Here is a 144,179-nt window from a genome sequence, read left to right on the forward strand (position 1 = left end):
ACAAAGTTGGTAAATTTTATCAAATGTAAATTACACTTTTTTCCATTAAATTATAATTTTGTCAAGAGTAAATTATCCTTTTTCTGGTCTGAGAACTACGCGTTGAGATCTACTGCCTTGCCACATTATCAGATATCACTGGAAATTTTAGTTTCCATTTCCATCATATCAGTTCATCATGGGACATTGAAAAGTTTCCTATATCGCAACTATGTCAACTACTTTTTTTAACACTATGCTAACTAACAACAAACTATTTCACATACTATTCCAACAAGTGTGTTTTAAGCAACTACTGGCATATCCATATAAATTAAGCCAAGCACAGAGGCAAATACAAGAAGAATTACTTAGGGGAAAAAAAAGAACAATTTCAGTCTAGTTGTATATACTTGAAACAACATTACAACAAAACTGACAGTTAAAAAAAGAGCTAGAAAATATTGTCCGAAGTAGAAATGAGACCGTCCACATGTCCTTACACAGTAGTCCACAAGACAGTTGCCAAAATGTAACCAAATTTCAGGTTAAAGAAATTCTACAGTTCTGTAATTGTTTCCAAAAACAACTGTACCTGAACAACCACAGATGGTATTTCCAGCTTTTTGTTAACAGCTTAACTACATTGAGTCATTAAGTAAGAAGTCAGTGTTATCATCACGTGTTTTTCAATCTACCTCTAGAACTCCTTCAAAATTGTTCAAAATGGGTTTGTTGAAGCTGAGAAACAATGAATGAGATTAGTATATCCAGGTTTGGTTGTCAGAAAACTGAAAATATGTATCTGATTCTTATACTAAAGCATCATTTCAGTCACAGAGCCATGGTAAAGAGCCTCAGTTTCTAAGAAACACTAAAAGAAGGAGCAACCAGCACGTTAAAATAAGAGACTGAGAAAATAAATAGAACTAAAAATAGCAACTGGCTATAAAAACAGCAACTAAAGTGAAACAAAAACATGTTTTTTTTTTCCCTTACATGTAATATCATTTCAATGGTTGAAACTATCAGGCAATATCACATATGTGATATAGACATAACTTTTGAATGGAATAATTTTATATAGACCAATAACAAAATAATGATTCTACGTTTAACGGCAGTCACATTATCTGGCCTTTCCCTGGTTTGAATTGCTACATTATTTTTAGCACGTTCCTCCCAACAGTCTCCATTTCTATTTGAATATTTTTATTCTGACGTTCAATTTTTTTGTATCTTATGATTTTAATTTTCATGTAGCAAACCTAACAAAACTATTTTTTTTTAACGTAGTGATCATTTCGTGGCCTACAGACACAAAATGCGGAACTCTTGAATGTTAACCTTTCATTGTCAATGACCCTGTAAGATCTTAGATAAACAACTTGAGTTAAAAGTAACTGTATATGTAGACACAGAGTAAAAGAAAATTCAAAAGCCATGCTCCAGTCCAATAATGACCCATATGTTTGATAGTATATATTTCTTGAAATTAAATCTATTCCAATTTCTTTGTACACAAAATTATAGGTTTAACATTCTAAGATTATAATATATAGTCTTTATACCTAACCTATGATTTGCCTCTGTAATTAACTAACATCATATTAGGAGTTTTCTCAAAGAGGTAAGATCGCTTGCATAATCCTTCTCATGTTTAATTTTGTAGGTACATTTCTATTCCCCTTTCAAGAATTCCGATCTCTGTCCAAGGATTCAGCATCACCTGAAGGTTAGAGCAAAATTGCAACAAATACTTCCCCGTGCTTTTCCTCTCCTGTATTGACTAACCAGTGCTATGTAGTTATCTGGGACTTGTTCTCAGGAGACCTGCATTTTACGTACCTTGAAATCACCAAATATTTAAGTGGTTTTGGGCATACTATTCATTTATCCAAAAAAATAATTATTGAATGGCTCGGTGCTAGACACAGGGAATACAATTAAAGACAAAGTCTACCCTCCAGTTGTTTCCTGCCTGATAAGCAAGATAATCACATTATAGTGATACCAGATAAGGCCAATTATAGGTTCTCTAAGTGTCTCCAATAGGACCTCGGGTCAGTCGTGTTTCATCACAGCAGACTTCCTAAGTTGACATGCAAAGGCAAAGTGCACATCTTAGATTGGGCTGCCTGGAAAGTCTTTGAGATGGAGAGTTGCATGAGAAGATGTATCAATGAGTACCGCCGAAGAGAACATCTGGAAGGAGTACCAATGTATCCGTACTCTACTGGTGTGTGTGTGTGTGTGTGTGTGTGTGTGTGTGTGTGTGTGTGTGTGTGTTAGAAATGATAAAGAAGAAAAAACTAGGGATATGACAAGCAAATAGAATGGAAAGCTCAGGAGACAGAGACAGAGAGAGGGCGCAGACATACTTGTTCAGGGATTCGCAGGTGCCCCAGTGAGGTGGGAACATGGTAAGAGACGAGTCATGAATTTAGGAGTAAGAGTCCAGATCTTGAAGAGCCATATACAACCGAAAGTGCTTTAAAATGTATGAGTAGGGCATAGGTAGGACAATGGGAGGCTTTAAGCAGAGGGAAATGATAATGCTTCAATCTGTCTACAGTGTCAGCAATGGACTAAATAAGGGGAAGACTAAAGGCAGAATCAGAAAATGGTTTTATATTAGTTTATGGAAGAAAAAATGGCATCCGAACCTAAAGGTACTGATGGAATGGAAACAATGGAAAGACTTGAAAGGTGGGTGGTGGGTGAGCAATTGTTAGGCTTTGGTGATTGATTGGATATGGGGACTGAGAGACAAGGAAGGCCAATGGTATAATAATTTCTTTTTCTTTAGGATTAATAATGACTTTATTTCGCTCAGAGCTTAGGGCAGAACCAGCTACAAAGCCAAGACTCCTAGGAATACTAATCCTATCAATTCAGGTCCCATTTCCCCAAAAGCATAAGCATGCGTTCCTTTAGTCTTTCCAGGGATCCCTATGCTTTTCCTGCCTGTCTTTCCCACCCCCAACCCCACCCAATTGAAATTTCTTGGTTTCTGACTTGAAAAACTGAATTAATGATGTTGCCACTGATAGAGATGAAAACCCTGGAGGAAAAGTTTATAGCATAGCCAGATAAAGCTGTCCAATAAAGAGTTCAATATGTAAATCTCCATACTGAGGAAAATGATTTGGATCAGTAATTTATTTAAAAAAATGGAAACAATTACAATAGATGAAAACAATTTGGGAATGATGTAGGAAACTAAAAAAGACAACATCTAAATAATGTTTGCAGCTTTCATGCAGTTCCCAGGTAAATCTTCCAGGCATTCGTGTTGAACTGAGTTGAATCAAGTGAATACTGCCAGGACTGCCATCCCTTCTGCATCATTCCACATTGTCCTTGGATTTAACCTTTCACCTTGTGTACTCATAACAGACTGTTGAGAACAGAAGAAGAGGTTAAAGAAAGGCAAAAATTAAATTCAAATTCAAGAGCACCTTCTGCTCTGGGTTTTATTTTCCTTTTTTTTTGTTGTTGTTTGTGTGTTTGTTTTCATTTCGTTTTATGTTTTTAATTGTGGTATAATCGACATGTAACATTGTAGTAGTTTTGAGAGCGCAAACATTTCCTGTTGAAGCCTGTTGTTATAGGCTTGCTTTCTGAAGCAGCTAGCTTAACTGAAACAAATGATGCCAGGATGGCTCATTTGCTCACCATCAGAAGGGACAGAAATCTGGCAATGGCACCAAGGACTTGGAGTTGAGAAGGCCTGTCTACTATTCCTGGCTTTGACTCCAACTTGCCGAATGTCCTAGAATGATTTCCCCAACCTCCCCATTAGCTTGCATTTCCTGTACTATAAAAAATGTCTTTCGTATCCCCGTGGCAATCTTGTGGTTACCAACTGTGCTTTCTAATCCCCTCACCCTCTCCCTCATCACCACCCTCCTCTCATGTACCACCTCTGTTTTTTCTCTATGTCTCTGAGACTGTGTCTGATTAGCCTGCTCATTTATTCTATGCTTTACATTCCACATTCCAATACTATATAAATGAGACCATATAGTATTTGTCTTTCTCTGTCTGACATTTCACTCAGCATAACGTCCTCTAGGTCCACCCCTATTGCTGTAAATAGAAAGGTTTCATTCTTCTTTATGGCCGAGTAACACTCCATTGTATAAATGTACCACAGTTTCTTAATCCAGTCATCTATTGATGGGCATTTCAGTTGTTTCCATGTCTTGCGTATTGTGAATAGTGCTGCAATAAACATAGGGGTGCATAAGTTTTTTCAAATTAGTGTTTTGGATTTCTCTGGATAGATACCTAGGAGTGGAATTGCTGGGTCATAAGGTAATTCCACTTCCAGTTTTTTGAGATACCTCCATACTGATTTCCACAGTGGCTGCACCAATCTGCAGTCCCACCTAAAAGATTTTGTAGGGTATCCGATGGACATTTGTCTTATTAGGGAGACCACTTCAGGGACAGTGTAGATGCCTGATCACTGCACTGTACCCCTGAAGCTGACGCTGAAAAATAATGAATGTCAACTATTATATATATACACACACACACACACACACACACACACACACACACACAGTCACAAGAAGTGGAGTACAGCATAAGGAACAGAGACAGTGGAAATGTAATGCCTACATGCGACGTCAGAGGGGTAGTAGATTGGGGGAGGGGGAATTATGACTTTGTGAAGGGTATAAATGTCTAACTATGACATTGCTTTGTACACCTGAAACTAAAATTTTTTTTTAAATGCCTAAGTATATTTCATAGGTGACTCGTGGAAATCCATGTTTGAAAGACAGTACAGAAATGTCCGTATTCACATCTCTTTGCAAGTGATGGAGTTGTTATCAGCAAAAGGAAAGGCACCCTCCCGAGTTGCAGAGAAAACTTGAACTCGAGGTGGGTGATGGATTGTAAAGCCTGTTCTGCTTTTTCATACTACTAATGAGTTTATTACCCCAAACCCATGTAGATCAGTTCAAAACAAGATAGCTTTATTTTCCAGTCATGTAAGGCAGGCCAACCCGTGTGGCCACCCTACAAGCTAACAAAATATGTGTTTATACAGCAGCATGTATCCTACTTTCATGTTTATACAGTCATGTACAGTAAACTTGCTTCGAAATGATTTTCCCTAAAAATGACAAGTTGTTGAAATTTACTCCTCCTTAATTATATACAGACAGTTGACTACATAAAATCTACTTTGACAAGATAGAGAGCAAGAGCAGGACAAAATTATAAGGATTTTGAGTATTAAAATTCAGAGGATTTTACTCGTTTGATATCAATGGTACAAATCTAAGAAAGTAGTCCACATGACTTCTGATATAAGTGCTATAAAATACATAGTTGTGAGATTTTGAAGTTTTGTTTTAATTTAGTCTGGTTTGGTTTTTTGGGTTGCTGCTATCAAAGGAGAAAACAGAGTTCTCAAGACACGCTATCATTTGTTAGAAAATATGAAGGTTGTGACTAACAACCTAAATCATGTATTTTTCTAGACTCTGATTCAGGTACAAATTCAAGATACCCTTTCCCTTCATAGCAAAGTTTCAATTCAATATGTTTCAATTCAAAGCAAAACATATTCAATGTTTGCATGTTGCTTATCAATAACCCTGCTGATGAAGATAAGCCCTTCATCCCCAGAAGCTTCTTGTTTCTACTGTCCCATGAATAAAAGTAGGGTTATTTTAAGATAGGAAAAACTTTCTTAACTTGACTTAGAGAGTTAAACCCATCGCTTCTACTCGGTCGACACATTCAGGCTCCGTCCTTAACAACTCTTAGCCCTGTGTCTTCCTTCGCACTGTCACCAGAGTTAGCTTTGGAAAACCATCAGTGATCACGTCCACATGGTGACCAAATAACTTAGATGATTATTCACTGTGAAAAACAAACTATACGTGTAGTCTAACAACTGAATCATTTATAACTAGTTCCTAATCTGACATCCTTGACATGCTTTTTTTTAATCTTTCGAGGAAGTCATTTTCTCTATTAGGGAACATTTTTACACTGTGATCTTATTTCAAGATCCCTATCAAAGCCCATTATTTCTATCCTCCTAGGCCTTTCTTTTCTCCATAGCCTGCTGTTTAATTCCTACCGTAGTACTTATCAGAACCCAATTTTATGAGAACTACTCACAAATTATGTGAGTATAATTCTGACAGTGCATAATATTCATTCACGATGCACAGAGAGCAACAACTCTATCTAACTGGAGATTATGTCTGAAAAATTTAGTGTTTTAAAGCTGCTGACATTAGACTCCGTGCTAGGGTGTGTACCACTCACCCAGCCAATCACTGCTTACTGAGCACTGACTGAATAGTTAGAACTTTCTAAATTAACAGTGGTCAAAACCCATGAGTTAGTTCAGCAAACTTCTGTGTAAGACTATGCACAGTTGTTTTACATAATCAAAGATAGCTAGAGGTGATTTAATTAAATTGTCTTTAACAGCAATTTTTTTTCATGAAAATACTCATTGCTGATGGCAGCGTGGTTAAGCAGATATTCTCATGCACTATTTTGAGGGCATAAATTGATACAATATTTTTGGAAATATACTTTGTTGCATGTATTAAGAGCCTTAAAATATTGTTGCATTCTGCTGCAATAACACTACATGGGATAATTTATGTTGAGGTAATCATCTAAAATAGAATTTAAAAGTTTATGTCACAAAATACATACATGCATGCACACATCCTAAATCTTTGGAAATAAATTAAATTCCCCAGTAACAGGAAAAAAGGATAATTAGGATAAAGCTTTAAATTAGAACATATGTAGCAAATTATTTCCTCCTTCCATTTTAGCAATGAAGAACTGAAGACTTACTCTATTCAACAAATACTGAGCATGCCTTTATGACAGGATGTTTGTGGCATTCTGTTACAGTATTTAATCAGAAAGATGAAAATCTCTGTTCTCAAGAAATTCATATTATCATGGGGAAAAACCAAAAGTAGATTCTAAACTATCTACACTATGCCATGCTGCTTATTAGGCAATCTTTCCCTCTATTTTACTTACACGCTAAACAACATTGGGAGGTGAAAACTGAGGCTCAGAGAAGGTAAGTAATTTGTCCAAAATCACACAGCCAAGAAGTAGCAGGGCTAAAATTCAAACCTCCTTTTTTCTTATTTTAAAGTCAACTTTTTTTTTTTTCCCAGTCAGATTTGTGAAATTTAGAGAAAAATGCATATTTCAATTTTCCCTTTTGTTAAACTCACCTTGGGGGACCAATCCAATTCCAAGGTGCTACAGGATTGAGGGTTTTAATTAATGATTTTTGGAGGGGGGGGGAGTGTCATTTTATCTTTTTAAAATGTTTTCAAAGGTGTAAAATTGACCTTAAAGCCTGATCCTGGGGATAGATATGCCAAGCACTGGAAAGGTTGCCTTGGAATCAAGTAAAGCGTTTCCCTAATGGAGCTGTAGTGCTACAGCTTAATGAGAACATTTATATAAGCTTTTGGAGTGAACTCAGGGCTCACTGGAACTCTACTGTATTCCGTTTTTGCTTTTAATACACACTAATAACTCAGAGTCCTCCTAGGAGAGCTTGGGAATTTGGTGATAAATAAATAATATGGAATTTGTTTCCCTGGATTCATTCCTGATTGTCACAGTTAACAAATTATTGATCCTAAGAATTATTTATCAAAGGTCAAGTTGGCAGAAAAAAGTAAAAATATGCCATCATTCAAAATTTAATGATGTAAACAGCGAGATTTACTCCAGTCTCACCAGGCTAACTTGCCAGTTCATGGCTTGGGCCAATCATAATAAGCAAGGCTGAGCTCAGGCCAAGATGGTGGATTAGAAGGCTCGGGCTGTTACAAGGTTTCCATTCTATAATTTCGTATTAGGTTGCTCCACTCTGTTCCCCATGTAAACAAATGGATTTTTTCACATATGAGGTGTATTAAGTTCAGAGACTGAACTGGATAAGCAGTCGGCTTAGCCTGTACAACTGTTTATGTTCTGAGAATAGCCAAGTTAAAGCCTTGAGTGCTCTTTTGAAAGGTAGTGATTAAGTTTTTCATCTAAAAGTGTTTCATTGACACACTATAGGCTAAGATGTTGGCATTACCTTTCCGAAATTTTACAAGAGAGAGCCTCATTCCGAATTCACCAACCTCACTACAGACACGTGTAAAGAAAAAGAGTTCATCACTAGTAACTGGCCTTTTGAACTTTCAAATTTTGGTAGAAATCATTCTATAAGAAAAACACTGTATCTCAGAACGCCAAGAGAGGATATCCTATTAGCCTCTTCAAATTCTGTTTCTCCGAGTAATTTTGTCTCAGGCAGCTAACCACTACTCTAGGACCTGTTCATCAGCTTTGTAGACGCCGTCTCTTCTTCCAAATAAGACAACACAGCTCAGGTGATCAGATTTGTATACGTGCCCTTTTATTAGGATACTCATGATATGACAGAATTTTAATTCCTTCATTTACAGTATCACACTAATGATCAGAATACTTATTGCTACAGTGAAAGACAGCCTTTCCCAGCGTTAATTAAATACCTAAGAGACAAAATGAGTAAACTTCAGGCTACTTGTTGACTACACAATTGGAACAAACGAGACTGAATGTGCTTGGGGAGTGCTTTACCGGTCCCCAGCAAATGATCTTTAATCCACCATAGAGTTCAGCATTTTCATGGTAAGAATCCTGTATCTTCCACATGGTACCCCACATCGTCGTATTGTGGTGAGTAAATACTGGCGTATTTTACTATGGAATATTTTAATTAGGAATCCATTTCAAAATGGGGAAAATACTGCTTTCTCTACATTTATTAATTGACATATTTCCTTTCCAAAAATGAACTGGCAAGGAGCTGAAACTTTTCATCACCTATTCCAGAAAGAAACAGGTTCTGTGTGGTGAGTGATCTCAACTGAGATTTCAAAATCTGGGCCAAAGGCAAATATTTAATTAATAGTATCAGAATAACTCATAAACTCATCCAAGAAAAGTTGTATATTTCTTAATTTCACTCATGTGACCAGAAAATGTTAACAGCTCGATTCATTTCAATTCAGTTCAATAAATATCTGTTGAACAGCCACTGCATGCCAAACGTTGTGCTAGCCACTGGGCGTGAAAGCGTAAAGATGGATCTATGATGCCAGCCAATGACAAACGACTTGCAGAGGGAACAAATTTAAGGTTAAACACTTCAAAAAGTGCAGATTTCTCTGTGACATTTTATTATCATAAGAGAAAGGTATGTCTTCTAGAATGTTTTTGTTTGAAGAAGAGAAAATATTTTTAAAAAATAAAATGAAACTTCCAAGTGGAATGATTATACATTTCATAAAAATGCTTTTTTTTTTCCCCAAATAAACCAAAATTAGAGAACAAAACCAAAATAGTGAGTGGGAAAGCCATTCATGGTGTTAAATTATCAAGGTCGCTCAAGCTGGAGGACAAAAATCTCAAAAATGTAATCTAGGTTAAAAATCACATAAATAATAAACAAAGAGTATGTCTGTAATTCGAATGGTCCTTTTTTCTAAACATTCCATTAATAAAGAAAACATGTTCTATACATTCAAAGAGAATTGAATAAGAAAAGTTTGATTTCAGTGTGAACCTGTCGGGGTTAGGGGTCACATATGTATTTTCCCAGCCCCCTTATATCTCGCCATGAAACTCTAATGGATCGTGGACCCTGCTTCAGGCATTAACTGGAGCACTCACCGTGCCACAAGATTATAACCTGATAGCTCTTGTCACACTTTTTTAATATTTCCATTTCAATTGATTCTGGGTCTTTATATGGTGCAATCGCAAAGCCTGAGTTTACTTTCCATTTTTTGATTAATGTTTTCCATATTCTTATAATTTGGGGCTTTCTCTTTTTTTCCTAGTACAATTTAAATTGTGTTGAAAAGTAATCACCAATTGCCTATAATGGCAGGAATGAAATAAATAATACAGCCACGCCTCACATGATGACTTTTCAGTCAACAATACATTGCATGTATGACGGTGGTCCCATAAGATTATCATGGAGCTGAAAAATTCCTACCACCTAGTGATATCGTAGCTGTCCTAACTAACATCATAGCACAACACACTACTCACGTGTTTGTGGAGATGCTGGTATAATCACACGTACCGCGCTGCCAGTTGTATAAAAATACAGCACCTACAACTATATACAGTACATAATACTTGAAAAGTGACAACTATGTTACTGATTTATGTATCTACTATAGTATACTTTTCATTATTATTTTAAAAACAGTGAACTCTTTCTACGTATAAAAAAGAAAAGTTTGCTGTAATACAGTATGCCATGCTATGCTGGCAGCAGCGTCACACATCTCCTGATTACCAAGTCTCTCGATTGCATCACAGCTTTTTTTTTGCTTGATTTAAACTCGTGTTGTTTCACAAGTGTAGGGGAGCCTAAGTGTGCAGTGTTTATAAAGACGACAGTAGTGTCCAGTCATGTCCAAGGTCTTCACACCCACTCTCCCTCACTCACTGACTCCCCCAGAGCAACTTCCAGCCCTGCCAGCTCCATTCCTGGTAAGTGTCCAATGAAAGTGTACCATTTTTTATCTTCTATACCACATTTTTAAATATATCTTTTCTATATTTAGATATGCTTACCATTGTGTGACAGTTGCCTATAGAATTCAGTACGGTAACATGCTGTGCAGGCTTGTGGCCCAGGAGCAGGGGCTACACCACACAGCCCAGGTGTGCAGGGGGCTGGACCATCCAGGTCTTGTAAGTGCCTCTGTGATGTTTCACAACAAAGACGTCACTCAAGGATACATTTCTCAGAACGTACCCTCGTTGTTAAGGGGCACGTGACTACAGTAAATTAGCTTATACTAGATTTTTGCATAAATAGAACTCCTGAACTTCCTTTTCTTTATTCTAAATACAAAATTTCCGGTTTGGAGGGATAACACATATGTAGTAGACCATGGTAGCTTTTGTTTCATCTATCTAGGATTCCATATCATTCTCCTTTTACTGAAAATAGCATTTCTTTTGGAGAACTCCTCCCCCACTCCACGAGATTTAAGTGGAGCTGTCAAACACAGTGACACTCCCCCCACCCCCCACCCCTATTCCGCAGCAACCATGGCAACGGGCCGGTTACCTTAGTTTGGCCAATCAGGGTCTGCCCTGTTCAGGAATGACCATTGACCCAAGTCTATTCAAACAGTGATCCTTTCAGGAAATTTCCGTTACGGATAGCAGGGAACCCTCTCTTTCTCACGGGGCCAATATGCTGAAAGGAATAAGCCTTGAGACATTTGCTGACATCTCACCCAGCTATCAGACAGTAAGAAGAAATGAGGCCACTTTACAAAGAGTTTCACAGACAAGTGAAAATGAGACATGGATGGAAAGAGTGATTGAAAGCATCATTTGAGTCTCTAGAAATCAGTGCTGGAGTCAACATACGGTTAAGAGTAAAATGTCTGGGTTTGAATTTAACTTCAATGGAATTCAACAAATATCTACATGCCAAGAACTGCTATCTGTTTGGGTGAGGAAGACTGCAATTGAATCGGTTTTAAGAGCCTGGTGCCCGTAAGCACCCAAAGCAGGCACATTTCCTTTCCAAGCTTCCAGTCAAGACACAAACGTTAAGTGAAGGTTCATCGGCCACTCCTTCTGAGAAGGCTACTATAAACTCACTCAGGACCTATCTAGAACTCTAACTTTCCTACAGTCATCGGTTCCCAACAGGGGGTCTCAAGTGGCTTCTGGATTTGGAGGAAGTTCTTATTCTCCACGCCCATGTCCACATTCCCCTGCCCACTGTGCACACACAGACGTGTAGACAAAGAACTCCATCACTGTGGAGAAAGGACACTTTCCCATCAACAGCACAGCTGTTTCATCCTCCTAGCCTTGTCTTACTGTCCTTCTCCATCTAATATGTCCCCATTTAATCGCAGTGAGTGTTTCTACCCCCTACAACTTCTCCATGAGCCCTAAAATACAGACAGTTAATCAAAACTCAAGCAAAATATAGGTTACTCGGGATTATTTTTGTAAAATGAGTAGGGGTAGGGTAACCACCATTATAAGAAACACACCGACTGGCTAAGGCCAACAGGAAGACATCTAGGGGGAAGGTACCACCTGACCCTCTTTGCATGGCCCATCTCTTTGCATTGCCCATATAATCTGACCAGTGAGAAGCAGAAGAATGGCTCCCAGAGCTTTTTCCATTGTCATGGAGGTCACCCTCCCATTGTTCAGACTTTTCCAACCTCCATCTAAGGGAATCCACTAGACATTTCAACTCTGCCTTTTACTCTCAGCCCACACAGACCCCACTTCTCATTCTGAACACCAGTACCCTTTCCTGGAGGTCATCTTGAGGGAACTTCTGTAAAACATCCTATGAGTCCACGGCTGGCCTACTGCCTGTCCCCCTAGAACGGGCCTGGCCCAGGGAAGCAATGGTGAAAACAGGCTCCTGTCTTGAGACTGATGCTAAATATATCAAAAGCATGCATTAATGTGAAGGAACCTGACCTCACACCATTCATGAGAATGTTCTGCACTGCCAGAGTATTCTAAGATCTTCCTCTTGATTCAGGAAAGCACCCCGCAACCTAAAAACCTGACTGTGAGGCTGTGTCCGTGTCTCAGAACACCTCCTTTTGCATATCCTGTTTCGGGCCCCAGGGTCATGTACACTCTTGCCTTTTCTGATCGAGGACATTTCATTTTATCTTTTTGGGGTCCCTTGTGCTCGTGCCGTGTAGGTCAATGTCACTCTATGTCCACACTCTAGCCAAGGAAAGACCACCGGACTCCTTATTTGCCCCAGAGAAGAGAAATGTATGTTTATAAAATCTCCTTTAACATTTCAAATTTCCTTTAACATATCTTGGATGTAACTGAACTAAATGGTTTCAAAGAGAGATTTTTCTACTGATGACTTCTTGCAGGGCACGAATACGATCATGTCCCTGTTTCTTTGATTGAAAAATAAGTTCATAAAACAAAGTTCACAAGATTAGAAGTGGAATTGGTAAAGCAGACCTGGAGAACGCAAGTGCTGCCAGACGGTTTCCAGAGATGGCCTGTCACTATTGCCCATTCTCTTCTCATATCCAAAATCAAAAAAAAAAAAAAAAGTGAGAATTACCTCAGACTCACAGAGAAAATATCTGTATTTCCCAAGCACATGTGGAGGTTGAGTCAACTGATATATTTCAATACAAAAATATTCCTAATATCTAATAGGTTAAGAATAAATATTCTGGTCAGTCTAGTTATGCATATACCAAAATGGAGACATTCACACCAAATGTGGGCAGATAAATATGCACAAAGAGAAAGAATTGACTCTGGGTTCACCCGAAGTCAGTATTGTGTTTCTTGCATCTAAGTCTTGCACATGAATTAAATTTGAGATCAGTGGTTTTAGAGACACACAGCTTACCAGCAACCAGTGGGTGAATGTGAATATGTCACTGGGGGAAGGAAAGAGAACATTTAATTAGGTGTTCTAGGCAAATCAAGCCACCCACGAGTGTATTTTCTGGACATGGTGGTGTTTTGACTGGCATGGCATAGCTACATGATGTTATTTTCCTAACTTAAGAATTTATTTTTTTTTTTGAACAAAAGTTTGACCAAAGCAGTTGGCAAAACTTTGTTTCTTTAGTTGCGGGGAGAGGTGGTTCAGAGGAGGCATCGCTTTGGAGGTGTCATGTATGAATGGCTGTAGGTTTGTAATATCGGCTAAAATGGCGCGACTGGAGTAGTATTAAGAATTCTTGAGTGAAAACAAAATAGAAATCTGGTGAGATCGGAAGAGCTATCCAGGAAAACTGACAATCTGTTTTATAGCCAGTCCATTACTATTAATGATTAGCTCATTTTCCTAAGGAGAGAGCGGAAAAAAAAACATTCCACTGGCCAGTGATGAAAATGAACAATCACTAACATTAAATATATTAGACAACATGTCAATGAGGTAGTTAGTACAGTGTAAGCACCATCAATAGTATATAAGAATTATAAGGTGTGATCACTATCAACAAACTTACAAGCCAAATGGGAGAAGGCTAAAAGATGTAGCAAAGAACACCAGATGGGTAAAGTGAACAGGAAATGTTCTTTCCCACCACTTTTGCCCAGCCAGTCCTTATTCATCTTTCTAAGATGCATTGTGCACGTGTGTCATCTGGGAAGCAGGGCGCAACCTGCCACACCTCCCATGGCCCAGCCCCACAATGCACTAGTGGCATTTGAATGCACTTCGTGCTTATCTCTAACATGGCAGAGGTCGCTCTGTATCATCGGTCTCCCCAGCAGGCAGTGAGCTATTGAGGGCCGCGTGCTTTCCCCTTTGCCTTCCCAGTACTCGGCATCACTGGCAGTGAGTAGGAACTCAGTTAAGCGTTGGACAGGTTCGTGTTGAATGCCCTCCGTGGGCATGCAGGATGATGAGGGCTAAAGAAGAAACAGCTATACGGTGGATGTGGATTTGAATACCCTCCAGTCGCACAGTTATCATGGACAACTGCCTCTTTTCTTCCCTGCACCCCTCTTTCCAGAGCAGACTTTCCCTCATCCCATGTGATTCTGGGATGCCTCCCCTTAACCACAGCCACCTGACCCAAGCTGTGCACAGAAATCAGTTAAAGAATTGGACACATAACTCCACTATAGCTGACCAGAAATTTTTCTTGAAATGTACCACCTACACACAGGCTGAGAGAGGGTCTTTCTTTCTTCCTTTGAGCTCTCGAGCTGGAAGCCTGTCAGCTACTACCTTGTCTCTGGGTGGGGAGCGCGTATGTATGTGAGACAGCAGAACACAGCCAAGAAGAGAGGCCAGACCTACCAAGAAAGAGCGTCAAGGCATGTGTCACATCCAGATGTGACGTGTTTCGACTTGCAATAAATATTCTGTTTTGGGTCAGGATCCAACGTGTTCCACCACTTAGAACCGGGAGTGCTCCAGCTAATACATGGAACCTACATTAAAATGTATAGTAAACCAAATTCTCTCACATTCATTATCGCTCTCAAATCCCCAAATTATCTCCCTTGATTGGCATTATTATTGCTCTGATTTTAAAGATGAAGAAATTGAAGCTCAAAGAGAAAATATCCTGCTTAACATTTCACAGGGAAAAACGTGGCAAATATACCTAAATGTTCTGATTTCAAGTATGCTCTTCATTTCATTACACAATGTTGCTTAAGGATGGAGTTAAGACTCCAGCTCCCATTTGCAAAACCACAAAACGTGCTATTGTACCACCGTGCAGGGCCAAGTCTAAGCCTACCCTGAGAATGAGGGTGGGTGAACAGCAACTGTCCTCACGTTTGTGCAGAGGACAGGATGGCTTGTGCTCGGGGGAGAGGATTTTCATGGCCCCAAACGTTCAGGGTTTTGTTATGAATATATTTCTGGGACACCTCAGAAATGTTGTGATGGGTGTTGATGACTTAGATCCTGTGTAAACAGAAGGGATAAGAAACAAGCAGATGTTGTGTACAGAGTCTCATGTGTCCCCACAATTTGGTGAAATTCAAGCCTGTTCACGTAAAATTTGTCTTCCTCGAATAACCTGTTTGAGTTTTAGGAATTAAGCAGAGATGGAATTATACTTGCATTTATTCAAAAATGTCTCTCATCTGATTCTTCTGTATGGATTAGAAAAGAAGGTATTGGCTAGGAAGGGCTGTATACCTGGAAAGATCAATTGTTGGTGTGAGACTGTCACGTAGAGACAGGAGAACTTGGTTGAACTTCAAAAATGCAAGATAAACTGGCTGTTTGAACTTGAGCAACCTCCCTAAATTTCAGGTTCCTCACTTGTGAAGTAACTATACTAATAATTATCCTCAAGGTATTTGCAAATATTTCATATATATAAACATGCGTAATAAATGTTTGAGCAGTACAAATATTAGCTGTTTAATCTTGCTTGTGATAACACGTTCGATATGATTTTCCTTATAACACTCTTCATTTGGGAAGATTTTTTTTTCCAGGTTACACAAAATAGTTTTAGTCACTATTTATTTTACGTCTTCAGACAGAAACAACTTTGCCTAGAGACAAGTTCTTTTTGGTGAATTGATATTTTACCACACGTATATATGTGTGACACATATGAATTAAATAAAAGACAGCTTTACACAATATGAATTAAATAAAAGGCAGCTTTGAGGAAGATCTTTCATCTCATATGTTCTACTATTATGTATATAATAGTGAAAATATACCCACTTAGTCACTGGCTAACCTCCCTTTGTACTTAGGAAACAATCCGGCTGTACGTGTAGGCCTCTCTCTATCTTCTCATTTTGTCCAAACACATGAATTAAAGTTCTTCAATATGCAGGCAAAGCTCTGCTCGGGACATAAACCAATATAACCCCACCTGCCAATGCAAAGGGACTTGCGTGCGCTCCAACAGGTGAGGTCTGGTACCGGACTCTACTACCTGGCAAGCGGGGGTGGCTCCCTGACCTGGATTTTCCTTCCAGGGCTTCAGTCCTCCAAATTCTTCTCTACCCTCACACCTCTCGGTGTTTGTCCAAATCTGTGGACTGTTCTGCCCTGTGAGGTTGGAGGCCTGCCCTAAACCCATCATTTGCCCTGATAGAGAGGCTGAGGGAAGGAGGAAGGCAGGGTAGGGAGAACAATGCTACCCGTCGTCCCCATATTCTCTCTCATTTCCCCATCTCACCTTTGCTAACCTCGTCCCCTCTGCCTGCCTGTCCCTCCTCTGAGTCACGGGTGTCGGTCCTGTTTTCACCCCGAGAGACTCGGCTGGAGGATGCATCGTGATAAGTGTCATTATTAGCATTGCTGCAACTCCTCTCCCGTAAACAAAAGTAGGAACCTGAGCCTGTCCATCTCAGCGGTGTTCAAACAGTCCTTTGCCACCGTCCTATGCGTGTTACGATTTGAACTTTGTGCCAGGTCTAGGGGAGTCAACCCTACACCAAGTGAGTGCGCTCCTGCCCTAGGGAAACAGATGATTTTCCCTGTTTTTGTTGGCCTACTGTAAAACCCCTGCGGGACGCAAAGCCAAGAACACACAAATTTTGAAAACATCCACACTAAATAGGATACCTGAAAATAACCTATTGCTTTCATCAGTAAATAAGCTTTGATGTTCCTATTCGCTATTGCTCCCATCGTATAGAAAAAAGGGGAAATCCTTTTAAAAGGTCTGTGTTTTCTAATGAAAAAGTAATAATGGTTCTGTGATAGGAAGTGTAAAAAAATACAGAAGAATCTAAAGAAAGGAAAAAATACGAATTACATTCATCATGCATACAAATGTATTCATTATATCCAGTTCAGAGAACATAAATTTTCATGTAAACACACATGGACATTACACGGGATACATAATAAACCACAGTGTATCTACTTATGGATTGGTTAGGTCCTCATGTTGTTTGACTCTCAACAAGCCTCTATAAAAAAAAGAATTTGATGGGCACATCACGTGTGTGCCAAAGAGCCTGGAATAGGAAGGCAGAAAATCTAGCTTTAGTCCCTATTCCGTTGCCTTAATTTGCTGTGCAAACTTGGAACACTTACTTGCCTTTGCTGGACTTAATTCACGAGCAATCCAAGGGAACTGACCTTAGTGCTCTCTAAGCTCTGTGTACATCTAGGAGCTAAGATGCTGGCGGTCTGTGACTTTCTGAAATGTTAATGTTAAAACGCTAAAGAAAAGTTTTAGCTGAGGCAGAACAGATCCCATGCAAAACTGAATTACGAGACAAAGCAGCCTGTTAAAAACAAAGTGTGTCAAACGAGTAGAATTGCCATTTGTTTTCCTAACATTCAAGTTTTTTTTTTTTTTTCTTTTCAGCGGCTTGCAGGGTGTCAAGAAGAGTGGGAAATAATACAAGAAAATAAATCGTGCCATAATATGAGGAAGCTTAACTGCTAGGATGAAAATATGTTATTCATTTTGATGCATATTAACTAGTCACTGACATTTTTGACAAGCATATGGACCTAACTGGAGTTGTACTTAAGGAAGATAAATCTAAATTCCTCTTTCAACTTCGTTCCTTTGTAGCAGATGTATTTTATTTGTTTTTGTTGTGGAACACGGAGGTGCACAGGGATTGTGTTAACTGTGTGATTATTATGACTTTGTTATTTTTTAAGGACAGTGTTTCCTTTTTAGGTGTGTGCATATGCTGTGCATGTGCGTATTGGACCCTAAGAATCTTTATTCCTAAAACTTCCATAAGGGCCTGTGTTTATTTCAATGCTTTCACTACACAAATCCAAGATCAGTGTTATAATTAGGAATCCAGTATCATTCCGTTACCATTAAAATTTGCTTTGTTGAATTTTCGTTACCTCTCTTGTTCTTCCTCGTATTTTTAAAATTCCAATCAGAATTTAATTCAACTAATTTGGCAGCCATAGGACACACTATGTATTTACTCAATATAAGGTTCCATGAAGTAGTTAATAATTAAAATGTATTTTCCTCAAATTTTATATTGCCTGCCACAATTATAAAAGTATAGTTTTTATGCTGTTTTTGCCAGTTAATGATTTCCTCTTTTCATTCATTCTTATCTTTAATCCGTTGCTGATAATTTTCTCTTTGAATCCTAGAGTGGAAAATATAGATTTCATATATATTTCTTTTTAGTTCCTTGCCTTGTTCTATTTCAATGGATTTTATTTTATTTTTTATTTTTTTTGGCCACGGGTCTTTCAGCAGCTCCGTATGAAGTCAATCATAGAACCCAAAGTTATATGCTGTTTCAGCATCAAGCATACTCCACCCTTAAGAGTTCACATTTCATGAGTGACGTGATTTGTGTGTGTAGGGTTGTGGGATGAGAAGGTAAGGAGAAGAAGGAAAGACTATGTATATATTCACATAAGGAACTGGGCTTCCTTTGGGTTGAAACACCATATAAACACATTATTGTTAGTAAAATTGAAGACCTGGCTAAACTGGAAAACCAGAGGTAAGAAAGACTTTTTGTTTTTAAATATGGAAACAGAAGAAGCCATAACTGAAAATAAAGTAGGGTTCCTGGATAGTCAGTCTTCTGTGTTTTTGGTTGGGGAAAGTCAATGGCATCCTTTCATAGCCAGCAAAAGTTGGCTACGGGGGCAGCTGACATTGGAAAACAGCACAGAGCTCATGTTTTGTGGAGTTTATTGACTGCTTCCCAAACAGAAGAAATAAACAGAGGACTGGGTTTTTAATTTTAGGATCTATTTGCACCCTATTAAATTAGAGAACCCAAATGACGTCTGCCTGGAGGAACTCCTGGCGGTACCAGTGCTTTTTTTCCTGGCTTGACAAAAGATGATTCAGCTCTGAGCAGGCACATATCACTCCCTGGGCCAGAAGTACCAACGGCTGGGATGAAACACAAATGAGGTTGCCATTGTGTCTGTGATAATGTCACACTTTAGCTCTGCCAGGTACGTCGTTTCAATTCAGTTTTAAGAAGTATATGCAGAAAACAAGTTATATATTGAACATCACTAACCACCAAGCTTGCTAAACTGTGGTTTGAATTAGGGGGATCCACAGCTTCACCCTCAAATGAGACCAAGTGAATTTTGTTTTTAAACACTCATCGGACACTTTCCATATATATTATTTTCTTTTTATCTAGTTTGGATATTTTGTAAATATATTTATTGTTTGTCTTCTATCACTAGAATAAGAGTTCCAAGAAAGTAAGGAACTTTTCTGTATTTATAGGGACTAGGATACTGCCTACTTACATAGTAATTAGATAATAAATGCTTTCATAAAAGAGAAGTGACACACACACTTGTGAAAGCTGGTGTGTTCGACCTTTTAGCAACAGATTTGCTCTCTGCATTGTTCTATGCTTCCGTGAAATTAATTAACTTAATACAAAGATATATATATATATATATATATATATATATATATATATATATATATATATATAACATGATATCTGAAGCAGTAGGAAGCAATAAACTATAGTTTTGTTTTGTTTCTTCCCTTTGCAGAACAGCTAATTTATATATGACTTCATGGAATTTTACAGACAAACGCTTCCAGGTCATTTGAACACTGCCTTAAATATCTAACTTACCTAATATAAATAAATCTTAATCAGAGGATAGCTAATGATGTCTGGATTTCTAAGCTAAATGTTTCCATTAATGTAATGTTGAAACAATAACATTGATGTTTCACTATCATTTTCTTTTACTTATGTGGCAACATAAAAATTTAAAAAATTAAAAATCAGGGTTTTATTGTTAGAAAAAAAATTAGGCAAAGACATTGACTTAAGTTTGGAGTCCAACATTCCAGTGTAAAAAAAACAATAATATCTTTGGATCTCAGTGTCTTTATCTGAAAAACAGGAATAATATTATCTATTCTATCTACCCCACAAAGTCTATATAGAGATTAAGCAGAACTAATCTGCATCAGAGTGTTTCTAGAACACTAGAGTACTATGCAGATAAAATACATGATTGTATTCAGTAATGCAATTAAATAGCCACTAAACTCAAACTTTAGGGTAGTTTTAACAAGCAAAACTCTTTCAGAAAAATGCAGCAACTAGCCAAACTGTAATTTAATTAAAACACTTATTGATTGCCACTATACATCATATGATATTCAAGCACTAGAGATATGGTGAACAAAACGCAGAACAACCTGTCTTCAGGGATCTTACCATCTTGCTGAGCAGTGTGTCAGAGGGTATGGACCTACAGAGTAAGGTATATGTTTAAAGGTAGGTAGACAGGAAAGAGATGGTTACTTTAAATTCTCAATGTACTGTTTCTCTGTTCATAGCAAATGGAATATGTAGGTCTAGACTTCAAAACACAGAGATTTGCTGGAGGTATGAAAAATATGAGTATAAACTTCAAAACCTCTAAGTCCATTCTGTGTAACTAAATTAATCATAGAAAGCCATTTTGAGTCAAGAATTATGTGGAAATTGCTTTCCTTTCTGAAGTGAGAGGATTCGAGTCTCCTGGTACAATAGAAAGGAAAGAATAGAAAGGAGAAGAAGGCAAGACTATGTATATATTCTTTCATGGTCTTTAGAGGAGTTAGAAGGATAACAGGCAGAAGAGTGTAAGTCAACACAGCTGGTGTTGGAGTCCATGGGGAAAAGATACATGTTGAAAATTCAAGTGCTGGGATGCATATTAGACTATAAGTAACAGGAATTCATAATCAATTCCGGATCACTTTTGTCATTTCAAATTAAAGGCTTTCTATTTTCTAGACTAAGATAAAGTTTGCTATACACACTTTTTTTTTTTTTTTAGGTTTTTAGGAAACTCAAGGAAAGTGATTTTGTTTTCTACATCTGTACTGGTATGGAGCAAAGAGAAGAGAACAGTCCCAGGAAGTGAGACATGAGTGAAACTGAGCATTCAGTAGGCCAGGCTGGGGTCCAGAGTCACCATAAAAAATAAGACTCTTGAATACATAGCAATCTAAGTAAAAGCTCTGAAATACTGCTCCCTGACCTTACACATACAGAAACAGAATATAGTAAATCTGGGGGCTTGAGATGAGTTTATTCAAATATCATGTAGACTAAATGGATGACTTCAATTAATATGTTTTGTTGCTATTGTTGTTGTTTCTTAATTCCAGTGGGAGAGACTTCCTAAAACCAATCAGCACGAGTTCCCAGGTGACAAGCCTCATGCAAATCGTAAAGATCTACAGGTACTTTGATGTAGTTGGACCATAAATTCTCAGGCCAGAGTGGTAAATGAGGAAGCTAATTACAGAGAAGAACCCATTTCATAGAGATGGAAAGATTTACATGGACTGAGAAGGACCATAGAACATCCCACAGGCAATAGAGGGCCTTAGAATTCTGAGTAGGCAGTGATAGATCAGATTTATGACTTAGCAAAACCACTTGGCAGTGTGGATAGCACGTCTATGAGGGAGAAGGTATACAGTTTATAAAGATCACTCACGAATCGGTTTTGTAACAGGATTCGCCACCCTCTAGTTATCTAATACCAGAGTAGTTTCATTCAAAATTTTCTTCAGAGGCCTAGCATCCTGTCCAGTGTAAAGTACTGAGGAATAAGAAACTGCTGCCTAGAAAAATGGAAAGTCAGATTCAAGTTAAAAAAGACAAAACCACAGAAGGATGACTTTGGTATTTTCTTTGAACTAATGAAAACATCAGAAATTGCTCATACCCACCGTTTTCCAGGAAGAAAGAATTGCTTTGCATAGGGCTTTCCTGCCAAAATTTTCTTCTCCCCCCACTTTTTAAAAGAGAGCTTTTGGGGGCACCCTCTATTCTATGAATTCAGTATTTGAATAATTATTTCAGTTTTATAAATATTGTATAAAAAGTGAATTGTATTTTTTTAAAATGTTGCTGTAGGTTGACAAGAGAACCATAAAATTAAGATAAAAAACAAAATGTAGTTCAATGTATTCAAAAGATAGAAAAGAGGATCTCTAAACTAAGATTAAACTGGAGAAGAAACATGAACATACAAGAATACTGTGAATGAAATCAAACACAGAATCACCTAAGATTAATTTTTTAAATTCCCTACAAAAAAAAAAGAGTTTTTCAATCATATACGAATAAGAAAAACAAGACAAGGAAATGCCCTATGGTGGAAGAAGATCAAAAAGAAGGCAGATGTGTTCAAACACTACTTTCTTTTAATTGCTCTATCAGGGTATTTAGAGAAAAAATGATTAAGAGGAAATTGATTCTTCTGATCTATCTCTGAACACAGGATATCTTTCCATTTATTGGTGTCTTCTTAATTTCTTCCATCAATGTTTTATAGTCTTCAATGTACAGATCGTTCACCTCCAGGGTTAAATTTATTCCACAGTACTTCTGAGGCTACTGTAAATGGCACTGTTTTCTAACTTTGTTTTCCAAATAGTTCATTGTTAGTGTACAGAAATGTGAGTGAGTTTTGTGCGTGGATTTTGTATTTCTCGACTTTACTGAATTCATTTATTAGTTCTCAGAGATTTTTGGTGGAGTCTTTAAGGTGTTCTGTGTATATATATATATATATATATATATATATATATATATATATATGTATATGTGTGTGTGTGTGTGTGTGTGTATGGCATCGTGTCATCTGTAAACAGGGACAATTTCACTTCTCCCTTTCTGATTTAAATGCCTTTTGTTTCTTTTTCTTATCTGATTGCTCTGGTCAGAAATTCCAGTACTGTACTGAACAGATGTGGTAAGCGTGAGCATCCTCGTATTGTTTTTAATCTTAGAGGAAAAGCTTTCAGCTTTTCACCACTGAGTATGATGTTAGCTGTGGGCTAGTCATATACGGTCTTTATTATGTTTAGATACATTTCTTCTATGCCTGAGGGTTTTTAATTTGTTGAGAGTTTTTATCATAAATGGACATTTGTCAAATGCCTCTCCTGCATCTGTTGAGATGACCATATGATTTTTATCCTTCATTATAGCCAAAGCAATCTTGAGTAAAATAGAACCAACCTGGAGGCCTCACACTATCTGATTTAAAAATATACCATAAAAAAAATGCTACAGTAATCAAAACAGCTTGGCACTGACATAAAAACAGACGTATAGACCAACAGAGGAGATGAAGAGCTCAGAAAGGAATTCACACATTTACAGTCAACTGATCCTCAACAGTGGTCCCAAGAACACACAATGGAGAAAGGACAGTCTTTTCGATAAATGGTGTTGAGAAAACTGGATATATATATACACTCAGAAAAATGAAACCGGATCCTTATTTCACTCCATATACAAAATCACTCAAAATGGATTAAAGACTTAAATGTAAGACCTAAAACTGTAAAACTACTAGAAGTAAACATAGGGAAAAAGCTTCTCGATGTTCTTGGCAATGATATTTGGATATGACACCAAAGCACAGGAAATAAAAGTAAAATTGGATTACATCAAACTGAAAAGTTTCTGTACAGCAAAGAAAACAATCTTCAGAGTGAAGAGACCACCTATGGAATAGGAGAAAATATTTGCAAACCATAAATCTGATAAGGATTTAGTATCCAAAATATATAAGAAACTCAAACAATTCAAAAGCAAAACAATAACGATGCCAATTTAAAAAATGGGCAAAACCTGAATAGACATTTATTAAAAGAAGATGTATAAATGGCCTATAGTTGTATGAAAAGGTGCTCAACATCACTAATCATCAGGGATATGAAAATCAAAACCACAGTGAGACATCACTTCACACTTGTTCGAATGATTATTATCAAAAAGACAAGAGGTAACAACTGTTGGTAAGGATGTAGAGCAAAGGGAACCCTGCACTGTTGGTGGGAATGAAAACTAGTTCAGCCACTAAAGACAAGAGTGGAGATTTCTCAAAAAACTGAAAATAGAACTACCATGTGATCCAGCGATCCCATTTATGGGTGTATACGCAAAAGAAATGAAATCAGTATCATTAAGAAATACCTGCAATTTCACGTTCACTGCATCATGATTTACAACAGCCAAGATATGAGTCAAGCTAAGTGTCCACCAAGGTATGAATAGATCAAGGAAAGGCAGTACATATACACAGTGGAATATTATTTACCCCCCAAAAGAAGGAAATTCTGTCATTTGTGTCAACATACATAAACCTGGATAACGTCATGCTAAGTAAAATAAGCCAGACACAGAAAGAAAAATACTGTCTTATCTCATCTGTACGTGAAATCTTAAAAACTCAAACTCAGAGAAACAGAGATTAGAATGGTGCTGAGGGACTGGGGCTGAGGGGAATAAAATGCGGTGCAAAGTTTCAGTTGTGCAGGATGAAGAATTTCTGGATATCTATCATACATCAGGGTGACTATAATTAATAGTACTATATGTTATACTTGAAATTTACTGATGGTAGATCTTAAATGTTCTCATTTCACATACAAAAAAACAATAACTGTGAGGTGATGATTATGTTAATTAGCTAGATTGTGGTAACCATTTCATAATGTGTACATATGCGAGGTCGGACAACTAAGTTCGCGAACTCATCCTAGAAAAAGTGCTACATACCTCATTGCGGAATATCACTACGGTCACCTTCGAAGCACTCCCCTTGGGAAGCTATGCACAGACCCCAGCGCCTAGTCCACCCCTGAAAGTAATTTTGGAATTCTTTTTCTGGAATGGCCATCAGAGCCGTCGTCATATGACCCTTGATGTCCTGAATGTCATTAAAATGTCGTCCTTTCAATATTTCCTTTATCTTCGGGTAAAGAAAGAAGTCATTGGGGGGCCAGATCAGATGAGTAGGGAGGGTGTTCCAATACAGTAATTTGTTTACTGGCTAAAAACTCCCTCACAGACAGTGCCGTGTGAGCTGGTGCATTGTCGTGATGCAAGAGCCGTGAATTGTTGGAGAAGAGTTCAGGTCGGTTTCATCTAACTTTTTCACACAGCCTTTTCAGCACTTCCAAATAGCAAACTTAATTAACTGTTTGTCCAGTTGGTACAAATTCATAATGAATAATCCCTCTGATATCAAAAAAGGTTAGCAACATCATTGCAACAAGTTCACAAACTTAAATGTCAGACCTCGTGTGTGTGTGTGTGTGTGTGTGTGTGTGTGAAACATGTTGCATACCAAAAATAATACATATAACATAAGCGATAGACTATATTATTGTTGAATATCTGGTGCCCCTGCCTAGGGAAAGATTATATTTCCTCGCATCCTTCAAAATAAACTTGGACAGTGGCTCTGGCTAATGAAATGTGAGCAGAAGTAACATGAGTCACTTTGTAGGCACAAGTGTTAAGAGCCAAAGTATTTCACTGCATTCTCTCTTCTCTCAAGCAGAATTGGCAGCTATGTTCCAGTCAATGCTCTGGCAGTGTGGGTCCCAGACTGAGGACCCCAATGACAATGGGTGCATCTCGCCATTTCCTTAGGTCTTTACTATACCCCAGCAATATTTTGTGGAGTGTCTCCTGCGTGTGTGATAAATAAGCTTATCCATTATATTAGCATAGTTTTAGAGTCCCTAAGACATTTTTTTTAACACAGAAGATCATGACACCTGTGGACAAGGATGGTTTTACTTCTTCCTTTCCAAATAAGATGACTTCTGTGTCTTTTCCTCACCCTGTTTTTATTCTAGAACGACACGCAGAAGAATGAAATTGGACCCTTGTATCACACCGTATACAAAAATCAACTCAAGATGGATTAAAGACCTAAACCTAAGACCTGAAACTGTAAAACTACTAGAAGAAAACATAGCTTCTTCACATGGGTCTGAATCCTTGGCTATGACCCCCAAAGCATCAAACAGTATAAAGTTTAATGGAATGGGTGAGAGCAGATATCATTACCTTGCTCCTAACCATAGGGGGAAAAGTGCATTTTTTTAATCAAATGTAATTTTGGATTTCTGATTTTTCTTTACAATTCAATCCGTTTTAGTTTCATGTATTTTGAAGCTCTGTCATTAGTTGACTACACATTCAGAATTTCTATATTACCTTCATGAATTGGCCCCTTTCTAAGTATGAAATGTCTCTTTTATACTATATGAATACTGATAGTCCTTGTTCTAGGTCCACTTTATCTGATATTAATGTAGCCATTCTGATATTGATTAGTGTTTACATGACATATTATTTTCCAACTTTTTACCTTGAATGTATTTGTGTATTTCTATTTAAGGTGGGTTTTGTGTAGAAGGTTGGAGCTTGCTTTTATATCCAATCTCACAATGCATAATGTAAGGCATTTTTAGATTACTTGTTGCCCCACACCTATAATCTGCTTTGACCTTTTCCAAAACAAATGATTAAAGGTTGGAAAACGGGTTGGCTGAATAGTTAACACACACAATAACAGCAATGTAGCCAGGTATGTAGCCTTTCAGAAAAAAACGTTTCATTGCTCAGTTTCCATGAGGCAACCAGGTGAGAAGATTCAGACTAACAGGATGCAAACAAAAGTCATGGGGAAAATGAGCTGGTTATCATCATTTGAAAGACAGGGTGCTTATCCGCATCGTCGTTCTTTCCCCGTCAGATGAGCTGAAATGTGTCCATAGCAGTGGCACAGATTTAACTGTACAAATGGGGAAATGTCCAAGAAGTGAGTGAAGCAACAAGGACACAATAGGTACCCTGGTACTTGAATGAAGTTGGGGAACCGACCTACCTCCCTGCCCTCTACTGCTGCCCGCTATTAGAGAAAGTGGCACCAACATCAATATTGGTAAGACACTATATTTTTTTCTCTTTTAAAAAGCAAATGATTTCTAGTTATGGTGACTATAAATTGACATCATGATGCAAGAATCTAAGAACTTAATTGACTTGGCTCATTTACACTTTATGTTTTCAGAACAACAACAACAAAAAAACCAACCTTTACAGTTCTTTAGCTTCCCAATCTCCAGGAATGGCAAATAGTTCCATACATACTGAATCAAAAGAGAAACTGAAATTCTGTGGCCTCTCTTATTTTGGAAATAGTTTCCATATGCTCTAAACTACCTTTAATTTTCTTTTTTTTCACCTGAAACCAAGCAACAAGGTCAGGTTACCACTGACCAGGTTTGTTCTGTACCAAACACTTACAATATTCTTCCAACAAATATTTAACATTAATTTTCCATTTGTCGCACCCTGAGAAAGAAGATACGTACCAAGAAGGGCTCCTGGTAGCTAAGTGGTCTCAAATTTAAAGAATAGAGCCTAGCAGCCATTTCTACACAGGGCGATCCTCACACAAACAGTGATTCAAGGAGATTCCTGAACTAAACTGACTGCCTCCTGCAGTGAACTGCCCGCCTGCACTGTGTTCCTGCCCTCTGAGTTCCTGGAATTGTATTTCAACCAACAGGACTGAGGTTTTCCCCATCCAATTGGAGCTGCGCAGCTATACCTCCATCAGCATCTTCACTGACCAATCAGAGCAGCTCCATCCTGACCAATTAGGATAGTGCTTTTTGGACCAATCAAATTGTGAGGATTTGGAGTCCTCATTTACATAAGTATGGGCCAATTAGGGAGCAGGGGCAGAGGATTGTGTCTATATAAGTCAGGTCCCCTCTGACTCCAGGAGTGCACCTTTCCCTTTCCTCCAAAGACTGAAGACTGTATTTCCCTGGCTAGAGTTGAAACACCAAAAAAGTCTCACTGGACCTCCTCGCCCCAGAGCGACCTCACCGCCATCCTATCCCACAGCCATGTTGCTTCATAATTGAGCTATAACACTATTGAGCTGTTCCACATCCATGCTGTTCTCACAGCCATGCTGTATCACAACTAAGCTGTCTGCCCTGAATAGCCTCCTTCTTCAATGCATCCCAAATTGGGGATTCCTGTGGCATTGAACTGACACCAATGATCATCAGTGGATACATTAAAACAATATAAATGAATGAGCAGCAGTTGAACATCTTACTGAGGTGAGGCGAAAGAGAGGGGGAAAAGACAGAAGAAAAGAGGAGGTGAGTAAACACTCAACGGTAAACATGCAATGTCCCTTAATTCATGAGCTGTACCAAATTAAGACAATCAACACCCCAACTCTGAAGAGACAAGTAGAAATCTGTCAGGGAGAATGGAGAGCTAGAGTACACACATATGTATTTTGACCGAGTACTGCCAGACCGCTCTATAGAACGGTTACAATAGTTAGTCTTTGCACCAGCAGATGTCCATATCCCCACTCATGCCCACGCTCGCCATTTTCCAGTTTTCTACTGTTTTTCCAGTCCAATCAGTCAGTATAAAGTGATATCTCAGTATTCTTCTAATATGTATTTCTCACTTAGGAGTTAGTTTGTGTCTTCTATAATTGTTGGCCTTTTGGATTTCCTCTTTTATAAATTCTTTTGATCTTTTGCCCATTTTTTCCATTGGGATTGTTCTACTTCAAATAATTTTTGTAGGGATTCACACGTATTCGAGATATTACCCTCATATAAATTCTAGCCGTCGAAAACAATTTCTCATTCTGATTGTTATGAATCCTTTTTCCCACAGCATTCCTTATTAAATAGAAAATGATCATTTGGATATAATTAAAATAAGCAACTTGGTTTGTGATTTTAAAGTTTTAAGAAGTCCTTTTCCTTCTGGGTCACAAAGATATGTTCTCTTCTTTAGTTTTATCATCTTTAGTATTTTACCTTTCACATTTAGGACATCTGACATTAATCTATATTCTGTGAATGTTAGGATGGGTTGGAATACATTTTAAAATTCTCTTCATATAACAAACCAGCTCCCCTAAATACTTTCTAAATGATTCGTTTTTTTCTCTCATTAATTTGTTAGCACTGAGTGCTATTTCATTGTCGGGATGTGACACAGTTTATCCATTCATCCTACTGAAGAACATCTTCGTTGTTTCTAAGTTTGAGCAATTACAAATAAATCTGCTACAAACATCCATGTGCAGGTTTTTGTGTGGACCTAAGTTTTTACCTGTTTCTATTTTGTTGTTCAACAATACTTTTGTCTAAACACTTTTTTCATCGTATTGTGTTGTTTTAAAAATCCATGAAAGCAATAGTTGGGTGGCTATAGATTATATATGGACATGTCTCACTTGGAGTCATCATTCTAAAATTTTTCATTGCTTTTTTTTTATTTTTATGGAAAGGAATTCTCAAATCCTTTCTTGTTGTTTTTTTTTCCCCCTGAACTTTTCCATTTCTCCTCTTTCACCCCAGCCCATGTGTTCACATCTATATCTGTTCCTCCTTTCCAGTCAAGTGCTCCAACAAGGGGGCCAGAGTGCCAGGAAGCAAAGATTTACTCAGCGTGTGAGGACATGGAAGAGTATTTGGCTGGTGCATGCCCAGGCCAGCTTTCTCTGGCAGTGCTACACTGAAGACTACTGTCAAACACAACATCATACTGACCAACAGAGCTGGGGAGGAGCCATGAGGATCAGCAGAAATTATCTGTGGGTTGGTCTAATTTTTTTTCATTTTTTTTTTCTTACTGTGAAGAAACGTTCCTTTTTTTCCTTTCAGAATTGTTCTATTTCTTCAACTGATGTAAGGGAAATGTTGAAATGTTTTAAACAAGATGTCTTGTATAAAGACGGGATGACAGTTCATTATAGACAAGACAGTTTATATTTAGCGATACCTGTTAGTGAAGAACACATGAAGGAGGTCCTCATTCATATCCCGGTGTTCAAATGTTTGTAAAAGCCTCACATTTACTGTAATCCATGCTGACTGCTCTAATTTAACACCTAATCATTTTGTGATACCATGTGTTCAGATAAAAAGAAATAATGCACATATAAGAAATAAATGACTTGTCCTCTGATCCTATAGAAATGGTTCTTACTATGCAAGTGTATTTTTGTACATAGATAAAAAATGTGCAAGTATTTACAGACACTATCCTATGAATAAAAACTATTTTTAAATGATTAAAATCTGGCAATCGTCAATCGTACCCTGATGTGTAATGCAACAAGTCTCTTAAAGGCTGTAATACATTCAAAATAGATCTTGCATTGCAATGGACTCATGTCCTCTTAGATAATCTTAGGTGATTCTACACCAGACCACACACATTACCACCTTGTTATATAAAGCAGTTGGAAGGTCAGGCAGTTCGATCGATAGTGCTGTTTCAACAAAGGAAGGTATATAGTGCTAAACTCTCTTGGAGTAATGTACACAGGAGATATATTAGCACACTTACCTTGTGTGTAATCCTACACCAGCCTCCAAGGCTGCTGTGCCATACATTCCTCTTTGACATCAAAGACAAATGAACTTATCCAGACTCTTAATCTCTTGTGCCTTCTTGATGCTTTTATTTTTCTATTATGTTTACCTTGCTTTGTTAACTTTCAACTCCAGCCTAATTTCTAGACTTTTTGAATTCTAGACCCCAGCCTAATTTCTGAGTCAGTAACTTATTCCCACAATTTTTTTGAGCCTCCAGATCTTGGATTCCCCCAATGACATGAAACTATGGAAGTTCTCAACTCTTAGCTTGCTGTCAGCAAACCTTGATGACTCGCTGACTTGAGCCTAAGGGTCTGTCCTACCCATGTGACTGCAGTAGCCCTGTGTTTTAGTTTGGCATTAACCAAATAAATGGATGATTATCCTCCAAGCATAGATGAGTATATAAAATAGTCTTTAATATAAATATGTTCACTCTGAGAAAAAAAAAACACAAATGTACCAAGAGTCCTCTGTCTTCAATCATGTATATTGGAATGTACAATTGTAATATTTTTATACGTCTTTGTGATTATTGATGGTTTGCTCTTTTAATGAAAAAATTTCATAGGCTTTAGATTGGGGGGAAATGTGATGTATTTGAACCTCCTGTGATAATAAAACATTCTGATATCAGTAATAAGTAAAATAAAATTTGTATGTCACTAATTCAGTAGTTTCACTATTTCAACAAACGCAGGAAGGGAGAAGTTCAGAATATCCTCCATAAGCTCTTAATAAATTTTTAAACAAATTATTGCAATCATATTTAAAGCAAAAGTACCTTATTTTATTTTCAAATCATTTCAGAGTTCAGTGACTAAAGATTGAGTCTATCTAAAACCATTTAACATCTCTGCATTTTGCTTTTCTCAGTTGTAAAATGGGAATTCAAGGACCTGTTTCATGGAGTTTTTGTCAAACTTAAATTAGACACTATCTGGAAAAAAGTTTGTAAATTGTAAGACACTATGGGAAATTCAAGGATTATTATGTGACATTTTCATCAGAATAAAAAACATTAAGATAATTTTCATCTATTAAAAGATGTAAAAGAAACTAGTGTTAACATTAAATGAGCTTTATAGTATTTATTGCTTCCATAAAATATAGGTTGGAATCATAACTTAAAACATATGTGATCAGCAAAGATTTAGACTTTGTGTATATTCAGCATTGTATGAAGAATTACTATTTACAATGATGCAATGAAGATGCAAAGTAGCTGCTAGAATGAGAGTTAGGAACTCAGTGAGAACAGTAAATTCATCGCACAGCTCAACGTTGAAACATGTGAGATTACTGAAATGGATAAATGTATTTTTAAAGTATCCTTTAGAATATGCAAGGAATATTTGTAAGAGGTATGGTGTGAGAGCTGGGAACTGAGAACACGGAACAGATCAATGTTGAAACACACAATTTGTTGTGTTATTCTTATTGGTGTTGACTATACCTTGTTGCCTATATACAACAAGAACTTCTTTGAGATACGTTTTACACATTTATGTCATCTATGTCCTACTTAGATGAACTATAGTTAGTTTCTTAACAGAAGACAGAAAGAGAAAAGGATGACCCCTCCCAGAGGGGCACTGTCAGAAGCCAAGGATATTTACAAGGGGAGTAGGGACATGCCACCACACCACAGAGCTCATATGACATATGACCTCAAGTCACAGACATTGCAGACACCATTGATCCGCTTTAAGAAGAAGTATAGAGATTATGGTAGCAGGAACTGTAATAATAACCAAAAGCATAAGGCATCTGATACAATACCTATGTTTCTCAAAATGGACTATTTAATGGACAAAATACTGACTTTTCACACTTCTTATCAAAATTTAAACATGTGAGACTAACTGGAATTTTTTTTAAATATGAATGGTAAACCACACCAAATATGAAATATATTACAAAGCAAAGTGATAAAACATGTTAGTACAGGCCAATACCTAGATCAATAGGTCAGAAGATAGAGCCAAGAATCATATTAAATATTTATAGACATTTAATTCAAATATGGCAGCATTTTCAAATTTATGTGGGAAAGATGAACATTCAAAAACATTGGAAAAAATATTTTTCCACTTGGAAAAATATTGTTGGATTTCTCCTTCCTCAGTCCTTATACCAAAATAAATTTTGGATTAATCAAACATTTAAACATGATAAATAAAAATCTTAAAGCGTGGTAAGAAAACATTAAAGATTCTTTTTTTAACATATGCTTGAAGTAAGAATGGCTCTTCTACTAAGCAGAATGACACAAAATTCAGAAATCATTAAGGGAAAGATTTGATAAATTTAACAACATACAAATATAAGGTTTAAAAATGAAGAGAAAAAGGATTGGCGAAGTGTTTTAAATTAATAAGGAAGTGTTAATTTATTCATTAAAGTGGCATAATGGTTAAGAGTTTACATGCATGTATGCACAAATTCATAAATACATACAAAGACATTCATAGCTGTGATTATAAATGCACACAAAGCTTAGTTGAATTTATAAACAAAAACTGAGGTCAAAGTAATACATTTTCACCATATATCTTTTAAATTTCTGAAATTTTTAAATTGTTGTCATGGGTGGCATTATTTTTTGAATAAAATACAGTTTATAAAAATAAACAAATGTATGAGCAAGGGAAACCAAAGAAAAAATAAACAAATGGGACGATATCAACTAAAAAGTTTTTTTCACAGCAAAAGAAACCATCAACAAAACAAAAAGACATCCTGCTGAATAGGAAAAGATATTTTCCAATAGTATATCTGATAAGGGGTTAATATCCAACATTTATTAAAAAAAAACTCATAAAACACCAAAAATATAAACAATCCAATTAAAAAATGAGCAGAGGACATGAATAGACATTTCTCCAAAGAGGACATACAGATGGCCAATAGACATATGAAAAGATGCTCAATGCCACTAATCTTCAGATACGTGCAAATTAAAACCACAATGAGATAACACCTCACTCCTCTTAGAATTGTTGTCATCAATAAATCAACAAACAACAAGTGTTGGCGCGGATGTGGAGAAAAGGGAACTCCCATGCACTGTTGGTAGGATTGTAAATTGGTGCAGCCACTATGGAAAACAGTAAGGAGGTTCCTCAAAAAATTAAAATTAGAACTACTGTATGACCCAGCAATTCCACTCCTAGGTATTTATCTAAAGAAACCCAAAACACTAATTTGAAAAAATATATACACGCTTATGTTTACTGCAGCACTATTCACAATAGCCAAGATATGAAAGCAACCCAAGTGCCCATCAATAGGTGATTGGATAAAGAAATTTTGGTACATAAATACAATGGAACACTACGCTGCCATAAAGAAGAATGAAATCTTACCATTTGCAACAATGTGAATCGACCTAGAGGATATTATGCTAAGTGAAATAAGTCAGATTGAGAAAGACAAATGGCATATGATCTCACTTATATGTGGAATCTGAAAAATAGAATAAACAAGCAAACAAAACAGAAAGAGACTCATAGAAACAGAGAAAAAAACTGAGGGTAGCTAGATGGGAGGGGGCTTGGGGGATGGGGGAAAAGGTGAGGGGATTAGAAAGTACAAATTAGTAGTCACAAAATAGGCACAGGGATGTGAAACACCGTATGGGGGTATAATTAATGTTATAAAGAGTATGTAGGGTGTCAGATGGGTACTGGACTTCTGGGGGGGGGTTAATTTCATAGATAATATAAATGCCTAATCCTGCGCTGTACACCCGAAACTAACATTAAATAATATTGAATGTCAACTACAACTAAACACATATATAGTTATATACATATAAATTATATACACATATGTATATATACAGAGAGAGAGAGAGAGAGAGAATGAGTGAGTTATGGGATGTAAAGTACAGCATAGGGAATATAGTCAACGGGATTGTGACAGCTATGCACGACATCAGATGGGTAGTAGACTTGGGGGGGGTGTTATCACTTTGTGAAGGGTGTATATGTCTAATCATTATGTTGTTTCATACACCTGAAACTAATAAAAAAAAGAATATTTCACATCAGGGAATCACAAAAAAATAAATAAATGTAATGGGTTGCATTACATTTTCTGAATAAAATACAGTTTATAAAAATAAACATTTGCCTGGTTCCAGCCACAGTCAAAGAGCTTGTTTTGGACTAACTCTCCAGCACAAAACAACTGGAAAGCTGGAAAAATGTAGAAAACATGGACTTAAAGGTTTTGGAAAGCATCCGATATAGGCAGGGCTTGAAGGGCTAAAATCCTTGAGTGAAAGGAAGTCTATAACGTGAGATTCAAATTCTTTCTGGCCTTTTCATTTAAGTCATTTTCCAAATATCTGACCAGGGAAATAGAGCATCAAAGTGTACATCTTACTGTACTAAGAAGACTGAGGCCAGATTTGGGGACTACCATGCTGGCTGGGATTTAAAGGGCAAACATCAGGAATGGAGGAAACCTCAGAGTAGGAATTCATAAATTAGTACACAACTCACCCCTAACTCATCAACTGACTATTATTTTAAGCTGTGCACTGACAGGGTAAGACTCAAATTAAAAAAAAAAAAAATTAGTAGATACAGCATGTGGGAGGTTAGAATGCTAAAGCAGAGACGGCAGCCACATGGGGTTAGGAGAAAGGTTGGAGTTCAACCCTGCCAAGGTGGGGTAGCTTTGGTAAGTGCCCAAGGCTTTAATTTGAGGCCCCCGAAGGACTATGCTCTAATAGTAAGGGCCACACCTTGGAAATAAAGACAGAAATAAAATAAGTAGCCCTATGAAAGGCTGAAAACAAGCCTTCATAGGACCAGGTGATCCACTAGTGCTCTGTTTTCCAAAAGAAAATTTAGCCCACCTGGAGGAAGATAACATCATTTAGAATTTCTACCATTTTCATCCAATCCAAACATACGAGGCATGCAAAAAGAAAACAAACAAAAAAAACCCACAAACAACAACAACAAAAAAACACTAACAACCAAAACTCAAAGAAAAATAAGCAAAAAAGAGAAAAATCTACAGGTGATTTAGATAATTTGTATGCCTCTTGTCGTCACTCAGGCTGACAAAAACATACAGAGAAAGACATTTTTAAGAAGAGCCAAAGAAAATCACACTTTACTTTCAAAGGAGCAAAAATAAAAAAGCTTAATGGTCATCATTACTATGGGAGGCAGAAGACAATGGAATATCTTTAAAGTGATCAAATAGAAAAGATAATTCACCTAGAATTCTCTCTCTAGCAAAAATATCCTTCAAAAATTAAGGTGAAACCAAGAGGTATCAGATAAAAGCTGAGCAAATACACGATCCGTAGGCCTGCCCTACTGGATATTATAAGATAGTTCCTCATATTAAATAAATATGACACTAGACGGAAACACAGAACTTCAGAAATACAGACAAATACTGGAAAAGGTAAATATCAAGGAATACTGACTGCTGCAATGAACAATAATGTCTCGTAAGACAGATCACCAATGTAGAAGTAAAATGCACGACAACATGAGCACAAAACGCAGGAGGGCAACAAATGGAGTTCAACTGGTTGAAGGCGCTTGCACTGCGACGTGACAAATGTGCTAATTTAAGGTAGACAGTAATATATTTTAAAAAATGCACATCAGAGTTTCTAGAAATTACCACTGTAAGAATAGTAAAAGAATACAAAGCTAAAAAATGACTGGAGAAGGAAAAAATGGAATAATTAAATATACCTGATTCATCAAAATAAGACAGGAAAGGAGGAATAAAGAAATTTGAAAAACAGATGGGCAAATAGAAAACATACTAAGTGCAGGGAGGAGGCTCAAGGAATTGCAGAGCTGATCAAGGAAAACTATATAACCACAAGATGGCAAGGGCACACACGAGCTTCACTGGGAAACGCTTGGTTGGACAGGTTTTCATGGGGGCAAGGACCCTCATAACGTGAGATGGATCAGAGATCAGAGGCTAAGGGGTGGGGAAGAAAGATGAGGAAATATAACCAAGACGCCTGGATATCATATAGGGGACTTAAGATATTCTAGGTGATGTCCCTTAGCAGCCTGGCGGGAGCTTGTCTCCCTGGTTACCGGAAGCCTCCCCTGAGTAGATGACTCCTTTCCAGGCGTTTGCTTCTGACAAAAAGATATTCACACTTTGTACCAATTCTGAAAGGTATATTTACATACAGAGATCAGGCTATCTATATACCCACCAAAAAAGATGCCGGCTATGGAAGGGTAAATACCAATAGCACAGAATCTAGAGCCATATTTTAAGAGTTTAAATCCTAGCTCCAGGATTTATTTTCTAGGTAATTCCAAGGAAGTTACTGTACTCCTCTTATCATCTATAAAATGGACAGGGTAATACCTGTACTCTTCTCACTGGATTATAGTGTGGATCATGTGAGTTTATGTAGAAACTGCTTAGACCATGCCTGGTACAAAATAAGCACTGTTTCAAGATGGCTACCATGAGTACTATTTTAAAAAGCATTTGATAGGCTTCTGAGTACTCCACACAGAAATACCAGTTGTCTCGTAGCTTTTTTAATGTCTTAGAGTGTGTATGTTGTAAAAGATGGTGTTTTTCACTTTTTAAAAAACAACTTCTGATGCAACAAACCCAGATGCTTCTAAATTCACATGTTAAAGTAGCTAATTTGGTTTATTTCCATTAGCAAGGTGCTCACACATGTAGAGTGTTTAATATAATAGCTGGGTTTTGATACTTTTCGAAGTTTGTAAGAATGTATTCAAAGTACTTAGGCATCAGGACTCTAACATTTGCTTTGTGTTCTTATTCTGGCTTTATCTGAGGGAAACTGAAAATATTATTGGAAATCTAAAGAACTTACTTAAAATTAGTTACAGCTCTTCGTGACTTGGGCCAAGTCAGTGCATATTCGGTTTTTTCCATCTGCAAACTGACTGAATGGTAGTTAGATGAACACTAAGACATTTATCTAATACACCATTAATCTGTGAAAAATGTAAATGTATACACATACATCAACTCACACACAAAATAGGCAGAGGTTGGCCAACCACAGTTCTCCAAGGAGACTAAGATTTTGTTTTGTTTTGCTTTGTCGATTAAAACCATATCAAAGTTATGGGACAATTTCCAGCACATATGTTCTGGATAATATTATCATAATTATTTCCTTCCATTGAACCTCTCAGCAGTGCCAGAGCAATAGGCCAAGTAGGAGCAAAAATCGTATTATTAAGTAGTAACAACAGTCTCCAATTCTTTTCTTCCTCTAATGTACTATAATTGAAGCCAATTAAAGACTTCTGGTGGAATTCTTTACGTTAAAATAAAAGTTATTTGTATTTAACAGCTATAAATGAACACTCACTTCTCAGCCAAGTGCAAATACAGGATTGGGCTCGTTTTTCTTACTGCAAGGTCCAGTGGGCAGGGCCAATGTCCAGCATGTGTGCTGCCCAGCCATGTGTGGGCAGTCGAGGGACTGGTCTGGCCACAAGCTGGGGCTTCTGGGGCACACATCCTGCAGCCAACGTCCAGAGTACCCCACAAGAGCGGTGTCTGTTCCCCAGAAGCCAGATCCCAGGAGCTCCTTAGTCTTGCCACCGAAGGCAGTGCCAGTAAATCAGCTTGTTAGGGACACTGGGAGACCTGAACCCCACAGAGGCCCTGTGTGTCTTCTCAGCACAGTGCCATAAGGGAATGGCTCAAATGACCTTCCCCAATCCGCGTCAGAAGTGCAGCGAGGGCACCGCGGGTCCCAGGAAGACTCGCTGCGTCGGCCCCTTGCTCTTGCAGGCTGGGGTTCCCGGAGGCAGGAGCACAGGTGAAAAAGCGACCTGTGTGTGTCCTGCTGACTTGGCATCTGGGATCCGTGGACTCGGCCCCGGGGTCTGAGCAGTGCGGTAATAAGCCTGGCCACAGGTGGGGACTGCTCGTGGACACGCCAAGATACTGCACGGTCGGTCCATCCTGCTCTGCTCCAGGGCTGAGTTGCTACATCCCCTGAAGCCAGATCTCGCGGGATCTCCAGCCAGATCTCGTGCAAACAGAAGCCTTTCCTGAGCTGCCCAGAGCTACGTGGGATGGGAGACACCAGCCAATCGGTTGCCAAACAAGCCCCATCTGGTCCAGCAGGACCAGGTGGGGTATGACAGTAATCACCTTTCCTGACTCTGAATCAGTGAGGAGTGGGGGGAACCGCTGGCCCCAGAAACATTTCCTGGTGGGGGAGAGCAGCCCTATCCAACAGGCCAAGAAGGCCTGATGCCTGAGGGCAGGTGCCGGGGCCAACTGCACTCCAGCTGTCAGGGAGAGCCAGTATCCAAGCTCCCTGGGGTCTGTCCTGGGACTGGGGCAGGTCTGGGCCCTGTAGGGATGGATGGAGCCTCAGGCAGGGACTTCAGGGGGACAAATGTGCTCCCAATTTGCAGCCCTATGCAAAACAAATGCCCGTTCTCCTGAAGCCAGATCTCAGAAGAACTCTTCAGTCTTGCCATCCAGGGCAGTGTTGGGAAGTCCGCTGATTTGGAGACACCTCGGAGTCCTGCTTCCCACAGAGGCCTTGGGTGTCTTCCCAACGCAGAGCCATAGAGGGGTCTGGTCCCAACGACCTTCCTTCCGCATTAGAAGTGCACTGGGGGAAACTAATGGTCCCAGGCACGTGGCCTGCTGGGTTCGCCTGGGTTCCGAAATTTTCATGGGGTTACTTTGAATATTTGCTTAATACCAACCTATTCATATAAAGTAAAGACCCAAGAGACTGAAAAAGAGCAATCTGAAAAGACTTAACTGAACCATTTCCAGAGCTCAGGAAACAAACAAACTCACATTAACCTGAATTGGAGATTCCTGGGAACACTTACTAGACCCCAGATAGATCAGACCTTAGTATGAGACTATACTATCTTTGCATAGTGATAAAAAGAAAATCTTAAAATTTGCCAAAGAAAGAAGGTATACATGAATACAAACAGGATGATTGCAGAGGTCTCAAGAAAATACCTAAGTCAGAAGTCAATGAAATGACGTCTTTAGAATGTTAAAAGCAAACAACACAGGATTCTATACCCAGTGAAAATAATTCTCAAAAGTGAAAGCAAAATACTTTTGAAGAACACCTGTAACAGTAAATTTTGAGTGGCTAAAAATGAAGTAAATGGATGAAAATCTATAATTCAAGTATTATCATAAGACTCCTAGAGCGGTAATGTTAATGTAAAATAATCTCCTGAACAAAATTGTTACCAGGAATTTTTAAATAGATTACATATTGACATGTTAATTTTTGGATGCATTGAGTTAAATGTCTTATAAAAATAAACAATCATTTTTCTTCTATTAATGTAGTTATTAGAAAATTTAAGATCATATAACTGATCTTATAAATTTATAAAGTAAATTGTACATTATATTACTTAATTTATATAAATATAAGCTTATTTAATAATTATATAAAGTATCAACTAATTATATTAATTAATAATTATATAAATTATATATAATATAATTATACAAATATGTATAACTAATTATATTACTTATATATTTAATTTCTATAGGGCATTACTGGAACAGAGTATCCAGAAATAGACCCACATATATATATGATCAGTTTATATTTAACAGAAGTATCATTGTAATTCAATGAGAAAGCATAGTTTTTTCAACAGTGGTACTTGGAAAATTGGATATCCATATGAAAAAAAAAACTTCTACCCTGACCTCATACAATGGACAAAATTAAATCAAATGGATCACAAACTTAATCTTGAAATATATATATATGTATGTATTTATATATATACACACACACGAGTATACACACACACGTACAAGTACGTATGTATGTACGTATGTATGTATGTATAGGACAAAGACCGTGTATCCAAGATATATTAAAACTTTTACTATTATAAATCAATAATAAAAAGATCTAGTTTTAAAAGGTAAAAGATTTGAGTAGACACTTCACAGAGTAGATATACTTCACAGAGTAGATACACAAATGACACATGAAAAGTATTAGTCATCAGGTAAATGTAAAGTAAAACGACGATGAGATAACACTACACACATGTTGAATAGCTAAAATTATCTCTAACAAATTTTCTATGTTTTCCATTTCTATACATCTCTCAAAATTCCTACTTTTAGACCACATCACACTTTTGAAGCGTGTTTTCTCTCTCACTTCCTGGAGTGCAATAGCTAAGTCTTGGGTATTGTAAACTCTTCCAAGACCTGTTAATTTTCATGTTCTCTGTTTCTTTTCTATACTGGCCTATACTTGTTCTATGGGTATAGTGTCATCTAGATTCTAATATCCCCTTAGGGATATTAATGATAATATTTTCAGAGGTACTCTTCTCTGAAATGTCTGCTTCTAATCTTCTATCAGTTGATGTGATATTTGCTTATCTATGCATATGTCTGTTGATCCTTCTGTCTGTTCATATATAAGTTTGAGAAACTGGTTTGACGAACGTAACTATCTCTTATTTGTCAGCCTGTTTCCTGAATGAGAAGGGTCTGACTTCAAGTTCTTTGTGTGTGGTGGAATGTTGATTACTTGGACTCATTTGAGGGTATGTGGGCAGGTTGGGTGGAGTTTGAGAGTGAAGAATGAAGTCAGGGAAGCCAGGTGAAGGGAAATAGAAAAGCTCCTTCTTCCATCAGTTTTGTTTATGGCTTCACCAATAAGAAAGACCCTCTTGTTGAATGTAGCCTTCCCTTGTGCAGGTTCTGAACTGAGGGTCCATGTGCTCTGCATGAATCCTCGCTATTATTCCAACTGCCATCGTTTTCAGGATATTCATGCGTTTATGAGTACATTATTTTCTTCATCTTTATTATCCTTTTAATGAATTTGGGGGAGGGGAAGTATTTAATCTATTGTCTTGAAAAAGCAGTCCACTAGTTCAAAATCTATAGAACAAAACCTCATTCTTTTCTGGTGTTCCCTGAACCAGTGTTCTTTTTCATCTTGTTGGCCACTTCTAAAGGAAACTAATTCTCTCATTTCTCTTCTGAATATCTTCCCACATCTAACACATTTTGCGTATTTAAGGATTATAAAATTTTCCGCAATAGTACTTCTCAGCCTGATGTGGGAGGAATTAGTGAAGTCATTCACAGTCTCCATGGAAATATCTAGCAGGGGTGATCTAGCAGCAAGAGCATGGGCTTTGGAATTGGATGAATGGAGACTTGAGTTACGTATCTCAAACTCAAGAGCCTGGAGAACGTTGCTTAACCATTTAGAACCTACTTTCTAAATACATAAGTTTGGGAAAGTAATCTTGTCTCATAGGTTTGTTGTGAGAATCAAGTAACAACATGAAATGTAAAGCAGTGTTAACACACAGTTGGCGATCAATACCTGTCATTCCCTCTCCCCTGTCTCATACCATCGTCTACAATCCATGCTTTAGACATATAAATCATAGAAGAATCAAACTTTTTAGATTCCAAGAACATTAAACAAAACTCTAAGATTGGTATTATTATGGAATGTATTCAAATCGTTTGCTTCTCTGCTCAAACTCTGAATACCCGAGTGTCTTTCAAGCACATTAATATGTGTCATGTCATAGGATTACTCGATTTGGGCATCTCTTTGAGCTCCAACCCCGCCCTATTTACTCCTACTCATCCTCAAGATCTAAGCTTTCATGTAAATTCCTTAGTAAAAGTCATCCTTCCTCTTCCCAACTAAGTCCCACTTTTAAGTACTCCCACCATACTATCAACATTTCCTTTGTAACTCTGCAGTTCTACAACTGTCATGGTTTGTAATCATATTATTTGTGGGATTGATTAATATCTGTCTCGTTCACTAGATACTAATTTCCTGAGGGCATGTTTTATTATAAGCCTATCTACAGTGATCAGCCAGTCCTTAAGCAAATTCTAGGAACTCAATATTTTTGGAATAAATGAAGCAGAAAGCTTTAGGATGGGCTATTTATTTATTTGTGTTTATCGTTATATTGTTTCTAACCAAGTTGTTCTCATACGGCTTTTTAAAAAAAAATCCTTGTTTTAGCATAAGAGCTCAATCAGGTTGGGATTTAACATTTCCAGTATTATTTTAAATCAGTTAATGCACTTTTAAATATTTATTCTTGATTTCTCCTTCGTTTTTTTACACATGCTCTTTCTTAAAACGGAGCTTGTGAATCCCGGCCTTGTATCGGCTCCCTGCTTTTCATCTTCGTCAGCACAGTCATACAAATCATTGGCAATTAATTATGGCTTTAATTAGAATTTTTTAGTAGTCATGGGCAGTTTTGTTTTCATAATTTAATGGTCTAGTCCAAAGATGTTTGCTTATCAGCATGAGTTTACACTCTTATTATTTTTGTGGAATACGACATAGGGATTGAATGGTAAAAGCAAAAGAGCATCTAATTCCTAAGCATAATAGCAGAGTTCTAAAGAGTTTGCCTGCCTTTTAAAAATCTCAGACCAATATGATTTAGCCTTTAATTCCAGCAAATTAGTGAAAGAGGATCAGATTATCTGGCTAAACTATTTCTTCAGCTCCTGAATATTATGGTCGCAGGGTTGAAATACCACCTCAGATAAGTACTTTAAATTAACTCAAACAATGTAATTCTTTGTGCAATAACTTAGCTTAAACCCCAAATCTGGTTTGTTATGTTTGCAAAGGATAGCTCTATTTCTTTGCTTAGCTTACCGTGCTCTTCAAAAGAGTTTACATTTCTTTTAATAATATTAGAAATGCTAGAGAACATTCAAGACTTTAAAATAAAATATTGACTAGAGAAGCACACTGTATAATATACCAATTACCTAACAGATTGGGAAAGAATTTTTTGGAGAATTCTTCTTTGCTTGAAATAAACAGGTTGTTTTTATTAGATACGGAACATTAAAGAAATAATTAAAATATGGTCTGGTAAACTTGGAAAGCTAAAAGAATGATGTTGATACTATTTTATAAGCATTGACATCTGTTTTAAATCCACATTTAGGATATTTATCAGTAAACTACTTTCATTAGCTATAATATGTTATCTTTGCTACTATAATATGCAATAATACTCACTGATGTTATTAAGAATAAAGTCAGGAATTGTTGAATATTCATTTAGTAACATTGACCTATCATTTATGGAGGATAAAAATAACTATCCTTGGAGTAGAGATATCGGTAGAGTATTATTAATCTCCAGGAGCTTATCCTTAAGTTTAAGGAACTAAATATGATACACAGCAAAATTTAAATATTAATATGATCAAATTAAAAGGGCATATTAAAGAGCATAATTTAATTATTACCAGGATAATTGCAGGGAAATTCCTGTAGGAGTTCACATTTAGTTAAAGGCTGAAAAATAACTGGTGTAATAGATGTGTAGTTTCCCCAAAGTAAACAACAAAAATAATTATATTAATAAAAACAAACATATGTTTACCACATACTATGTGTTTGATGTTCTTTTAAGTGCAGTATACATAATATCTCAAATAATTTTTAGAGCGATCCCTCTGAGGTATTATTTGTCCCATTTTCATGTGAGTAATTAAAGCATAAAAAGTTGAGTAACCATTCATCTATTAAAGGACACTTTGTTTCCATGTCTAGACCACCGTAAATAAAGCTGCAAAGAACATAGGTGCACATACAGCTTTACGGATGAATGTTTTAAGATTTTGGGGGTAGATACCTAGAAGAGGGATTGCTGGGTCATATGGTAATTTTATTAATATTTTGAGGAACCTCCACATTGCCTTCCATAGCGGCTGCACCAGTCTGCATTTCCACCAACAGTGTATGAGGGCTCCTTTTTCTCCACAGGCTCTCCAACACATTATTTGTCTTAGAGATGGTAGCCATTCTAATTAGTTCGAGGCAATATATCATCACGGTTTTTGTTTGCATTTCTCTGATAATTAGTGATGTTGTGCATTTTTTCATGTCTATTGGCCATTTGGAGAAATGTCTGTTCAGGTTCTCTGCCCATTTTTTAATTGGATTATTTTTTTGTTGTTGAGTTGTGTGAGTGTCCTTCAATAGATGATTGGATAAAGAAAATGTGGTATATATACACAATGGAATGCTATTCTGCCATAAGGAAAGACGAAGTAATGCCATTTGCGACAATATGGATGGATCTTGAGATTATTATGCTAAGCGAAATAAGTCAGACAGAAAAAGTAGAGAACCATATGATTTCACTGATATGTGGTATATAAAACTAAAAGCAACAAAGGAATAAGACAAACAAATGAAAAAACAAAAGCTCATAGACACAGACAACAGTTTAGTGATTACCACACAGTGAGGGGGGAAGGGGTAGTAGATGAGGGTAAAGGGGGTCAAATATATGGTGATGGAAGGAGAATAGACTCTGGGTGATGAACACACAATATGATATATAGATGATGTAATACAGAATCGTATACCTGAAACCTGTGTAACTTTACTAACCTTTGTTACCCCAATACATTTTAATTTAAAAAAAGGAAAAGAAAAAGAACAATTGATCATGAACTGGGTAACAGGAAAGAAAAAAAAAAGTTGAGTAACATACTCAAGGCCATACCTTCTGTATAAGATCATAGAAAAGCAATATGGAACAAGACTACAGAGGTCTTTGAATGCTTTTTATAAGATGGTTTGCTTTTCTTAAGTAATGGCAACTTATAGCAGAGAGTAAGTAATTCCAGGGATAAAATTAAGGATGAATTGAAAAGGGATTGAGAGGAACAAAATGAGGAAGGTCCAGTTGGAGACATTGAAATAATATGGGAAGTTGATGATAACTATCTAAACTAGGGACAAATATTAGAATCCTGACAGAATTGATGGGGTTTCCTCATTGGGAGGAGCAGTGAAATACAAGATGAACCTCCATAAAGTCTACATTTCAATCATGCTATTTAAGAAGGCGTAATGTCTTTCGGAAAAAAGCGTTTCCACAAAATCTGCTTTAAGTTTTGAAATTTTTATTAGTGTATAAATGCTTAAGTTTTTATTACCTGTGTTTTGAACCATTTAATTTCTGGCCAATACTTGATCATTGATCATGATGTTAGTGTTTTTCACAATTTGCTCGCCCGCAGCTGTTTGTGTGAGTCCCCTTTTTTTAAATTATCCATCTCACTTGCTTTCCCTGATCTCTAAATGTAATTTATCTCTTTTATCAGCTCCTAAACACCTACTCATTTACTTTCTAAAAATATTTGAAGTATCTATTTTCTTGTCAGTTCTTTTATAATCACTTTTATCTTTCAGATTATTTCTCATTTAGAAATTCCTCTCTCTTGTTTTACACAAATTTTCCCTTAGTATAATGCTTTTAAACTTATGACTGTCTTCTCTTTCAGATACAAATATCTAAATAATTAGGTTGACTTTGCAGACTTCTGGTATTAAAGATATTATTTATATTAATGTCAATAACTCAATTTTTTCTGAAATTTATTGGGGTTACAATGGTTAGTAAAATTATATAGGTTTCAAGTGTACAATTCTATAATATCACATTTATATATCACATTATGTGTTTACCACCCAGAGTTAGTTTTCCTTCCATCACCATATATTCCATCACCGTTTTCCCTCTTCTACCACCCCCCGACCCTCTTACCCTCTGGCAACCACTAACCCAAATTTAAAACACAATAATTTTGTAAATTAAAATGATTTCTAAACCAAAATAAAGGTGCAAAGGAGACTGAAAATAATACTTTGAAACATGATTCATTTTAATATGTTTACAGGTAAAGAGTAAATTCATCAGCAGAAAAAAAAATTACCCAAATTAACATTTTACAGATTTTTATTCTCAAAGCACAATACATTTTTCATAGAAACAAATATATCACCATTATAGGTACCATAATATGACAACAGTTATACACACAGCCATTTACCATTAAGAAAATCAGTGGCAATGGTGATGCAATACCATAGTTCATCTTTGTTAAACTTTTTGCTATTATACTTCCTGGCCTGCAGGAGTATTTGCCAGGATACAAAAGAAAATGTGTGACCCCAGTTTGAACAATACATGGAAAGCTCTGGCTGCCTATACGTCCCTCTTTGTTTATTATATGATCTCTAGGAATGTTTTCATACAAACCACTCTGACTTCCTTCCATTTATTATTCAGGCCATTCCCAAGGGATCAAAGAAGTATAGTATCAGGACTTAATATCCTATGTGCTTAAATTTAGAAGAGAAAGACTATACAGGTATTAAGTGGAAAACAATTTGAGATTATTTGGAGTAGGTAATGGCATAGTATTAAACTGGGGGAAATGTTATAACATGGTTACTTTAAGTTTTAGAGTTACTATTTTTGTTATTAATATTTTTAAATGTACCAGATGATTATCTAAAGGCCGTTCACATTCAATGTTTAGATTCATTTTATTAGTGGCATATACAAAGCACCATATAACATAATATATAAAAGTAGAACAATCATGACTATGTAATTAACTGTAGAAACAACTGCTAAGAAAATATAGCAATATTTAACACAGGATTTCTAAAACCATTACATATTCATTACTTTTTCCAAAGCGAATAGTGTCCCATGTTTTATTTTACAGACTTTGTCTATCAAGATTTATATGCATTTGGCACTTTTGGGGCTGAAAATAGTTGATATCTTCTGTACAGTAATGTTACAGTTTTATACAAACTTCAGAAATATGGCATTTGGAATAGTCTTTATGATGCTCTTCCAAGTGTCCCATTTCACACAACAGCAAATACTCTGAATGCCTTTCCTCCTGGAGGATTCTGCAAACTGTAAAAATACAAAAAGGATATTGATGTCATCTCCACATGTAATTCCTCAAATAAATCATGCTTTCCTATGACAGTCAAGAAAGCAGCTCTGTGAATCCAGATGGTCAACTTTCTTAGGCTGCCATAATTTATAGTTATTGGAAAGCTTGAGTGAGAATGACATAATTCTTTAAATCTTGGTTGTATGCTGGGCTGCAAGTTTACTAAAGATATTTAAGGTGCATGATGGTAATAATAGTATTTTACATAGAACTTCAAGGATTCCAGATCATGTTTTTTATTTATTACCACCTTCGACTAGAATAAAGCAGAGTTAGGCATCTGCTATTCAGTTTTACTGGGGGAATATCGATCCAGATTTACTACTGACTGGCATGGTTAAAAGTTAACTGCAAGTTAAAAAGATGGTTATACGTAAGCAATACTCCATATAGTTCTATCATTTCCTAAGGCTGACAAGATTTAAATTTTATTACTATCATACTTAATATTTTTAACATCTATGGTTTCAAGAAAAATCTAAGAAAATTTAACAGTCAAATCTGAAAGGTCCTAAGAATTTTTTTATTAAAATGAAAACAAAGAGAGAGAGAGAGAGAGAGAGAGAGAGAGAGAGAGAGAGAGAGACAGCAGTCAATCTTATTTTGGAGGTATTTTAAAATAAAAGTTAAAAGCAATGCAGAATCATAGATTAACCCTTTCTTAAATTATTTATATTTTATTTGGCAATATCAATCAAGGTATGTTTTGTTTAAATGCCTAATATTTAAAACAGATTAATAATGCCATTAATCATTATTTATTCTAATCAAATTTAAACTTTCGAAGTCTTTACATTTTTGTATAAAGTTTTATTTTCTTAATAACCAAAGAGGCTTTAGAGACCAACACAATAAATGCTGAGAGAGAGAGACAAAGTGCAATTCCTTTTATATATTTATTCATGTACAAGAAAACGGGAGAATTTTAGAGTGAAAAAGGATGAGGATATCACAAATGTGCACACACAACAAACACATGCCAGGTTTTTTTATATAAGCAGGCGGCCACTCAAAAGCCATTTTTATTTACAGGACAAAGACTGGCTAAGTGCTCTAGAAAGTGAATGTGTTTGGTGTGTTTTTTTCTTTGTTCACAGTGATACATTGGGAAAATGCATATTTCTGAGCCTACAGACCTAGCACTGAACCTGACCTCTGAGACTGACCACTTATGTGGTCTTGGGCATATCACTTAGCCTCTCGGAGGCTCAGGTAACACGTCTATAAGTTAGGGTTTATAGAATCAACTTTATAGGGTTATTGGCAGAACTGAGCTAAGATACGTAAAGTATCCAGCTGCGTCTGGAAAATTCATAGCAGGTTCTCAAACATCATCATTCTCCGTTTTCTTAGGCTAGCACCTGTCATCTTATTGTTTTAAAAAGTTAGGAAATATGAGAGGTAAACGAGACCACATCAATCAGTTTAACTTATAAAATGTCATACCAGATTCTACAACTCGAGAATCTATTTTGTACACACATATCTGCTTAAGAAGACTATAAGCCAGGTTGTAGAAAAGCCACTTCCTCATTAATGGCCTCTTAATATTGTCTCACCTGAAAACATGCTAAATGCAAATCTGTCTTTTATGAAGATGGCACTCAGATGGTTATGTGGAAGGCAGATACCCTGCATGGTATACATCCTTTGGTGTCTTTCAGAGAAACTGTATGTGTGAAACTTCCGATAACAATTTGAAGAACTCAGTAAATACCCAAAAGTTAGGGATTTTTCTCTATCTATACACCATACATGGGACTTAATATTACTTCCACAAGTACCAGTGATTTGAAAAGTCACTATCGGTTCTTTTAACTTTTATTAATACTTCACTAAGTCACATGAATTTTCTCAAGCCACCGAAATATATGAACTAATGGGCCAGATGCTATGAGATGAACTGAAAGAGTTCATTTATATCATATTAGGCATCAAAAAAAAAAAAAAAAGAACATTTGGTTCTGGGGAAAATCTGACTCTGTTTTTGTCAAATACTTTGTCAGATAACTGGCTGAGAGAAATGTTCAGTGCCTTGCTCACCTAGAAAGAATTACATATAAAAAGTTAATCCAGAAATTCCAAAAGAGGATGAAAGATATTTCCTTATTATAAGATCAATTAACAAAAGAGTAGTTCTGACTTCAATCCGATTTTCATTTTGATTATTATGAGCCTGCAGGAGACAGGCACCTCGGATACTGCAGCTTCTCCCATCTCTGGAAAACCTACACTGTGGAAAACACAGTGTGCAAAGGAAACACTGGCTCAAACACGCGACTTCAAACCCATCGTGAAGTGGTTGTTAGGCAAGCATAAAAGATAGTGTGTGAGTGTGTGTGTGTGTGTGTGTGCGCGTGTGCATGTGTGTGCACGCGCGCTTTAATTTACCTTTCTGAGAATATGCCATTCTGAACAGAAGCGGTGTAAGTCCTTCTTTTGTCCACAGGCATAACATCAACATAACCCCCGTGATTCCGAACCACCCCGGCGTGTACCGCTGCTCTGCAGATACTGGACACCTGTGGGGACAAGAAAGAACCTACCGTTAGGGAGTTCCTGCGCAACTGGACGGCTTACGCTTCCAATGGGCGGAAATCACATCTGTCTCTCTGTGGACACTCAGAGAGCAGATACAGGATGACGGGCATAAAGGAATGCTACAAAAGTCACAAAGTTAAAGGCAGTTCCAAGCAAGTCTGAAGACAGATCTTCAGAGTGGCTGCAATAGTAAGACCGCTTCACCATCTAATCTAACAAACACTTGTCTGTCTGGACAACAGGATTTTTCTGTTATGGAAGCAATGAAATGCAAATGAGCTTTTATCTCTTCAAGGGCCTATGTATCTTTAATTTCAACCTTTGCTTGTCTCTACTGGAATCACTCTGACCCAGTGTTCACAGGCTGGATTATCTATATCTCATTTATCTTCTGTTTTGACATAACAAACAACTCAAACATAGTTCCGTATATCCCTACAGTCCTTTTTTTCTAAAATACAGGCATATAGTAAATGGAAAGTTTTTCCTATTAAATAATATATTCTACTCAGAGAAAACTTACCCAAAAGAGGACCCACAAAAGAAAACATGAAGAACCATCATGGCTTCCCTCTAGATTTGCATGTCTGCCTCTCTAGTTTGAATGGACTGACATGAGGTGCAAGGAAAGTTTTGTGATTACATTGAGCCAGTTACATAATCTGAATCGAATGGGATTTCTACGGAGGAGAAAATTATTGTTTCAGGTCCAACACTTGCAAATGTTTAAAACTATTAACTTCTAGAAGTCAACTTTTTTGGCCCATCAACATCTTCTCTAGATTTTAACATTTGCTTTCATACAAATATTCTACCGATATTTGTCAATAGCGGAGTACAGCCTGAGGAAATCCCACAACATGAAAGGACCTGTTTCGGTACAAAGTGGTCCCACCTCATTTCCCCACGGGTCTTTTCTCATCCCACTGGTGTGTTCTTATCTGGATGCACACGGGAGTGACTTAATGCACTTTTTAAAGTTCACATAAGCGTGTGCATGTTACATGATCTTGCTTTATGAGTGTGCTCTGACACTTGCGGCATCCTTCAGTATTTATTAGATCAGAGAGCCCGAGTGCCAAGGTTTAAACCTTTTCATGTTTTTGCTCTATTACAAAATGCCATATATCTGAAACCTCACATTGTGACTCTCAGGAGGCATTTTAGTCACCATTTAAAGTCCATTGCTGAATATTTGGATCCAATATGGTTCATAACACATGGAATTAAAAATAATTCTGTACACATTTCAGTATTTATCTTGCTCTGTTAAAAAGGTATCATCAGCATTTTTCCCAAGGCAGTAAAAGTGCTTATAAATAACAACTCACTAAATCCAAGCACTTAGTATGTTTTGAAACTGTTCTTTTGCCAATAACTATGTAGTCAGCAAGCATTCCTATATGAGTTCAAAGGTCAGAAGACATTTTCTTTTCATCCCCACACTTTATAACAATTAATACATCACGAAAAAAAGGCATTTATCTGTGAGAACAGTGGAACATTTTTAATGAATGCAGAAATTAACTTCTGTCACAAATGGGAAATAAAAGCAAAAGCAATAAAATGTACAAATTGTAACTCTATAAATGGAAAGAGAGAAAGAGGAAGAGAGGGTAAGGTAGGGAGGCGGGGAGGGAGAGAAAAAGAGGGATGCTGGAGATTGCTTCTTGTCCCTCCATATCGCATTTAAAGAGGTAATGTATTTTACAGGGGGTGGGAAGACTGGCAGATAATAATTGAATCTCTGACTCTGTCTGCACTTAAAAGTAATAGTAATCTTTATATTTTCAACTTACTCTCAAAAGGACCTACATAATAATACATAATTACCTACCTATTTCATTGAAGTAGGAAGATAAAATGATCTCAGGATATAAGTTCTAACAAATCCGTCACTCTAGCAAAGAAATAGCTTATTGGTATAGAAGTGTATAGGATATTTTGAAAGATTTTCACCAGACATAACTAGAATTAAAAGTTTTGGTGCTTAAAGGGACAATCTGGAAAGAATGATTTCTTTGGAAATCTCCGCTGATTCTAGATATGCTCATCCATATCCACTTATTCATTCTTTTTTTTTTTTCAACAAGTATTTATGTGCACGGTGTTTGCTTAATTTCGGACGTTACTCTGTGCTCTAGATTCTGTAAAGTCAGGAAGCCAGGCTGTCTTGTTCACAGCTTGGCACACATCAAATTGTTGATGAAAAAACGATGCATGAAATGCCCAGCTGCTTTCTTCAAGGGATTTAAAAGTTAACAAAAGAGGTGGGGAAACAATCATAATACCTCACAGAATCGGCTAACTGCTAAAAGGAAAAAACAAAGGCATAGGGTTGAAAGAAGGGCGACATCATCCTTGAGTTAGGAGATCTAGCAATACACACTTCACAGAGAAAGTGGCAACAATTTAGGATGTGACTTTGACAGACAGGAAATGAGAAAAAGGATGTTTTTAAACAGAAAAAAAGAAGATAAGAACAAGCATGAGGACTAGCCAATTAAGATACCAGCAGGACATTTAAGCTACACATAGGAGTATTGCAACGCTGCAACTCGGGAGAGAACTTAGATTGGAGAATAATTTCAAAGGTAAAGCTGAACTGAAAGAAAACCCGGACCTAAATGAACTCACCCAGAGAAATAAGGTGGTGATATACATATTTCAGGCTTCTTTTCATGATCATATTTCCATCGTTCTCTCTTAACTGTGTGGATCAGCGTGTATTTCCTGTTTGTTTCTGTAACTCGGGTTTAGAAATCCTTAATGGCTTCTAAATGTCTGCCACATACAATCTGAATTCATCAATGTGCATTCTGACTCTCCACTGACACGTGTCACGAGCGGGATGCCTCTACCCCTCACGGTAAACTGGCTGCAGCCTCTTTTAGCTTCAGTTCTCACCAGCGCTGACAAGCAAACAAACCTCTGTGCTGGGCTCGCCTGCAGGTCCCCTGCTGTCACCTCCATCTCTGCAGATGCCACTCATGCCCTTAGAATGTGTCCCTTCATCCTCTTTACCAACTCACACGTCAAACCTGGCTCAGAAGCACTTGTCCATTCTGAAGCCATCCCAGCTAATATCCCTGGGCCAGTCCCAGGAATGTCATCCATTCACATCCCCTCAACTGCTTTCGTTTTGTGTGTTTTCTGTTTGGGATTCTATGTGGCTTTTGAAATGCCCCTTTGGCAGCAGAGATACTGTTCATACATTCCGCAAATTCTTAATTGTCCAGTTTATACTTCAAATACTGAAGAACCCAAAGGAAGATTAAAGAAAAGCAAACTGCATTTTTCTTCCTAGAATGTCTCCAGACTATTTCATTAAGGGTCTGATGTAAGACATCTGCGTAGGATATAAAGAAAATTTTAGTCAAAATAAACTATTACGCACTCATGTTTACATACGGATAGTCATGTCTCAGTGTTAGTGATGATTAACTATTCTGAGAATATGTTTATCAGCACAAATCTGTTTCCCTTATTCTGTACAGTCGTCCCCACATATCCATGGAGGACACGTTCCAAGATGCCCAGTGGATGTCTGAAACCGCAGATAATACCGAACCCTATATAACCCTTGTATTTTCCTACACATACGTGTTATGATAAAGTTTAATTTATAAATTAGGCACAGTAAGAGATTAACAATAAAACAAGTATAATAAGATACTGTAATAAAACTTATGTGAATGAGGTCTGCCTCTCTCTCTTTGTCTCTCTGTTTCTGTCCTCAGACTATCTCATTGTACTCCTCTTTTCACTTAAGGAAGTACTTTCTGGCTTCTTTTTGACATATGCAAATTGGCAGCACCACGGCGCTTGTGCTTTGGGACCCTTATGAAGTAAAATAAGGGCAACTTGGACATCAGCACTCTGATACCGGGACAGTTGATGTGATAACCCAGACGGCTACTAAGTGACCGCTGGGTGGGGGTGTCTACAGCGCGGAGACACTGCACAGAGGGAGGATTCACATCCCAGGGGGGACAGAGCAGGATGGTTTGAGATTTCATCGCACTACTCAATGTGCAATTTAAAACTTACGAATTGTTTATTTCTGGAATTCTCCATTTAATATTTTTCGGACCACAGTTGGCTGCCAGTAATGGAAAGTGAAAAATATGGAAAGTGACACCACAGATAAGGGGGGAATACAGTATGTAAACGTACATATATTCACATTTAAATGTGAATGTGTGTATATATGTATGGAACCTATGGAACCAATACACACACACACACACACACACACACACACACGAATGCTGAGAGCTGCATAAATTAGGATACTTACGTCAGAATAAACTCGAGTTCCAATTACTCGAGCATAATGTGGATTTGCCTGCCTACAGTTCCGAGGGCAGTATACTCTGAAAAATAAATACATATTTACAAATATTAAGTAGCTGGTTATTTCAGTCTTTCTTATAGGTAAGAATAAAGACATGCATACACAATAGCAAAATCGGCATTCTGAACCCTACTCATTTGTTTTTTCTTCTGAAATAGGTCAATTGTAAAAGCCAGGCAAGAGACACAATTGCTTCTGCTTCACTCACTATCCACTCCCAGCTTTTGGCACAAATGTGTTTTTCTTTTTCAAAAAAATTAACCGGGACCTGTCTAATGTAGGGATTCAAAGCAGAAAGAAACATCAGGAAGTGTTTCGAAGCATCTGGGAACTTGGGACCCATTGTGTCAGCAGAATTTAGTAAACAGACAACTTGGAAATTCTGAATCATTGCCTGACTCATACATCTCAGAATTTCTTTACTGTTATGTTCACATCTTCAGTATCTCATCCAGTTTCATGGTTTTAATTATCATCTATAAACTGTTGACTTTCAAATTTACATCCATAGTTGAGACCATATCTCTTAGTCATAAATTTCTATGTCCTACTGCTTATTCCATATCTCCACTTAGATCTAATAAACATCTCAAACTTAACATGGTTGAACCCAAATTCCTAATCTCCTCTCCCAGCCCCCAAATATGTTCTTTCTGTAGGCTTCCTACAATAAATGGCAACTCTATTATTCCAGGTGCTCAGGCCAAAGACCTTTATTCTATCCTCAATCCCTCTCCTTACCTCACACCTTTCAAACCATCAGCATTTTCTACCAACTAGAAATTAAATATACCCCAAAGCAGAGCACTGCGAAGCATCTCATCACTGTAACGCTGGACTCCTGCTTCCTACTTTGCCCCCTCCAATGCACTTTTTGCACACACTTATATTGAAGCACACGTGTCCACTCATAGCATTCCTCTGCTCCAAATACTCCAGTGGCTTTCCATCTCATTCAGAATAAATGATTAAGACCCTCGTAGTAAGCCCTGCATAGCCCATCCTGCATTTCCTCTCTGACCTCGTGTACTACTCTCCCACTTTCTCATCCAGATGCAGTCACAGTGGTCTAATGGTTATGCCTCAGGGCCTTTGCTCTTACTTTCTCCCTGCGTGGAATGTTCTTTCTGCTGATACCCTACAGCCTACCTTATTGACATCTGATTGGCTTAGCTAATTTTTAGACATGTTTCAAAAGCTTTTTATTTAAACATAGGGTCCAATTATCAGTGTTCAACCAATCACATAATATTAAAAAATAATCCACTCCCAGAATTTAAGAAACTGTCAAGTGGCACTTCTTCTTCTTCTTTTTTTTTTTACTCGATTGGCTCTTCTGAGTTCATTCTGTTTTCTCTCTCTCCCTGTCTCATGCACAAAACTGGAAAAAACATAATTCGCTTTACATAATAAATCAGTCTCAACAAAATGACTACAGAAAAATCATGGTTTGATGAAAGTATTGATCATTTTCCTTAAAGTTCTGAAAAAAGTTCATTGGCAACTACCTTTACCAAGTGAAGCAGATCTTCCTTAAGATAGCTTTTAAGAAATAGCTACATTTCTTACTTAAGTTTCTTATTTCTAAAATAGGTATAACACCGTACACTCTAGAGTATATATACTTCCTATAACATCGAAACCACAGCTATTTACATATAAGTAATACATGAATCTGAGTTTTTATAACTTTGAATTAAATGGTGATTTTTGTAAAAGACACTGTTAGGGTTTCTGTAGGAGGAAGGGTGTCCCCACTGGCTGTAAAATTTTCTCCTTGTATTTGGGAACAGCTGGGCATTCAGTGCCCACCCTATGGTGGTAAAACCACCTGCTCTGCCTTTAGCATCGTGCTGTGAGGGCTCGACTTTGATCTTATTTTCATCACTTGGTTCGCAGTTCAAGATCACACATTCTTTGAATCCTAGAGACACCACAATTGCAGGCAAAAACAGTTATCACAGGATAAAAGCACCTTCTGGGTTCACTGGTAAAAAACAATGAGCGAATTTAGAAAACATTACCGTGGGCAATGGGAAGCAGGCTTATGAAATGGACAGAGCTGTTCCACAGTTGTTTCACAAGTGACAGCCTGAACTGAGGAATTAAAACACAAGACAATAAGCAAATTATTTGGAAACAATAACGTGCAACATAGTAGTAAGAAAACAAGATGAAAAAAGTACTAACCTGTTACTTTAGAGACTGTGAAGGAATTAGCTGACTGATATTTGCTAAAAATGAAAAGAAAGAAAATGTCAATCATTTTCTAATATGCATCATTATCAACATAACTTAGGGCATTTTTTTAGGTCTATGAATATTTTTTTCTTAGACACTTATTTAAATATCCAAATAAACAGTAATATAAGAACACATCACCTGTTTTATGCTAAATCCCTATTACCTTCAAGTCTGTACCAAATCAATACCATTCTTACTACTAGAGGATGATTTATTTTCATTATCAATCTCAAAAACTTATAGATCATATAAAACAATATACATTTATATCTATATCTCTTTGTTCCCTATTAAAATTAAAACTATCTATATATCAATTCCTTATCACCACAGAAACAAACTACTTAATCTTTCACAATAATAAATACAAGATAGTGTTGTAATAAGACTACTAAATAGTAAGTACCTTAAAGGAGTGTGCATTATTCATTCCCCCTAGTAATTAGTAAAATGTCTATAATAAATGAATTATTGCTCCTCACTAAATAAAAAAAAAATGAATATAAGAATACGTATATCATTATGTTTCAAAAATTTAATTGGTTTATCTATATCCAAATTTTCTGAAAAACCTCTATTGCAAAAGGTAAACCTTATGTGTGATGGTACTTTTAGTATGACGTACCCTGCAAATTTCAAGAGAGTTTCCATAATAAACATAGTCAAAAACTAGGTTAAGAGAAAAAAGTAAATAAAAGTAAATAGTAGGATACATGTTTTTTGATCCAGCACCCAGCGTTTGGCTTCCTAAAACTAATAACTAATATTTATTATTTACTCAAGGTAGTTAATAAATATTTGCTGAATGAACCAGTCAATAAATGTTTCTGTAAAACTTTCACTTGAGAGTAATGGCTAGTGGCTGAACACACCAAGTCTTCAAACAAAATTGTATATATAGGAGGTCTTTCTACCAATTTGCAAGGGTTTTTAATAAATTCTTATTATGAACTCCATCATGACTGGAATTTCATGCAATTGTGTATTTACAAAAGAAAGAAACTATGTCACATTTCTTAAGAAAAGGCATTCCATATGAGGTTAAATAATGCTTTTGTTTTTACATAGAAGCAGGAGATACTACAAAGATATTTCCAAAACCCACATTTTTCTACTTTTTATAGAGTATATATGAAAATACACAGTGTTTTAGAATAATATATTTAGTGATTTTAACATGTGAGTTTAACATTTTAAAAGGTAATCAATGTTTTTATGTTGGGTTAAATTACATTTAAACCGGTAAAAGAAAGGTGACATAGTATATGACATATTTAGAGACTTTTCAAAATGCTCTTTTACCTATTAATTTATCTTATTAACAACGTTACTGTGGTAGGAAATAAACTATTCTCCCTAAACAGAGCAGTTACCCTTCTCTGCAGTATTTTCTGCTATAGCTGAAAAGCTTATTGCTTCATATTGGAAATAACTGTAAGTTTGTACATTCTTGATGAAACTCTAGAACATTTGGAATTTCAGCACGCTCTTTGTAAGAAAAAGGGTTCAACTTTAATGTAGATACTTTTTCTTCTTTTAATCTATGGAAATCTAGCTGAAATGAACCTTGAAAATTACCAGGTTCTCTCGTGATAAATGAAATTCTTCCATGCTTTGCATTAAAATAATCTATTACTTCACTGTTACAATTTAAAATCATCTGGTCCAAAAGATCATTCGGGTACTTACCCAATTGTTTGAACACCATTTCTACTGGATTTGATGAAATAATGTTTTCTTCCTTGTCTAGTGATATCTACCCAACCACCATCATTGTCTATTACACCATAATGAATTGCAGCTCTACAGATGCTGGATTGCTTGGTGAAAAGGAGAGAAAAATATGTTAAAATATTAGAGCTCTGCATAAAACACAACTAGATACTATCATATGACTTTAAACAAATGAAGCATTTATACTTACATAAATTATTTTTCACATTAAAAAATCAAATATTATATGAAAGGACTCTGCCCCAAACAATTATATTTATAATACTTACCATTTCATAATGTACACTGCCAATAACTTTAGCTTTACTATCCAAACAGCCAGCAGGGCATTCATATCTAAATGAAAGCAATTGGAAACAAAATTTAGTTTCTCTGCATGACAGTATAAACTGAAAATATTTCTTATATTTTATAAGTTAATGTTAAGAATAATAAAAAACATTACCGATTGCAGGTCGTTCCTTTGCACTGATCCCTTAATCTTACTTCACAGGAAACAATTTGGGCTAAAAAGAAAAATAATAATAATAATAATAATAATAATAATAATAATAATGTAAAAGGTGCTATAATTCTTCACATTTAGTGTAATGCCAAGCTTTTACCGTTCTAAAAATATTAAAGTTAATTAAATATAGATGGATATATCACCTACGTGAACTTTAACATTTTTGTAAATAATGCAGAAGTCTTACACATTTGCTGTGTGCTGACAACTTCGTTTACGTTACTGTCATCAGCTCTTGTCCGAATGTGGGTATCGTGTGCTTGTGACTGCTGCCGTTCGATTTCATTGGTTTCTTCTTCTCGAGGAGTGTAGTACCTGTCTGATCCTTCTGTTAGAATGGAGTTAAGAAATATGAATCCCATTCTAAATGTGCACAAATTATCAACTAATGACATAACTTTCCATGTCTGTTTAACATTTAAAACTAGAAAAATCAGTACTGTTTTTTGGCACCGGTTTTGGCTTAAGGTGGTGATCTTACATACTCCATTGGCGTACATGAAACATTCATATAGACTTTTGAGCCCTTGATTTAATTGATGCTACCATTTGACTAATATTAAATGGAGTCATTTCTAAACGTTGTTTATATTTTAACATGATATCAGTGATTGATTTTCATAATGACACTATGAAGTCTACACAGTGATCTAATAAAGTCAGGGCTTAGTAAATTTGAATTTGTTTTCCCAAATGAAATCATATTTGGAATATTTTCAGGAGAATCACATTTAAAATTCTCCCATAGAAAAAAATTCAGCTTAAAAAAGACTTGATATACCCTTGTTATTTATTACAATATCAGTTTCCCTGGAAAGGTTTTTCTCCTTCAGAAGGAAATTCAATTCAAGCAGAAATTGAAGCTTGACAATGGAGAATAATTTCAAACTTTGAATTTAACAGTTTTTTCCAGGTTGGGTTATATCAAAGGCTTGACACTGGCACATTTTGGAGAGTTGTGTTACTTTTATTGTGTCTAAGAACTTAGAACCCAGAAAAAGAAGTATGAAGTCAAAGGAAAGTCAGTTTTAGTAAAATATAGTGGCCATTGGTGAAGGGGCAAGTAGGTAGGAGGTTTGGGAGTAAAGAGAATTGAAAACAGACTCACACACAATGAAAAAAATGCTTCCAGGAATTAAATGGCTCATATAACAGAGTGAAATATATGGCACTTCTTGTCTGCTCATTATAGCTAATGAGCATTGAGTCATTAAGGTGGAAAAAAAGACGCATCTCCTGTATTCATTCATATATTTTATAATACACTAAGTCTACATTAATCTTCATTTAGTCATCATTAAGAAAAAAGTACAAGGAAGTCAAAAATGTTCACCTGGATGCCCAACAAAACCATGACAACTTTCACAAAGCTTTGTCATATGCATTTTATCTTCATGTGCTATAAATAGGACACCCTATTTATACTTACTTTTTAGGACATCAAATGCATTTGAGAGCACTACTTTTACAATAGTTTTATAATACTATTATACTTTTTTTGTTACTTTGGCATGAGAAATTGTACAGTATACAGTAAGAAGCAGAGAATCAGTGCAATTCATTGAGCATGGTTCAAGTAAGACTCATAGATGGGTATTTTGGCAAAAATGTTTAAAGTTCTAAAAATAAATTGCATTAAACTGCCAACTCTTTTAAAAATGATGAGTTATGAAAATAACTCAGTCAACACTACATCAAGATGGCTTTTAAGAATGTAAATATACTTGTCACTTTGGGATAAATTTCAAATACAATTAGAAGTCATCTGGAATAATCATGAAACCTTCCTTTAAATATATATTGGTATAAAAGGCATTAATATGATAAATGTTTTTTTAATATTCTAAATGGCTTCAAACTGTTTGAAATAGAGTTCTAGAAATTTTCTGGGTAATAAATAAATATTTCGTTCTTGTAAAACAGAAATTAATGCATACGCTGGATTAAAATATCACTCATACTGAATATTATGACACAGTAGCACATACCTTTGTAGCACAGATTTTCTCTACAGCCTCCTCCAAAACTCGGAGGACAAGCAGAACAGGGCCTTCCGTGTTTGTAGGGGGCATGGCCCCACCAGTTTCCCCTTAAAGAGATAAGCACTCTTTTAAGAGGTAGTGTAATAGCATAATTTCTAATACATTGCAAAATACTACATAAGAGTCTTCTAAGTAATGATTTTGAGGTGTAGATTTAAGATGTCTACATTTTTTATCACAGAGTCCTTTTGGCTACTAGATTTAAATATAAATCTCTGCCTCATTCTTTTGAAAATATACTAAATAATTTGCTAGGCATAATGTTAAAAATTACAAAATCAAACTTTCGCAGAACACCAAACTCTGCTATGCGATATTCATCTATATTCCATTTGTTTTGATAAAAACAGATTTTAGACTCAGTTATGACCCTAAATGCATAGAAATACATAGACACACATTTCCATAAATATGGTTATATAATATGTTCAATATAATCATTTGAATGGTCTGTACACAGGTGAAAATGCATTTCTCAGTTAATCTATAGCTGTTCATCTCTAGTAAACCAAATTTATTAAATATTTATGCAATATGATAGTGCAGGAAAACTCAAGGCATAAAAACATGATTCCTGTCTTCACAAAGATCATATTTTCAACTTCCTATTATTTTTAATCACTGATTTTATGCGTCAGGCAACCATAATTATTGTCATATTAAGTAAACTGAGTTCAAACAATATACTCAAGAATATACACTGAAAATTAATAAATTCAAGAATATAAAGTTATTAAGAAAAATTTGTTAAGAAAAATTTACATATGAGAGTATTGTTTTGTTTACTTACTTTGGGGAATAATTGCACACCAAGTAGACAGCTTTGGGCCATATCTGCCCCCAGATGTTCATGTTATGGCATAAATTAATGGCACAGCCTATTCTGCTACTTGTGGCCCACACAACCTACATTAGAGAAAAGACAGGCTCAAAAAAAAAGCAAGTTGAGATGAAATAAGACACAACATATCTGAGCGAAAATGTGTAAAACTGAATTTGAGAAACATTTACCATTCAAAGTGAAATGAGGCAATGTCAAAAAGGATATTTTTCCTGAGACTTTGGGAAGTGTTTAATTCAATTAAAAGAAGAGACCTACAGCTCGGTAATTCTGTCTGGCTACAAAATGTAAGCATCTTCAAAGTACAAATTTACTAAATAATTCAAAAGTTATCCTCACAAACCTAAATTCTGTGTTAGTGTTTCTGTAAAGAAACTTAGCTAACAAAGGGACAGAATTTCTCATCTTAAACAAAAAGAACTGGAGAAAACACTTAGGTGTTCAAACGTATCATTATACAACATGATACTTTTCATTGTACCAGTGGTTATTAAGGAGTTCAATACTGATCTTCATCTCATCACAGGCAAAGGCATAAAGAACAATTGGTCTGCTTTATGTTCACTAATAATCAGCCATAGAACTTCCAGGAACTCAGACCTATGCTGAGCTCTTTATCTAGTCGAAGCTGCCTTTAGTTGTGTGATTTTGGTGTTGGGAACATATCCAATACCAAATATGTACACTATTAAAAAAAAGATAAATGCTGCACACACGGAAATACCGAATGTCACTGGTAAATAAAACTATGTTTTTAATCTTTGGAAAATAAAAGAATAATGACATCTGATTTAAAGATGGTAACATTCTCCCCATTTGCATTATTGGGGCTGTACTATAAGTGTTTCATATGTAAAATCATTGCCATAATGTCTGTTTCAGTAGGTGTTTGGACATTTTTTTTCTGATTATTACTTTTATTGTTTACAGAAATTTCTAAGCTTATTCTACATAAATCAATAATTATCTAATTTTTTAATAGCCATACCAAAAAACATAAGAAAGTCACAAGTTGAGTAGCCTAAGTCCTCCCACAGTTACACCAACTCAACTTAGAGCAATGAAATGTAACATTCCGCAAACATACCTGTGTGTAATGAGTGCAGACGGGACCAGAACACCTGAATGGACAGTATGGGTTGCACTCATGTTCATACGGGTAGCTAAAGTCTCTCACTTCATCATACCATGCTTGTACGTGAAATGTTGGGGGCCTATACCTATTTGAAATGAAATAACCATAAAGAGCAAGTAACGTTGAAGAACATGTAAAACCAAATATTGCAAACAGATTGATCAAGTTTGGTAAAGAGATAGTTTTTGTGGAAGTTAGTAATTCCAAATACTTGTGCCCGTTACATTGGTAGTATATCAGAGATTGAAACCAAAAATAAATCTCGAATGCCGCTGATCATTCCTGTATGATATTTATTTTTTTTATTTTTTTATTATCCGTGTTGGTGGGATTCCTTGTTTTCCTTTTAGGCACTTAGCCTTGGGAAATGGGCAACATGAGTTAATTTGTAATTCGTGTCAAACACGTGTTTTCAGAAGCAAAATTACAGCGTAAGCTACCTTCCCCAGTGTGCTCCCAAATTCTGTCCAATTGAGGGAAGCAAGCTTCCAGGTCCGTGTTCCCACAAACAAGTTTCAGCCCAAGACTCTGCAGATCTTTCCAGCTCTACATCCCATGTCTAAAGTTTAAAACAAAAACAAAATAGAGATGCAAACATTTAATGCATATGGATAGTTCGGATATTTCTTCAGAATATAGTGCTGTTCAGTTGTTACGCTTTCTCCTTTCTTACCTACTCGGATTTATAAAGCCAGTATCTTAGTCTGGGTTCTCACCTACATTTGTGCACTAGCCTAACTAGTCTCCTTACCTTAGTTTTTATCCTTCCAACCTGCCCTACAAAGGTTTAGAATTCTCTAACTGAGCACAAATACACCTCATTGATTCCTCTGTCTAAACAGATCCAGCAAATCCCCGCAGACATGAAGTCTGAGATCTTGGTCCCACTGTCCACTGTCATGAAACCTGCTGTCCCTTCCCCTCGCTGGCATTGTTTCCTCTGCCTAAAACATCCTTCTCCCAAGTATTTGTCAGACAGACCCCTATTCTTTCTTCACAATACAGCTTTATGTAACTTTCTTGTCACCTTGCAATTCTCTCTTTCCTCCTTGGGGCCCCCAAAGCTTTGTTCTACTCCTTTGTTTAGCAGCTATTAGACTGCTGTGTTGGTATTTGTCTGTATGTTTAAATCTTTCATGAGACTATAAGTTGTTCAGGGGCAGTTATTTAAGTCATGCTGGTTATTTTAGGCCTATTTTCTGTATCCATCATATGGACAAGGTGATTACTAAATGTACGTTGAATACATGAATGATTGATGAATGAAAATTCTATAAATATGTGTGTGTGTGTGTGTGTGTGTGTGTGTGTGTGTATTCTGTATACAAAATTCATTTAGGGCAATTAAGTCATACTTTTAAAATAATTTATAAAGAAATATTTAAAATTAGAAAATTATTGCTGAAATTATTTTGCATATCTCGGGTTTAATATTCAAATTGCTCATCTGAAAACCAGTGTCGTGAGTGTGGTAAAAACAGAGTTAGGTAGACCTGGGGTCAGTCTTGGCAGTGTCACTTACAGGCCTCTCTGGGCACGGTAAGCGGATAGGTACCAGTCCTGGAACGAGAACAGGAGGACATGACCTAAGGCGATCACAATGAGCCAAAAAGGGCAGACAGACTGAACTGATGCTTGGGAATTCACATTCCTAGAAGTTGATGCATGACTAGAAGGAGGTGGTGAGGGGGAAAATAAGTGAAGACTGATGAGGTTACCAAATTGGGAGAAAGAAAATACAGAGAGAGAAGTAGGTTGTTGTCATGGAAATGTGTGCCTGTGTATTCCTGTGCATATTTTGAGGGTGAGGTGTGAGGTACCCTAATGCATACTCTATATATGTCAAACAGAGTGAAAATATATGACTGGGGTTCTGAGAAAAGAAACAAGCTCTGAACATGGGAATCGTAAAGTTATTCACCCAGACATGAATTTCCTCAGGAAGATAATACAGAAGGAGAAGAAAACGAAAGGAAAATTCTGGAGTTATCAAAATTGAAGGGGAGAAAAAAAACAACGCGTTAGTGAAATAGACTAGAAAAAATGGGATCAGAAAGATGAAGGGGAAATTGAAAGAGGATTAAATTAAAGCAAAGGGACTGGGACGAGAGATTTCAGGAAGAGAGAGTGGGCAACAAGGTCAACTGTCAGAAATCAAGAACTGAGGTCGGCTCAGTACTACTTCATGATTAAGAGCAATTTCAGGTCAGTACTAGGTAGAGAAGTCAGACCACAGAGGGTTAATAAGTGAGTGGAAAGAGAAAGTGGACAAAGCAAGAGTGGGTTTTTTGTTAATAATACTTTAGAGAGGAAGAAAAGAGATGGGGATGAAGAAGCTTAAAAAGATAAGATGCTAGGGTCTGGGGAGAATATGTTTGCGTGCTTTCATTTTTAAAGGATGGAAGACACCTAACCATCACTGTAGACCAAAAGGAAAAGACACTGGGGAGGGGAAAAAAATGGCGGGGGGATGTGTGGGGAGAAGTTTCTTCATGTATTCATTTAAGTTTTTATAAATGAACAGTCTTTATTCGATTGTGAATCTGAAATATATAAATTCATGTTTTCAAAGCCAAGAAGTAAAATTTATACCCAATTAGAATAAGCATATTCTTATTCTAATTGGGTATAATTATAATAAGGGTATAATTGGGCATCTTTATTATCTACCAAAAATACAAAAATATATACTTACGTGTAACTAAAAAATTAAGAGCAGCAAAAGTAGCTGATTTTCATAAAAACTTTAATTTAACTTTGAATCAATATGAAATATTCACGATGACTGGTTTTGTGATAGAGACATCAGAAATGTATGCCATAAATATTTATCAGGCAAGCACTTTATTTGCCAAACATGGGCATATGATTTCTTAAATCCAGTACTCAAGTTAAACCTAATTATATAATTTAATATTTTATATAATTCTACAAAGATATAATTCAAGGTGCTGTCATTATTTACCCAAACAACTTAGGTAGAAACAAAGAATTTGGCTAAAATCCCAGAAAATGAGCAAGATGATCTCCTTTTGTATCCAGAAGGTTGGAGAGTTCATCTCTCAAAAGCAAGCAGGTTTCCAGGTAGAGTTCCCTGGAAAGCAGTTTGTCCTTAAGAGACAAACAATTCTTGTCTTCAGTCTTAGAAATTCAGTTCTCGCCTACCTTAGTACTTTATTCATATGCACAGCCAAACTATACTTAATCCGTAGGTTTCTAATCTAGCAACCTCATACTCAAAGAGTAGCCAGGAACCAGAAGAAAAACAAACAGTCCCTAGATGGCTTTAAAAAATGTCTTAAAACCTCTGTGATGGTTTTCAAGCACAAAAGTTGGAGTTGAATTCCCTTCCCTTCCTTTCCATTTGACCTGGACAGTAACTGCTAAGGAATAGAATGGCACTGAGAGACTTCTCAGGCTCCCTTAGGAATGCAGCCTCTGTGGTTCTTGCTCTTTTAAAACACACATCTTGACAGACCTGAGCCAACAAATTAAGAGTCCAGCTGCCCTGCAGAGGTAACTGGAAAGGTCAGGGGGAGAGACCACACAGAGACAGAGAGATGCGGAAGGAGTGCCCCTTTGAGTTTTCCTAGCCCAGGCAGGAGACCTGTCAGTATGCAAGTCCAGGTGACTGCAAACATGTGAGAGACCCAGTGAGAACCACCCATGTGAGCCCTGGAAAGAGACCTTAGCACCCTATTCAAAGTCATTTTACTCTTTTCTATCTATGCATAATACTACAGTCTTAGATGTCAGTTTTTCCTATGAAATCGAAGACGGATCCTTTTTGGAGAGGATATACAACTAGTTCCAAATTCACAAGTATATTTTGAAAACTTGTTTATATATCTGAAGTATAGAAATTGAAATAAAACCTAAAACATATCATTCAAATACTCTAGGCTAAGTTTTCTTATTTGTAAAATGTATCAGTTGAAATAGAAGATAATGCAGGCCCCTTCGAGGACTAAAATTCAATGATTAAGTATATACTATGGATAAGCTTTTTTTATGGCATACAAGTTTTCTATCTAATCCATTAAAAATAAGAGGGAAAGTGAACTATAATAAGGCTAAAACAGGGGCATACATTATTTTAATATAAGAACTAAGGTAGAGGGGACTACAACTAAAATTTACTATCAATATTTAATAAATACTAATTAGTGACAATTTTAAAGGTAATTATCTACTTAAAGAATCTAATCAAGCATAGGTGTTCAGGTCAAGTTCAGTAATACAAATCAAGAAGATTCTTTAAAAAAGAAATTTACTGAGAATATAGCAGTCTTGGTAGAAGTATTACTGTAACATGATAACAGGATAGAATGTATATTTTTATGCTACAACATTCCATTTCAGGTTTTAAGACTACCAGTAATGCCTACCAGTCCCATTTAAATGCAGGTTAGTCTCTATACATTTCTATTTAAATTCAGGTTTGTAAATTAAATCAAGATGGCCTGAAGGGCTTCTTTTTTTTTTCCTCTCTGAACTATTTACCCAGCACTAATTTAAAGCCAAACCACACTTAAAATTACCATTTCTTTACAAGACGGGTACTTGAGGTGTGTAGAAATGAAAATCACTCCATTTTCCAACTACATCCCCATAAGCTGTTCCTTCTTAGAGCGCAGTAAAACGTTCAACAAAGTTTTATTACTAAGAGAAAAACAATATGATTGACATTCTTTGTCTCCAATGACATTTTTAAGCCAGTTCAACATGGAGGCTCTATCATTTCCTGTGTGTGTGTGTTTGTGTGTGTGTGTTTGTGCGCACATGCACACTCCTCTGTGTGAAATCTTAAATATTAACAAAGGACTTCCAAAAGTAAACCTAGAAATATACAGGAATTTTAGTACTAAAGTATCGTACTTGTAGAAATTGGAAATTATGTAACTATCTAGACGTGTACAGAAAATTCCATTGACTGCTATCCTTTGGGAAGTATGCATGAGCATATACAATTCAGTCCTATCAGACTACCTGCTATCTTGCTTTAATAAGAGACAATCAATGAAGGTTGGACATCACTGAAGAATGTAGTTTGAAATAGAGTTAATATGGCTAGCTTACCAGTACCTTCGGCAAAACCAGTACTGTATATTAAGCAAAAAATCATTAATCTTATTTAATTTTTTCTTTTTCTTTGACACTGGGAATAGTTTTCTCTCTTAAAAATGATTAAGTGTTTTCAAATATATCTTCTTGGCCATAGAAAATTTACAGCTCTTTCCAGATTCATATAATTTGAAAATTCATTTCCTGGGAATTGCTTAAATCTTTACAGCTTCAAAATTATTATAGTACATTAAACAAGAGTTGAAAGTCAGTATTAGTCACCAAGAATTTGTATGTAGATGAGCATTTTCTTATAATTTATGCTTCAAAAATGTTAGTAAAAAAAAAACTAAAGGGAAAGTGGGCTATTTTTCAAATAAAAATCAAACATAAATTTTACACAGACTATCTAATCTTAAAGAACACTTTAATTAACCATTATCATTTTAGATTGTATTAAAGTATATGGAGTAAAGTTTTGTGAGATTATGTGTTTGATGCAAATTTGTGTAATTAAGACTCTTCATATATAAATTATCCCAAAGATCTACCGTAGGGGAGGAGATGATGGCATCTGTTAGTCCACAAAGTTACTGGTAAGCACTTAATAGGAAGATATCACAATAGTAGTTAGTCTACCATTGAGACTATCTTAGGTGACACTGACATTGTTAAGCAGCTTATTTTACAGAGTTAGATTCATCAATGAAGAAAATATATAAATGAATAAAGAAATTTGAATAGGGAATTAACCGGCAAGGTCTGACACCTTTAAATGCACACAGAAATAATGTATTGACTAGAAACTGTCACATAATTTTCTAATTGTTAAATGCCATTCTAAGCAGGGAGATATAGGATTGTAAGATTTTCTATAATACCATTCTAAGAAACTCACCAAAGTGGATGAAGCTACAATAGGTCTTTTCAAAGACATGCTAAGTAAAATGTCTTTAAGTAGTTAAGAAACATATTTTTAAAATGGAAAATAGGAATTAATGTAATTATCGAACAATATGAAAGAATATCTAAATAATATAGAAACGTTTTAATTCATTGGACCTTTATGCAAAATTGATATGCTTTAATGGATTTCCAAGATAAATGCAAAAAGTAATTGGTCTTTGACTCTCATACTATTAGGTAGCCCATTAATGACAACAAACACCATTCCATGATACAATTTGCAATTTAGTATGGACTTTTAAAATATGCACTGCTCTCTGGCAACATAATTAATATGAAATCACAGTGGTGTAGAAAAGGCAATTATGCTAGAAGTCCTGATCTAGGCTGGAAGCTCTGGTCTTCCTACCACTGAAAACATTAAAGAGCATAATGAAATTATTTTTCAAAACTGAGCATTTGAAATAAATTTTGAGAAATGGATCCCACAAGCATCCTTCTTTTGCGATGTACATATCTTCATACTTATCTTGGGATAACCCCCTCGTATCTCCAAGCCTACTTCAGTTCTGAGCTGTCAGAAGTAACAATAGCACTCTAGCTTTCAATGGTATTGAAAAGTGAGGTCATCAGTGATAAATTTTCCTCTCATTTTCTTATATAGACAGAGAGAAAAGTGAGCTTGCACTTGTTCAAATTACTCAAATTATGAGTACTTAAAACACACGATACACCCTGGAAGAGTTTTTCTTACTACTCAAATTGTGTATTTTCAAATGCATCTCTTTGTTTTTGTCAAGAATTTGTTTCTGTTTCCTTATATGTAACATTAGGAAGCTCTAATAAGTCTCTTCAGTTTCTTTTAACTTTAACATTCTATTATTTTGTACGTATAGTCTCCTATAGAATGCCCTGTATTGCTTATGAGAACATACAAACTGTAAAATAATCTTTCTGGTGATATGGTTATAATTAAGGGCATTTCTTAACCAAGAAGCAAAAGCAATTTTGTGGTTTACAAGACTGCAACACCAAGAACATTTCAGTTCTTCCAATTATAGGTCTAGAACAGAATGCAGTTGTTTCTGAATCATCTCTATTCAAGAAAGGTTTAATGTTATCCCAAACTGATAAATATAACTGCAACTTAATTGAATAAGTCAAGAAGATATTCTCAATAAAAGATTAAATGCAAGCCTTTCTTCAGCTTAGTCCTAAAAACCCAATGCTAAAATCTTTGAAATATGATTTTTTTCCCAGAGTTGAAAGGAAGAGCAGGATTTTTCATCCAGCTCATGAATGTAGAAGTGGTTAAAGAAAATCAGACATACAAGAGTTATTTCTGTCTAAATACCACCGTTAAAAGATAATTCTTGCTGGGCCACCACTTCTGGAAAACCAGATTTGCAAGTTATCCATCATATGTCAAAACGAAATCCCTCCCAAATCACTGTTGTGTTTGCCTATTTAAATCAGAAAGTGCAATCCCCAAATCTGATGAAATAAACTGTCAGTGGGATCCTTTAAATAGCAATAACTTGACCTTCAAGAATGAATTCACTCTATGGAAGTAAGACATTTGAGAGTTCACGAGATTTCAGACCTAAATTCCAAATATAATGCTTCATTATAAATTCTTTAAAGCCCCCTTCTTTCCCCCTTTGGTAGAACTATAAAGAAACTGACATCAATGAAATAAGTCAGTCAGTCTGTGCTGAAAGAGTGCAAGATGTTTTTGAGACACAGTCATCTGGTATAAAAAACACCATGGAAAACAGCAGTAATACATTCCTGACAACTCGGAAATTACCTCAGGTATTTAACTACTCTGCTTCACCTGTTTTGAAAAGACTTTGTAGTTACAGGGAAAATGCACGAGCTCAGATTTCAAAGGGAACACCTGTGCTCCTGGGCATCCCGGCCTTGCAGGTACTGGAGGGTGGCACTACCTTGGGGCAATGCACTTATTAGGGTCTCCCGGAAGTTAAAGACGTGAGGCACATGTGGCAGTACTTTACTTAAAATCCACTTTAAAACAAGGCCTGAAAGCCTTAAAAACGTAGCAACCTAATAACGTATGGAACTGCCTCTTCATTTTATTAAACTTAAAATAATTTTTGCAATGGAAATTTCATGTGTGGATAAACGCACAAGACGGTTTCAATGGAACCCATTATTTCGATGTGACACAGACTGAACGCGTGACGTAGGCCGGGCTGTACTTTTGGGGCGGCAGAGCCATTCATTTGACACAATCCGTACATTTCTGCACAATGGCTGCTAATTCACCCCATCGTATCTCACTGCCAAGGCCCTCTGAGTCTGGCCATAGCTGCCCCACCTCATTTATATCCCACCCCTCTTCAACACAGGCCCCTCCACAGCTGCCTCTCTGGACCTTTAAAGAGCTTACAAATCACCAGAAGATCTGTTTAACATGCAGTTTCTTATTTGGTAGATAGGCCAGCAGAGAAAGCCAAGCTTCGGCATTTCTGAGACCTGGGCCAGGCCCATACCTGGCATAACCACACGTTAGGAGCAAGCTCTTGGCCACTGAATCCATCAGAGATTTTCCCCAAAAGGAACTGTTCTTTCTCTTTTCTTCTCTCCTCTTTCGTTACTTAAACTTTATCCTTTCACCCAAGTCCTGCTCACATTCTCTCTTGAAAGTCATTCCAACGCTAATACCCCATTTATCTCACCCTTCTCTGAGCCTTCTTAAACACATAATTTACCAATTATTAGAAAGATCTGTATCTAATGCTTTGGCTCTTAATTCCCAAACTAGGAAACACCTTGAAAAGCTCAATTTGGATTATTTTGGTAAATGTCATATCTTTGTATTGACTTTGTGAAAATTCAGGGCTATAATGCCTTCATTATTTTTCTCGTCATTTAAGAGAGAAGTAGTTAATAATCTTCAAGAATATGTTCTGGATGTTTGAGACAGCAGTATTTAAGGAATTCCTTTAGCATGTGAGAAAGTACCATCTATTGGTTCTTTGTATCTTGATCTATGGCATTAGATCAATTTTTATAAGAATGGACACCTGTATTTTAGTTTACTCACAGCCCATTAATTTGATCTGAAAGTCAAGCCCCAAAAAATACATGAAAGGAAAGATAAACTCTCATAATAAATTACTCTATAGTATTTACTTATGCATTAGTTTCTAGTTTATATTTGAATATCAAAATAATAACTTGAGTTCTGAAAGTAAACACAGTATTAATTGCTTTTATCTATTGTACTTATGGGTGCTTTTCTAATTTTCCAAGGGAGAAAGAGTTGGGTTAGCAAATGAAAAACTTCTGGGACAAATCAGTACACGAAAAAGTTTATGGACACATAGAAACTGAAACCTACAGTTTAACACTGTAACTTCATTTCAAACCAAAGGCTAATATAAGAAACATTAAAAAGCATATGTTCACATACTTTAACAAAACTGCTATATTAAGTTGCTCATTGTTCCTATATTGAGAAACCTGTGTTAAGTTTTCACTAATAATTCCTGCCTCAAGAATAAATTGTGTTTCCAGTCATTGGAAGCTATGTTAACCATTTGGTTTCCTGCTTTCCCTGGCTGCGAGGAAGCTCAAAGCTAGTTTAATAACCAAAGCATTCTCAATCAGATTTTTAGGCATTCCTTAGGAATGATATGCCTCTCGGCTTTGTCTTCTTCCACAATCACACAATGACTAAGGTGATAGTTTAAAAAAATATGGTTTTCAAAAGTCCTTAATTGAAAATCTGAGAAAGAATACTGTGTTAAATATTCTTCATTTGTTCCCACTTAGCCATTCTCAGCCCCTAAGTGCCTCTCCCTTTGTCCCAAAAGGTTCAACTCTACATCCTCAGTTACTTCAGGTTTTCTTAGCCCCTGGATTCCAATTGGTTTTGGCCACTGGCACACACAGACAGGAAGTCGGAGGGTAGGAGGTGAATTTAAGTATGAATTCTCCCTCTTTGACCCCACTCATCGCTTCTGAGTAGAGACGATCCTCAACTTAGGATGGGATTACGTCCCCATAAACACCTCACCTGCTGAGCATCAGCGTGTACCCTAGCCCACCTTAAATGTGCTCAGAACACTTCCATTAGCCTGCGATCAGTTATCAGCAGTTTCATCTCAGGGGCAACTGCCCTCCTCTTCTAATCACCAGAAGCAGGAGACACAGCTGGCTGTTTTGTAGACATGATGGGATGTGAAAAGAGAAAACACAATGTCCAAAACACGCTGGCCACATGGTACACTGTAGAGTGCCAGCCATTTACCCCGGTGATCGCCTGGCCGACTGGGAGCTGTGGCTCCCTGCCGCTGCTCAGCCTCATGAGAGAGTGTCGTACTGCAGACCACTAGCCCGGGAAGTGATCGACATGCAGAATCTGAGGTCTGGTTTCTAATGAACGGGCATCGGTTTCGCACCATCGTGGAGTCAATCAATCTTAAACCAAACCATCATAAGTCGGGGACTGTCTGTTCTTTGCCTCCCAACAATGGTGACCATGTCCTTTCACGCAGCCCTACTGCCAGGCTCCAGTCCCCACCAGGTGGTGACACCACCATTCAAGCCTGGGTGCCTCCATCCTCATGGCTCCCCTTAGCCCCGCCCACACTCTACAGATAGACCTCTCAGGATTTTTTTTTCCTGTGGAACCCTTGTTACTATGGCATTTGTTTCCTGCTGAGAAATAATATTTGAGAATAAAAATATCTCACAGAATCTGTATTAGGAAACTGCCTAACATATTACCTGATACTTGTGAAATCTTAATAAATGTGCTCTTATTCACGTGTTCCTTTAAGAATCTGAGTACCTTGCTGTGGGTCACATAGCCTTTTCGTGGAACTTTGTTGATATCATGTGACTAAGGGAGAAATTCAAATGCAAAGTTTTGAGTGATTAAGAAATAAGATAATCACTGCCACCTAAAGTTCCAATGAAAAAGTAAATAATTTTCTTAGAATTTAAATTTAACACAATATTAATTATAAAACAAAGCTTACAGTTAATTATCCCTAGCTTTGCTTTGAATCTATTGACAATAAACTCTCTCATTTAAGATCTTTGTTCGCATCTAACTCTGAATTGGAGGGTTTAGACAAAATCAGGTTATTCTTTAGGTGAGTCTTGAAGAGGAGAAATTAGAGAGAAAATAAGTAGGGCATGAGGCATTCTGACATCTGCAAATGCAGGTGGGCTTGGCAAAATTCCGACAGCATCAAAAAAAAAAAAAAAAAACCCAAGGCGTACGGAATAATGGCACAGATGTTCCTATGAAAAAGCTCTGCTTTTCATCTATTTAGGTTGTACTCAGTGTTCACAAAACTCTTGGTCAACTGACCTCTCAGCCATTTCTTTCTAGAAAGGAGTTCTGAAGCTCTCATTCCAGTTTCATTCCAAAGCCTCCTCTTTGATCAGTTTGGTTTCCCTTCTCTGGACAACATTCGATCTGTTTCTTTGCGGGTTATCAGTCAACCCTTCGGTATTTCAGACGTGGATTTGATATGCTTAAGCAAGTATAAGATACCATTTTATGTCTTCACTCCCAGCACCTTTATTGGATTGTCCCATTTAGGTGGTGACTTTGAATTGCTTGAGGTGCAACAACAACAAACGGGGAGTCTATGAGCAATAATCCCTCGATTATTACCGAGTCTTACCGACTCGCTCATTAGCCTACGTAGTTGCACCCCATACTTGCCCACTTTGAAATTCCACTTCGTCCCCTTCACTCGTGTGGCCTTTAGAGTTTATCCTGTCACGGACTGCACTGCACGTGTCACTATCCAGTCGACCTGTGCCATTAGCTAATTTTGAGATTTCATTTTGCATTCCTGCTCCAGGTAGTCAAACATTAGGCCTTCAGGAATCTTCCTGTTCAAGCTTCGCCATCCTTTTGGTTTCTAAGCACTTCTTGGAAGGAAGTGAAAAGGAGTTTCTGTTTCCCAGCACTACTAGTTGTAGGCACTACCTTATAAAAAGGAAGGTGAGTGTAGTAGTTGAGGAGGAAGGAAAAACAAGAAAGAATCTGAATTCTGGTCAACATTTCATGTCTCAATTTAGACCCGGCTTCCTCCAGGGAGCCTGAAGTCTTCTGCTCAAAGTGGGGTTCACATCATCCGGAAGCTCATTAGGAATGCAGACTATCAGGGTCCACCAAGACCTATTGAAGCAAAATGCAACAAGATTCCCAGGGGTTCACATTCAAGTCAGGGTGGTGATCAACTAAAGTGTCCCTTATTTCTGGTTCCCAAATCCTACCTACCTGCTTTTCCATGAGAAACAATCACTATCCTTAATTTCCTGATGATTGGTTTCAAAATTTTCTTTGGTTAAAAACTTAAAATATAAAGTATGCACAGCTTACTACGTATATTGTGTCCGTATTCATATTTTGTCTTTGAGGTTGCCAATATAGAAAATGGGTTGTGTTTCCCCAATAAGTTATATGCAAATAGTTGAGTTAATCACAGCTTACTGATTCTGTGAACTAGTTAAAAGGGTAAAAAAATAAATAAAAAAATTCCCAGATCACAGTTCCAGGTTCTTATCTTTAGTAAGTTTAGTAACCCACTAACTCAAGTCACATATTTGGGTCAGTTCCGTAATTTAATTTTTAGAGTTCCCATATACAATTATCTGTATCTAGCATTCAGTTTGCAATTGGAACCTCAAACACACTGTTCAGTCAGTATCTGTTTCTGCACTTGATATACATTATGTACTATCTGAATACTTTAAAAATCGCACCCCCACTCACATGCTTGTAACCGTCTCATCTCCATTGGCTGAGAAGAGTGGTGTGGCCAAAGGCAACCCACAGAAGCCATCATTACTGTCAGTCCCCTTGTATTTTGGAAATACCTTGACATACTATAGTAAATCTCTTCCATATCTATTAAGTTTTTTAACTTGAAGCATTGTGAACAAAATGAACTTAACCTCAGAAACGGTTCATACATTTGACTCCACAAAGACCTTTATGCATGTCTCCAAAATGACCATTTCGTAATGTCCTGTCCTCCCACCCCTTCATTCCTGCCCTCTCAGTCTCAGCTGATGCTTTTGCTCCATACTTCGCTGGTTAAAGCAGAAGCATCCCCATGAAAATCTTCTCTTTTACTCATGAAATGTACCCAGCCACTTCTTTCTGTACCTACAGCCTCAGTCCTTCCTGTTACAATAAATGAACTGACTCTGTAGTTATATTTTCTCCCTCCCACGCCAAGTGCTTTCTCAACGTCTTCATTCCCATCAACCTGCAAACAATCTCTTTAAAAACAAAACAATTCCCATATTCCCCTCTAACAATAGCTAGTTCTGTTTCTCCGATCTCCTTCACTGCAACATCACCTTGAGGAATTGAAGTTCCTTCTCCACTTCCTCACCTCCCATTCTCTTCTTACTTCAACAAGACTTCCGGTCATACTCCACCGCTGAAATGGCTCTTCTACCAACTTCGCCAGCGGCCTCTGTTTTGGTGTGACCACTGTTAGCTTTTCTTCTTCATCTTACTCAGCTTCTCAGCGATACAGATGCACTGGCTTTGCCCTTGAACTCTCTTCTCCTGGATTCTGGGGCACCGGTCTACCCTGTCTTTCCCTCCATCCTTGCTGGCCACTTGTTCCCAGATTCCCTCGCCAGCTTTTCTTTTCTGCTCACCCTCTATATATTGCCGAGCCCCAGGGCTCAATCCAAGACTTTCTGCCCTTGTCCTTCAAAATCTTCTCCTTGGCTGAGTTTGTTCAGTCAGGTAAGTTAAGATGGTTCCTAATAACAGCGACATGATTTCCACATTTTTATCTCAAGGCCCACCTCCCTGGTGGCCACTAAACTCAGTTGGGGATGACCTGGCATCACAATCTAAGCTTGGCCAGAAAGGAATGCGTGGTTTTATCCTTCCCTCCTCCTGTCAGATTTTCCTGCAAGTCTTTCAACTATCCACCAATGCGCTTAAGTAAAACCCTGAGAACATCCCAGATTCTTCCTTATCCTTCACCCTTCACATTGCTGCTATCCACACAACCATCAACAATGCCATCAAAGCATACCCTGAAACTCCTCACCTCTCTCCATCTTTACCACTACCACCCGGGGCCCGGTCACCACCATCTCTCACTCAGATATAGCGATGGCTTTCTCACTGTCTCTCTGCTTTCAGCGTTGGCCCTCTTTCAGACCACTCTTCATAACACAGAGTAATTTTATGAAACTGGGAGTAAGACCAAGTCAATCTCTTGCAAGAAATTTTCCAATGGCTTTCCATTTCACTTGGCAAATGGTAATGACCGAACAGGAACTGGGCCACTGTCCTGTTCTGCTCCTCATGCTGAAGTTCTCATCTTCTGTTGTTTATGGAGGGAGTGAGAGTAGACTGGCTTTTGGGAGGGGAGGATGGAGCATGGGGGAAAACAGGAGGCATCCTTGTCCTGGGAAGTGAAGAGGCAGAGAGAGGTTGGTTCCAACTCCTCTAACGTCTTGGAGTTGGCTAAGCCAAATGGATATCAAGTAACCGGGCAATTTCCAGCATCTCTGTAACCATTCTGGAAGTCACTATAAATTGAAAGATCCAGAATCTTCCTCATTGATATTTAAACCAGCATGGAAACTGCCACTGGTTTTCAAAAAAGTGCAGTCAGGGTTTGGGTGGATTTAGGTCTTGGAAGAGATGCAGGAACTCCCAGCCTACGGGCTGCCTGGCTGTCCAAGCCAATGTCATCTGTCCTACAACAAGGCTTCCTTGAATTTTGATTGCTGTTGTGATTACAAAGGGGCTTTAGTGTGTATTCCTACTCTTGCCACCTCTCCCCACCTTAACGGCTACCACCCCACCATCAACTGTTGGATGATTGCAATAGCCTTTCTCTCTGCTCACACCTTTGTCTCACCTAAAGTCTGTTCTCAATAAAGCCAGAATGGTTCTGAATAAGTGCAAGTAAGATCACGCTGTTCCTCTCCTCCAATGGCTTAAACACCTTCTTAGCACTTAGACTAAATGGGAGCCTTGACAGCAACCTGTATCCACCCTCCTCAGTCAACTTCCTGACCTCATTTCCTACATCACTTTGCATCTTCACGCTGTGTCAGCTACATGGGCCTCTCGCTGAATTTGGAGAGTCAGGGTCTTTCCCAACGATTCCAAGCAAGCAAGAATGTTTGTTGTGTACTGCTAAGCTCTACATGGTGCCTGGCATACGGTAAACTCCTAACAACTGGGAGGAATAAATAACAGTAACAATTTCACAATTTTCTGGCATTTTTCTGGTGGTGGGTGTTCCATTCTCCTGTTAAAACTACCTTGCTTCTGTCTCGCTAAGATCCTAGATTTGCCGCTTACATTTAAGGAGGAACATTTAATCTCCCAGGGTACTTACTAAACTCCAGGGGTAATTACTAAATTCAATAGAACTGGATGGTAATGTCATTTTCTTCCTGTAGGTATTGCCACCTACAGTGTAACTTCCAAAAAGAAAAATACATTAATTTTAAAGTGTCAATGTCTTTTAAAAAAAAACACCACTATCTATTCCAGCTAAGATTTTGTAAACTTTTAAATTCTGTAGATCAAGATAATTAAAACATAACTTTATTGTACCTAAACCATATTATTAAAGGAAAATAAAAACACTTTAGGAAAATAAAATAAGCCATTTTAAATATATAATTAAAAAGCCTTAATAACTTTACATAATGATAATATTCTTTGAACCCAGATATTCCACGTACCTCTTAGTGCAAATAGCTTTGAAATTTTTGAGACTTACCAGGTAAGTGTCAGTATACGGAAAGAAAACTATCATCTTAGGAATCAGGAGTTGCAATAAAACCTTAATCACAGTGAATTCCTGCCACTTTTAGCAAGATAAGAAATGTGTAAACATTGAGCTTTGGGTAAATAAATGAGTGATCGGGCCATCATTTCACAATCTCGTTTACTCTTGTACATATGACACTTGTGACAGATAATGTCAGAAAATATGGATGCATGAGAGTAAACAGAGCAACTTACAAGCTAAAGGACACTTTTTCAGGATTGGATTCAGGCTAGAGACAGTCAGAAATATGGCAAAACCCACATGAGCATCACCCTGCAAATGAGGTGGTCCTATGTCTAGTTTCTGGAATTATCTGCTGTACGGAAGCACAGAAGAGAAAAAGAAAAAGAAAAAGAAAAATTCTATTTCCAGTATGAAGCATGGCCTTAGAAAGAAGGTAAGTGACAAACTGGACCCAAGCCATCCCGGGCTGGAAGTACCACTGGTTGCCTGGCAAAAGGCGAGGCATCCCGCTGTATTTTGTTCTCCATTTGGAAAACTGTGCCAAGCTTCTGCCCATAGTCTCGCCCACATGTGAGGTGACAGCAAACAGGCAGAGCCACCCACCCTCCCGCAGTGTCTGTCAGCAGTCTCTAAAAGACGTGGACATAGTTATAATGGTGGAAAATGGCTTATGTAATTGGTCCATGTGTCCTTTTTTGGTAAAGTGTCTTGGTTGCTAAAGCACAATCCAGATTTCAGTACACTTTGTACCACAGTGAACGATTTTTGATTATAGTCAATCTATAATGTCTTTGAGGCTCTATGTCAAATATTTGTATCAAGAGGTAAATACCCATTAATGCATTTTATTACTCATTATGTAAATTCCAGAACATTTGAATATTTTTACTATTATCTCAAGAACTCTATATTACAGAAGAATTTTTAGTACGCCATGAATATTTTTTAGAATAAGGGAAAAATTCTGAATTATTTGAAACATTTATTCCTTCCTACCATTTATTTAGTTAGTTATTTATTCCTTCCTTGTATTTGCAAATTCCAAGTCAGTATCTCTGGTGTTGGTGAACTTGTATTATTTTAATTCCTCTTTCTCACCTGTCCTCTACATTTATCTCATATATAAACTTGCCAATTCATCCCTTTATTCAACACATATTTACTGAGCATTCAACATTATTCCATCAACACATATTTACTGAGTACTTCTGTGCATGAGGCACAGGGTTATAAAGAGAAATAAGGTACCATCCTTCCGTACCCTCTAGGAATTCAAAGTCTTGGAAAGGAAAATAGGCGTAAATATTTCATTGCAACAAAATGTCAATACTGTAAATAGCGTTGACAAAAATACTTTAGGAGCACAGAGGAAGGCAGGGGAGTGGGTGCACCCACCAGAAAAAGCTTTACAGAAAGATGTTAGCGCTTCGTCTTGTCAGGAGACAGGCGTTCTGGGCACAGAAGAAACGGAACGAGCGAGGAGATGCAGAAGCAGGGGCAGTGAGGCCGTCTGCAGGAGTGAGCAGTTCAGTGCACACACAGATTCAAATATACACAAGGGAGCGGAGGGCCAGGGGCACTGGACTGGCCGTGCTCCCTGGTGTAAGCTGATCCGAGTGGGCTTTGAGAAGCAGCAGTTTGATACAGCTGGTGAACACCCCAGATTTGTTTGAGGGAAAGGAAAGATTTAGTAACAGTGAGGAAGGTGGGCTACAGTGGAATAAAGTAGGAATAGATTGGTGTCGCCCGCTGCGGGGAAAGCTGTGGTACCCATCTCGGGGTGAGATAATGAGCAGAGGTTACGGTGAAATAGAAGAGATGGTCCAAAAGACATTTCTGAGACAGAACCTACAGAACTTGGCAAGTCATTGTGTCTCTCTAGATACGTGTGTGTATGTTATGTGGAAGTGGGTAGAGGGAATGAGAGCAAGGCAGGAAGTGAGGCTGTGCTCACCAGTTTCCTGATTTGTCTTTTCTTCCTTAGAAACCTGAGCCGACTTTGAGGACCTTCACTGAGAAAGAATCCAGGAACGGAAGTAGGATGACAGGCAAGAGTGGAGGGAAAAGGTAAGGCAGTTTGTTTTCTTTGTAGACATCCCAGGCTTGAAGTAACTGTAGAGTAATATTACACAGAGATGACCTGGTAGCAATAGGAAATATGAAAATGAAGCTCAAAGAGAATTGTAGGATAGAGTTAGACTATGGAGCCACCAATACATACTTGGTATTTAAAGTCAAAGGTGTGGGTCCCGAAGGATGGGAAGGGGCCAAAGGTAAAGGCTCAGGGAACAAAGTTTTAAGAGGGGATCAGGAAACAACATGTTGACGTAATAACCAGGACAATGAAAGAACCAGGAGATGGGGTCTTCAAACCCACAGAAAGGAAAGGGGTGAAGAAAGAGAGTATGCTCAACAGCTCAAATGTGTTCTCTCCCTATAGCACGTGGGGTTCGTATTCTTACACCGATTTCACCCACGATGAAGCAGGGCCCTGAGTGCTGACTGTCAGAGCTCACATACAAGGAAGCAGCAGAGACAAAAGGTGAAACAAAGGCAGTATTGTTCTCCTCAGTCACCCATTGCCTCTTCAGCAACAGGCCCATTTGATGACCCAAAAGCTCCAGTTTCTCCATTTACCCTCCATTAAATGCAGGTCATCTCTCTCCTTAGGATCACCGGTTTCTATCATCACGAACTTATTTCTCCCCTTCCTGATTCTGCCACAGGTCTGTGCTTTCATCAGCCGAATCTGCCTCTAGTTCCCCACACCCAGCCTGCCAGCCCACATCTGTCTATTCCACTTCCTCTAATTGAGATATGCCCCCTACCCTTTGCCACAATGCAGGGTCCTGACCACCTGCCAGGGACAACACAGACATCATGGTCCCCACTGAGGGACTCTCGCCATTAGGCAGATGCCATCATTCTGTGCTCCATGGGCACTATTCATACACGTACACAGAATTGCATTTTCTTTGCTTACTTGAAAATTTTCAAATATGTCTGGTCTTTCTTCTCAATCTATAAGCTCTTCAAAGGAGGATGTAGCTTTCCAGAGTCACTTTTTAACCTTATTAATTGAATATAAGAGTAGGGATAGGGATGTGATGTCACCAAACGTGCATTTGGCTTGGCTGCCATAGGTTCAAGGACAAATAGACCAAAATAAGCACCAAATGTAAATAATGGAACTGGCTATTCAAACTTTTAATGTAATATGATGTATGAGAGTATCAGTGGCCAAATGTGGTGGCACTTATCATCCGGCATTGCAGATTTTACAGGAAACAGCTCTTTAGCCAGCTTTTCATTTTATTTTCTCAGAATAAATTCACTATAAGTAACTATTTGAATAAACCATTTCCACAAGGTTGATCAACATCTGTACTTATATTATCATGGAATACATAAAACAACAGTATTTGGAATAAACTGGTATTGTTCCTTTAGACTTGCCCTTAAATATGTATTCTAGAAAATGTGTGCCAGCATTACAGCTGGGCATTGAACTTTGCAGCCCAAGGAATGGCCAACACACCATTCCAGGGCTAACAGTATCTAAGGGCAACACAACATAAGCCCTGGCTGCTTTCTGAATCTCCATTTCAAGGATAGAATGAAACCAGTGAAACTAAACAGAAAGTCATATAAACACCCCAGACCAGACATCATACAATAGACAGTTATTTTCTTTGGAAGTCAGACCTAAACACGAGTCACAAAACTGTTCTTTCAGTATTTCCATGTTACTTAAAACACACACAGATATTCTCAGATTTCTCTTGGTGGGTTTCAACTCCCAAGTTCTTCCTTATTTTAAATAAAAAAGTAACTGAATACTTATCCACGCAGAATAAGCATACAGGGGCCTACTTGGCAAGGTCCCATATTTGGCTCTTTCTGTTTGAAAGCTCACAGATGAAGAAGTCATAGAATTTTTTTTACTTTGGAACAAATGCTTTAAGATACACAGAAAGCAGAAATGGGAGACATTACAGATGCCATTTCCTGCACAGAATTTTGAAAAGAGGTAACAATTTACTTAGATATTCCATTTAAACAATATTTGGAGACATTAAACTAGTTATGTGTCTTATTAATATTTAATGAGACCTTGCATTATGCCTGAAAACGAGGTAAACTTTACATCCCATTCAACCCTCAAGACAGTCCTCAGAGGTGGGTATGCATACTGGACAGGAGGAAACTGAAGTGCGGACAAATTAGTAAGTTGCCCGAAGTCACATAGCTAATGGGTGTCAGCGTCAGAATTCAAACTCACACAGGCTGATTGCTGCGCCCCAGTTCTTAATCTCTGATGAGTTCTCTTGAGTGCTACAGAGAATTCTTGAGTTCTCTGATGAGAATCTCTGATGAGTTCTCTTGAGTCACTTTAGAGTAAAATATTTTTCCAATAAAAGTTAAAATAATATAATGTCCTATTTTGCAATGGATAATGTGAATTTTAAACTCCCACGTTGCCATGAAAGTCACCTAAACAGAGAATAACCCATCAAACCTAACGTAAATGCAGGAAAAAAGAAAAACCAGAATGCATAAAATTAACTGCACCCTGCAGTGTGTACAAGGAGAAATGCCATTCCTAATATTCATTAAATAAGTTTGCTATCACCAATAATTATGTATTATCAGTCTTTGCTAGTACATGCAAGTAGCAGAAGAGATTTGTTTGAAAATTTTTCTAAATATTTAAGGTATGAAGTAGTATATTAATGAGTTATATGTTAATACTCTTTAAAAAGTAATTCTGTTTCCCAAACTTGCTAATTTAATTTACTCTAAGAGTAAATATAAGGTTATTAAGGATACGTCACATATTTTTGTTAATCCTTTGCCCCAGCTTGCTGTCACACTTCAAAGTCCACAAATAAATCCAGAAGAGGGAAAAAAAAAGCCAATGCCAAGTACTCCTTGACAAAGCAACCACAGAAATGTACCCTTTACAATATGTCATTCACAGAACCGTAAGGAACATTGCCTACTTGGAAAAAAAAAAAATATGTATCAACAGCAATCCAGAAAGCTTCTTCAAATTATTGGTTCCTGATATTTCAGATCCACCATTCATAAGAAGGTTCCATTAATTAGGAATTAGGGATAGTTGTCCTACTACCGTGTTTCCCCAAAAATAAGATCTACCCCGAAAATAAGCCCCTGTTAAGATCTCAGCCAGACGGAGGGACGCACTTAGTACGTCATGACGATGTTCCAGAAGATGACGTGACTGTATTTGAATAAATGTAGATGGTTGTACATGAAATAAATAAGACATCCCCTGAAAATAAGCCCTAATGGAGCAAAAATTAATATAAGACCCGGTCTTATTTTCAGGGAAACACGGTAAGTCATTTATAAGCAAATACACCGGCCGTTCAGCATTTTCAGGTTCGGAATCTTCCTGGTAAGAGTAGAATTTAGAGCACTTAGTAGGAACACTGCATCGAAAGGAAGCTAATTCTACTACTAAACCCTCGAGCTCTTAGAATGAAAGGGACACCAATGAAAGACTATGCAGAGGAAGATGCTCTGTCGAAGAAAATCTTTCTTTTTTTTTTTTTTTATTTCATACAAGACACACGGTAAAAGAGGAAATAGTAGCACGAGGGAATTCAACCAGGCAGGCTGAAAGTATCAAAAAACATTTCTTTGTACATACCATCAGAAAATGTTCCTTACCATGTACTCCATATTGGATGCTGTCGGATACACCTGACTTCGCAGTTTATTATGAAGGTCCAAGATACTGTGCACATCATTGTCGGAGATGGCCCTTTTCCCTCTTTGCTTGGCTGTCCACCACTCACCATCCTCATCCACGTACTTTTCCAAAAGTTTCTCCAATACAGTGGCATTAGGAACCACCATGGCTGGAATTGCTTTAGCCATGAACAGCACTGTGGTCACTCTCAGCCACTCAAGCGCGGTACACTTCATAATGAACGATCTCAGGATTTCCCCAGGAAAATCTCCAAGACAGGCTCTTCCACTCCTTTGGGCTATAACGACATGCAGTGCGATTAAGGTGAAAATCTAGGCACGTATTAATTTTCTAAGAACAGAAGTAAAACAAGTTACAAAAGGGACTGTGCCAGTTTGACTTGTCTATATAATGCCAGCAAATGGACACTGCACTTTTGAAATACCTTATCTCCAACACGTTTTTCCTCCAGGGGACTTTTCACAGTGTATTATTTCCACAAAATAGACTACTGTATTTTCCAAGATGATATGCGTGAGGCCAAAAATAAATGGCAAAAGTAGCCCAACAGAGCCAAAGCTTGAAAATAATTTTTGAATTACAAGGTTTTACATGGCTGTAATTAAATACAGCTTGAAAGGGCACTGCCTACCTCGCATGTTTTATATCAATCTAGAGGTCCATGTTTCTGTGTTTTAAGGTTTTATTTTATCCCAGCATATTTTCTCTCCAGCTCACAGACATTCAGAATGTCGGCACAGGCTGAAACTGAGGTGACCGCTTTAAAGAAGTACAAAACGTTATTCATACAAATATCCACGGGTACAACCAGAGGGCTTAGAGAACTAACGCGAATGAATGGTTCGGGTCAGTGGGAGAAACCTCTTCTCCAGGCGCATGCCAAGAACTCATTATTATTTCCTGGAAAGTGTGCCTACCCTGTGGCCCGCACCGGAGAAAGCCGACAGCTCACCCGCAGCTTCCGAGCTTTTCGTGCCCACTGGCCCCGGGCGCACACGGCTCCCTTAACCCCAGCGGAAAGCGCGCGCTGCGAGGAGGAGGTGAAACTCACAAAGTCACTTACAAGAACCAGCTCCCGGTAATCGCCATCGCCGCTGCTTTCCCAGGAGCCCACCCCTGGCGTCTGATCCTTCTCTACAAGTTGGTTTTATTTAAAAGTAGAGGTGAAGAAAAAGAAGGTGGATAGTACAAGGTGGGAGCTTGACGACTCAGCGGTGAGTTTCCGAAACGGCCTTACCTCTCCAGTGTGAAGTTCCCTAGGAGAGCAGAGCCCAAGGAGACGTCGGCCTTCCCGCAGCCGTCCACTCCACGCACCACTGCACACAGAGACCCCCTTCGGGAAGAACCCGGCACCGCGCGTCCTTGGGCCACCGGGCGCTGACTGCAGCGGGTCGCGAGCCTCGGCCTCCGCGGTTCCTTTGGGACCTGGACCAAAGAGCAGGAAAAGCGCTCCAAAGTTAGAGCCTGAAGTTGGGGTGGAAAGGGAGCAGCCTGGTTAGCCGGCCGGGGTGGGCTCCCCAGCGTCTCCAAACGCTATCTGCAAGGGCGAGGGGCGGGGACAGAAGCAGAGCCCGCGGTGGCGGCAGGCGGCGACCTTGCGCTCCTGCTCCGTGCAGCCGCGGTGCAGAGCCAGGCGCCGAGCGCTTCCGCAGTTCGCTCCAGCTCCGGGGCATTTATTGCGGTCCCTGCGCGCGCACGTGACGTGAGCGCCCTCGTCGCCCACCCCCAACTCTCGCAGCCCTGGACAGATGCCCGCCGGAGAGAGGACCCGCCGCCCAGCTTCTTCCCTGGCCCAGCGAAGCCAGCACGCTTGGCCTGTGTGGGTGTGCTTTGGGATTCAGAGACCCGGGCGCTGGACCCTGTGGGAGGTGAATGCAAGGAGGGCCCCAACTCTTCCCGCCCCTCACAGCTCCCCTCCTCCTAGTTTCTTCATGACGAGATGCTAAAATGGCTTTAACAACTTTTACAGAAGAGGAGCTGCCCCAGAGAGCTTGCAGAGGCAGTGGGACGGTGTTCGCACCTTTGCTCTTGAAGATGCAGAAGGGAAGCTGGGGGCGGGGGATCGCTTCTGTTTCCAAGAGCCATTGCCTAGAATTGAGAACTTGTTATTTGGGGCTCCTTTAAACCTTGATGGTGATCAGATGGGGGAAGGGGGCTCATAGAACGATGGCGGATCTGTGACTCGGGATTGCCTGACCGTTGAGAGCCGCACTTCAGTCATAAAATATGTGGCATTCGCTTCCCAGGGGGACGACAGCACTTTTTCTTTTCCCGGTAATGTAGACATTTATCCAGTTGATATAAAGTGTACCCTCAATTAATTTATCACAGCTACGTGGATAGGAACTGAAAACGCAAACCCAGACTCGATAGTGAAATGAGCGACTGGGTTTCCTCGTTGTTCATGCTATAATCTGGAGTAGGAAAATTACTAATTTCAAATTCACAAAGGCTCACCCTACTGAGTGTGGTGTTGCTTCTACAGGTACCTTTTTTTTAAATCAAGAAACATTTATTTAATTCATTTACCTTTACTTCCCTTCTGTAGTGAACCAAGATCTCAATTTTCTTTATCTCTAAATGCTAGAGTACAAAGTATTTGATCCAACAAAGTAAAACCTTCTGATAGTGGTAACTCCCAAATCATCCCAAGCTGCTGGCTGTCTCTTCCCACCATCCAACTACACTTTATCAAACCTAAAACTTCAGATCTAAGCCTCTGGTGAACACGAGAACTTGCTTCTTCTCAACATAGAGAAGACCGCGACATCAAGTATCAGAAGGGCACAGAGGTGAAAGGTTTTGGCTGCATAGGAGTTTCACAGAAGGTGTAACTTAGCAGTTTCCTAGCAGCTTAAGCACAAAAAGACTGTGAAGGTTTGTACTTTACAAGTAATTATTTATAACTCTCATGCACAGGCTTTGGAAAACTGGCTTTCCCTCCAGAAAACTGACGGAAGACCCCAAAGTTCGTGGTAAAACAACTATCATTTATCACAGCTGACAAAGAACATGCTTCTATACTCTTGTAAAGTATACTGAGTATCAAAAATAATTTAAAATAATAACATGCTTCTATACTCTTGTAAAGTATACTGAGTATCAAAAATAATTTAAAATAATAACATTGCTTGAAATATTTTCGAAGACAATTTAGTTTGGGAAGAAGGCGATTAAGATGATAAAGAAATGAAATTAAATGCATTGACTCTTGAATATTCGTTTCCATTATAAACTCTGTATATATTGTACACAATTATACATCCACAGGCTTACATTAAAGAAAATAAGATTGGTTTTAAGGTTTAATTCCAAACCTTTCCTCAGGCAAAAAAAAAAAAAAAAGTATATAGGAGGTCTGACAATTAAGTTTGTGAACTAATTGCAACGATGTTGCTAACCTTTTTTGATATCAGAGGGATTGTTCATTATGAATTTGTACCAACTGGAGAAACAGTTAACCAAGTTTACTATTTGGAAGTGCTGAAAAGGCTGTGTGAAAAAGACAAAAACGACCTGAACTTTTTGCCAACAATTCATGGCTCTTGCATCCCGACAATGCACCAGCTCACGCATGGCACTGTCTGTGAGGGAGATTTTAGTTAGTAAACCAATAACTGTATTGGAACACCCTCCCTACTCTTCTGATACGGCCCCCAATGACTTCTTTCTCTACCCAAAGAAAAAGGAAATATTGAAAGGAAGACATTTTGATGACATTCGGGCATCAAGGGTAATACGAGGACAGCTCTGATGGCCATTCCAGAAAGAGTTCCAAAATTGCTTTAAAGGGTGGACGAGGCACTGGCATCAGTGCATAGCTTCCCAAGGGGAGTACTTCCAAGGTGACTGTAGTGATATTCAGCAATGAGGTATGTAATACTTTTTCTAGGATGAGTTCGCGAACTTAATTGTCCAAGCTCATATTCCTTGTCTCAGTGTTTCTATTGGCATCCAATTTGATGCTGCAGGTCATATTCTTATATAAAAGAATGATTTAAACATTCATTACAGAGTGTGCCAAAAAACTGTATACATATTTTAAGAAAGGAAAAAACTGTATTAAAATTGTAATACTCACTGTGATGAATACAAAAAGATGAATACAAGTCATGCTTAACTTCTGCAGTTAACAAGAGGTGCTCAAAGTGGTTACCATCAGCATAATTTTAATACAGTTTTTTCCTTTCTTAAAATGTGTATGCATTTTTTGGCACCCTCTGTATATTAAGCATTAATACTTCAATACCATAACTTATCATTACTGATTTAATATAGATATAGGTTGGAAATGCCATTTTGAAGAGTAATAAAACACAATAGTGTCCAATACTCAGAGATGGTACTGTTCACATTTTTATTTGTTGAGAAATCTGTATGTAGACAGAAGGATACTTCTCCACACAGAATTCATGTAAAAGTGGCACTTTGGTTTGTGGCTAAGGCGGTTACTTGTAAAGTCCTGGTTGTTTTTAGCATGACTGCTTTCTTGTGGCAGACACTGGTTAGTTGCCTAACCCAAACCATCTTCCCACCCTTTTTCTACTGGGGCTGTCTGTGCACCTTCACACAGACTGTCAAATTGGCATCCCTAGGAGGTGAATGTTGGTTAAAAGCCAGTGACTTGTCTCATTAGGGAGACCACCTCAGGGATGATGTAGATGCCTGACCACTGCGCTGTACACCTGAAGCTGAAGCTGAACAATAATGAATGTCAACTACAATTATATAGATAGATAGATAGATAGATAGATAGATAGATAGATATAGATATAGATATATATGTATAAATAAATAATTACAACAAGTGGAGTACAGCATTCAGAATAGAGACAGTGGAAATGTAATGGCTGTGTGCGATGTCAGAGGGGTAGTGGATGGGGGGAGGGGGACTGTCACTGTGTGAGGGATAGAAATGATAAATGCCTAACTATTACATTGTTTTGTTTACCTGAAACTAATGGGGAAAACAAAAAAAAGCCAGTGATAGCAATCCATCCCCTCTACCAGTGACTGACTTAGCATTGGACGTGCCATGCTACCCTGGCTCCTGAAAACAAGAAATGAATTTGGGGATGAGGAGGAGGGTTGGTATGTGTATTCAGTTGTGAGAAAAAGAGATGCAAAAGGAGAAAATGTCCCTGCAGGTGCTCATGGGTAAGTGTGTGACATTTAAAGATGCAGCTATAATTGTGCAAAGAGAGGCACAAGCATGAGAATGGAGACCTAGCATCATGACTGAGCAGAAAGACAGATTGTGCCTGACTTTGCCCGCCATTGACCAACCATTGAACACCTAACATCCATTTTTCTGGCTATGAGAGACACTAAGCGTGTTGTGTAAGGCACAATCACTTGGGTATTCCGTGACCTGCCGCTCAAAACGTCCTAACAGATACACTTCTACACAGAGGATACTTTCCTGGGGCAATGTCATATTTTCTCCACGCTGCTTGTGCATATCTGGGAGCGATCTTTAAATATACCTGGACGCGTGTTTTCTATCCAGGTACTTGCAAAAGTGGGTGTGTATTCATCCCTAGGCACTTCACGTACTGTCCAGCCTCGTGACCCCGGACCTCACGCTCAAGCCTAGGCACTGGCTGTTCTAGCGCCAGCTTTTAGTAAGTCCATCCTCCACTGGGGAATGTAAAAATGGAATTTGTGTTGTGTTTGGGGAGGTGGAATCAACGTAGTGCAGTGTTTCACAGCGTGTAATTTTAAGTTAAGATGCCCAGATGAGTTTCATGACGTGCCACTAGTTGTGGGAACTTGATTATGCTCCTTGGCCTCTGTGAACCCTGGATCCTTCCTTTTAAAAGAGAAATAATAGTAGTAGATATCTCACTTTGTCACTTTGTGTATTAAGATAAGTTAATACAAAAAAGCTCTTAAAACAGAGAGTACTCGATAAGAGTTAAATATTAAAGTCTTAAGAACTGAAGCAGCAGCTTTCTAGTTGCTATTTTATAAATTTAATGTTTTTAATTACTGTGCAGTTTAAAAGTTTAATTTTTCAATAGAAGATAGAAGTAACTGGCTATATACATGATTAAAAAAAACCATCTATAGTATTTCTGGCAAAGCATAGTGGATTTTCCTCTCACAAGGGATACAGTATTCAATTCTACTTATCACAGGACACAGTTTCCATTTGTGGGGACGAGCCAGGAGTGCAGTTTCCAGGCTCTCGGCCGCACGTGGAAAGGTGCTGGCTCAGGTAGTAAATGGCCATCAACTGTGATTGGATGGCCATCAGCTGTGGCTAGTTGGCCGTCAGCTATAACCAGCGAGCCATTGGCCACTAATGCAACTGCCGTGGCTACGCTAGCAGCAAATGGGGGCTAGCAAGGAGATGGTGGCTGAGCTGGCAAATGCGGATTGCAGCTAGCACGGCAGATGGCAGCTAGCAAATGAGGTTGGTTGGCAGAGAGAAGTGGATGACAGGTTGCAGATGGTGTGGTTCCTGCTTCCTGTGTCTCCAATCCAGCCGCCAGCGAGACTATAGTGGTGTGACTCTCCTATCTGTGGCTCCGTGGGTGTTCCTTTTTGGCCTCACTGCGTCCTGCGTTCTTATGTGGGGAGTGGGACTAGAGACCCCACATGACTCCCTGCATGACACCATTCTTAATCCAAAGCAGCCATCCATCTGGGCCTCAGGACCTGAAGATACAGTTGACAGGTGAACAGTGCAGGCGTTGGGGGCACCGACCCACACACAGTCCAACAGCCAAGGCTAACTTTTGACTGCCTCCAAACTTATCCACAGTCTGCCCTTTGCACCCACTGACTCAACCAACCGCGGATGGAAAACAGTATTTTGGACCCAGTAGTTCAGACCCACGGCTGGGAACCCGACCGGGAATGTGAAAAGGCTGTTTTCAATCCGCCGTTGGTGGAAGCCCCGGATGCAAAAGGCCTGGATGTGAAGGGCCAACTGTCCTTATGGAGAAACACTGGCGTGTACGTGGACCCGCTGCAGTTCCCACCCGTGTTGTTCAAGGGTCAGCTGTGTGTGCATGTGATACGTGTATACGGAAGCCACATGTGGTCTTTCTCTTGAGTGTACAGCTCCGTGAAATTTTACAAAGTTAACACACCTGTGTGAAAGGCACTCGGAACCCGAGAGAGAACAGACCCATCCCCAGAAGCCTCCTTTGGGTCTCCCTCTGGGGCATCCTCTCCGAAGGTAAGCGATAGTTCATCTTACCTAAAATCGGTTCTCTTGTTTTTAATCTTGGCAGAAATGGAACCATACAGTAGACAATTCCGCTGTCTGGCCTCTTTGGTGTTTTGTTTCTTTTATTGCATGTGTCTGCAAGGTTTGTCCATGTTGTTATACATGGCAGTGATTCGTCCTTTGTCTTTGATGAACATACCAGTTTCTTGACCCATTCTGTTGTTGACTATTAGACTTTTTTCCAGTTTAGGACTGTTGAAAATAATGCTACTGAGAACATTCCTGTAACACGGCTTTTTGCACACCTATTTACATTTTTTGTTCTTTTATTGGCTATAGAGCTAGGAGTAGAACTCTGGATCCTAACACTTATTGATTTGTAGGAATCTTATTCCTCTTCTGTCATTGCCTTTTCATCATGTCTCTTAATGAACAGAAGGTTCTAATTTTTCAGTCTTTTTCTGTGTGGTTAGTGATGTGCGTGTGTGTGGCCTGTTGGAGAAATATTTCCCTATCCCAAAGTCATGAAGCAAAATCGATGTTATCTTCTAGCTTTTTTTTTTTTGTTTTACATTTTGCAATCAGTTCTTTGATTCAGCTGGAAGGGATTTTTGTGTTATGTTATGACAAGGGAGTGAGTGAATTTTTGAAGAAAGATCGCAATGATTATATTAAGAGCCTGCAGTTCTTGTAGTCATCACGCTAAAACTCTTTAAGAATTTGTTCTGGAGAAAGTGTAAATTTCAGGGGAGAGAGAGAGAGAGAGAGAGAAATGTCTGTGTTCTTTAATCTACAATAGTTAAATGCTTCAACCAGATTATTTAAAAATATAAATGCTGAGATCCATGTTGATGCCATAACCTGCAAACCCGTTAACCTGTGTCCTGATGTATAGGAAAGTAATTACTTTAAGTTTCTTTTTAATTTTGCAGAGGGTCTATTTTGTCATTTATCTTAAGTTTCACGAAATGCAGCAAACCATTTGTAAGTGATCTTCTACCACCAGCGCTGCCCTCTGTGCACTTGGAAAAAAAAAAAAATTCAGTGATTTCTGGGCATGCTTCTGTGTCTTTCTTGAGACCGTTGGCACTGCTTGAAGTCTCTTCCATTCATTCTTTTCTGAAGATTCACACCCTAATCAGTTTTCTCCGCGAAGATTTTCACGGATCCAGCCAGCCATGATCTTCTAAATGTTACCAGTTTCTGTTATACAAATCACAGCTATTCGTGGACTTGTCTTACCTCTCCAACAATGCTAAAAGCTGTTTGAGAAAAAAGATCTGGTTTATGTGATCTTGGTATTACTAACAGTGAATATTAAATGAAAAATTGAATTTGGATTTTTGCAATATTCTGTATTTCTCAGAAAAGTACACACATATCCCTGAATATATAAGCCTGTGGGTAGCAACCCTAAAATCCATAAAATAAACCAAAGACAGCATGCCAGGGATGATTTTCATCTGGATTTTCTTTTTTTTTCTTTTTGGAGGGGAAGTTTCTTATATCGAAACCAACAGTTATGTTATAAATGATCTATAGAGCAGACAGGCGATTGAGATTAATATGAAAATGTAAAGCAGGCAAGGCTGGTTGTACTGTTGTGTACAATATTTTCAGACCCGCTATCAGTAGTGGTTCTTCATTGGGAAAGTTTGAGGAACACTGCCCTCCACCATTAATTGGACAAATTTATGTATGTCAAATTTTAAAAAAAAAAAAAAAAAGAAGAAGAAGAAGAAGAAGAAGGCGGCAATCCACTTCCAAACCACTCATTCTTTTCAGTATACCATGTCTGAACATTCTCAGGAAAATGATGTTTCCTACCGTAAAGAGCGAGAAGTCCCATATTTATTAACCGTTGTGTTTCAGAATGATGCTGTCCTTGACTGGGGTCCTGCTGTGTATGTTTTATCTAGTGATGGCTTGTATTTCCATAAACGTCCTTACGTTGCATACGCAGATGAGGCACGTGTGCCGTGTTCGCACCTGCAGCATTGTAGATCACAGCACAGACCATCCAGGTCTCATGGAAAAGAGGCATTCCTTCATACATACTGTCCAGCCCGGTTGAAGCAATGTATTTTAATTTCTTTAAGTCAGAATATCCACAGCAGTAGGTAATGCTAGAAACTTTTACAATTAAAGAAGTACCTTTGAAGTACCCCCAGAGTGGGCTGAGAAGCCTGGCTGCCGTTTGGTTTTCTGGTGATCGATCACGTTTCTTCCTAGATCTGCAGAAGTAATGCACCCAGGTGTGCCTGGATTAGCACTGCCTTTCAGGTTTACCAGGACGACTGTTGAAAGGCAAGCATTATAAAGGAAAAATATGTATCCTGTCATCTACAGAATTAATGTCAGAGATAGGCTTTTCATCCTAATAGAAGAAGGAAACTTCCTCAACTATCACTAGCTCACCCACGAAGAAATAGTTGGCAAAAACCCTGCAGTCCATTTTCAATGGTAATTTTAAGGAATATGTTTAGCAAAGTGGTACAGGTAAAATCCCTGGTGTTTTCCTGCAAACATATACCCTCCATAATTAAACAATTATATATAAAATATAAAGTGATACACATATGAAAGATATATACGAAGTTGGACAATTAAGTTTGCAAACTGGTTGCCACAATGTTGCTAACCTTTTTTGATATCAGAGGGTCTATTCTTTATGGATTTGTACCAACTGTTGGTTAACAAATAATTAACCAAGTTTACTATTTGGAAGTGTTGAAAAGGCTGCGTGAAAAAGTTAGACAACCTGAACTTTTCGCCAACAATCCTGGCTCTTACATCACAACAATGCACCCGTTCACACGGCACTGTCTGTGGGGGAGTTTTTAGCCAGTAAACCAATAACTGTATTGGAACACCCTCCCTACTCACTTGATCTGGCCCCCAGTGACTTCTTTCTTTACCCAAAGATCAAGGAAATATTGAAAGGAAGATATTTTGATGACATTCAGGACATCAAGGATAACACGTCGACAGCTCCGATGGCCATTCCAGAAAAAGTTCCAAAATTGCTTTAAAGGATGGACTAGGTGCTGGCATAGATGCATAGCTTCCCAAGGGGAGTACTTGGAAGGTGACCGTAGTGATATTCAGCAGTGAGGTATGTAGCACTTTTTCTAGGATGAGTTCGCGAACTTAATTGTCCGACTGTGTTTGTATGTGCGTGTATGGTATTTGAATGTTAAACACATTTCGCTAGATAATGGGAGGGGTTAAGAAAATGTAATTTAACTAGGTAGGCTGTAGGGAAAACCCTGCACATGTGGAAGAAAATGTGCAACTTTTCATTTGTCATATGTTACCTCTAGTTATTCTCCTGAGAACAAGTCCAAGAATTAACAGAGATTTTAGAAATGCTTTGGTCTAAAAAATTTCAAATAACCACAAGATAATGGCCTTGGTAAATAATGGCTTTTTAAAACAATAAACAGAGCACAGGAACAAATAGGAAATATGGTTAAATAAACAGCTTTCACAAACAGATCTGAAAAGTCCGTAACCGCAATACTGTGTAACTGCTGTTCACAGAAGGTACCTTTTGCTTCTGCTCCTGTCTTGGCATCTTACCGCCTCCTTAACATTCCTGTCTCTGTGCCTTTTGCCCCAGTTCTTTCCCAAATTCTAACATCGTTCCCAGTTGCTGCATGTCTCTCTCCGCCCTTCAAGGTTTCATCTCATATCCCCCTTCCTTCTGCCGAGAAATCACTCTAATCGTCCTCATATAGACATATTCTATCAATACTCCAAAATCCCAGAGACCCTAAAACATTGAAGAAAAGCCAAAGTTAAGAGCAAGATCTCTTTTTCAGACTTGAGAAGACCCTATTCTTTACGTGGAAGCATCAGTTACACTGGTAATACAGATACTAGGATCTTTAAAATATAAACTTTTATTTCCTGTTTACTGTGCTCGTTTATTCTTTTCTTTAGATGCCACATATAAGTGAAATCATATTGTATTTGTCTTTCTCCATCTGACTTATTTCACTTAGCATAATACCCTCTAGGTCCATCCATATTGTTGCAAATGGTAAGATTTCATTCTTCTTTATAGCCAACTAATAGTCCATTGTATAAATATACCACAGTTTCTTAATCCAATAGTCTACCAGTGGGCATTTCGGTTGTTTCCAAGTCTTGGCTATTGTAAATTGCTCTGCAGTGAACATAGGGGTGCATATATATTTTCGAATTAGTGTCTTGGATTTCTCTGGATACATACCTAAGAGTGGAATTGCTGGGTCATAAAGTAGTTGCATTTCCAGTTTTTTGAGACACCTCCATACTGATTTCCATAGTGGCTGCACCAATCTGAAATCCCACCAAGAGTGCACCAGGGTTCCCTTTTCTCCACAGCCTCGCCAGCACTTGTTGTTTATTGATTTACTGATAATAGCCCTTCGAACAGGTGTGAGGTATATCTCATTGTGGTTTTTACTTGCATTTCTCTAATGATTAGTGAGGTTGAGCATTTTTTCTTATGTCTGTTTGCCATCTGTATGTCCTCTTTAGAGAAATGTCTCTTCATGTCTTCTGCCCATTTTTTAATTGGCTTGTTTGCTTTTTTGGTGTTGAGTTGAATAAGTGTTTTATAAATTTTGGATATTAACTCCTTTTCAGATGTATCATTGATAAATATCTTCTCCCATTCAGTAGGCTGCCTTTTGGTTTTATTGGTGGTTTCCTTTGCTGTGAAAAAACTTTTAAGTTTGATGCAATCCCATATGTTTATCTTTTTTTTTTTTTTTTTTTTTTTTTTTTTACTTCCCTTGCTGAAGGGGACATATCAGTAAAAATATTACTCAGGGTAGTGTCTGCTAATTTACTTCCTATATTTTCTTCTAGGAGTTTTATGGTTTTGGGTCTTACATTTAAGTCTTTAATCCATTTTGAATTTGTTCTCGTATATGGTGTAAGGAAGTGGTAAAAATATAAACTCTTTCATATAATAGAAATACTTAACAATCTAAACTCATAACAAACAATATTAAATTTAACATATACTCACTAGAATTTAGGTATAAAAATTTGACGTTTTAGGTGTAAAAATGTGACTTTTCAAGGCCATAGCTTTTCTTTCTTAGCATTCATTGAAAACCAAGCATATTATAGCTGGTGTTAGATTGAATTATTTGCCAACAATTCTCTTGTTATTGACTTTGACCTTAGCCATTGGACTTGCTTTGCTGGATAGAATGTGGGTGGAAGCTTAGGCCTTTGGAGGCTTGGCAGTTTCCATCCACCCTCTTGGAGCTTCTGCCTTCTGTCATGAAAGGTGCCTTCCTCAGTGGTGGTTTCTCCTTTAGTTTCGGTAGGACTGAACCAGTCTAAACCCTGGAGTCCAGCCTGGTCCAGCTGAGGCCAACCAAGACCAGACCCAACCTCTCAGATCCCAGAACACCCAATTAATACTTCTATAACGCCCCTGGATTTTCATGTAGTGTGATGCACAAAAGGATCACAGCAAAAGACTGACTAATAAATACTTTTATATTTAATGTATCAACATAACAACCCTGTGAAATACATGTTATTGAGCTTTAGAAAGTGACCCGCACAGAATTTGATGACAAATCTTTTCCTTAAGGCCAGTGTGCCAACCATGAATGACATCCATCTCCCTGCCACCACACCTGCCACAATCCCACTGCTCATTTCTTTTTCATGTGTAAGTAAAGAATCCTTTGAAACTGCAATGATTGGATAAGATAAGAAATAGTAGATTAATAGAAAACATCTGTGCCGAGCAGTTTGTTTTGAAGTTTCTAAATCTCGCTCGTGGCTGCATACCCTCATGTGTGACTTTCAACATATGAGAACATTTTGGGGAGGCTTGACAAAATGCTGATTGATCTATCTTAAGAAAATAACAAATATTATTATGCACTGGCATCTTTGTGGTCTAACCAATAAATGACAGGATGAAAGTTTCTCCCATGAAACCCCACAGTTACCTAGAATTAGAGAGTGCTCCTGTTTTGAAGCATTGTACCACTTCTCTAAAGAATTTCTTGCCTTAAAAAATTGGGTAAATGTGTTTTAGTGAATCCCAGGATAATGTTGTATTTTAAGAATTAATGTCATATTTTAAAAAATATCATGTTTTCCTACACGATGGAAAAACAGCCTTGAAAGACTGGTTCAATCCTGAGCAAGACTCTTGAGTTTAGAAGGGTCGGATGGTGCAAAAAAAGTATATTCACTTGACTGAAGAAATAAACAACAGGAAGCATATAGGCCCAAATCCAAGATGAGACATATTTCTTGATATTGGAAGAGGGAAAATGAAGTACAAAGGTTTTCTGCCCTGAACAATATTATATAAAGGAAGTTATTTCTGAAAGCAGGGCCATGCTTGTGCCAGGGAGGAAGAAGTAGGTGTGTATCTTTTGAGAGGTGAAGCATGGCTGTCATCCAGATGGCCGACTGGACGGCTGAGGGAGGAATCAGAGGAATTCAAGACATGTTTCTCGTTTGGCCAAGGCAGCAGTCTATCCAAGTTTATTCAAGATTTAATACTTTGAATTTGAGGTGAAACTAACTTTAATTATACATTTGGAATATTTGAAAATTAAGATTGCCTGTAGTTATAAAAAGAACATCTGGACAGGAATATGGAGGAAAAGCCATTACTTCTTCAAATCCCAGAAGACAGATTCAATTTCGATTTTAAATTAATAGCTTATCTGTTAGTAACAATTCAGCTCACAGACCCTCTATTAATGAGACGAAGCACTGCTCCCACATGTTGAACAAATTGCCCTTACTTTATCAAACCAGGTTTCCTGTCCCACTTCTGGCTTCTCACAATTTGTTTAAAGTCTGCCCTTGGCTTGCTTTTTTAACCAAGGGATAGGAATAGAATGAAAGGAATACAAACGCGAAGAAAAACAATTCAAAGTTATTCAATATTCCCTTTCTTTCTAGCTGCTATTTCTTTTTTTACTATCTCTTTTCAAAGACAACTTCTTTTTGTGACACTCCATTTTACTTTTACTATTAACATGTTTAGACCTTAAACACGCATTTAACTAAGAATCATTTTTGGATTTTTTTTCAGATATTTAGTTTAGTGAAATATGCGTATACCTTGCTATGGATCTTCAGTGTGTGGCAGAAACCTGGCATCGCTGCACTATTGTGGCTGTCTAAGGGAGAATACGCAATCCTTAAACAGAGATAGCTCTGTCCTGGCATTTCTTGAATACTTAGTAGTTCATACTTACTGGTTCATAAGTCTACATGACTTTGGTTACTTTCCTTTGGTAATCAGCGCCATGAAAATACCAACAGAGCTTCAGCAAACCTCTGGAAATGCATTTTATTCATTAGTTTTCACCTATTCATTTGTTCTGTAATAACAGGGTTGAGTACCTTTGGGTGATTACAAATGATTATTGCATAATGATATAGAAAAAGTTACATTAAAAAGTTTGTTTATTGAAAAGTAAGCTCAAGTAAAAGAAATAGCCATTCACTGTTGTGTATGCATATACATTTACTAAGCCAAATGATTGGCAAAACATTGTCAGTTTTTAAAAACTAATACTTCACTACATTAAAAAGTGTTCTTCCAGGAAAGTACCATAATGTAGTTTGACTTGGTCTGTTCTCAAATGTAAGAATCAAGTCTGTCTAGACTCTGAGAAAATGGTAAAAGCCAAAGGTCAGTCTAGTCTTGGGGTAAACCAATGGAGATAATATCTCAAAAGACAGAAGTATTCAAGATATTGACTTTATTATTATATGCGTTTAATTAAATATGGAAAACTCAAAGGTCATCATGCCTGTTAAGGACAACTAACAACATTGATTCCATATTCTGAGATAATATTCCCTATCTACTTTGCCAACTTTCCTAAGACTATTTTCTGTTTAGTTCATAGCTATTTCTTTATTTCGAGTACAAATAACTTTGCTCAAGTCTGCTAACTATTGACTCTAGTCTGATAGAATCATAGCTTAACCAATTTAACTGAATGAATGGAAAAGCATGGAAGGCTCAGCACACATGTATGCTTTCTACACCCATTATTTTTTATAACCAGGGTATTATTTTCTAAATAGAAGAATAGTTTACAGATAAAACTCAGCCAATCAACTTTGTATTTATTCTGTCTAAAAGTTGAATGCTTAGGACTCTAGTCAATGCACCATCTGCTTGATTGAGCTTCTGATGGAATTACTGCATTCCTTTGGATGAAATCTGAGGGTTGGTCCTGAGGCAACATCAAAGAAGCTTCTCAGGCATGGCTTGGCAGGGTGACGCCCTCTGACTACTGTCAGGACCAGACACTTTCCCTGCCACAGGTACTCAGAGTACACGGGGAGGGAGGGAAATATCAATGGCAAAATATAGTGTTGCATGCGATTGATGGGTGAATTGTCTGATTATGAAACTGGAGCCAATGGATTTCACTCCATTATTCTATCTAGGTGGAAGGTTTTCAGATATAGTTTAATCATTTTTTATTTAACCTAGCTTATAGGGGTGAAAGTTTCGTAAATGTATAAGAATTTCAATTCCTTCCATGTAGCAAAGTCATATTCTTTATAACTTCTGAGCCCAAAGCAGGATATCGTCGTCTACACAGACACCAACTCTCCTGAGGACAAACCTTGACAAAATGGATCCTAGCTGTAGATTTATAAGATTTTTGATTTTGGAAAACGGAGAAAAGAAAACTAATCATGACCAAAAGAAATAACTTGAATGAGCCTTTGTTTTCTGGTCAAGATAGTTATTAAAAAGGTAGTAATAAAGGTAGTAATGGGTGTGAGGAAGAGCAATGCTTTCTGCCTCACGTGGCAACACCATGGGTGGCATAGATTGGTGGAATGTGTTTTAATAAGGCACTTCCTGCAGATTTTCTATGATTCACTTACTCCAAGCTCATTTTTTTCAGGGATCACATTTATACGTGAGCATCATGACTAGTTAAGTGAAAGCTCAACTAGCTCATTGTCATGTGTCTTTTTAAAGGATTTTAATACCCACTGAAGTGGTCAGCAAGTAAAGAAGGCAGGAGTGAGTTGACAGGAAGTCATTCTTCCTAGGTAGCAGCCCATAAGGATGTCTGCATAATGGAAGTGAGGTGGCTAAAGATCTTTAAGTGTGACCTGAAGGAAAAGTAGCGAGTGCTGTCCGCGCGCTTGGCTACAGAACCTCTGGCTAGTTACATTCTGTGAACAAAGTCCTCTCTACCCATCATTGGAAAGTTTGGTGGTTCAGGGATTGGCTGTTTGACCAATGGGTCAGAACACAGTAAGTCCACTCATTTGGAAATGTGGTATATAACAGGTGTGGCATTATCTGTAAAGAAATGGGACTGGACCATTCAGTAAGAGGAAACAAAAATAGTATCAGTTTCATTAAAGACATTTATTAGGGGGAGCTCGAACCTTATAGAATAAATATAGGTGGAATAGCTTTTGAATACTAGGTGAGGAAAGAATTTCTTGAACAGGATAGAAAAACCACAGTACCCAAAAGAAAACTTGATATATTTATGATAAAAAGTTCATAGCATTGGTATGATTAAAAAAAATTTAACAAAAATAAAAGACAAGTCATAGGTTAAAAGAAGATATTTATAACTTACATAAGTCACAAATTTATATTCAGAATAAGCAATGAACCTCAAAAATTCTTAAGAAAAACACAAAAGAAAAACCAGGGGAAATTATCAAAGAACAGAATAAGAAAATTGAATGGCTAATAAACTAATGAAATTCACTATCCCATTAGTAATGAGGAAAATGCAAATTAAAATAATAAATACCATGTTAAATCCCTCATATTGGCAATATTAATATTTGACCAGGGTGCAGAAAAAGAGGAACTCAGACCCTAATCCTTGGACGTACTATCTGCCAGAAACTCTGCAAATTACATAGCGTCACTGGCACAAATTTAAACATGGCTAAATAAATTACAAAACATGCAGGGGAATGATAGCCACCAGCTTAGAATAGAGGTTGCTTTTAGGAAGGCTGATAGAAGAATGTAATCAATTCCTAAGAAACTTTGTCTGCATCTGTCGCCTTTTAAATTGAGAGACAGAGAGAGAGATCTGAGCCGAGAGGATAATGGTTCGATTATCAGTTGATAATTGTTAGATTACGTGTGGCTTACGCATCCTCCTTGTCCTTAGCAGTTTCATCCCATCACACAATGCTCTTAGTATCTCCATAAACATTCACAGTAAGTTAATTATTATCATTCGTTCCACCTAACAAGGAAACAGAAACTAGGAGATGTTAATTGACTTGCTCAAAGATAGCAAGTGGAACCCAGATCTGATATGCTCCAAGGAAATTTTCTGGCAAGAGGTTCCCCAGCCATGCCTAGCTCTGAACCAGGGGACGCACTGGTTGGAAGCATCTGTGGCACAGAGGAAAGGCTGCGGTGTGGAGTCCAGACAGGAGATCCAGCCCAAGCTCTGCCATTTATGAGAAGCATGAACTTAGCAAAGTTCCTATGCTCTCTGAGGCTCTCTGAGCCTTAGCTTCCTCTTCATCTCTGAAAGAACTCCAATAACAACTCTTGCAGAGATTTCAGAGGGTCAAATGTGATGCTATACATAATCAGTGCAAACATAAACAGTACTTTATCAGTGCAAACATAAACTATCTTCTGATTAGGAATGATCAATCCCCAAATTCCCGTTGCCTAGCACAGTGCCTGAATGTAGTAAGCACTCAATAACTCTGTTTTTTTTTTTTTTTATGGTGATGTTGATCTAGCCCACCCAGGAACCTAGAAGTCAGCCAGAACTGGCAGCTGTCTATCAAAGTCCCGTACAAATACATTCCCTTACAAAGGACTAAAGGATCCCAGGCTGACTTGTACGGGTTTGTTAGAAGTCATTTTAGTGGAAAGAACATAGAAACACAGCATGGGGTCTTGCGGGGAGACGATTAGGGTTCTAGGGAGGATATTTGTATCATACACTTTCTTGCTTTCTTCCTTACCTATTCATTATTGGAGGACATGCAGAAATGGCAGGAAGGCAGGAGAAACTAGCGAGGTGTGATAAGGTGTGTGGCAGGTTACTGACACGAAGTAGTAACCAGGTAAGGGCAGCTGTCCACTGAGGCTCAGTCAGGGCCTGAGTCAACTTTGGTGACAAGTCTGTCAACTGAGACAGATCGCAGGACCTTGTTTAAGAAAAAGGAAACAAAACCAGGAAACAAAAATTATTTAATGGTGAATATATTGATTTAAAATGAGAAAAAAATAGGACTCACAACAAAATGCAAGTTTAGAAAAGCTAACAAACCCCATTAATATCACAAAATCTAGAAAAGTGACAAGACGTTTATCAGTTACATGAAACACTTCTATAATAAGTAATCTTGTAGTCTTTGGATGAATAGTTTTGATCGCGTCTTCCTAGGGCAGCAATCGCGTAATACTTCCTAAAGACATACTAGAAAGATAGTCTTTCCTCCAACATCATTGATTAGAGAAGACATTTCTAAGGCAGACAGCTAGCAATAACTACGCTTCAAAGAGATCGTGAACTGTGTAAGTACATCCCATCCGTTCTCAACCAGATGGAGAAGTGCAGCCCAGCTCCTACTTACTTAACAATCTCTGGGACCACTTCAGCATCACCCTACAAAAGGAAAAGGGTGATGGAGACGTTCTCATAACAAGTTGTCACCAAAATACAATACTTTGCACATTTTCCAAAACTGTGAACACCCTGCTAGTGCCTTTCCTGAGTTCCTGAAAAGGCCCTGATGCTGGGTTCTGGCCGCCTCAGGGTTAATCTGCCTCTATGCATGAACCCCACCCCCCAAGACATGCCCAGGGAGTTGGTCCTAAGGGGCAGGGAGGGGAGGGGCACACCCTCCCCCCCCCCCAGTCCCTCTGGGCACCAGAATAATCTTAGTAGTCAAGCCTCCCTGACACCTGGCCAGAATCTCGAGTCTCCTCTCCAGTGGAAATTGTAGCAAAGAACATCATGCCAGAGCTCATGCTCTTCCACTGCTAAAGAAATTAAAATCAAAATGTCATTTCATTGATGTTTGAAGTCACTTAGGCGGACAGAAACGGCTTTTATTACCTTTGGAGAGAATTCTGTTGCTGCACGCTAATGTATGAGGAAGATGCTTCAACCGTCTGGGGCGAGAAAGGTCTGACTGGCAACAGCAGAGCTCCGTGTTACCAAGCTGTGCAGCGAAGGGGATGTATGAATGTAACACGCCTGACTTAGGTTGCCTGTTGGGTCACCATTCATGTTTCTTTCCATGTGCTCCATGGAACCTGGCGGCTTGAAGCATGACTGCCCGCCTAGGGCGCCGTCGTCGAGTGACATGACATGCCTGTTGTTATAACCAGAGGGTACGTTTGGCATAGAGGAAAATACGGCTCAATGTGAAATCCAGCTCCCTTTGCCTTTCCATCTAGGCCTCGGGGAAAAGGGAACTGGAGGTTCAAATGGGGACAGCCTCACAAGGCAACTTAAAAAAAAAAAATCTCTTAAAACCAAACCACAGCCATGCTCATACAACCTGGCCTGTGGAGCCCTAATTCCAGTAACACCCTTGGACCGCATCCACTCTTCCCAAGGCTCTCTCCCAAGCCTGAACGAGCTGGGGAGTGCCTTCCTGCTCCAAGGAGACACTGAAGAACAGATTCAGCAATCTGGATGGCACAGCTCATGGTACGTGTGGGCAGAGGAGTTGGGTGCGCAGCTGCGAAGGGAAGATGAGTTCCTCCTGATTCACCGACCTCAGGAGGACAGTCTGTCCAGGATCCAGAGTCCCCAGAATTCACCTTCCCTCCATATAGGCTCTGGAAAAATCCGCCCCGTGTTGAAATAGAACAGGTGCATTTATGTTACACCTGTATATTCATGATTCTATCTTTCATATATTTTCCACTATTCTATTAAATACAGTCAGGCAATTCATGATTTTAAGGACAGATTCAGAGAAACTTCACCTCAAAAGCATCTTGCCTGCCATGGACGGCCGTCTAGGCAGGAGGCAAACCAAGCTGCAATAAATACTTTTGTCATCCTTTAAGTTGAAATATAATCATTGACACATTTTTCAACCAAGTCACCTGAGACAGTATGTTGAATATTATGATTGGCAATGAAAAGTGAAAAAAATAAGGAAAATTTATATCTGATATTATCCCTTTCTTCCAATCTTCAAATAACTATTCCAAAATAATTTTATATCAGCCATTAATCCATTTCCACTTGTTACATTAAGATATTGTAAAAAAAAAAAAAAAAAAGTAAATCAAAAGCATCATCCAACATCATTTAACCCTGTTAAGTTGTTAAATGGTAAAAATGGCATCAGTGTGATGGAAAAAAATAAATGAGTAGCAATAACTGCCTCGAGGTAATTAAACTGTCTTTGACATTTTCTTTCTTCTGTGTTCCATCCTTACTGTATCAATAACTCATTTAATTTCTTCAGGAAATGGAGGTAATGAAAAAGTGATTTGTTCCTCAAAATTGATTGCAGTCTCTTAATACAATTTAGAAACTCTAATTTTTCATACCTTTTGCTTAAATATAGCATAAATTTTAAAGTGCCAGAACACATTCACATAAAACTGTAGCTACTATTTAAAGGTTTTATGTTTATGCAAATTATAGAAAGACAGAAAGATCAAGTATTTAGAGACTAGATAGATTGCTCCCCCTTCTGGTAAATTCATATATTTCAAACAAAATATTGGATGTGTGACATTTGGTTTAGAAGTCATTTTACTCGTTCAAAGAAACATAAGTTATTATAAGCTATTTAAAATATATCACAGTTAATTAGAAGAGGCCCCAAACTGACATTCAGGTTGGCTTTAAAATAGGATCTCTGAGGGAGAAAATTAAGTTTTCTTGTCTTTGGTAAGCAGTGAAAATTTTTTATCCCTAAAAGCACTTGAAGTATTCCCTGACCACTACTCTTGGGCATGATTATGATTCAGAGTGAAATTTGAGATGTCTCGTAAGCACTATCTTGGGATGGGGGTGGACGAGAGAGAACCCCACGGAAGCAGAAATCTGCTTCTTGGCTCCTTTATAAAGAGGTCCAAAAGAAGATATCACCAGGACTCGCTTTCCCCTGAGGTCTTATTTATTTAATTTTGACTCTTGCTCAGCAGGGCAAGTTAGGGAATGGGGGATCACGTGGCAGAACATGTTAAAATCAAAGGAAAGCAAACGCAGCACTTTGGGGAAAAAAATATGAAAATTAACTTTTTGTTATTTTTTTTCTTCCTGTCTTGTTCAATTCTTGCTCATTACTCAGCATCACTTATTTATGAATGGATATTGCTCTTTTTCTTTCCCTTGGAGAATCAAGGCTGTAAATGATGGTTAGTCTCTTTACTAGTTATTAAAAAGTCTAATCAACATGAAATGTAGGAGAAAATAGAAGTTATTCATTCACTACTTGGTCTAAAGTATTCAGGACAACGCATTGAGAGGCTCCTTGGGGGGAGGTAAATCTGTATGTAGGCCTGAGGATGTAGTTTGCAAAGAAGTGTGCTATATGCTGTGGAATAAAGGACCCCGGAGAGCGGTGAGAGAAAGCCCGTACTGTACAACAGAAGACCAGAAATGTGGGAAAAGCTGATCAAAGTGACTGTCCCAGAGTCAGTAGAATAAAAAACTTCTAAGAAAGTGATGTCTTATTTTGGAAAACCCCTTTCTCTTCTCCAACTTTGCTCTGAAGTGGTGAGAGGGCTGGCGCCCTCTAGAGGACCATTCTTGACATTTGTTAAGAATTTGGGGTTTGGGGGATTTCGTTTCATGGTTCCTTTGAGGGAGGGGAAGACCTCCTGGCCTGGTGTGGCCAGTGGCCAGGGATGCTAGACAACCAGGAACATCCTATGTAAAGTGGGCTCTCAAAGTATTTTCTAAACAAAATGTGTCTCTCCTTCCAAGTGTTACAATAATGACTTCCTCATTGAGTTGCACCTGCTACCTCTACATGTTAGTCTTTTAAGATTAGGTTAAGAAACTTACCACTATTTGTGGCCTTGTTTCTTATGATTGATTGATTGATAGATAGACAGCTAAACAGACAGATAGATAAGTAGGTAATACATTGTTTTATTATAAATTACGTTCCTTTTATTTCTCCTTGCTGTTATAATGAGGGTACCATACTTATTTTTTAATCATTAAATGTTCGAGTTGAAATTAAATGATGTGGGATATTAACCAACACTAAATATGAACAATCTATGAATTCACTCAAAAACATGGTTTAAAAAAATGGTCGACAACCCTTCGTTAAGTTCTAACCAAAACCTTCCTTCATTTTCTAAAGTAGTCACATCTCTGAAAATTTCAGTGCATACTAAAACTATACAAAAGTATTCTGTTTTTTCAAAAAGAAAGTTTCTAGCTTACATAATTATAAAAGGATTTTTCCTATGTGAAAGTCTACCAAGATATTTTTAAAATATGTATGATTTGAAAAATAATTCTTTAATGTGGTGGATGGTCCTGAAAATTGGGCTAGTGAACAGCTACATTATGTCAAATTTCTTTACTCCTTTTAAATTACTTTTTATAACCATTATATTTATATTTAAAATGCCAATATAAGATATAGATAATCATAAAAATACAATCATGACACAGTCACTTACATAAAGTTTTAATCATTAACTTCAACATCATTCATGATTTTCCTTTTCACACTTAGTTTTGAAACATGTCCCACATAGCTGGATGAGGCTGAACATGGACATATAATATTAAGGATGAGTAGCAGAGGCCTTGTTTACTCACCTTTAAGATTAAAAATAGGTTTAAAATATTTACTACATGCCTGACTTAATAGAAAGGCACAATCAATAGTAGTTCATTATTGTGAGGACAGCTCATATTAGGTGACTTAGTTTAAACTCTGAATGTATGTGCTGAGTGAAATTGTGTTTTTTTTTTAATTTATCCAGAGCTAGAACAATTTGAGCAAGAAAACAGAGTAGACCTGAATGTAACTCAACATATGAAATAAGTATCCCGAGTCCATACTGATACAGTTGCTTGAATAAATAAATAAGTGGGTGAGAACAGACAGATCTCTGTTGCAGGAGAATTCCAAATGATTTTTGTAGCTAATATGCCCTCAGAGAGATGGGGCACAACTCCCACTTCTTAAGTGTGAACTCGTGCGTAGTGACCATCTCCCAAAGTATACAGTGTGGGAAGGAGCATAAGAAGAGTAACTTTCCGGTGACAAACCTGACAAATACTGCTTCAGTCAGGTGATCAAAGTCACCACTGACCACAGTAAGTCACATTGAAAGTATATACCTGTGATATGATGTGATGACATTGGCACTTTGCCTCTGGGGTCTTCCTCAACACATGGCAAAGCCGCCGTGTAATCATAAGAACGACATCAGGGAACTCTTTCATGAGGACAGTCTACAAAAGCCTTGACCAGTACTCCTCAAATCTGCCAAGGTCACTAAAAATAAGGAAAGTCTAAGAAACTGTCACCGCCTACGTAGGAGCCCAAGAAGACGTGATACTAAATGTAATATGGCTTCCCAGCGGGGATTTCAGAACAGAAGAAGAATCCCAGGGAAGAACTCAGAAAATTGGAGTTAAGCATAGGTTGTAGTTAATAACGTTGTATTAATGTTTGTTTACTGATTGTAACAAATGTACCACATCAATATAAAATGTTCAAAATACGAGAAACTCAGTTGGGGATATGTGGGAACTCTCGATGCTATGTTTACAAACTTTTTTAAAAATCTAAAACTATTCTTAAATACAATGTTCATTTAAAAAATATCCTACATCATAGCTCTTGTTTATTAAATAATATAACCCAGGGAAAAGAACCAGGGCTTCTTGGAGAAATAACATATCAAAGGCTGGGAACTAGGTAAATGTAAGATGAACTTGGAGCATTTGTTTTTGCCAGAAAGTGAAGAAGCCTTCTCCTCCAGAAACAACAACAACAACAAAATATGATTTTTAGAACTCTGTAAATATCATTAACCTCGAGGAAATTGTTACGTAGTTTTAATTTTCAAGTGAGCAAATGAATTCCGCACATAGGTGTACTAACAGAATCTGGAAGATTTCCTTTTCATTCATGATTCGTGTAAATACAGATTGCAAATATCTTTTAGACACTGTGCAAACCTCCCCCAGCTTCAAGCCAAGGTCATATGCTCTCCTGCATAATTATCTCGTCATTGTTCTTCAAAGAATACACATCTCCAAGCCCAATGGTTGTCCTTTCCTTGATTAATCATCACTTAGGGAATTGTTTTGACAACATGGGATTTGGGGAAAACTTAACAGTTTAGAAATATAGAATTATACCCACAAATTTACAGGCAGCCACTGGATTAATGTTTTGCCTCTCTGACAAAGGAAGCAAGAGATTTACAGCAGGACATACGTTAAACACTTTTTCAGGAAGACACAGACCAAGTGCTATCTTGCCATTGCTGAGCCGCATATTAAAATGGGACATTAACTTACATATATGTGTGGCATTTCTCTCTCTCTCTCTCTGTCTCTCTCTCTCTCTCTTTCTCTTTCTCTCATTTTCTCTTGGTGAGCAAACAAAGGATCAAGAACACTTCGATTCTGTTATATTGAGAATTGGCTCCCCTACATAACGACAGTAAGGTGGCCTGCCGTCACTCAGTGCGTGGAAGGAAAGTCAGTCTCCGGGCACTCTATTTTGTCAATAAAAGGTGCCCTTGCTCCCTGCAGGCTAAGGAAGAGCAACGAGAAGAACTGGAATGCGGACACGTGGTAAATTAAGGGCATCCATGGAACCACTATCTTTTCCCCACTGTGACCCCAAACAGAATCAGTGCACATGTTTGAAGTGTTAAAGGCATGCCCTTGACAAGGAAAGGTGAGACTCGATTTCTTGGTGCTACAGATATTACATTTCCTTACTTAAAATTGTCACCATCTGCTTACCTCACAGGTGTTACATTATGAAATGGTGTGAATGGAAAGATTTTATAGCTAGAAAGCTTTGAAGACTTGTGCCTCATTCTTCACGTAGATATCTCTGATTGCTTAATTTTCCAAACTATGTTTAAATAAGATTTTTAGAAATTGTTTAAAGGGATATCTGACTTCAAGTTTGAAGGGGTTTTCCCCCATAGGCCACTGGACTATTCCCAACTTTTTATAATAGGGCATTTTTATTAGGATGGAAATATTTTAAAAAGCTATGTTTTATGATAGAATAGTATAACTAAATATATATATATATATATATATATATATATATATATATATGTATGTATGTATATACATATGCACATATATGTGCGTGTGTATCACATTTTACAATTGGAAAAAAGTTAAACAATAATTAGACTCTTGTTTGACAAACAAATCCTAGGTTGGGGGCAAAATTAAAGCTCTCCATCTAAGCCAATTTTTTCCCATAGAACTTTACATGTTCTATAAGAACCGTGTTTTGTCACTATTTAATACAACTGAAATTTACCAAACTGAAACTTCTTTCTCCTCCAATTTTCAACCAGTGGGCAGAGATATCCAAGAGAGTATGTGTGTTCGTGATTGGGGCCTCCCGTTCATTTACTTATTCAGAAAATACTTACTGAGTATCTATCTACCCAGCTAACAAGTATTTGACTTTTAGATTTGGTACTATTCTGTTGACACCAATTCTCTCATATTCGTGTGAAATGTGGTTGTAGTTGTTTTCTGCTCCCACAGTGATTAGTAATATTTCCAAGTTCTTTTTATTATTGCCTCACCTTGAGGGATGAGAAAAGGAGAGTGGGTGTCAGCTTGTTATGAGGAATGTCCAAGTGAGTACTATTTATGATTGGCCTATTTAGGAAAAAGAATCTAAACAGATTTACTTTAGAATATGTTGCCTTTTTATGATTTTATACTCACCATTGAGACCTGGCAATACCATTGTTTTGATTTCAAGTCATAACTTCAAAAATTGAAAAAAGAAAAAAAGCACAACAGAATTGATAAATATGTTAATTACAGAATGGATAATTTCTGAAGAGTCACAATGTGTAAAATTGACCAGAGTTAGAATATTTGAATATCAAGTGACCATGGAAATCACTGAAACAATTACCAAACACCACCCCTCTACCCCCAGAAAAAACACTGGGTCAGGATTACTTTAATATAAAATTCTGTCAAACTTCCAAACAATAAATATACATATTCCATGTAAAGTGATCTCTAAAGAATATAATTTTTTTTCCTGAACATGTGTACAAAGCTAATAACCCTGAGAAACATTATAGACAGTACCTCGAAAAAGTATAAAGGAAACAAAAGGAAAAATGGAAAAATTAAAAACCATAGGTCAATATCATTGATTGTCACTGAGATTCAAAATTCAAAGTGAAATTTAGCAAATTGAATTCAGCAATATATTAACATGAAATTATTCAGTATGGTCAGGAAAGTTTTATTCTAAGAAACCAGTGTGATTGAATATTGGGTATTCTATGGATATAATTCATTACAAAAAAGACAGTTGAAATATTTGTATGATAATCTTGTGCAATTCAAATTTACTTCGTAAGTCTTCAGATTGATTATAGACTTAATAACGTTATTAATATAAGAGAAATCAAAGGATGGTTTCGAAAATTCTATTTCAAACTAACAGCCAAGATTGCTTAGGAGTCTGGAGTACCATCATTCCCATTAAAATAAGTGTAATAATCAGGATAAGGCAATTACTGGAACAGACAGCCCCCAAATTTTAGTAGCCTTCCCTGCAAGGTTTCTTTGTCAGTTTGCTGGGCAGCTGTCCTCTAATCGTTGACTCAAGAATCAGCCTGACCCTTTTGGGAATGAGATCCCACTAAGGAGTCAGAACTTTTCGCCTCTGGCCTCACATGGGAAAAGAGAAAGAGTGAGGAAGATCATCCGGGAAGCTTTCAGGGAACGGGCTTGGGAGTGACGTACGTTACTTCTGCCCACTTCCATCCACTTATGTGGCCCCATTTGATTGCAGTGCAGAATGGGAAACAGAGTCTAGCTATCTACCCTCGAGGCCGAGGAAATAGGGTTTGGTGAATGCGGAGCAGTCTTTGCCCTTCGGAGAGAGAAACAAGCCCAGGCTGCCTCTGTCACTTTTCTGTGCCGTCATTCCAGAAATGTTAGCTAATACAGCCATCTCATACAGTCACAGAGTGGTAAAAATGCTGGTACAAGGTAGGAACATTTATAATTATTTACTGATGAGCTCATATAAAAAGACTAAAAGAATCCGAGAGGTCATAGGCTATATACATACCAAATTTTGTTTATTTATCAGTTGTTGGGCACGTAGGTTATTTCCAGTTTTGGGTGAGTATGAATTCGGCTGCTTTGGACACTCATGAACACATCTTTGTGTGATCACGTGTAATTTCTCTCGGGTTTTTGATACCTAATGCTGGGTATCTCCTACTGGGTTGTATGGTAATCTTATGTTTAACTTATGGCAACTCAGCTTTTCATTAAGCAGGTTCACTCCAATCGTAGTATGCTTACAAATATGTTTCCAAATTCATTTTTAAAACTGCTTGCCTTCATGTTTTAGTATCATCTTAGTAAACGTTGTTTGATAAATTTTTGGATAACGTAGATACGCAAAATTACCTTGATCTTATCATCAAATGATTGTAAATACTAGAAAAATTGTCTTTTTAATTTTTAGGTTTCTGTTAATGTTAAAAAGCAGGAAGTGTGTAAAGGAAGCTCTATAATTACTTGACCGGGCAGAATAGTTGTTTAAACCTTAAAAAGAGAGTGTGCGGGAGTCAGAGAACGTGTATGGGAGATTTCTTTTGTTTAGACAAAGTATACAGTACTTAATAGGTATTTTGAAATATCTTGAAGTTCAGCAATTGATGTAGGTCTTTTTTCACTTCACCCAGGAGGCTGAGGCAGAAATTCATTCCACTCAGAGATGACTGAAGAAATTTCTGGAAACTGATAAGATAATCGGTTCTATAATTTACTTCTTATAACTTAAATTTCAAAGTGTGCCATCTAAGAATTATTTCTAGAAAAACTGCATGTTATTATAAAAGAGCCTGATTTTCCTCTTGAAACTACCATTCTGTATTTCTATTTTAATCCCAAATTTCACTTGGCTTTGGTTCTTTTTTTCTCAGTTCAGGACTTGCTGGTGTTTATTTAGAACTGTGTCCCAAAATTTGAAGGAAAGCTATGTCTGTCTTAGATATTATAATAATCTCTTTATCACGTTCTCTGGTATGTTTTTGAATCATACATGAGGTAATATTTATTTCAGCATGAATTCCCCTAAAGGGTGAGTTATTAATTATAGTGGGAAACCAAAGAGTCCCAAAGTTAACAAATTTAACATTTCATGAAGGGTTTTATTGTTAGTATGGTTAACATGAGATGACCAAATAGCAGAGTAACCATTTATTATTTTCCACTGTAACATCATTCTAAGGCGAGTGCGAGGAGAGTTAGGGGCAGACTGGGGAGAATGGCAATGGAGCATCTCTGAGACGTTTTGGTCTTGGACGGAGTCAGGACTTCTGACTTAAGATCACAGCACTCTGTTATATTAACTAGCTGGGTTTCCTATACGTCACTTTCCCTCTCGTAAAATAAAACAAATACCTAGCTTGCAGTGAGAAGTAAATATGGTGTCAAAGCCATGTAACAGGTGCTCCTGTTGATTTTGTTTCTTCGTTAGGTCATTTAGCTAGATAATAGTGTCCTTAAAGAATAGCAAATATGTATCTCCCATAGATGGCATAGCACATGGCAAATAACAAACACATAATATATAAAAATAAAGAGACTAGTAAGTGTAGTACTTGACAATATAAAATAAAAAAGGAGATAATTTTGGTCAGAGATCCAACCCAAGGCTTCTCCAATTTATGCGTACGAGGTCAGATAATAAAGTTCATGAACTCATCCTAGAAAAAGCGCTCCATACCTCATTGCTGAATATCACTATGGTCACCTTCGAAGTACTCCCCTTTGGAAGCTATGCACCGATGCCAGCACCTAGTCCACCCTTCAAAGCAATTTTAGAACTCTTTTTATGAAATGGCCATCGGAGCTGTCGATGTGTTATCCTTGATGTCCTGAATGTCATCAAAATATCTTCCTTTCAATATTTCCTTTATCTTTGGGTAAAGAAAGAAGTCATTGGGGGCCAGACCAGGTGAGTAGGTAGGGAGCTCCAACATAGATATTTGTTTACTGGCTAAAAACTCCCTCACAGACAATGCCGTGTGAGGTGGTGCATTGTCGTGATGCAAGAGCCATGAATTGTTGGCGAAAAGTTCAGGTCGTCTAACTTTTTCACACAGCCTTTTCAGCACTTCCAAATAGTAAACTTCATTAATTGTTTGTCCAGTTAGTACAAATTCATAATGAATAATCCCTCTGATATCAAAAAAGGTTAGTGACATCATTGCAACAAGTACACGAACTTAATTGTCTGACCTCATAGGTAAGGTAACTCCCTGCATGACTCAACGGCTAGCACTTCTCCAGACAGCCTACCTTTTTCCAAATCATACGTTCATTTGTAATCATTCTTCATTAAGGAACATCTACTTTTGGGTGGGGCGGGGTAAAGGGACAGGCTGCTGGAGATTTGGACAATGATAAAACTAACTGATGTATGGCATTTGTAATAGAAATATTTACTTTAACAGGAGCACCAGGATAGAATGATTCACTCATTGATTCACCAAATAATTATTGAATGTCGACCGTATGCCAGGTACTGTTATAGTCACCTAAAGATACATCAGTGAATAAAACAGGTAACGTTAACTTCTCTTAACAATATTGCATCCTAGAAGAAATGACACAGATAATAAATAACACAGTTAATAAATAGATTATATAGTATTTTAGACAGAGACAAAAGCCATGGGGGGACAAAAGAGAAATCAGGGAAAGGAAGACTAGCCCTACTGATCAGGCGGTACGTTGTAATAATAAATAGGCAAATAAAGTGGACCTTATTGAAGGAGGTGAGATTTGAACAAAATTGAGAGAGGTGAAGGATTATTCCGATAGATATTTGTGGAAAAGGGATTCCAGACAGGTAGTGGGAATATCCAGAGAAAAGGTCCTAAAGGGAACATGACTGAAGCACCATCAGGAGGAAAAAGTAAGAGATGAGCAAGACGAGTAAAGAGAAGCCAGGTCAGGAGGGTCCTGTCGCCTTTGTAAGGCTTCGGCTTTGTCCTGAATGAGATGGAGAGACATTGCAGCATTTTGAAAGAAGCAACGTGAAGAGGCTTAGATACTAAGTGGTCCCCTCTGCTGCTGTATTCAAGGACGGCAGGTATAAGGGTAGAAGTCGCGTCACAGTAAGGAATCAGGCCTTAGAGAATGGTGGCTTAGACAAGCTTAGCAACGGGGGTGGTGATGAGAAGTGGTGAGAGTTTACATATATGTCAGTGCTAGAGTCATGAGATTTTCCGGGCAGTTTGGAGAAAGGATGTGTGAGGAAGAAGAGTCCAAAAGAACGCCAGGGTGTCTGTTCTGAGCAACTTCAATCGTGGAGTCCACTGATACTGGGAAAGTGAAAAGTAGAGGAGTTTGGGGTGGCGGGTATATTAGGAGCTCAGTCATAGAAATATTCAAGTTCAGAGGTCACATCCAAGTGGAGGCAGTTAGAGAAATAAATCCAGAATTCAGGAGAGAGTTCTAAGATGAAGATACAAATTTTGAGCCTCTTAGAATATAGATGCTCTCCAGTGCTATTCATATGTGATGAGATCATCAAGGCAGAAAATGTAGATGGAGATTACCCAAAATCAAGCTCAATGGGCACATTACAGAAAGAATTTCACAGTGCATTTAATCTAGACGGTGAGCCCTGTTAACACGTTAAGGATTGTAGGTGACCCCAGGATGTGCTTACCTGTAAAGGAGTGAACCATCTAATTCTGAATCATCATAACCCATGTTAATCCCAACCAGGGAATCCTTAGCAGACTCTGAGGGATGTGAGTTCATTTAGGTTTTGGCCGAGGCCCTTTGAAAGAAGCAATGACAATACGAAGATAATCTGATTGATTGGCTGACACTGACGACCAAATGAAGATAATCCCAAGTAATCCACAGGATTTTGGTACAGATATAACAAACAGCAAGCATTTATGAATTCACTGAGTTCTTTAGTCTTGTACAAAGATTTTTATCATCTGAAAATTACAGGAGGACCTTCTTGCAATGGCATAGGTGTAAAAACATCATCTGCGCCCCTGTTATTTTCTTTGGCAGAAATTTAGGAGTTCCTATTTCAACTTTAAATAGCAGGAGGGCATGTGCATGACTCCACATTTATCCCTTCACTTAGCATTCATTGTCCTAAATACGAGCTCTCAACTTTTCATAGTGATGATTGAAGTCCTAGGAAATCCTCTTTTTATTTTGCAGAATTTCACAGGAAGGAACTGTTCTAATGATAACAATGACAGAGGGAGAAGGAGAGAGAGAGAGAAAAAAAAATACTGCTTTTTCTGCTCCCTACTACCAACCAGCATCCTTTGGCTTTTGGTGGTTCCCCATTTGCCTTCACAGGTAAGTGTTGATCATAAATAATCACGTGACCCATAATGGGTCCTGTAAAGACGTTCCAATGACACCGGATGCTAAGAAAGAAGAGCAATATGCTGTTAGGCCTCTTCTCCTGTGACACCTTCAGTAAGAGAAACAAGAAAGTTTGGCAGACAGGAGTCGTTAGAACCAGAACGTTCAAGGTCCTATTTGACAAACAGGTACGGAGTTATGGGATTGACAAATACATGTTTTTTTCTAAAGAGACTTTTTTTTTTTTTTTTCAAGACAAGGAAGGCATTTTCTCACTATCTCTCACTATGTTTACAAATTCCTGCTTAGGACTTATCCCTTCAAGGATACATCCCTCGTGTAGGTGTTTTTCGGAGTCCTCGGTTATTCCATCGCCAACGGCTTTTCTCCACCTCAGCCACAGCTGGTCTGCTCATCTGCGTGTGTTTCTCAAGTTATTGAAAGACGTGACCTGTTTGCCTTGTGAGATTTCTTATTAGCAGTGAAACTACGCTCTTCGCTCTGATTTTACTCCGCACGAGTGAAAAATCAAAGAGCGGTGCTTCAGTGTGCAATTACAACTACTTTTATTGAAATAAGAATTCCTTTCTTCATTGAAAAAAATCACACAAAACTTTTATGAAGATCTTTTTAGACTCACCAACTCTGTTCCCTTCTTTCGTTCCTCAGAGACAAGCACATTTCTAACACATAGCCCTCAAATCCACAATTTTTGTTATTTAAGCATCTAAATATAAAACATGATATTGCTTCATAGAAATATTTCCATAAGTATCACTACACTGCATACATCTTTGAACCCAGCCTTCCCCCTCCACCGCCCCGTATTATATTCTTACATCTCTCCATGCTGTCATCTGTACCTCTAGCCCCTTCATTTTCCCTGCTGTATTGTTTCCCATTTCAGGATTAAACATACACTTTTCCCTCTTCCCATGACAGACATTTGTATTCTTTCCAGATTTTATTCTTACAAGGAATGACCATCCTTGTACATGTCTTCTGGACACGGGTACGAATTTTCCAAGATATACTCTTAGAAGTGGAATAGCTTTGTTTCAGGGCATTCAACATTTCTGTAGTGGAGCAAAATAATTTCCAAAGAGTTTTAGCAATCTACTCTCCCATCAGCAGCAGAGACTTTTTCTCACAAGAATACCAACATTTGGAATTGCCAAACTTGTGTTTCCTTATTTTTTAAAATGTAATTATTAGTAAAATTGGCCATATATTTATATGTGACTTTTGGCATTATTCTGTTGAGGTTTGTGTTTTCCTGAATTATGTTTAAAAGTTTGTTATGTATAGTAGAACAGTAATACTTTGACTGCTTAAATAATACAGCAAATATTTTATCCCTAACTGCTTTAAACTTAATCAGTGGTGTCTTTACTGTACAGATGTTTTTGCATTTTGAAGAAATCAATTTACCAGTTTTTCCACTTCTGATTTGTGCATTTGGGGTTTATTTCAAGGTTATAAACCTTGAAAAAATTCTTATACAAAATTCTTATAAAAAGTTCTTATAAAAAATTATTCTATATTTTTTCTAAGCATTCTAAATTTTTCTTTTTCATACTTAGTTGTATAATACGTTTAGAAATTAATACTTTTACTTTCCCCCCACTGTTTTTCAATATCATCTTTGACCTGTTTATTAACTTTTTTTCTATTCCATTGATTTATTTGCCTCTTCTTTCACAAATATCACACTGTTTTAATTGCTACTACTTTGAATGTCTTACCATCAGATAGAACAAGTATCCCCTTCTTACTCAACTTCAACATTTTTCTGGCTATTTTTGGACAAGTCTGTTTTTTTAATAGGATACATAGAATCAGTTTTTAAATTTGAATGAAAAATTACATTTGTATTTTTATGTAGATTGACTATTACCTTCATAATATTGAATCTTCTCTTATAAGTTTTACTTTTACGTCATTAAGTAAAGTTTTATACATTTCTCCATGAATATCTTGCATATATTTCATTAAACTTATTACTATATATTAATATGCAGAGGGTGCCAAAAAATGCATACACATTTTAAGAAAGAAAAGAAAACTATGAAAATTGTAATACTCAATATATACTGACAACAAGATCAAAACAAGCCACGTTTGACTTCTGCAATTACAAAAGGTGCTCAAAGTGGTTCCTATCCGGGTCCAGACACTTCTGATTAGGGCGTACTACTGTTTGAACAGCATTGACCAAAGTGTCCACTTGTATACATTTTTTGGCACACCCGGTACATTGATATAGGTAGATAGATAGATAGATACATAGATACATAGATAGATGGAGATAGATAGATAGATAGATAGATAGATAGATAGATAGATAGATAGATAGATAGATAGATAGATAATAAATACTGACAGTTTGCCTGGTATATGAAAAAATTTACCCTTCCCCCAGCAGTGTATGGGAGTTCCCAGAAATCCATATCATTGCCCACACTTGTTATTATCAGTCCTTTATCCATTCTAGTGGAAGTGTTGTGGTATGTATTGTAGTTATAATTTGTAGCCAGATTTATATTTAAAAATCAAGATAAAGTTCACATAACATAGAGTTCACCACTTTAAAGTGTGCAATGCATTGGTTTTTAATATTCAAAAGATTGTGCAACTATCACCACTATTTAATTCCAGAACATTTCCATCACCCAAGAAGAAACTCAACTGTTAACAGTCTTTTGCAATTTCCTTCTCTCCCATTCCCTGACAACCACTAATATCCTTTTTGTCTCTATAGATTTGGACATTTCATTTGTGTGGAATTATACAATATATTGTCTTTTGTGTGTGCTTCTTTCACTTACCGTAATATTTTCAGGGTTTATCCATGTCATAGCATGTATCAGAACTTCATTCTTTTTTATGCCTAAATGGTATAGACATACCACCTTTTATTTATTCACTCATAAGTTTTATTTGGCTTTATATCCACGTTTTGGTTGTTATGAATAATGCTGCAATGAACATTTGTGTACAAGTGTTTGTATAGATATGTCCCCCAGACTGGCTGAAATCCAAAACACTGACAATACCAAATGCTGGCAAAGATGTGGAACAACAGGAACTCTCATTCATTGTTAGTAGGAATGCAAAGAGTGCAGCCATTTTGGAAGACAGTTCAATAGTTTCTTACAAAACTAAACATACTCTTATTATATGAACTATAAATTGCACTCTAAGGTATTTATTTTACCCAACTGATTTTCAAACATATGCCCACCTGAAACCTGCATGTGAATATTTGTAGCAGCTTTATTCACAATCACCAAAAATTGGAAGCAATCAAGATGTCTTTGAATAAGTAAATGGGTAAGCACACTATGACAATCCATATAATGAAACTGTTTACAGCAATACGAAAAAAAAATGAGCTTTCAAGTATAAAAAGGCATTGAGGAACTTTAAATGCATATTTCTAAATGAAAGAAAGCAATCTGAAAGGCTACACATCCTATAAGACTCCATGTTAATGGTATTCTGGAAAAGAAATACTATAGAGATAGTTAAAAGATCAGTGGTTGATAGAGTTTGGGGGAAGGAGGGAAGGGTTACATTTTTAAAGCAAAAAGGATTTTTTATGGTGGTGCAACTGTTCTGGATGATACCACAAGGGTGGATATACAACAGCATGCCTGTGTCAAGACCTACAGAGCTTTACAGTACAAAGAATGGTCTTTAATGTATGCAAATTTAAAGAAATAACTTAAAGGTATTCAGAAAGAGTATCCCAGGAAGGAATGAAGATGTATGAAACAAGCCTACAGAAGGGATGAGAGGCAACTTGATAACCGAAGTACCTTTGGAAATGAGTGGATTCTGTAAGACTGAAGGCAGAGAGAACAGAGCATAAGCACTCAGCACTGAAGTAGTCTAGTACGTAAAAGTAGTTGGCCATGGGGGTACAGGTTAACAGTTCTGACACTGCTCTGCATGTATATCGGAATTTAAAAATTAAGTCAATCGTTGGCAGCTTGGCGGAGCCAGATTTCTCACTCTCAGAACGGGACATTACAGATAAGCAAGAGGGGAGGCTGGAATGATTCATGTGGTAATGGATTGAAATTAGAGACATCGGTATGAACTCATGTCTATAAATAGTTACATAGATGAATACAGTTGGCCCTTAAACAACACAGAGGTTAGGGGCACCGACACCCCGGTAATACATCTGCTTATAACTGTTGACTCCCCAGAAACTTCAGTAGCCCTCAGTATCTGTAGGGGATTGGTTCAAGGCCCCCCACGGATACCAAAATCCCAGTATGCTCAAGTCCCTTATATAAAATGGTGGAGAACCATGCCCACAGTCAGCCCTTTGCATCCACAGGTCCTACCCGGGGATTAAAAATACTGTGTTAGATCTACAGTTGGCGTTCTCATAATGTTCTGCGTCTAAATAGGAATAGGACTTTCCAGATGTGTGTATTCGTCAAAACTTAGCAAACTTGCCAGTAATATTTATCCATTTTATATGTCAAGTTTACACAATTTTAAACAATGTTGTAATCTAGCTAATAATATGAATGCTGAAATATTTAGAGAAATGCACAGATATCTGCTTCAATAAAATGAGGACCGTGAGACAGTAATGCTAGAGAAATGGCTATAAGAAAGCAAGTGAAGGACAATATCAGTGACTACCTCTGGGCTACGGGTAAACGTTCACTATCAAAGTCAATGGCTGTTTGAATTATTTTCATAAAATGCTAGGGAAAGTTGATGCTGAATATTAGCGACAGTGTATCTTCAATTAAGAATAAATTCTCTCTTCTCCGAGTGTATCTTAATTTGAAAAAACGTGCAGCAAGAAAGTGAAAGAGAATGTTTTTTTGTAGTTGGTCTTCTGGCAGAGATTCAGGTCACTGTGGCATAATACCCCTCAAATTGTTCAAAGATGGTTGTTGAAGTACACTAGCACTAATGAAAAAGTCTGTTTCATGGGTTTCAAAAATGGCTTCACAATATGTTGGTCGTTGTTCATATTTCCAGCTCCCCTCTACGTCTTGGCCTAAAATAAAAATCTATGCATCAATATTGGCAAGTATGGCTGATATTTTATTGTTGTTTCCATAATTTTCGTTTTGGTCTTAGTCCCTTGCGGTGAATAAACTTGCAACTATTATAGATAGCAACAATGGAAGGCCACAGATATATTTCCTGAATAGACTACCGTGTTTCCCTGAAAATAAGACCTATCCGGACCATCAGCTCTAATGCGTATTTTGGAGAAAAAAATTAATATAAGACCTGGTATTATATTATATTTATATAATTATATTTATATAATATTATATTTATATTATTAATAAAAGACCCGGTCTTAGATTAATTTTTGCTCCAAAAGACGTATTAGAGCTCATGGTCCTGCTAGGTCTTATTTTCGGGGAAACACTGTATTTAGTCATTCTAAAAGACGTCGTCTCAGATGATAATATAGGGAAATTTTATTTTGCTCAAAAGGGCATTTTCCTTCATCTTCAAAGTACTCAGGACTGATTAATGTGAATTGATCTGTATGTGAAAAACCTGAAACATTTTGGATATAGCTGAAGTCCAATAGATGGCAGTGAAATACAGAAAATTCTCCGATTCTTGAATTCTGACTTGCTTGCTTTCAGTGGTAAGCTGCTAGTCTATTGCCAAGTAAAAAGTCTCATAAATTGTATGTGAATTTTGCAAAATTTTAAACAAATGTTGAGCTCTAGCTAATAACATGAAGGCCAAAGTATTTAGGGAGAAGTGTGCTGATATCCTCATCAATAAAATGAGAAAAATGAGATACAGTAACGAGGGATAGAGGGATGGATACGTGAAATTGTAGAATCTCTGTAGAATCACATTACATTTTTGAAATACTGTGAGGTCTTGGGTAAGAAATAGCTCCCAATCTGGGCCTATCGGGGTGCTGTGTGTGTGGTATTAAAGAACTTCTTTGAGGTTACATGAGCACATTTGTGGCAAATTCAAGCGTAGACTCAACGCAATTCCGTGGTCCTTTTATGAATCGTAAATGCATATCACCGCCGGATGTTTCTTGAAATAGGGAAGCTGTAGTTAAATAATACTAACTCTCCATGGGTGGAAAATAAGTGCAAGGGGAATCTGGAGGTGGGCAGTGGTCAAAGCATAAAGAACCTTCTAGGCTCTAGTAAGGATTAGCAATCATTGTAAGTGAAAAACATAGATCAACTCTAGCTTTTCATTTTTATAAGCATTTGAGGAGTTGAAAAAAAAAAATAGCCCGATTCCCTGCAGACCCCAGAGATGCTGATTTAATTTTCTGGGAAGGGGTCTGAGAATTGACATTTGACAAAGCTTCCCCTAATGGTTGTTATGTGCAGTGAGGGCTGAGAACCTCTCGCCTAGCAGTAAAGACCCTGACCTTGGGAATCAGAGCTGGGATTTGATCTGTGCTCTACCCACTGCTTAGCTCAGGGAACGTTTATACATTATTTAATCTCTTTAAGCCTGGGTTGCTTTGTATGTAAAATAAGTGCTAATAGTTTTACTTTACTTCACAGGATTCGTTTTGGAATTAGTGTAAATCACCACATTTCTAATCTTTTATTTTAAATAATTCTGTAAATTCAATATATGCGTGACTGCTTTTGAATATTTTCTTTGATTTTTTTAAATCTCTGGAACTCTATTTTGCTTTTACTGTTGCCATGATATTTTATTTTGACATTGACACATGAATTTCACAGTTGGCAATTACATCACTCATTTACAGATACTCATGTGGATGTGAATACAGGTTAACATCATCAAATTTGAAAAGTAATACTGTTGTATTAAATGGTATTTTTCTGAATAAAGTCACCACTGGACTATTTTTATAGCACAGGTGTAAAGATTGTGATGCAGTTAGCTATAGCTGCATAGTTGCCACTTCAAAATTCAGTAGCGTAAACAACAGTGTACTTAGCTTTCAGTTCTGTCAGGCAATTTAGACAGGTCTCAGATGGGCAGTTTTCCTGGGTTCTGGTGATCTCCACCGCAGCTGCTCGTGTGTCAGCAATCAGCTGCTGGGTCTGCTATGGACTGTGGTCTAGGATGGACCCCATTGGGATGACTCACCTTGGCTCCAGGTGGTCTCTCATCTTCTAGCGTGCTAGTTTGGGTTTCTTCTAGTGGCAGGAACCCAGCACTGATCCCAATGCATGCAAAGCCTCTTGTTGCCAAGGCTAAAAATTGGCACAGCATCACTTCTGGTACATTCTGTTTGTCAAGTGAGTCCAAGACCAGCCTAGACTTAAGGGGTCAGGAAATAGCTCCCATCCCTTGAATAGGAAGATACACAGGGAATGTAGACACAGGAAAGTATGAAAGATCGGGGACATTTTTTCAATCTAACATAATCTTCTTCGGGGTTTCTTTAAAAAAACAAAACAGAAAAAAAAAACTGTAGTCAATTTTGGGGAATTACAGAGAGACAGATGTCAGCTAATCTTCAGGAAGAAGTTACCGTAGTTGAAATGATGAGCTCCCCGTCACTGCAAGCAATCAAGCCAAGGCCAGGTGCCATTTTGCACATATAATCTGGGAGGGACTTATGCATTATTTAGAAGATTTGATAAAGAGCTATTGACATTGTCTTCTAATTCTAACGTTTCATCCTGTGAGATATTTTGATCTAGAATTTCAAAGGTGAGTAAAAATATAAATTACAGGTGGGTCAAGGGATCAAGGGGCTAATCAGAAGGGTAAATCTTAGAAACTTTTAGATAAAAACTTTTAGATAAAATATAGGAGAATGATCTTGATGACAAAAAAAAAAAACAAACAAACAAACAAAAAAACACTAAAAGGTGCTCAGCCTAATAGTAATAAGAGATATAGAATAATCAGGGGAAAGAAAATTGCTATTCCACATTTACCAGGTTGGAAAAAATAATGAAGACTCTGTCACTGTTAACTGTTGGTAACCACAGATCAACAGGAACCCCTGCCCAGCCTTTGGGAGTACAAAGTGGAATGCCACTCTGGAAACAATTTGGCATTTTCATGTAAGGCTAAGATACACCCTGTCACCCCAAAATTTGTCTCTTAGTTTGGAAGAAAATATTTCACAGATGCACAAGGAAGCACATAAGAGCCTTCAGAGCAGCGTTATGCTTTAGAATCATAGTAATCGTAGTAATTCTATTAAAGAAACAAGCCAAATGTCCATCAATGGAATGGATAAATAGACAGCAGTGTAGTCACAGCATGGTAACTAACATAGAAGCGATTATGGCTTCAATTATTATTTATTCTGCAACAATCCTTTGGTACTTCACATACCAGCCTTTGGCCCATATGCCAGCCTCTGTATATTGCAGTCCTGCTCCTCTGTACATGATAATAACTGTTTTGTTGAAGGTAGAGCACTATTCTGATGTAAATTAGAGCTGATCAAATATCTGCGCCCCTTCTTACCGCTGAAAAGGGTCTGGAAACAGTCTGCTAGTTCTAAAGTAAATACTCCTTAAAGGTAGCTGTAGTGACAAGGATTCGGTCCCAGATTACCTGTAAGAGCATCAGGTGGTTTCTTTGCCCGGTCCACATGAATTAGACTGTCCTGCCTGACTGGATTTCTGCCTTCATCCCTAATGTTTATTTCAGACGTTTGTTTGGACGGCTGCCCAGACCTCTCCAGTTGTCCCTGCTGCCCGGCTGTCCCTAACACTGTGTCTAGTATTCTTGTCAGGACCAGGTGGAAGGCCAGGGGTCTCAACACTACTGGGGAGTTAATCCTCCTGCTCTCACACCCTTTTACTAGCTTCCTGACCGCAAGTAGCGCTTTAGCTGGGGTTGAAGTGTGAGGTCCCCTGTGTGTGCTGTCTGACACACATGTGTGCTTTAGACAGCTGCCTCCTTCCTGGCATGGGCCCGCCCTTCTTCCCAGATGCTTGCCTGGGATCCTGGTACTCAGCTCCCTCGGATTTTGTTCGTCTGCCCCCTTGTACGGAGCTCCCAGCAAGCCTCATGGCAGTTCCCTGTGGCTTATGAAACTGCCAATCAACCGGTTTTCCTGGACAGTCCCTTCACGATCCAGCTCTTAACTTACCGTCATCAAATAAACTTACTTTTATCCTGAAAGGCTGAATAACTCCCATCTTTATTTTTCACCAATTATTACAGAAATTGGATTCACAAAATATTTTTCTACCATGTTTCTTGTATTTCAAATATTTTTAGTCTCTTTTCTGCTATCTCTTTGGTAACATTTATTATCAATGTATGTTTATAGTTCAAGAGAGGGTGTGTGTGTGTGTGTGTGTGTGTGTGTGTGTGTGTGTATTCCATTACCTAGTGAATCACAATTGCCTTCAAGATAGATGCAATATCTTCTATTTGTAAGTGTTAATAAGCAAACCAAATTTAAAAAAGGATAAAGAAGTAGGCTTTCTAATATTTAACTCTGTAGGTTAAATTATTATGTGCACTAAAGGTGTTGCACACAGCAGGTACACTAAAAGTGTTGCTATTTTACAGTGAGACTCTTTTTAGGTTAATTCCTTTGAATCCAGACTTCCTTGGATAATTTAATCACCGAGTCATCTTTATAGCTACATCTTCTTAGCTGTTAGCGTCTTATAGGTAATTGATCTTGCTCGTTGCCTGAGATTAAAGTTAGAATTATAGTATTGAACCAGAAACTTTTCTAGCAAGGCTCCAGACAGAATGAAGCACATTAACAACACATGACCTTGTTTCTCCTCTGTAATCATTACCTCTGGAAAGGCCTTCCTAATAAAAATATGGAACTAATCACGTCCCTTTGAAGCTATTGGCCTCAACTGGAGTGGAGGGGGATAAAAAGGTTAAAGATGACTCTCAGAAAGTGGCTAGAAGAGCAATATCTGTGGAAAGGATGCCAAAATAAAAAGAAAAGGAAAGAAGCCTAGTTGAAATAAAAACAAATATACGGACACTGTGAAAATAAACTCATTTATTTGCTACCTAAGCTGACAGAAATCTTAATACACAAATACAAAGGACACTCTAGCCTTGACCTAGCATTGTCCTTATAGGATGGGTGACACAGTTCCAATAGTTTTCCCACCCTTTGTACTCACGTCAGCCCCGCCCTGCCCCCCTTGTAACTTAGAGACGTTGTCAGGAGCAAATGGAAAAAAGGTTGTGAAAGGAGAAGGACAACAACAAAAAAAATACCTGTGCTACAAGCCACAAACTTTCCCAGGCACTTGGGATATGTCGGTGAACCAGACAGTCAGCCATGTCCGCCTGGAGCATTTGTGAGGGAGACACACACCATAGCACGCATGGCACATCATTTTAAATATTTGGTGTAGCTGAGAGGGCCCGTGGCGAGTGCAGGAGGCAAACGTCGGTGCGCCCTTACGTAAACATATTAAAAGATCATCGACTGCTCTTTAACTATGTTTCCTCCTTTGAGTGCTACTGTGTCATATGTGCCAGGAACTGGTAGTGACACAGTGGAGGCGCCTGCAGCCACCGTCTGCCCAGTTCCCCTCGGGTTGCTCCTATCATCCAGTCCCCAGAGAGCAGTCAGAACGCTAACAAAATGAGCAAAGAGGAAAAAAGGAAGGGAATGAAGGAGGGAGAAGGGGTAGGAGAGAGAGAAAAAAAAAAGGAAGAAAGGAAGGGAGGGAAGAAGGAAGAAAAGGAAGGGAAAGAGGAAGGAAGAAAAGGGAGGGAGGGAGAGAGGGAGAGAAAGGGGAAAGACAAGAGATAAACATCTAAACAAGTGAATACGTAGTGAGTAGTGAGCCCTGCTGAGTGTGATCTCAGCCCCTCTGCCCCAGAGCCAGCTTTGTTCCCCACACAGCCAGCGCTTGTGTGCAGAGCTCAAACTGAACCAGTCAGAACTTCTACTGTGTTTCCCGCAAAATAATATCTAGCAGGACCATCAGCTCTAATGCGTCTTTTGGAGCAAAAATTAATATAAGACCTGGTCTTATTTTAATGTAATGTAAGACCGGGTCTAACATAACATAACATAACATAACATAACATAACATAACATAACATAACATAACATAACATAACATAACATAACACCGGGTCTTATATAATATAAGACCGGGTTTTATATAACACCCAGTCTTATATTAATTTTTGCTCCCAAAGACACATTAAAGCTGATGGTTCCGCTAGGTCTTATTTTGGGGGAAACACGGTAGGAACACCTTCCCCAGACAAACTTGGGAGACTTGTGTCTTACAGAGTTTTGTAACTAAAAAATTATCTCAAAATCTGATGATCACTGTAATGCTTGAGATAATCTTACGATATATGTTTTAGGTCATGATGGAGTATCCAGCTCCTGTCCAATGTCTCTTCAATATGCCCCCTTTGCTACCAGCCTGGATATTAGATACAGTCTAAGGGAAGAGAAGAGTGTTTGTAGAACATTAGTCCATGTTTGAGGTGAGGGACGTGAAAAGTACTCCATTGGTTCTACATTACACTCTTGCATTAGAGGGACTTTTGTTCTAAACTGTAGCATTTCTGGCATTCTGAGGTAAAAATCTGATTATATTAAAACAGAAAATCTCCTATCCGAAAAAGACGCTGGGAAATTATCGAGAACCCTTGAAATGGAGGGTAAGCTATAGAAAGGATAAATACATTTACTCTTATGAAAAATTACTTCCGTATTCTCAGTCTCGACTTTTCCAATAATGTGCAGTGTCCTTGTTGGGCAGTATGTTTAAGAGCATTGTAAGGATCTAAAACTTCCCAATTTTCGCATTTTCCAGCTGTTTCTGCCTAGTGTTAAGCTTCATTTTCTTCCAGCGTTGACGAATCTGTGTTTTCCACGATTACTCCTGCTGAGGAATATGACAATATGTAATTTCGCTGTGTGCACATGCTCGTTATGGAAGAGCCTGGAAAGAACAAAATATCTTAAGCAAAAATAAAACAGATTGCTCTTTCTCTGAAATCCCTCTTTGATTTTCGTGGTCCTTTAAAAGTATTTTCTTTCTTTTCAAACCTAGACTGTTTAAACTGTGGTAAGAATGATACTAACTATAAATTTTGATGAAGTTGGACATAAAGCCATTATAGTTTATGCAAATGTGTTTACCGTAGTTTACTGTACAGAACAAGTACACAGACGTTCAGAGCTTCCCTCCTCCCTATGAATAATTCAGTGGAAAAGAATATGGAATAAAATTGAAGTAATTACATGGGAACAATGACTGCAGGTTAAGGATTTCAGAGCAAGATGTTCTTCCAAATAAGGCAGTGAGATACCGTGTTTCCCCGAAAATAAGACCTAGCCGGACCATCAGCTCTAAAGCATCTTCTGGAGCAAAAAATAATATAAGACCTGGTCTTATTTTACTATAAGACCCAGTCGTTATAATATAATATGATATAATATAATAATATAATATAATACCAGGTCTTATATTAATTTTTGCTCCAAAAGACGCTTTAGAGCTGATGGTCTGGCTAGGTCTCATTTTCGGGGAAACACGGTAGCAAGCACTTAGTATTCTATGGACATGATCTAATCTTTTGTTGGCTTCATAAAGTCAAAGTCAAATCACTACAGGGAACTACATTAACCAAGAAATCACAAACTAACATTTGGAGGTGACTTCCTAGCCTCAGGCGATGCCAGACCTCATAATTAGCACTCCTACAGAAAATCTAAACAAAGACACCCCTGCTCGTGCCTTATTCTGTAAAGGATTGTCTCAAAGCGCAGGCATAGCTGTTGCAGAACAAAGCACTTATACAAATTTCAAAGACGTCTTTAGAAGATGACATATGCAAGACCTATGTGTTTCACTTATGACAATCATCTAACACTGATTAAAGGGCCAGTAATAATAGCAAATAAGTAAAAAGAGAAAAGAAGGGAGGGGGAACCTCATCAAACTCACTGGCCCAGGTAGATAATGACCTTCATGAGTAAGTGAATATGTTATAAGGGTATAGAATAGTAAACAACACTTCACAAGGCTATGAGAATAGTGAGTTATAAGATTTGCGTGCAGGTCAACAATAAAAGTATTTTCAACCAGGTCTTGATGAGAAAGGACAGACTCAGAGTCAGAAGATTCATTTCAAGTTCTACCCTGGCCACCACGTTGCCCTTTGTTTTTGCATCTGTAAGATGAAGATAATACAACTACATAGGATTACGTCTCCCTCATTCGTCCTGCCACCCCGCAGTCAGACCTCTGCTGCTTTATCCTTCCCCACCTGGTTCACAGGCCTCCTAATTGGACTCTCTGCAGACTCTTTTAGCACATTCTCCACTACTTTTCTAAAGCAAAAAAATGTGCATGCCACACTCTCCATGCTTCACTCCTATCCAAACTTAAAAAACTAGGAACTTTAATCTCAATAGTAGTTATGTGTCAGTAAAGAGAAAAACTCTGAAGAGAGTTGGCACCATAGTAACTTCTAGAGACAGAATTGTCGTGCTTTGGAAGAATGGTTTGTTGCACTAAAATAGTGGTTCTCATACTCGCTCATTTCACGGACCCTTACACACTTAAAAAGTATTGAGGACCCCAGTGGGCTATCGTTTCTGTGTGCTGTGCCTATTCACTTTTACCATATTCACAATCAAACCTGAAAAAATATACAAACCAAGACAATACAATCAAACATTCCATTAGCCATTAAAAGGATGCTGTCATGTCATGTCATGTCGTGTCATGTCGAGCTTGGAAAACTCCACTGCACCCTCGTGAGACAATGAGAATGAAAAGGCACATCATTTCTTACTGATAGCATGAGGTTCTTTTTGACCTCGTGGAATCCCTGAATGAGCACACTTGCAAAAAGGCTGCTCTGAGAGCAAAACTACCCCAGGAATTTGCAGGGATCTAGGGAGGATTTTAGTCTTCCACAGGCCGTGCTTTTAGCACTCACTGAGTACACTTACCAAGATCGTACAATGCAGGGGAGCTTTCAAATAACAGATGGCTCCTATTTATGTATAATGATAATCCATTGGAAACAACACAAAACCAACAGCTACTGAATGACGAAATCATGTTATGGTAAAGCCAAATCAAAATGCTAAAAATTAAGGTCTCAACAAATATTTAATGTAAAATAAAATGCTAACACATTAAGAGAATAAAGCAAGACTTCAAGTCATTTGAATCATATGATAAATGCAATGTAGACCATGTGAAATACAAACGGAAAAACACACTAGGAGGACAGCTATTTAAATATTGATTTTTCTCTGGATGTACAGTGATGAGCGATTCTTCTCTCTCTACAGTTTTCTGTAGTTCCTTACATGTTTACAGTCAATATTTTATATATCACAAAATGTATAAAATCAGAAAATAATGTTCAAAAGTCTTTTGATCGTTTTCCTTTGCCTTGGGGATATAATCCCGACCCTGAGCCCTGCTCTCCAGGCCGTTAGGTGGCCGTCCGCGGCTGTACGCCTCGCTCCTACTTCCCCACACTGCTCTCGTCTTTAGGAATCCCAGCCTGCTCTGCACGGAGGCCAGGCCTCTTCCTGGCCCTGCATGTGTCCACACACTTCTCTGGGTACATGGGTCAGCCCCCCTCCTTCCCACGTGGGGAAACCCTGCTGTTCACCACTTGTGTCATCACTCGCTCCCAAAGTGCCCAAAGTCCATGCTCCTGTGGCCCTGTGTGACTGTCTGCAGGGCGCCCGCGTGTCACCGTCTCCGTCTGTCCTTTGCCTTGGAAACGCCCTGTGGTTAGGGACTTTGCTTTTGTTGTTGAGTTTCCCGTTGGCTTGATCGGCTGCTGGGTTTGGGGCTGTTAGTTCTGCTGTGCTAGATCCTGAGAAGCAGATCCGGAGACAGGGCGTGGGAAGCTAGAGGCGTGCGTTTCTCCGGAATACATTCCCCGAGGCCAGCTTTTCAAGCACACTGGAAACGAGATGTTGGCACAACTGTTGTTCAAACAGATGCAAATAGAAGGAGCAGTCTGAAATCCAGAGGATTCAGCGGTTGAGGCTTTCTTACATGTTTCCTATAAGACGATCCAACGGTCTTCCCCTCTACCCCCAACCAGGACGCACGTCCTCTCATGTTTAAACCTGGTAGTTTTTGGATCAAGAATGTATAGGTCGTCATTAACATTTCTTTTTATTTTAGTGGCTGGATGATGAATGAATGCATGGTGAGGTAAATTGAAACTGTGATACATTATACATTGTTGAAGCAACGCCCAGGGCAGTGATGTCCTATTGACATAGACACTCAGGAATAATGGATGGCAGGAGACATTGAGGTAGCTGCTGCATCGTGAATAAAACGGAGCATCCAACGGAGGAAAGACGGGCAAAGAGACGAAACCCTGCGGCACAGCTCCACATCCTGGGCTGTAGTGGCAATCTGCCAGGGAACTGCAGCTAGAGAGCAGGGCAGGCCAAGTTTGGAGAGCCCAGGAAATAGAATCAGAGCAGGAAATAGTGCCAGGTGATACAAATGAACACCTACTACCGAGAACCAGAGGAGTTTCTTAACGACCTTCATCATAGTGAGGAAAACACTTGTGAGCAGTGGAGAACTCATGGTCAAGTCCAGGGTTATCTATCTCGGATGCAGAGCAACGTAAAGTGGATACACGTATTTCTTTGCAGGCGATTCAGACTTTGTTTTCATAATAATGGCAAGTTATTTCTTCAGTAAAATTTTGGATAACAGAAGGTTAAAATACCAGCCATCAGCTTACATTCATTGCTGGAAAGAAAATGCTAACCCATCATGATTTCAAGTTCATGATGAAAAATGTTAATATATGTATGTAGATAATTTATTGAGCATGCTAGTACAATGGTGGTTCTCTTTCAACTTGTTTCTGGGTCACTTAGCCACTTTACAGCTCCGTTTTTTCTTCTGCAAACGGAGAGGGTTGGCACAGATGAGTTCTAAGGTAACTTCCACTCTAAACTTACTCTATGACGCAATGATCGGTGTAATCATTCTCAATGCCATTTTATTCTGACATGTTAGGGTAAAAAAAAGTAATTTTCAAATAACATCACATCTGCTTTAAAACTCCAGACTTCAGCGAGTTTATAAGATATATACAAAGCAGTGGTATCTCTCTCTTTGTTCAGTTGTTCTTTTATACTGATTGGACGGTTGTTTTCATCGGTGAGCCTAATAGGGTTAATTAAGGACCTCAAATATAATTTGAAAATGTTTACAGACAACACATTTTCGGTTGCCAATCCCCTCTGTGGACACTGCTATATTAATGACACAATATTTATTTTAGAGGTCATAGTGCTATTTGCCAGGTTAAACATTTGTAATCTGGACCCAGCGTTAATACACCCTTTCAAAGAAAGCCACAGGCTGCCCTACACTACATCAACAGCGCCCTTCAATCGAATGGTTTGTCAGGATTACAGAGGCGACTAAGCCAACAGTAACAGGTACCGTCCATGGGGACGCTAATTAGCATGTTGACATAGTAAAACCCCTCACTAGGGACAAGTCGGTGTTCAGTACTGGTGACCCAGCATCGTGCCTAAGGCAAAGCCGTTAATAGAATCTGTCCCCAGAGTGACCAGAGGCAGAACACAAAGAGCTTCAGCCTGTTTGTACCCTGCGGTGGTGGGGGAGTGTGTGGGTGTGACACACGGTCTTCTGATGGCCACACTGGGCAATGTGTATTTCTCCTCGCAAATACCGTTTTTAAAGGTCCTCTTCTGTTTACTAAACTATACATAGGTAAGCACCATTACGATAGAGAGACCTAAGTGTGCACTTGAGGTTTACAGTCTCACACTTACTTTAAAATGATTTCAAGGGTGTATTACTTCTGTTGGACTTTTTAGGATATTCTAGAAGAGTTTTGTGTTTATATAGTGTGTCACTGTTTTGAGCTTAATGTAATTGCACCTACTAAGTCATCTCATCCTCATTCTTAATATTCCTGTGAGGTAGGAAAGGGATTGTTAAAAAAATGTAACAATTATGTAGACTGAGAAAACATGACACAGAAAGATCTAACTTGTAAAAGTGGCAAGATGAATTGTAGCAGGATACAGTAGCGATAGCAACAACAAAAAGGAAAAGATAATGAAGCAGAGTACCAAAGGAGGTAAATGGCTTTTAAACCACGGCTATCAGATAACCTCTAAAATATCAGCATTACAACATATAAAGACAACCAACTAACCCACAACTGTTAGGCATCTATGACGAACCCTGCTCTATTTGCTATTTTTACAGTACATTATTATTTTACTTGCATTGAAAAATTAAACTTTAATTGTGTATTGCTAAAGAGTAGAAAGAGTGTGAAATGCCTTTTCTCTGCGAATTGTCATGAAGCAAGTTCTATTTTCATTGTCTCTGTGGTGACCAGACTTGAAGATGGTCCCAGAGTTTAATCCCTTCATCCTGAATGCACACTGACCTACTGACTTGCCTCTAAAAGACTGTAGCAAAAGTGGCAGAATATCCCTTCTGTGATTGGATGACATAAGAATAGGAACTGCCGTCTCGCTGGCAGAGCCTCCACCTTGCTGGCTTTCATGAAGCAAGCCGCCATATGGAGAAGCCATCTGGAACCTGAGGGTGACATTGGCCAATGCCAAACAAGGAACTGAGGCCCTCAGGTCAACAGGCCTCCAGGAACTGAATCCCCACAAGGCCACGTCAGCTTGGAAGCGGGTCCTTCCTTCCCCAGTAGAGCCTTCCTATGAGACCACAGCCAAACTGACAACCTGACCATAGCCCATGAGAGGCCCAGAAGCAGAGACCCCAGCTGAGCTCAGCCTGGACTCCTGCCCCACAGAAACTGTAGGGTAACAGCTGGGTGCTGTTTGATGCCACCAAGTCTGTGGTGATTTGTTATCCCTCAGTAGATACCAATTACTGTCTCTGACTTAGAGAAAATGCATTTCAGGTTGGAGAGGTATCATTTACTTCAAAGGATGCTTTGGTTTAACGTCAGCACAGGATGACCCATTAGAATTCCCCACCCTACGGATACTTTGGTAAATAACCAGATACTAGAAACGACTACTCATTTTCATGTTTGAATTATTGAGAACTTCAGAATAGTTCCTTGTTGTCAACATCCCCCGATATTACATAAAATGCATTGAAACTTTCTTCATTTCTTAGCCATTCACAGAAGCTTTTTTCTGTATTGAAATAGCTATTAAAATGGAATGGTTAACTTGTGAAAAAGTATTTCTCATTTGATTATAACCTGAAAGGATAAGAAATTACAGAAAAGATCAGTAAATCCATTCTGGGAATGCTTTTTGGAAGAGTCAGGTCGCATGTCATAATGTCCAAGCCTGAGTGAAACTACTTTAAAGCTTTAAAAACTGCAGTGAAAGCTCGGAGTGCTGTTTGGGATAAGAATTCTATCAGTGTTACCAATCGCCATGTAATGTAGTACTCCTTAGGTTTGGATCTAAATAGAACTTCTCAAGCTTTATTTCAACGCCCTTGTACTAATTTTAATATACAGTGGTCAGATTTGGAAAAGTTAATGTTCAAACTATTTACTGGATTTCTGATTTTACAGTCTTGGATTATATCTCTGGATCACTGTAACTCTTTCCCTTTAAGGGCTACTATTTAAAAAAAAAAAAACTTTGCATACATGAGAACCTTTCATCCACTTTATTACTACATTCATTGCACTTCCCTAAAGTGAGTCACTTTTGGTATGGCATCCACGACCTGCTCAGAATATTCCAGATGCCCAGTAATAAAATAGCACCCACTCTTCCAGAATCCTGTGTAAGGAGGCTACCTGTTTTTACTTGGCCATGTCTCTGCTACCTGGTGCCGTTGAGGTCACATAGGGCATAGAGCTTGGGAACAGATAAGCTTAGAACCCACAGTGTGGCCTTGGGCAAAATGCTGCTTTATGTTTTTCATTTCTCCTCTGTAAAATAATAGTAATAATAATTCTTGTTTTGAAGTGTTATAGTACGTGTACTGGGAGAAACATGAGTTTTTAAATTCAAAACTGAGAGTAAAAAAAAGGGAGAGTATAGTTTCTTTCTGGATCACTTCCTCTATACCAAAGATGAAAGAATATGAAAAACTCGAGGGATACTTTGCAGAGAGGAAAAAGAGAAAGCTGAACTTCTCTGCACAAAGAAACATGGAAGTTTGGGAGTAAAATGGGGGGAAAGGAGGTGGGTGTCGGTCGAGAGAGGCGATCCAAGAACAGTGTTCAAGTGAAGAGGCGGGTGGTCGTGGAGATCTGTGAAAAAAACCTCAGGACTGAACGATCCCAGGCCCGAGTATTTCTGAAAAACTGCGAAGGGATGCAAGGTACTCTTATTACTTCAAAACCTAACAGATTCTCTTGCACATGAAAATCTCTACTGTGGGTGTTGTATGGGGAATTCAAACGTAAGGGTCAACGGGGAACCACATCTGGCCCAGTGAGGACGAAAAAGGAGTACAGCTAATGGGATGCGATGAGATTCGACTGAGAAGGGAACCATGAGGGAGACAGGAAGCTGGAGAAAGACCTGACCTGGAGAAAGAGCACCAGCCACCTCGAATCTGGGGAGACCAAACACCAGAAGGCACGTGGGAGAAAGAGTTTAAACTAATTGTTTGTAAATCTCAAAGGACAAAGTGACCCCAGCTGACATTTCGATAGCTTAAAGATTTAAAATACCTAGAATGGAGCCTATTTCAGAATCGGAGCTAGGTCCGGGGAGTTTAAGATCTTCCTTTCCCAGACTGTACTCTGTAAAGTAGCGACACTCACCTGCCCAGCATATTCTCGTCTCAATTCCTGCTTTGTTAATTCATTAATGCTCCTCCAAAGCAGGTGTCTGTCTCCAACACACTATGTTTTACTCATATATCTGTTGTTTCTTTGACAGTTTTCTCTCCATGACATAAGCTTCGTGAAATCAAGGATTGTATTCTTGATTTTGTATTCTTCACTGTTGTTTCTCCAGCACTTAGGACACGGCCTGTCACCTAGCGACCGTTCAGTGACTATTTGCTGCATGAATAAATGCGTTAAGGGATCCTTCCCTGGGAGTAACTGTAGGAAGTGTCATACCCTCTGTCCTGTCCATCCTGTTTTTGAGTTACTGTTATAGGCTGGGAATGGCGTGCTCACCTGCTACTACATCCTCTGTCGGTCCGTGCTGCGTCCGTCATGGTTTTGAAACCAGACTTTGTTCTGCCCCACAGGACGTTCTGATCATTTCTACCCACACGTCCTTTACATTCACATTTTACAGACAAAATATTTTTGAGGATATCACTTTTTAAAATATATGTTGTAATATAGGGACAAAGCTATGTTTTTAACTGGAAAAATGGTTGTAATTGTTCCGGTTTATCCATTTTGTTTTAAACATAGAATAATTTCTGTGGCGGGGAAGCTCGTTAGGGTTTGGTTGACAGTGTGACTGGGGCCGGTTCTCTAAGGGACCAATCTGTTTTCTTTCCTCCCTTGGGGTGCTCAGCTGCTGGCCTCAAAGACCTCCCAGCTGTGGCTGTGTCTTTCTACTCTGCACGCTCCTCCCCTCTGTGATGGCTGCTCAAAGTCTCCTCCAGGATTATTGGGACACTACAGAGGCTTACACTTCAGGGATTCTCTCTTGCACAGACCCTTTCCAAGACCCTGTCCATAATTTTATGTTTATAGTTTTTGTAGTCTTTTTCTCCCTATTTTCCCATTCCCAAACACACACAAATTGTGTAAGCTGACTGATTTGGTTCCTAGTGAGGACCCTCTTCCTGGTTATGTCCTCACAAGTTGGGGTGCGGCATGGGGAAAGGAGAGAGAGAGAGAGAGAGAGAGAAGAGAGAGAGAAGAGCACTCTGTGGGGGTCTCTGTTATAAGGGCACTGATCCTATTCATGAGGCCTCCATGCTCAAGAGCTAGTCATCCCCCAAAGGCCCCACCTCCTAATACCGTCACATTGAGAGTTAAGATTTCAACATGAATTTTGGGTGGACACAATCATTTAGTCCATAACACCTCACAAAACCAGATCTGTCTTGCTATTGCCCCACAGAACTTTGTAAAGCCTAAAGAAGTTACCACATCTTATCCTAGCTACTAATCTATATGTGGATTCTATTTATGTGGAGTATGACTTTCTCGAGTCCACGGTTCATGTCATATTGTCTTTCTATCCTGAGCGGGTGGCAGACAGCTGGGTGCGTAGTGGTCACTCAGTAGGCCCCTGTGGAAATGATTTTTAGAGAAAGAAATGATACCACAGTGCCATGATTCCGTTTCATTACTTTCTCACCCTATAAGACGGGGCAGCTCATTTCCTTCCTGCCTCCCATTCAGAAAGTTTCTTTGAGTTAATGGCCAGCTCAGGAAGGAGCAGTTAGATTTTTCATTCCACTCTCTTCAAGTCTGAGTTAAACTGTTTATATATTGAAAAGGAGCCTAGTGTTAAGGAAAGAGGGATGAAATTTTTAACTTTAGGTCTGCAGCAACCAGCTGCAATTTGTATGGCTCTGGAGAGATCTATCTGTAAGCTTCAGTATCCTTATTTATAAAAGACAAACAAACAAGCAAACAAACGAAAGGGGGTGAGAAGCCTGGGGGAGAACAATATTTGACCTGATAGATTCACAGGCTAATTGGGAATCCGATGAAATTGTGTGTAAGAAAGCCCTGACACAACATAAATGTAAAGTGTTAATAATATTTGGAGCAGTAGGAGGAAGACTTTATTTATATAACTTTATTTATATATAAACATAGGTTAACGTTACTCTTTAGTTAAATGATTATGATCTCCCAAGTTCACAAATGTAAACTCTAGGATTATAAAGTCATTCAAAGATCAAAAGAAAAAATACATAAATGCACTCATAATTAAAATGTCATCATAATAAAGTTCACTTGCTACTTTTGATTTCTTGGGGTTTAGAAACAAACAACTCGCTCAGCATATTTTGGCAGAACTTCTTTTTAAAAAACAAGAAGGTTAACTACGAAATTATGAGGACAGCAAATGGAAAAAAAACAACCGTAATGTTGCTAAATAAAGATATGAACACAAATTCTATATTGGAAATCAAGCTAGTATGTTTTAAAGTGGAGGTTGTGTGGGTTATTTTTTTTTCTTCACTTTCTTCTTATATTGGATAAATTTTCCAAGTCTTATACTTAAAAAGGAGTTCCATTTTTTGGTTCTTTCCCCCCAAACTATGAACCTTAAAAAAAAAAAAAAAAAAACTCTGTGACGTCTATTGACAGAGAAATAAATATGTTCCTCTATTTTAGTCTTATTTAAATACATGTGGTACATAAAGGTGTGATTAGCACTAAAAATACACATTCCATGTTAAGAAATTATATCTTTAGGATATAACATGTAGGACTGTAGTAAGAAATTTGCAGTTCCACAGAGTGTGTGAAATAATCTTCCCTAGTTGCATTCTTTTAACTGAGAACTTAAGTGTAGACTTTGCCGACCAACTAGAGAGAAGCATAAAGGGAGCCAACCCTGTGGGAGACAGACAGATAACTCTTCCTAATAATTCAGATCAACAGGGCTTCACCTCAAGAAGATCCCAGGGCAATACCAGTTTTGGGGGGAATCCTCTGCTAACACCACCACTCACATTAGTATTTCTTGAGTCAGTTTATTAAAAAAAAAAAGAATAAGAGTCTTCTTATTACCGGGTCAACTGGCAATGTTCAAAAGATTTTACTAGGGAAACAGCTACAGAAACAAATAAGAATAAAGAAAATATCTATTTTTTTAAGCCACTGGAAATTTAAAAGTCACCTCCATTGTCCTGCTGACAGCAGACAAGCACTCTGGTTCTGGTTCTTTCGATCACTGACTTACTTGGTAAAAACTCAAGGATATTGAGAGGACCACGCTGAAATCGTTTCAGGAGATGTTGTGCGTCACAGACCGTTTCAGAAGCTACCCCTGGGATTACTTTATGGATATGAACACATCAATTTTACGCTCTAATTCCGGGGTTGAGTATCTTTCTCCACTCAGCTTCCTCGGCAACCTTGGAGATGAAAGAGATTCCCCTCCCTGGTCCCTAGTTTTCTTCTGTGAATTTCAAATAATTCTTTACCCAACTCACAGGCGACTCTGCTTTCACTGTTCTACGTGGTCTCTTATTCCCTGGGCCCTTCCTTCCGCTACATGTCTTGCTAGCCTGTTTGCCTTTGTTGACACATGTTTTTTTAGCCAGTATTTCCCAAATAATCAGAATGTAAAAAAATTGTTTATGTGAACAAAGGATTCCATGGTGAAATAAGCTTGGAGAAGCTGAGTTAATCAGTGAAACTGCAGAGTTTCTCAGGTTTTAAGTGTACAAATGTTTATGTCCAAGGTGGGGATAAAGTGTGGAGCGTTTCCCAGAATCATTTAATTGTGGAATTTTTTTTTTTTCTCAATGGAGAATACTTTGAGAAATGATGCTCTGAGTGGAAGTTATGTAATATTAATTCTACCCAGGGGCAAAGTAAAGCCTTTCAATCTGTGTTCACCATTAGCGTGTCGGCCTCATTGCCAGCTCCTCCTTGTAGCAATGTCACCGATGTGAGAGGACTGGGGCGGGGGGGCAGTATGGAGTATGGGATCAGGCACAATTTTTCAAGGATCCTCAATTGACCCCATTGTCTCCTCCTTTTGTAGGACTAGTGGAACACTCAATAGTTCGCTCTTCTAAGACTCCTTTTCCCCTCTAAGAATTTCTGCTTAGTGCCTCAAACCCTCAGATGCTGGAAATTGTATAGTCCTGCACTGATAATAGGAGATCTAGGGACCTTGAGTGTCACATGCTCAAGCTTTTGCCAGCCCCACTTCCCAGGGAGCCATTTGGTCCTGTCTAGAAGAATAGCGTTGTACAATTTTAATCTTTGTAGTTGGACAACTAAATAATTTAAGCGTGCAATCATAATAATGGCATTGACACCTTGTGAGTAGTTGCTGTCTTTTACAATCTTGCCTTCCAGGATTCTAAAGATTAAATGAAATAATGTGTATTAAGTATGAAAGATGATACCTGCTACACAGTACTGAATAAATGGCAGGGACTCTTTCTCTATAACTAAATCTCGATGACCCAGCTTGTTTTCATCAACCACAGCCATGTTCTCTGGCCATGATTAACTGAAACACTTCACTTAAGCTAAATCAAACGCATTTTCTTATTGTCCCAAATAGTAAGTGGGAGGTGGTCACTCCTTCAAAAGAAAGGGAGATTAGAAAAACACAACAAAACCCTGAATTGTCTGAGCATACAAAAGCCCTTTCCTGAAGAATTTCTCTAAACACCTATTCTGTAACTTTGTTAATTTTGTTTGAATCGTGAGGCTAAAGGATTACTACATTATTTTTGCTTAGCCGTTCTTTGTGAGGCAGGGACAGTTTGGCACTGTAGCAACCTTGTGTATTTTTCTGTTTTTCCTTTTTTTAGTAGATTGAGTTCAATTCAATGTACATGGTATGCCAGCTGGGTAGGTCATCATTTTGACTATCTGACGCTTATTATCTTTTTGGAGGCAAAGAGATGAGTACAAAAATGACTGTAATATGAGGTGGAGTAAGTTAAGTGTGATGTGGCAAAAGGCTGTGGAGAAAGAGAAGAGATCTGGTGTTGGTGGAGATGAAGAAAGACTGCTGATTTGAAGTAGCAAGTGTGATTGTCTTGAAGGCTTAATGGGGTTTTAACAAATGGAAGGAAGGAAGTAGGATTTTCCAGGTGTGGAAAAGCAAACATAAAGGAGCTTGAGCAAAGATTAAACATGGAACAGAGACCAGTCTATCTGAGTAAGAACATCAAGAGTGGTTGAGATCCCACAGGACAGCAATACGGAGAACAAATGAAAGTGTTCAGAGCAGACCCCCAGGTATATCTTTAGAGAACATAATCAGTCCTGGAGTTTAGAGATCAAAGACTCAGTGAAAATCAAGGGGCGAACGTGAAGAAGGAAATCCAGATAGCAATTGTAAGTACTTCTGAGGTGCTGAGAAGGACTAAAGCTGTGAAAAAAGCTTTCTGATTTGGGAGATTGGGAGACTATTAGATGTGAGAAAATATGATTTCTGTAGAAAAATAGAGTGGTGGACACCATATCACAAGGGATTAGTGATTGTGAAATGAAAATGTGTTAGAAATCTATTTAAATGATTTGTTCAACATTTTGATGATTAAAAACAGAAAAGCACTGTGGACCTTGGAAAGGTAGGTTATGCAGGTCTGAGTGAGAGAAGGACGCAAAAGAAGGAGGAGGAGAAAGAATAGATTATCAAATGAATATGAAAAATGTATTGCTGGACCTTTGACAGAGCTTTTGGAATAGTGTAAAAAATAATTTTAGGTATGTCACAAATTAAATGAATCAAATAGCAAAGCACTTGCACAGGAAATCAAATATAATAACATTTTCTGGTGTTCATTTTAATGTTCACATTACAATAACGATGAATTGGATCTTCATTTCACACACACAAAAAGTGATATAATTAATTTGCAATGATGCAGGAAACAGAAGTGGTTCCATAACACAAGGTCACTATATAGTGTTATATAAAAATGGACATAAATAGCAGCAATAGCAGAAAAGAAAAAGTGGTACCCTCTGGGGAGCAAGAATTGGGGGATGCTGTTTGGGTTTTGTGTCTTGGTTTTAATATAAGCCTTTTAATAATGTTTGCTTTTTTAGTCAGATGCCCTGTATTTGATAAAATGTTGATAAAAATAAAAATTTATTTTAAAAATTCTATGAAATGTTCATATACAGTCACCGGAGCTAACTGCCTACTACACGGAACAGACAGTATAGACAATTAACCATTAGCAGTCGGAGGATATGCCACCCTGTTGTCATGAAAATAGGTTTTGGAGACAGTGAACTAGGAGACGTTCCCTGTGGCGGGATCAGTGGCTGCTGATGACGCCAGTGGGTGGTGACGGGCCCTGAATGCCATGGTGAGTTGTTGGCACTTTGCGTTGCGGTCAGTAAAGAGCTAATGTAGGTTTTAAACAGAGAAGAGAGAAAATTACATTTGTTTTTTGGAAAGATACCTGGCACCAAACTGGAGAAGAGAAAGAATTTTGGAATGCAGAATAATAAATAGCTGTTGCAATAGTTTCGAGACATGATGAGGGTCACAGAGGCAGTGGAAATAGAGAAACATCCAATTCAGGAAATAGTTCTGAGATAAAATCAGTAACACTTCATGAAAAATTGGATGCGGAGAATGAGGGATAGTCTAGGGTAATTCCAAGCTTTCTAACAAGGGCAACTGAGAGGCTGGTGACCCATATACTTGAGACAAGGACCCATGGAAGAAACCGTTCTGCCGCTGCGGGTGGCCCAAAGAATCAATAAGAACACTTGTTTCTCCAAAGTTGGTGACACACCCAGAGGGTTGGTGGGGACACACTTCACACCATCAGAGAATCAGATGTACTAGAAGTAATTTTCTTTATTTCTCCATACCTGAAGTCACCTATGTCCGTTTCCACTTCAGTTCCATTGTGCTAGAAAAATAGAACCTTGCTGATTCTATTGCAACTCCTTCGGACCCAGTTAGATCTTTGTCACCTTCGGGGAACTACTTGGATTTCTCCAGCTTCCTCTTCTCCTTCCTTTATTACCAGGAAAAGGGAGTGATCTAGATTCTTGGTTCAGGATACCTAGTGAAGAAGCCGAGAGGTGGACGGGGTGGCGGTGAGCTATCCTGGCACTGGGGGAGGTGTGCCCACTCGGGTCCTCCACGGCCTTGCCGGCTTCAGCTTGTGCCCCTGTCCTGCTCCGTGGCCTCTGTCCCCAGTGCCAATGTCCATAGTCTTGCCACAGCCCGCACTTCCTAGAGACACATGTTATGCATCCTCTTGTCCCCCAGTGAATGATTACTTCTTCTCTTCTGGCCCTCAAAGCTGTTTCCACACCTTGCTCAAAGGGTTATGGAAGCCCCCAGTGTTTTCCCTACAACTTACTGGCATAGGATGAAACTCATAGGCCCCCAGACTGAGCAACTCTGCACTCGGGAACGATGTTCTCCATAAAAGTCAATGTACGTGCGGAAACAACAGCACTTTTTTCTCTTAAACTGTTAGAATTGTTCCTTATTTTTCTCTGAACACAACTTATTTCTTAAGGATTCCTGAGCTCTCAGTTATTCGAACTTTGAAGTTGTCTGTGGATATCTTGCATGATGACTAAAACACTTCTCTTTTCAGTCCAAAGGTATTGTTAATTATTGTATTTAGGTCTCATGGAGCCCTACTTCACTTTTCTTTATTAATCCATTGAACTGATGTGTTTCTATCTTATGTATCTATGTATTGTTATTTCAAGTAAACCAACCCTTTTTTTTTTCCCCTTGGAGATTCACAAATCTTTTTATGTACTAAAGTCTGGGAATCCTTACAGCAAACACATGAACAAAAAAAGCCTGTTAACTTTACAATTCAGCATTCCTCAAACTTATTTGAGCATGGTGCCTTTTAATTATAGAATATGTTACTACACTGGATCGTTTTCCTCAGGATGTAATTTGAGAACTCTTGTCTTGAGCCTTCTTCAGACCTTTTATCTAAGTTCTCCCTCAGGATTCTGTAAACACACCCTGAGATGGCAACCTAGAGGCAGAAAGTAAACAGCCTCACTTTTCCCTTTCAACCAGAAGTATATCTAATTCCAGTGTCTTTTTCAACCAATCACTTTCAATTACATCCTTTAGTGGGTCACAGTTTAGGTGAGTCTGACAAGCGGACATCATGGCAAGGATATGAATTTCAACAAAAATGCACTAAAACTCAAGACTACCTGGTAAGGTTTAGAGGAGAAATCTTTATCTTATTGAAGGTCAGCAAGAACAAATGATGGCACACACATCAGATACTCTACTCATAATTATTTCAGGACACATCGTAATTCCCCTATACCCCATGGTGAAAGGAAAGGGAAGAAGATTTGGGGGTGAATTCAGAGTTGATTAAACAGTAACACAAAACA

The 144,179-nt window shown here is 38.1% G+C and overlaps 1 protein-coding gene across 2 annotated transcripts; it reads right to left on the minus strand.

The window, feature by feature from the left end:
- Window positions 1–46,531: 46,531 nt before the first annotated feature.
- Window positions 46,532–86,097, minus strand: CRISPLD1 (cysteine rich secretory protein LCCL domain containing 1). Of its 2 annotated transcripts, XM_033126441.1 has the most exons (15): window positions 85,708–86,097; window positions 84,428–84,747; window positions 63,413–63,531; window positions 62,925–63,057; window positions 61,787–61,902; window positions 60,943–61,043; window positions 59,142–59,282; window positions 58,892–58,952; window positions 58,716–58,782; window positions 58,402–58,532; window positions 56,659–56,702; window positions 56,493–56,565; window positions 54,412–54,487; window positions 49,962–50,092; window positions 46,532–47,527 (listed from the first exon to the last, which is right to left on the minus strand). In XM_033126441.1, the coding sequence occupies exons 2-15, from the start codon at window positions 84,683–84,685 to the stop codon at window positions 47,476–47,478; spliced, it is 1,503 nt and encodes a 500-aa protein (XP_032982332.1). In that variant the 5' UTR covers window positions 84,686–84,747; window positions 85,708–86,097; the 3' UTR covers window positions 46,532–47,475. The 2 variants fall into 2 exon arrangements, with proteins under 2 accessions (XP_032982332.1, XP_032982333.1); XM_033126442.1 differs by lacking the exons at window positions 61,787–61,902; window positions 63,413–63,531; window positions 84,428–84,747; window positions 85,708–86,097 and having other exon boundaries at window positions 62,925–62,992.
- Window positions 86,098–144,179: the final 58,082 nt, after the last annotated feature.

Source organism: Rhinolophus ferrumequinum, chromosome 14 (genome assembly GCF_004115265.2).
Source record: "Rhinolophus ferrumequinum isolate MPI-CBG mRhiFer1 chromosome 14, mRhiFer1_v1.p, whole genome shotgun sequence".
NCBI lineage: Eukaryota > Metazoa > Chordata > Mammalia > Chiroptera > Rhinolophidae > Rhinolophus > Rhinolophus ferrumequinum.

What these genes read in the sequence shown, in the direction of transcription:
- CRISPLD1 (XM_033126441.1), bottom strand. Translation starts at nt 84,685, where the DNA reads ATGAAGTGTACCGCGCTTGAGTGGCTGAGAGTGACCACAGTGCTGTTC. An exon ending in AGAAAATCTGTGCTACAAAG is followed by an intron (nt 59,283 to 60,942) that starts GTATGTGCTACT and finishes CCATTCTAACAG; the next exon opens with AAGGATCAGACAGGTACTAC. An exon ending in CACAGTCTCTAAAGTAACAG is followed by an intron (nt 56,566 to 56,658) that starts GTTAGTACTTTT and finishes TTAATTCCTCAG; the next exon opens with TTCAGGCTGTCACTTGTGAA.